The sequence below is a fragment of the Solea senegalensis genome, linkage group LG17 (genome assembly GCF_019176455.1).
Source record: "Solea senegalensis isolate Sse05_10M linkage group LG17, IFAPA_SoseM_1, whole genome shotgun sequence".
NCBI classification, from domain to species: domain Eukaryota; kingdom Metazoa; phylum Chordata; class Actinopteri; order Pleuronectiformes; family Soleidae; genus Solea; species Solea senegalensis.
This window is the reverse complement of record NC_058037.1, coordinates 16904856-17021911: the sequence shown is the minus strand read 5'-3', so window position 1 is coordinate 17021911 and position 117056 is coordinate 16904856. Positions and strand designations below refer to the sequence as shown.

The following is a 117056-nucleotide window of genomic DNA, read 5'->3' as shown; positions in this document are numbered from 1 at the left end:
TATGAAACAAAACTTCATGTAACCCTTACTTAGGCTAACATCAAGTACAGTACATCATCTGTGTAATTGCCTGCTTAAATACTACATCGTGTACAACAGCTGCTCTGCACCCGGGGGAGATCACGGAACAAGGTTCTGACGAGCGTGAACCCGGCCGTGCGTCGTTTCACCGAACAACACAAAGTTTCCTCCGAGCAGAGGACATCCTTTCCCTCCTCATTCCCTAAATGGTATTTTGGGTCTGGAAGAAATTACAGCTGGAGGAGTTGATGTCATGGAGCTATGAGGGAGGTCAACACGAAAATAAACACACGCCAGGCAACACAACTTTAAAGGACCAACGTGGAAGAAATGGCGACGGTGTAGAACTCGTCCGTTAAAAACCTTGGTGTTACTATGTTAAAAATAAAAGAAAATCAGAGGCAAAGACGAAAGGGAGCAGGTTTGACTTTCATTTATTAGTTTCCTTCTGATCTGTGACCTCACAATGCATGAGTGCAATATAGTACATGTATAGCAGAAGATACAATCAGCGGATAAATATAAAATTCATTAAAATAGTTCTCTACTTCTCATGTAAACTGTGTCACGAATCACTAACATGCCTGCCCGCGTGCCCTAAAACACATGTCGCTTGTTTTTCCACGCGCTGGGTTTCTGCTTTGGCGACTCGTCTGAGGTTATCGGTGAAAGGTGGTGGGGGTGGAAGTGTTGTCAAGGAAACCGACCCACACAGGACATGTGCGGCAGCTTCCCACGGCGGCGCGGAAGTCCAGTTTTCCATGGACAGAACTTCCAGAGCTGCTCTTCCCTCCTGTTTTTGTTTTCGTAATGCCAAAGGGGAACAACAACTAAGTTTCCACTTCTTTACTTCAATGAATGATTTAAAAAACCTTTTTCACAATATCCCTGTTCGATGATATGACATGATTCTTCTCCATTACAGTAACATCTGTCAAGTTTCCTCGATATTCCAGGTACATTACACTGAGAGGGCCAGGAAAGCAGCAGCAAACACTACTTTAACTCTAAAACGCTAACAGTTTATAGGAATATATATATATGTAGGTATAAATAACAGAACATTGGAAAGCAAACATCTTCAGAACACAAAATTAAAAGTGTTTTTTTTTTTCTAGTGTTCGCTCTTAGCACGCTGGTAGAAAAAGAGTTCATGGACTGGCATCTAAAAGACACAAGTAAAGGCAGCTAAGTCACACCATGACTGTGCATTTACACTGCAAAGACCAGGGTTTAGAGTTAAAAAGGTAATCGGGATTACCACGACATTTTATTCCCGGGATGGTTGCAGTGTATTTTCGCGTACCACGGCTATTCATAGCGAGTGTAAAAATGGGTTGGTGGTTTGTAACAGGCAAAGGATGACAGCGAAACCCCTCAAGGAACAGCTGCACTCGCTGCTGGTTTGTCTAATTTAGGGTTTCCTCTTTTTAAAAACATCTTTGTTGAGACAACACTGAGCCAAAGTAAAACTGACACTAAAAGTGATCATGACTAAAGGGCCATGTTTGGGGCAATTTTTGGGGCAAGACTTAAAGACCCATGAACCAGGAACCCTGATTAAGTAAACTCAATACATTCAGTTTTTGTTTGTGAACCACCTCTGGTTTTCCAGACTACAAGGGGTTAACTGACGAGCGGAGTAAGGGCCGATCACTTCCTAGACACATCGTAAGAAAGGCATTGCCAGCAAAACTATAGTTTTCTTACGATAAAACGCACACTTTTTTCCCCACAACTTTTTCAGTACACACGAAACGGTAAAATATTTGTTCGGTAATGCTTGGTAATGAGTCGCAGCACTTAATCTCACACTTAACTACAACACGTCAATAAAATCAAGGAGGAAATGAGCTTTAAAGCCACAAACCTTTGCAAAAGCAAGAGCTCGACATCTGCTTGAAGCAGACACACACACACACACAAGCTAACCACTTTTTCCAAGATGTTTTTAAAGGAACATGTGACCATAGTGAAGCTTCTCTCAAACATCAGAGCAGGATTATGCTCAAGTAATTTCATCACGGCAATTACCAGTTTAGCTCGCTACATGACCCATGATTTCGATTGCATTTGACGTACCAAACGTGTGTGAACATCCATGAAAGACCCAACAACCGAGTCGATGACGGTGTAAATGCACAGTTGAGAATCAGCGTCCACGTTCTGTGAGGTTTAATCCCTGTTTACTCTACATGTCATGCAGCAGAGGGTGTTTGGCAAGACATTTAAAAAGATTCCAAACCAGGTTCAGAGAAGAGACGGAGTATCTCCTGGAGGAGGTTTAAAAAGAAAGAAACAAAAAAAAAACACCAGCACATGGGCAGTGAGATAATGTCTTAACAAGCCACGGAAGATTATTACAAAAACACAATGTGGTTGATTTAAAGCCTGGTGTGTCTTTCAAAATCTACATGGTGATGTCTGTTGTCATGGCAGTGTGGTCCTTCTTCAGGGTGATGGTGGCGATGAGTCATGGTCTCGGCTGTGGTTTACCAGTTGTCTAGGAAGTCAAACCCAGTCTTCAGGATGCTGCTGCTTGTGTTGAACTGAGGAGAAGAATGAAAGATAAAGTCTGGATTAAGTACGGGGCATCTCATGCGAAAAAAATGCCATTTGAATATTTGACAGGATTATTTGTCAAATCTTTGAATATTCTCAACTCCAGCGCATAAAAGAGGATCGAGGAGCAGCTAATGAGATGCATTCAAAGACCCTGTTAAATATCCTCACTTTTGCGGGATCTACAGCTTCAAGATGCATTAAAGATAAAAAAATTCATATTTAGACAAATAATCTGTGCCAATTTCCACCTGAATCCGCCAATAATCTATCTCTGAACTCACCTGGGAGAAGGTGGGGCTGGCGTCAGGGTTGGGTGAGGCTTCTTCCTCCCTCTCCTTCGCCATGACGGCGGGGATGTTGGGGGGCTTTGACATCCGGCTGGAGGAGAACATCTCATCCACTGTGTTGCTGACCGACGGCAGAGTGCTCTGAGAACGCTCCCATCCTGCCACTGACGAGGACATGCTGACCGGCGGGAGGGGGTTTGACGAGATGGAGATGGACGACGGCGCCGTACTAACAGCCACGGGGATGGAGACGGGGATGGGGGCGGGGGGAGTGGGAGCAGGAGGCTTAGGTGCTCTCTGCTTTGCGGGTTTGGTGGGAGCTGGGGGGAGAGACTCTGGTACCTCAGGCTCCTTAGAGACGACAGGAGGCTCCTGTAGAGGAATAAAAGCAAAAAAATAAAAGTAAAGATGATGTTCTCAAGCTACGTCAGTGCCACTATATTTACGTTAATGTTAAATTACCTGTCTGAGGTATGAGGGCAGGGGTTTCTCTCCTTTCTCAATAGATTTGATCTGGCTGGGCGTCAGAGAGTGGAAGTCGGCCTTCTCCCCCTCCAGCCTGGACCTTTCAGCGCTGATCTTCCAGAAGGACGACTCCTCCTCGGGCTTCCTGCCCTCGCTGACCGGCACCTTCACAAGCACACAATAACTGACTTGGTTAATAAATAACAATTTAGGGTTTATTAAAATGTCTACCAAGTAATCATGGATTAAAGCAGGCTGTTGTTAAGGGACAAACACAGTGTCTGCCTCTTTGACGGTTAATACTACCTTGGTTCCGTGGTGGTTGGAATGAGAAGCCTTGGCAGGTTTGGCCTCTGTCTGGGAGATGGAGATTCCTTGATCTGATCCTGGTGCCAAGCTGAAATCCAGCTGACTCTGAAACACAGAAAAGACATTGTATTATTTATACTACCATCAAAAAATAGACTGTGACCAAGTATTTCCAGAATAGAAAAATAGTTATTTGTTTTGTTTTTTTTACCTTTGTTTCCCATGAAAATGGAGCAGAATGTTCATCTTGCCAGGTAATATCCTAAACAGAAAAACACATGCTGCAGTTACAGTTCCAACTTCAACACATTCTGAACTCTAGGGTATTATAACAATATTTTACAATGAACTTCGGATTTATTTGTGGAAAATTCATTTTTGTGTCTGTAATATTGGATCCCAAGAGAAATGCTCTCTTTTGTCAGCACTACTGTTGTATGTACAACAAATTGAACATAATTCTCTGGTTCATAAAATGTCGATCAGTAAAATGCTTTAAACTGGAATTTTGATCATTAAAACACTTAGTAATGATAATTACCATTATCATCCTGGCTCAGTCATTATTTCGAAAACAGTGGTGAATGGCATTTTGCCTCTATTTAATCTCTTATATCCCTAAATAATATAGTGCAAAACCTGTAGAAATGAACAAAAACCAAGATTAAAGACATCTAAACAAGTTGTCCATGTCTAATAGCTGCCTCCATGTACCTACCTACATAAATATGCTGACGTCACTGTGACGTCACCAGACATATTTCAATGGCTACGTGGCTAGTTAGCAAGCTAGCAACAAAAGCTAGGCGTCTCTGGCCATTAAACGTACTCACAAAGCATTTCAAATGAACTCAAACGTGGTTTAAATACCTCCTCGCCGAAGTGAACTATCTTCTGCCCGGTCTGAATGAGCAGCTTGGGGTAACAGACCACTTCATCCCGCTCCACCCTGTGCATAGCGTATCGGGCTCGGATGTGCGGGTCCATCATACAGTTGTCGATGGCGGAGTCCTGCTCCTGCGGCGTCATCTTCTCCCACGACGAGCCGTGCTTGGCCTTGATCTTCTCCCGCTCCTGCATGATTTTCCTCGCCATGGAGTTGATGGAGGAGAAGTACTCGAGCTTCTTCTCCTCCATCCTGTGGCCGTCGAGCCCCGCTGACACGGTCGCGGTGGCCATGTCTCCTCGGCTGCGACAACCGCCAGCTGTTGTTATTTTGACTGTGAGAAGGAAAAAGGAAGCAGGAGGCTCATCGCTGTGTGGGCGGGGCTAAGAAAAAATACCAGCTTCAACAAGCCTGTTCTGACGACGCCATCTTGTGGTCTTTTTTTTAAATGCGTCACAGCGCTGTCTTCATTTTTTAAAGATAAACATATTATCTGTACTTGAAGTAAACGCCCTGCTTCACAGAGGGCGCCATCCTGTGGTCTAACAGGATAATGCTGTGTTCCATTTACACTGGAAGTCTAAATCTGTGGAAATTAAGGGGATAAATAAAGTTATCTGTAACAAGTAAATTGTTAGCATTAGCAGTTGATAACACTCTACTTCAGGGGAGACAACCGTATGGCCCACGGGCCAGAACCGGCCCACCAGTGGGTCCTATCAGGCCCCCAGGCAGAATTTGTGAAAATGTCACATTATGATTAGAATCTAATTTACTTGAGATCATGTTGAGTTTGCATGAGTTTGACATCTTTGCGCTACATGTTTATACTGTCATATAATGTACAAGGATTAAAACTTGAAAAGTACTATGTGTACGACTGATTTGAAGTACAATTAACGGTAAAAGTAGCATTGGTTGTACGGTGGCAGCAATCTTGAAAGCCTAACATGAGGTCGCTCCATGTTGGACAATCAAGTTCAGGGGCATTTCTGTGAACTACTAAAATGGGTCACAAAGTCATTCTTTGCATTTTCGTAACAACTTCTTTCACAACATAGATACTGTTTTAGAGCTTGGGGGTAGTGTATGGTAGTGGTTTTTAAAAAGAAAATATTGACTTCCCACTTCTGACACAACTGTATTTTATTGAATTTATCAAGTCAACAATCAGTGACAAAATACAAAACTTTTTTTTACAAATACTAAATTTTGAGTAAAAATATTTACACTTTTATGAAAGAACCTCTAAAACATTAACAATTTAAGCGAAACTGAAAAATTATATTAAAACATGAAGAGTGGCACTTAGTGCCTTTAAACATTGGCTTAGCTTGTAGTGCTACAAAACCAAATGTAGCCAGAAATCATTGACAATCTTAGTGGTTTTATTTTTTTGTTCAAAGTATTTAATACTTCTGACAATCCAACAATATATACTGTACGTGTCTAACATTCCCTCTCTGGACCTTCAAGGCATTAAATAAATACTTTGTGTTTAATTTTCCAGACCATCCTTGTGTATTTAACTTGATTAGTCACATTAGTCATCTTTGTTTGGCAAAGTTGTGACTATGTCTTGCACACTGGTTCTGGTGTTTCTCAGGCTGGTTCTGATGTTCCTCAGGCTGGTTCTGGTGTTCCTCAGGCTGGTTCTTGTGTTCCTCAGGCTGTACTCTTCTCATTTTTATCAGACTTTATTTATGGAGACGAGGCTGAATGGCGATGGCAGAAGCCGGCACAGTTTTCAGCATTCGTCTGGACGAGCGACAACACGCCAAGTAGAAGATCTCTACCACGTTGAACACCACTGAGACACAGGACATCACTAGCATGAATATGATGAAGATGGTTTTCTCGGTGGGTCGAGACATGTAGCACTCAACGGTGAAGGGACACGGAGCTCGGGAGCAGACAATCTGTGGGTCCATGATGAACCCATAGAGATAATACTGCCCCACGATGAACACCAACTCCAGGATGATTCTGAAAAGTATGGAGGTCATGTAGGTTCCCAACAGGTTGCCCGTAATCTGGACGTGGCCTTTGTCGTCAGAGTACTTGGGCAGCTTGGTGGTTTCTGCATGCTTCTGAATGTATTCTCTCAGCTTGTTCTCTTTGTGGATGACGTGGAGGACATGGCCGAGGTAGATCAGCGTCGGCGTTGAGACAAAGATAATCTGGAGGACCCAGAACCGAATGTGTGAGATTGGGAAGGCGTGGTCGTAGCAGACGTTCTTACAACCGGGCTGTTGGGTGTTGCAAATCATGCTTGACTGTTCATCGCTCCAAACCTGTAATAGTCAGAGAAAACATCATTTATGCCAATTCCTCTTGTCCAATACTAACGGGAGTATCTATCAATATTGGCGGTATCAGTCTGTTACAGTAGTTTCTTCAACTGTGAAACAACCAAAATATTGCTATGTACAACTTTTAGAGGCTTGGTTGGGCAAACCAAGCCTTGCCCGTTCATCAATCGCAGGGTTTTCAAGGTTTCTTTCCTGGAGTTATACGAAAACATTTATTTAAAAAATATTTAAAATATTTAACTATAAGGTGAACAGCTGTGGATGCTCACCAGAGGGTGATATTTAATCAAAAGGCCTCAGTGGGCCCTTTGGACAGGTCACATGGGCGTAAATGATTAAATCAAGGATGGCTGGGTTCCATTTAGCTTGGTTCACTGCCACTCTGTTTTAAGTCACATGACACGTGTTGTTGGACATGCTTTCATGCACAAAATGGCTGCCCTTTTAAAGACGGGCCCACTCGCCCGGAAGCAAACTCAGACCTTCTCTGCTCCGGCGCCGAGGACCATGATCCTGAAGATGAACAACACACTGAGCCAGATCTTCCCGATCACAGTGGAATGGGACTGAACCTTGTCCAGCAGAGATGACAGAAAACCCCACTCTCCCATGGTTTCTGATCTGATGAGGGGGGAAAAAGTGTTAATGTTAAAAAACAGGAGTTTGTACAGTAAACAACACAGCTATAATGTAATGAATCCAAATTTCCTACTGTTACATTGGTATCAATAATAGTCAAGCACAAGCGACTCCGAGGTGGCCCCCAAATCAAATTCAGCTTAGGGCCCCATAAAAGCTTGGGCCGGCCCTGAGTTCTCTTAAAAAGGCCTGATGTTGAGTGATATTAATTACTCAATATAAAGTATATACATGTATTTAATCTTATAATAGGTGGTCAAAGGTAAAAGTTCAATTAATAATGAATAAAATACTTAATTAATTGACAATAATTAATTAACAGGACTGGGAAAAACATCATAAACGACACTCCGGACAATCCTGTTGAACAGTTCCAATCGCATAAAAGTCATAAAATCCAATACAATGTTCAGACCAGAACATAGAGAAGGAGCTATAAAGTCTGTTGTATAATCTCCAGCTTTCTATTGTGTTATAGATACCAGAGGAATTTGTATTCAGCAGAAGTTTGCATGTGCCTTTAGCTTTCCCCTATATCATTTACTATAACTATATATATTATAACTATACTGTAAATAAAGCTCACTACACTATATCACTTTATGCAATAAATAGAGTAAAATAACGTTGATAATACATATTTTTATCGAACGGTACAAAAACAAAGTCCAAGACAGACAAAAAAACTAAGTAAATATTAATATACTAATAAAAGAAATCAATAAAAAACAACTGTGACTTTACTACAAGGCAGCAAATATACACATGATCATAAATGCCAATACTTTGCAGAATAGAATAGAATATATTATGCACTGTGGAATAATTAATTGATTATTGATTTAAAATGTGTATACTTATATATATGTATATATATCTATATACATAGATATATATATGAATAATATCTTACCGTTGAAACACTCAGGTTTTCTTCCTGACGGGCAGTCAGTCAGTCGGTCAGTGAGAGCGTTGCCTCCTGCAGCTGAATGATTAAAAACCAGAACAAACCTCTGATACCTTGAACCTTTAGAAGATTAGGACACCACGTTGTGCAACCGTGTGTTTGTGTGAGCCGTCACGTTGTCATGATATTTGACAGTGATAAATCTGGAGTGGGCAATTTTGGGCAGAGCAGTGAAAAAAACCAACAGTTTGCGTGGGTTAATGATCAACCATTTGATAACTGTTTGATATCATTTCTCTTTTTTTGTTATCACAAAGAGCCAGTGAATGGGTGAAATAAGTTGTCTGCTCACCTGTACCGGTTAAGCCAATAAACCTGCAATGATGACCACGTGAGGATGGAGCAGTCACGCTCATTTTTGTGTTAATAAAAGGATTTTTATACAGTTTTATTTACATAAGATCCTAAAAAATGCAGGGTATCCAATATCCAGATACTTTAGCTGCAGAGATTTTGTATTAAACTTTTATCACAGTAGTTTGATTTAGTTCAGTTTTTATTGCTTATCTTTATCTTTTATTACAGAAACTTTATCATCTTTGAATTTTGGACTTGTGTTCACGTGTCTTGCATGTACCATATTTAACAAAATGATTGCATGTTATACAAATGATGCAATTATACAATAACATGTGTCATTTTGCACAATCAGAAGTCGTGAAGTAGAACGAGTAAAGTGTAGAAATGAAGAGATAGGTGGGTTTTTTTTTTTCGTATATGCAACTTTAATTATTTATTTAAAAACATCAAAACAAACTTACAAAAATGACGTTACATCGTCAATCCATTCATTATCAACATTCAAGCAAGCAGATTATTTCAAGTCCTGGGTAATGAACATGACAATAACTTAAAGGGCACATCCAATAACAGGGCACAAAACAACAATTCTGCTTATTCATACATAAATACATTATCAGTATTGCACGCTTCCATTATTGGATTTCCGCCTTTTAAAAAAACAAAATAAAATAAACGTAAAATTCCAACTCTTCTCACCACATTATCACACGCACTTTTCTGTTTTCTGTCATGATGTTTTGTGTACACTTCTTTATTTTAGTCTCTCTGATGTTTGTGAACCAGAAAAATTACATTTTTTCATGATTGCTCAGCAGTTTTTTCTCCTCCTTGGCTCCGTCCAGGCTTCCTCCGATACTGTGGTTGCTCTCCATCTCCAAGTTCAGCTTGTTCTGCTTGAGTGCCTCCTGCGCCGTCGGCCACCTGGGACCGGAGAGGCTGGCGGGGTTCTCCGCTGACGTGATCTTCAGATTACGAGACCTGGAGCCACATCGGAGCCTGGTGCACAGCAGGTAGAAGACCTCGATGACGTTGAGGAACAGCGAGATGCAGGCCACGACCAGCATGAAGATGATGAAGATGGTCTTCTCCGTGGGTCGGGACATGTAGCACTCCACGGTGAAGGGACAGGGTTTTCTGGAGCAGGGGAACATGGGGACCATGATGAAGCCGTACAGGTAGTACTGGCCCAGAATGAACGCGGCTTCAATGATGATCTTGAAGACGAGCTGCGTCAGGTAGCTGCCCAGCAGGTTCCCCTTGATCTTGACCTTTCCCTTCGCATCTGTGTACTTGGGCACTTTGGAGGTCATGGGTCCACCAGGGCTGGACAGCAGCTCCCTCAGCTTGTTCTCCTGGTGGATGACGTGCATGGCGTGGCCCAGGTAGATCAGCGTCGGCGTGGAGACAAAGATGATCTGGAGGACCCAGAAGCGGATGTGCGAGATGGGGAAGGTCCAGTCGTAGCAGACGTTCTCGCAACCAGGTTGCTTTGTGTTGCAGATGAAGCCCGACTGCTCGTCGCCCCAGACGCTCTCAGCGCCGGCACCCAACACCATGATCCGGAACAAGAAAAGGACGCTCATCCAGATCTTCCCGATGACAGTGGAGTGGGACTGGACCTTGTCCAGGAGGGTTGACAGGAATCCCCAGTCTCCCATCTTTACGTTCAATTATCTATGATTTTAAAAACAAAATAAGGAGAAAACGTTAAAAACCCACAGTAAATGAGACAAATTCTAAGTTAATTTTGTGCCCAAAGGAGCTTTCCTTGTAGACAATGGGTTTGTCGTCCTGTTTAACTAAGACAAATCATTTTTCTTTTGTTGAACAAGGCTACACAAGAAGGAAGAAGACTTCAGAGCCTCCCGGAAAATTAAGCTTCTTTCCCAGTATTTATTCAAAGTAATGATTAATCAGAATATTGAACGAAAGAATGGTTTTTTTACACTGATGAGGCGTAGTAAAGGTATGCTGACAGAAAATCAAAGCTTCTCTCCAGTTGAGTTTGCATTGTTGTAAAAAGAAATGAAATAATATGTACTTTAAATACTGGAAAGTTAAACAGTTGGTTAGTTAATAGATTTTTAAAGCAAAGTATTGATATACAGAGAAAATATTAATCTACATCCATGAGTACATTTAAATAAAAAAACAACAATCTCCTAAAACCTAAAAGTGCATTAACTGATCATTTGATTCTGTAGTTTTTCGTAGAAATACAAAAAGCCGTCAATAATTTTCACAAATTGTTCATATCTGTCGCAGAGGAGAGAGCGCGCTGCATCTTACCTGCTGACCTGGTCAAAAAAGACTGTCTCTGTTTGGGACGAATCGCTAACTGAAGTTGGACCTTGGAGTTTGGCAATGGTTGAGGACAGCAAGACAGGATCAACCTGCACAACCCACACCTGGTTTTAGTGTCACGTTGTACCTGAGCTGCCAGCAAACGAGAACAGAGAACGCTGATGCAAGACAAGAGCCAGTGGAGGGCGAATGTAATAATTGACAGGTGCACCCGTATCTCATAGGTTCAGGGGCCAAGATCAATCTCTTCCTCGGAATTGGCATTGAATTTGTTGATTTGAAGTAAAGGTTTTTTTCCCCCCACGTATTTCATGGTGGCAATGACTGATGATTACTTGTGCAACTGTTAACACATCACTTCCTCCATTAGATGCAATTACACATGATTACACACATACAGATTGATTTTTTTTTCTTGTTTTTGAATCAATAACAGTCCGTGGAGACTGGTGCACCACACTTATCTTTCATTCACATCATGATGCATATTAATGACATACTGACAGGTGATTATTGACACTTGTGAGTTAGTGGATGGAGCTGAAAGTAAATGTAGTAAAAATGCTTATTTTTTCTCTGCTGCAAACACCTTTTACATAATGTCTTACAAATGTTATGATGTTCCAATTAACAAAACCAACTATCTCCAAATTCAGATTTTGCCTTCCTTCCACTCATGACACAGAACATGTCTGCGTCACACTAGATGATTTTCAAATCTGACTTGATTTAAAAAAACGATTGGGACGGAAATCTGGCCAATAGTGTGGGACGGGCATTAGCTTAATGATTCAGCACAGTCCGCAGATACTTACCCAAAGTTTAGCATACACAAGCTCCTTAAACTAAAACTTAATAATAATAACACATTCATTTGTGAGTTTCGGGGGAGTTAACTAGTGTACGAGGACTTTTGTTGTTGTCTGAACTGAGCTATTTCTGCTGATTCTGACTTTTCGTGCTAGCTTAAATTTCACTATAGCTCGATTTTTTACCTTGCTAACAAATAGTTTATTTAAAAGTTCACAGCAAAACACATTACAACTTTTCTTTTGTTCTCTCTCTCTCTCTCCCCTAATACTTTCAGCAATAAATGATTTAAGCTAATGGCAGAGGGTTACTTTGAAATACTATCTATGAATTCTTTATAGACGCATTAGCGAAACATAACTGTCTTAGCGCACATTAACGCAACCAACTGTCGCTCTGCAGTGTAAGAGATTAATGGTCGGGCTGGATAAAAAGCTGCTTAAGGTCAGATGAATGTTGTCGTTATCACGAAACCTCTGATGATTTACAATTGCGATGTCATTTATTAATGAGGCAACAGAGTGTGCGCCTTGTTAATAACACAGGGCAACATTGCTTCATCTCTGGAAAATGTGCTGAACAAACACATAAAAAAAGACAGATTGTTAAAAAAAAAGACAGTAATGATCAGATTGTGTATATGAGGGGGTTTATTGAATCAAAAATGTTAACATCAAACTGTCTTAAATCATCCTAAAATTGATCATAGATCTATTCTACAGTCTTTAAAACGTCTTTTTGTTTGTGTATTGTGTCAAAAAGGTCGCTTAAAGTTATTTTGAGTAACATTTGGCATGTGAGTGACACCTGTTTACAGCAGCTGGCTACTTCCCACCCTCCACCACTATTTATCATAGAAAAACACAGGTCTTTCCTCTCTAAAGCCAAGTACACAGACACTGAAACTCTTCTAGAACAACCAATCACCGACCCCCAGCTTCAGATGTGGACCTCCCCCACATCACTCTCAGATGGTCCAGTCTTGGCGACCTTGCTCACCCCACCTTTGGCCCCATTCACCCCCACTATTTGTCTCTCCAGCTCCAGGTTGACACAGTTCTGCATCATCTCGTTGCGGCTTTTGAACACTTTGCGTTCCGAGAACGGCGGGGTCACTGGGGTCACGGTGTAGTCCTGCCTCCTCGCCATGCACTCCTTCACAGCCCTCACACACAGATAGAGCAGCTCCAACAGGCAGAGGGCAAGGGAGATAACCGTCGCCACCAGCATGAACCAGATGATGACCGATTTCTCTGTCGGCCTGGAGAGGAAGCAGTCCACCTCGTGAGGGCAGGGGAAGCGGGTGCAGATGTAGCGCGTCTCGAGGGTGAATCCGAACAGAAAGTACTGACCCACGAGAAAAGCGACCTCTAGGATTATTTTGGCCAAAAGATGGAGGACGTAACTGCGTAGGAGGCGGCCACGGATGCTGATCTTGCCACTGCTCTTGGTGTACTTGGGGAGTTTGTAGGCCTTACCGAGGTACAGGCCGGCCTGATCATCCAACTCTGCCTGCTTCTTCATCCTCTCCTTCACCTTGAAGTGGGAAGCACAAGAAGATACACTTAGAAATATTCCAGTGATCTGATGAAAGACAAGAGGAAGGAGTTTGTTGGATAGGGTTTAGCTAGATACAGGCATCTGGACATTTTCTTGAGGATGTTTCTTCCAGTTCTGGTGAAACGTCTTCAAGAAAAGCCAGACCAGTTGCCCTTTTCTACACTCCTGAAAATACAATGGCTTGGCCGACAAGTTACATGCGCTCACTTGACACTTGATTTCCATTTACTCATTAAATGATGTGCTTTCCAATCAGGGTTGTTGCAAACGGGTTTGCCAAAGCAGGCAATTATCTGGGGCCCAGAGCCAAGAGGGGGCACCAAAGAACAGCTGATTACCATAGCGAGGATGATGAAAAGATATGATGTGCTACGTACAGGAGATAGCAATGACATGACGGTTAGATACCCTTAACAATACCCTTGGGTTTGTTGAAGGGCCCTAACGAGACCAAGACAAAAGAGCACCCAAGACTGGGACTAAGAAAAGACCCAGGCAAGTCTTTGTCTCGTTACAAGACTGGTCTTGGTCTTGTTAGTATGGTCTTGACTATAAATACTATCCGTCCCCAGTCTTCACTAGTGAGACAGCTACGAAAGTGGTCAATCACGGTGTCTTAACTTAAGTCCTTGCCATACTTTTCGTCATTTGAGTCCACAAAGAGCTGTGTACGTGCTCCGCTCATGCATACTAAGATCCACATCGGTCTGGCGAGCCACATATGCACACCTGATACAACAATCCCTTCCAACGGATGTGTATGACGAGCATGGTCAAAAAGCAGGGTCCTGGATGGATGATGACATTTTTATATCCCCTGGAACATAGTGGACCTAAGCAGACTTGCTGACCCTGAAAGTATGAAATTAACTTCACACTCAACCATACACACAAACCAAAATGGACACAGACATTACACTCTGATGTGTCAATTTATTTGGTCTATGTCAAAGGTTTACAACCCAATAGTGTTACATAAGGTGTTGATGAGACTACTAACTGATAATGGTATAATACTGATATTCATCCCAGCAGGATGAATCACCTGGTCCGTGATTCTGTTGCTCAACAGCACCAGTCCCGACTATCAATCACTGCAGTGACTCACCTTCTTCTCCATGTGGAGCACATGAAGGACGTGGCCAAGGTAGAGCAGCTTTGGCGTCGCGATGGCGATGATCTGGAGAAACCAAAAGCGAACGTGAGAGATGGGGAAGGCGAGATCGTAGCAGACGTTCTCGCACCCGGGCTGCTGAGTGTTGCACACGAACTCGGCTTGCTCGTCGCCCCACACCTGGACGGGACGACACGAGAGCAGAGAGTCCAAATTGCAGTTGGCACTCTGTCTGATCCAGAACCCCCAAAAAATAAACCACTATACCAGACCTTATCAGCACCAGTGGTCAGGACGAGGATGCGGAACACGAACAGCACTGTGAGCCAGACCTTCCCGATCACCGTGGAGTGACTCTGAACCTTGTCCAGCAGGCGGCCCAGCAGTTCCCAGCCGGCCATTTCTGTCGCCGCTTGTCCTGCTTACTGTTTGGAGGCGATACGTAATAAAGACACATTTTTATTGTTATTATTATAATAATAATAATATACAACACACATACAAACAGTACAGTTCTTTCTGCAGCTCTAATACATCAGTTGTTTTGTAGCACGGTGACTCTCCCGCAGTCTTTCGAGGCCAAACTTTCTTCACTGATAAAAGACGCAGCTGTTGATTTCAAGTCTCCAAAACAGCATTTATCTGCTGGAAAAACCGTAACCTTGGTCAATACCAACCACGCAAATCTTCATTCGAGGAATGTGAGACTCTGAGCTCGACAAACAGTACATTTGACAAATTAATGAAAAGACAAATATGTTTGATTTTGTGCTCAAATCAAAATGTAGTCAATGAAGAAAACAGATTTGGCCGGGCCTGATGTGGACATTTACTTTCTCCTATTTGTGCGTGGACTGTGAAATCGTCAACTGTAGCTTGATTGGGATTTGTGAGTCTCCAACACCCTTGTTCAACGGGAAGAAACGCGCAACCTAACCCTAACCCACCCAAGAAAACGTCAATGAGTGGGAGGGAAAAGTACAAAAATCGAATTGTTTTGATTGACATTGCAGAATAAATAACCATTTTCTTCACGTTCTGATTTTAGATTCTCAATTGAATATGGAAAGTACAACTTATTGTATGCATTCAGGAACACAGACCCTCAAACAGTGCATGGTACAAATATGCACCGCTATCTAGAATTGGTTAAATCAGTGCAGTGCGAGATCAGATTATTCGAGAATGTTAAACTCACCTGTTGGGCGATTCCCCGGAGAAAAGACAGTCGTGATGCGAAGCGGGCGAAGAAATGGCAAAGTGAAGGAGGAGGAGAAGAAGAAGAAGCTGAATTGTTCATTGTTTCTCTGGTTTCTTATCAGGAAGGACACGTTCAAACCACAACAACGAACCTCCGAGTCCTGACACTGAGGCTGGTACACACAAAAACTCAAACTTGTGTCTTAATTTAATTATATGCGTATATGTATACATATATACTGTATGTATATGTATGAGAAATAACGCAAAAACTGAAGAGCTGCCCTCCGTCATCACCAGTGACATAAAAAATACTTTTTTAAATAAAAACATTGTTTAATTTACTCAAATCCAAGTATTTATACACAATTGATGACCCAGTCAAAGTGCCATTCACACCCTGGTGTCAGGAGCAACGTGGGGGTTAAGTGTCTTGCCCAAGGACACATTGGCGTATGTAGACGAGCAGAGCCAGGAATCAAACCCACAACCTTCCAGTTGAAAGATGACTCGCCGTACCACTGAGCCACCATGTGTCACTGTGTCTCAAAAACGACTTATTAACTTATTGCTTCAAAACTCATCTATTTTTACTGATTGTTCAACGTCTGTTTTTACTATTGATGAAACAGTGAATCAGTCGAATATTGTATTATTTTCACGTTTTCCTTATTTAAAGTTGTTCCAGACTCCACGTTTAAATCCCACAAATACACACACACACACACGTGTTTACGACAAATTGCACCACACACGTGTGTTTTCATCTGGGTTTTTTTTTTTCGTTCAGTCTCTGACCGGAGTTATCTGAGGAGGAGGTCACAGGATAAACTCGTGCACTCGACCTGTCGTCTCTTCATCCATGTCAATCATTTACCCCCCAAACTGAGGTTTAAAGAGAAAAACAGCATGTGTGTGTGTGCGTGTCTGTCAGCACGTAAACGTCAACATTTGTGATCATTCACAGGAAACTAAAAGACAGAGGAACAAAAAAACAGACGAGATGTGTCAAAGAAAATGATAATGTATATTTTTAGTGGATCATTCACGACTGTAAGCGCAACACAAAAAACCCGACTCTCCTCCCGTTTTCATACAAACACTGCAGCAGCATATACACAATTTTATTCACCCTTTTATTGCATTTTAAACTCTCTCCTGGAGATGATTCGTTTCCTCGAACCCTGAGCAAAGACACCGTATTTACACAAAAACTGTCACTCATTCAAAACCACTATGTTTTTTTTTTTTATTTGGATTCAAAGAATGCGATAATATCCTACGAGCACACGCTGATTTTTATAACACCAAAGTCTTCTTCACACCAGGGAAGCAAATAAAGCTGAATACGCATTTACATTACAAGAATATTGTATGTTTTGTCGTTTATTTTGGTCAAGTTTTATGTTGAAAATTTGCCTTTTTTAAGACAAATTGTCTCGAGTATGTTTTTTTTTTTGGCACAAAAATAGGATTCAATTGAGAATATTTGAGCATTTAAATGACACACATTCCCAATAAATGACACCAGATGCATCCGAGTGAAAGTCAGAGCTGATTTAAATGCATTTAAGATCATTTAAGTTTGAATTTAATGCCTAAATATCTAATTTTCACTAGGGCTGCACAATATTATCAGCACGTTATCATTTATCAGGCGATACTGGCTTTAACATGTTCTATCAAATAACAGCAAACTCTCCAAATAGCTCCCATTAAGCTGCTACTGTACCTCCTTGACTATTATCTTACATCGGTTTCAGTTATTGGCCAATATATAGGCAAAAAGTCCAATATCATGCATCTCTAATTGTAATAATTTGTCTTTTTTGTCCCATTTGAGGTGAGATCTTCTGTAAAAAACAATACTTTACAGTGTAGGAGCGCTTTAATGTGCATGTTTTTGTTAGATATTTGACAATAATTAACTCTTATCCATGTCAGATTATGTTATGAAGAATGTTATGAGCAGGGAGGAAAAGGGTGATAGTGGGACAGCAATCGATACTTAAAGTTAGAGGGAGTAGACACTCGCAAAAAAAACAACACAACAGTGTTGTCGCCTGCAACGTTATCAGACAGCGGTAGTTAAGAAGATAACGCTGTACAGTTACGTAAATCCCAGATTAAAGCAGAGACAATTAAACCAGCTTCAAAACAAAAAGTACCAGCAGCAGACAATGAAAGACAATATTCAACTGAGCGCGTTTGTCGCCAATTTTTTACGAAACACATCGAAGCTGAAATCTTGGCGTCTCTTGGCGTCTTGACCCTACGTAAATGAGCTCGAAATGGTGCCAAGTATTTTCCTGGTTATTGATTAGTGTCTGTTTATTTGGTAAATGTAGACATTTTCTCACACCACGGTCCAAAATTAAAGGACATATACGTGTATATTCTCCTCAATATTTCCAAAAACCACAACACAGTTTAAATAAACATTGTCACAAAGACCCTGAACAGAGCTAGTCTTCACTAATCCAAGCGTAATCTACGGTAAAACATGACACGTGACTTCAGTAACAGAAAAAGATCCAGTGACCCGGTTTTAAGTCTTTGAGTAGAGCGCAGTGAGAGCTCCTAACGGGAAGTGACGAGCGCGCGACATCCGAGGACCCACATCCACTCAGGAACGCACCTCATCAGTCCACACTGTGAGGAAGAGGAGGAAAAGATGTTTACAACACGATTTGATCAATCAGGATTTCACAGTGAATCGGCGCTGACCTGCAGCGTCTGAGGCCAGTAGCCGGTGGTTCTGTTAGAGACGCCCAGCGTGGAGACGGCGTGACTCGCGTAAACGTCCGGTTTTGGCACGAACCAACCTTCTCCCGAGGGCGAGGACGACGAAGACGGCTGTCGCCTCGACGAGGCAATCTAAAAACACAATTGTACATCGAGAACTGAGATCGTCTACAGTGTCTGTATCACCTTATATTCAGCCTATAGCCTTAGAGCCCTTGCTTGACTGTTTCTACGGCAGCCCGAGTGGACAAACCAGCCAGAGAAAGTGTGTGTTTTTGCCTTTTCAAGGTGGAAGCTGACTACTTTAAAGGAAGAAGAACAACATGCTTTTTGGGATGTGAAGGCCACCGTACTTTCCTGTGGTGAGATCTGCAGTCTCACCACTAGAGGTCACTAATTCTTACACGGTGTACTTTGTAGGCCTGCAAATAACCATTATTTTCATATTGGAGGAACGATTTGGTCGTTGTTTGAGTTCATGTTTGATTTCTTACCTGGAAAGGAACCAGACTTTGAATGAAGATGCCTCTGCTGCTGTACTCAACGTGAAGAGCTCTTGAGAAGTTATCCAGGTAACCCTGAAGTGTCGGGGGACGACAGAAAGTCAGTGAAAATCACACTTTGAGGTCTAGGTCACTAAGAAGACATATATGTGTGTGTGTGTGCAGCTGTGTTTCGTCTCACGGTGTAAGCGGCGAGTGTCGCCCGTCCAGGCAGAGGCCTGCAGCAGGCACCCGACGATATGTTGACCACGGCGCCTCTGCTGCGCTCCACCATCCCCGGCAGCACCAAGCGCACCATCAGAGTAGCCCCCGCGACGTTCTTGTTCACCGAGTCCAGCAGGCCCTGCTCGGGCGTCTCGATCAGACTCTGAGGCGACGTCAGAGACTCGTCCACGCAGTTCACCAGGAAACCGACGTCCTTCCCCCTCAGGGCGTCCTTCACGGGCTTAGTCGCAGCCTGGTCCGCGGAGAAGTCGGCGAGGACGATGACGGTCTCCACGCCGTAGCTCTGGGAGAGCCAGGCGGCGGTGTCGCTGACAGACGAGCGGTCGTGAGTGATGAAGACGATGCTGATGCTGTGCTTGGCCAGCTCCTCTGCGTACGCCAGGGCCACAGACTCTGAGGCTCCTGGCAGGAGAGAGAGAGAAGACAACAGTGGAGAAATGAGGACACAGGAATACAGAGAGTGACCACACTATATTATTATCATAATTGCTTAATGTGTTGATTCTTTTTTCATGGAATTGAGAAGTTGTTTGATCCATAAAAAGTCAGAAAATGTTGAAAAATGCAGACAATTTGGAATAAATCTTGAAATGATGACGTTGTCTTGTGCACAAACCATAAACTATTCAGTTTCAATGATATCTTTGCCATATGGAGCAAAGAAAACAGAAAATATTCACATTTAAGAAGCTGAAAAATCTGACGTCACGTAGACTCACATTTTATACTTTCATGTCTTGATTTTTAGTAATTAAGTAAACTTTAATCTCAAAGTGTGATGTTTCTACACATTTTTTTGATTTTTCAGCTTCTTAAATGTGAATATTTTCTGTTTTCTTTCCTCCATATGACAAATAAATCATTAAAACTATATCGTTTTGGATTGTGGAGACACCAAGAACATTGAGAACATTGTAATTTCAAGATTTCTGCAAAAATGTTCTGCATTTTTCAACATTTTCGGACTTTTTATGGACCAAATGGTGTTTGGGAAATGCCCCCCTCACGAACCCTCACCATAAATGACAGCCCAGTCTCCGTATCTCTGCTTCAGCTTCCTGTTTGGGATGATTCTGGGCAGAAAGTGGACCCTGACCAGGTTGCAGCAGTCTCTCAGCAGCACCACAGCTTTAGTGGCCGTGTACACAGCACCGATCAGGGCCAGAGTCTCAAAATAAGACGAGCACGACCGAGACATTTCCCTGTACAGTAAATTAAAGCTGTCAACTGCCGCCATAGTCACACACACACACACACACACACACTCTGCTGCGATACTAAGCCTATTAAACTACCTAAAGCTGCAGCTGTAGCTTTACAATCATATATATATATTAGTTTTAACAGACAGAGGTGTCATTGAAAGCAAGACTACCCGGAAAGGAGCAAAAACATTGAGCCATGTGATAATGTACGTCACCCGTGATGCATTCTAGAACCCATGAAAATCTTGTAAAGTACTGTTTTACAATAATAGTATCCCTAAGTTGTGTTTGAATTCTGCTCAAAATGACTATACATATCTAATTATGTCTTTTAAAAATCGTAATATCAATTATATCTCATATATTCCTTTAAAATCTCACTTGTCACGCATTTATCCAACGGTCATGAATGCAGCGTGCAGTTTTTCCCACAATCCCACAATGCACCGCAGCTAATGCTAAATAGCCGTTTCCATAGAGACGCTGCTGTCTGTTTGGTTGAAGGGATGCCACACGGATGAAAAAAGCCTTTCATATCACAAAGACACGGTAATAGAACTTTCAATGATAATTCTACGATTTTTTTTGTTGTTGCTCAATTTCTGCCGTTGTGCCGCTAGCAAGCGAGCTAGCTGTGCTTACAGCGCTGTAAGTAGCAGCGTTAGCAGGCTAACAAGAGAGTAGCTGGTATAATAATACAAATAAAACAAATTAAATAATAATGACACCCGTTCTATTTGCTTGGTTATTAAACTGGCACCCGTAAATGTATGTGAACATAAAAAAGGAGGCGTTTGGCACTTCTCTGGAGACCAAAACACTTAAATTACCATCACCATTCACACGATTTGACAAGGAAACAGGTTAATTCTGACATGTGTCTGGATAAACACTGTCATTTTTAACCTCACACTATATTCTTTAACATTTTTTACTCTGGTTAACATGTTTTTAGTGCCCAGTTTCACATTGAATTGGATCATAGCTTTTTTAAAATACAAATTGATGACTGAAACAATTACTTAACGGTCACTACTAACACAAGTATTTTGATAATCAATGAATCGGTTTAAGTGTTTTTAATGAATTAAACCTACTTTGAAATGTAATTTTTTCAGGTGTCTTTGCTCCATATAACAAAGAATCATTAAAATTGAACCCTCATCATTTCCAAACACTTATTTCTGAAATTTATGGACTAAACGATTTCTCGATTAATCAAGAAAATAATCGTTATTTGCAGCTCTGTACAAATTCTTAAGCTTTTTTAACTATTTACAGGCAGCTGCAGTGAAATGTTTTACTTGTTATTTATTCTGTATAATGTATGTAATTTGTATGTTTTTTCTGTTTTACAGTGTGTTTTTTAGCAGATGTTATAGCACTTTTGCCCCCAAAGATTTGCCCGTAGAGACAAAAACACGCTCTGTTAGTTTTAAAGAATCTGTATCTGATTTATTTTATTCATATTCTTGGTTAAAGGTTAAAAGGATCAGACCTGCTGCAGCCATTGGGACATTATTTTACTCACTTGTGAATGATTAATGATTCATTTATTGTTCATTCATCGATTACTAAAATAACTGCTAACTATTCTAATTTTATTCTGGTGTCCAGCTCCGTAAATGTGAATATTTTCAATTTATAGAGAAGATAATCAACAGATTAACTGGTTGTGAAAGTAATCACCGATCGCAGCTCAGATTAAGTTAGGATGGAGCTAATTTGTTAAATAAAAAGATGACTTTGGGTGTACCTTGGACTGAGAATTGACATTTGTGTTTGTTTGAATGCAATTTATACATATTACTCTTCTGATGGTAAAAAGGAACAAACTCAAGTATCGTTTAATCCATTTTGGATTAACGTTGTCAGTGACCTGCGCTACACAAAACATGGCCCCCTCTCCTATCTAAAAAACCCAAAACAATTACGCCATTATATTCCATCCAAAGAATTATCTGGAGGAGATGTCTCAACTGTCAGCTGAAGACGAGGTGGAGTTGCAGTCTCTGCTCAAGCAGCTTCTGATAAGCGTCAACGACAGGATCTCTGGCGCGCCGTCGACCGAATGTGCCGAAGAGATCCTTCTTCATCTGGAGGAGACGGACAAGAACTTCCACAAGTGAGACCACCAGGCTCAGATTGTGTGGCATTTACTTTAACGCTGTACTACAATGATCTGCTCTCCTTTCAGTTATGAGTTTGTGAAGTACCTACGCCAGTATGTGCAAAGCTCCCTGGGGACTGTGGTGGAGGAGGAAACCAAGAACTTGACCAGAGGAGAGGGACAACATACCATTGGCTCAGGTCACGACAATTTGATCCACGCCATCACCCGCAGGACACGAGACTCAGCTGAGTGAGTGAGGCACAGAAAAGTCTCTCAAAACTCCCATGTAAAGCGATCCAATCAAATCATAACAGTTTTGGTAGATAAAATAACTTCCAGGTACTTTTCCTGTTATAGGTTCCAGCAGATGATGCTGACCTTGAAAAACACCATGGTCATGGTGGTGGAGTCTTTGATCAACAAGTTTGAGGAGGACCAGATGAGGAAGGAGGAGCTGCAGCGCAGTCAGTCAAACAGCCAGTACATCGACAACTGCTCTGATAGCGACTCCTCCTTCAACCAGGTCAGAGACACCGTAGATTCACTTACAAACCATCTTAAAATGATAAAATAGTACCACTTTCTCAGGTGGTACTTTGTATAAAACGTAGTTTGACAACCACTGCTGTATAGGAGAAAGTTTACAGTAGTTCTCCTTGCATGCACCAGGGAATCGAGAAACTGCCTGGGTCCAGTTATTAAGCAATAAAAGCACTTGTGATTATGGCTTTATGGCGCATCATATAATTCATTTTCATCTTTTCACCTCTCTTTTCAGAGTTATGCGTTCCTCAGACAGGAGCAGCTGCAAGTCTTGGCGGAAAAACTTGACGCCAGCAAACCCAAAGAGGTTAGGGCAACACTTTCATATGAAAAAGTTGTTTTTTTTCCACATAGAATTTCCTCTTGTAGTTTTCAGATTATCTGACGAGACTGCCATTTTCTTTCACAGCTTTGAGCTGTTTAATTTGCTGTTTCTCATTAATTCTCCAGTGTGTGTGATAAAGTAAGACAAATCATTGTGTTTAATTTACAGCGACAGTCAAAGACAGTCAAAAAGTAATGCATGTGCATCTAAGCACATACAATATGGACATTCTTTAATATTAAGGTCATAAAAATAGTATAATATATGCAGTACAGACAGTTGATAACCAGAATATATACAGCATGAGCCTAATATTTACAGAGTTACAGAGCACTGAATGGATATTGAATAACATGGTGTGTCAGATGCTCGCCATACCTCCTTTTAAAAACTTATTTTAAGGCTTATCCCAAACAATTTTTATTTTATAAACTCCATCCATACTCCACATATATATATGTATATATGTATATATATATGTATATGTGTATATATATGTGTATATGTGTATATGTATATGTATATGTATATGTGTATATGTGTATATGTATATGTATATATGTATATATATATATAAATGTATATGTAGTGGGTAGGGTCACACGGTGGTGTAGTGGTTAGCACTCTTGCCTTGCAGCGAGAAGACCCGGGTTCGAGCCCCGGTTGGAACAAGGGTCTTTCTGCATGGAGTTTGCATGTTCTCCCCGTGTGTGCGTGGGTTCTCTCCGGGTTCTCCGGCTTCCTCCCACAGTCCAAAAACATGCAATGTGGGGATTAGGTAAATTGGACACTCTAAATTGACCATAGGAGTGAGTGTGAGAGTGAATGGTTGTTTGTCTCTAGTTGTGTGTGGCCCTGCGATGGACTGGCGAACTGTCCAGGGTGTACCCCGCCTATCGCCCGATGTAGCTGAGATTGGCACAGCACCCCCCCGCGACCCTCTGGTGGAGGATAAAGCGGTAGATGATGACTGACTGACTGACTGATGTAGTGGGTACGGAAAGTATTCAGACCCCTTTAAATTTTTCACTCTTTGTTTCATTGCAGCCATTTGCTAAAATCCAAAAAGTTCATTTTATTTCTCATGAATGTACACTCAGCACCCCATCTTGACAGAAAAAGCCCAGAAATGTAGACATTTTTGCAAATGTATCAAAAAAGAAAAACTGAAATATCACATGGTCTTAAGTATTCCGACCCTTTGCTCAGTGCCAGACATATGAAAGCCTGCATAGAGTTTGCCAAAAAACACATAAAGGACTCCCAGACTATGAGAAATAAGATTCTCTGGTCTGATGAGACCAAGATTGAACTTTTTGGCGTTAATTCTAAGCGGTATGTGTGGAGAAAACCAGGCACTGCTCATCACCTGCCCAATACAATCCCAACAGTGAAACATGGTGGTGGCAGCATCATGCTATGGGGGTGTTTTTCAGCTGCAGGGACAGGACGACTGGTTGCAATTGAAGGAAAGATGAATGCAGCCAAGTACAGAGATATCCTGGAAGAAAACCTCTTCCAGAGTGCTCAGGACCTCAGACTGGGTCGAAGGTTCACCTTCCAACAAGGCAATGACCCTAAGCACACAGCTAAAATAACAAAGGCGTGGCTTCGGGACAACTCTGTGACCATTCTTGACTGGCCCAGCCAGAGCCCTGCCTTGGCCTAAACCCAATTGAGCATCTCTGGAGAGACCTGAAAATGGCTGTCCACCAACGTTCACCATCCAACCTAACAGAACTGGAGAGGATCTGCAAGGAAGAATGGCAGAGGATCCCCAAATCCAGGTGTGAAAAACTTGTTGCATCATTCCCAAGAAGACTCATGGCTCTACTAGCTTCTACTCAATACTGAGCAAAGGGTCTGAATACTTATGACCATGTTCCAGTTTTTCTTTTTTTATTAATTTGCAAAAATGTCTACATTTCTGTTTGTCAAGGTGGGGTGCTGAGTGTACATTAATGAGAAATAAAATGAACTTTTTTGATTTTAGAAAACGGCTGCAATGAAACTTTAAAAAATTTTAAAGGGGTCTGAATACTTTCCGTACCCACTGTATATATATATGTATGTAGACAAAAAACTATTTAACCATTCACTCTCACACCTACAGTCAATTTAGTGCATGCATGTTCAAAGTCCGCCCCGCGGGCCAATCACGGCCCTCAGTCAGATTTTGTATGGCCCACAGTTTCAATTTCATCATGTGTTATTTATTGCCAGGGCCTTGATTACATGGCCACAAATTTAGAGTATCCACTTAACCCTAATCCTCAAATTGCATGTTTTTCGAGTGTGGGAGGAAGCCGGAGAAAGATTATACACTCATAAAAACACATTTACTTATAAGAGGTGCCAATAAACCCTCTTAAATATTCAGCACTGGACCTTTAAAAACAGTTCTTTTCATCAGCAGTGGAGATGCGTCACCGTTATCAATCAACCCCGCAAATCTCAACCTCATTGATCGTGTCAACGACGGATAAAAATAGACGTGGTGGTCAGCGCGGCAGGTTTGACACAACAACAAAGTAAACTTTGCCGCAGTTAGAAGGTCGCGACCGACATGGGTTTGGAAACTCTGTGACAGAGGTGAACGTGATTGATGGGTGAAGTGTTGTTTTTGTGCGTGCAGGTGCGCCGGCAGGCTCTGCAGGCGCTCTGCTGCGCGCCTCCCTCCGACGTGCTGAGCTGCGAGAGCTGGAGCAGCCTGCGCAGGAAGCTCTGTGCGGCTCTGACCGAGCCCGACCCCGACCTCAGCGTGAGTGCCGCGCAGCCTCGGCTAATCACCGGCAATCAGTCAACTACAGATTCACACTTTTTCCAACTTAAAAACAAGTCAAGGATTCAAGATGTGGAATTTTTCATTTCAGCATAGAGAGACAGTCCAACATAGAATACATGTGCAGGGCTTCCAGTGTCATTAAATTATACCAACGATAAAACAGTGGCCAATAGAAATGTCTGTAGTTTCTTTCAGGAAAAGCGTATTGCACTGTGTCTGTTTATTGCTCTTTATTACCACATTTATTGCAAGGGAGATTCAAGGTAGTGAAAGGAGATGATTGCACCTTTTACTTTGTAGAGGTTAAACATTAGTCCACTTATTTTATTTTGTTTTTCAGTCTCACTGTGACAGGGAAACGGGAAAAGCTTTAAAAGAGTCTGTGAATAATGGTGTCATTTTAATAAAGAACAGTGTAGGGTTGGTAGGGATGAGCGATATGACTCATAAATAATACCTCAGTCATTTCAGTCTACGTCCCGATATAAAGCTGAACAAGGTTTTCTTTTTAGATGTTTGTGCTTCTCACAGTGGTTACCATTCATTCTAGATGACATCTGCTTTATTTCCTTTCCTTTGCTTTCATTTAATATCACATTTGACTCAATGTGTCAGCTTTGCCATATCTTGACAATATCTTCTCTCATGTCACAATATTGACTACAATTTTTAATTATTCTGAAGAAAACAAGATAATACGGTTGTTCCTGATGATTCAAAGCTAATATTTCCTGCAATTACATTTATTCTCTTTATCATTTACAGTACATTTCATTGATTTTTATAGAATATGATTTGTGTATGTACAGTACGTGCATATTCTCATAACCTCTCCTCCTCCTCGCTTTCCTTTTAGGATAATGTGCTGCAGTTCTTTGCTAAAAGTTTCTCCTCCTGTCCCCTGAACGTGACACGAGAGATCTACACCAGTTTAGGTAGGACAGGAGTTTTAATGTTCATGTCCAGCACATTTTAATGTTTAAAATGAACAAGAAATTGCACGAGTCACGTAGACTCACAAGGACATTTTCTGTGAGGACATGGCAAAATGGCCGAGCAACCTCTGTAGAACAAGATGGCTGCCACTCGCGTCAGCAGTAAAAACAATCTGCTACTTTTATTCTTAATTGCACTTCTGTATTATTTGTTTCACAGTTATTCAGTTGTACACATAGTAGTTTCTAATTTTTATCCCTGGACATGTTGCTACGCTGTTTGTTTGCGCAAACATACTGCGCAGAGTGGTGTTATCGACTGCTACGGCTAACGGTGGCTAACTGGTGCTAGCCCAGATAGGTTTTCCAGTAATATAAAAGGCTAATTCTGGGATAGTGACAAATAATTCATATAATCAGATGATTGTAGACTTAAAGCACGACAAAAAGTATAATTATTTACTCAAAATTCTAATTATTTCACCTTAATTTGAGTAGAACTTCAGTTTTTCAATGAAAAGGTATATTTTGCATATGATATATTGTGTAAACATCCCTCATTAAGTAAGTATTTTTAATGTTTTTGTAATAATACTCCTTTTTTATTTTTCTTTCTTATTAGTCTTATTATTATTTTTCAGCTAAAAGTGTCGAGTCAAGTTTTGCGTCTCAAAAGCTGAGCTTCCCATCAGGCTCGGCCTCCGTCGACATTAACAGACCTGAGGTCGTTCGTCTCCTCAAACAGGTGCAGTGTCATTTTCCTTCATATACTCTATGTTACACACGTTATTATAAATAAACCATTCTCTCTGTCTGTTTGGCCTCAGATTCGACTGATGAACGACTTTCAGAAGGAGGTGACGACCTTTTGGATCCGTCACCCAGAGAAGTAAGATGGTGTTGATGTCGATTATTTTTTAGCTTATCACACACTCAAGTACTGTCAAGTCACTTTGTTTGGACCCAGTTTTACACATAATAAACGTAATAATAATACCTGAAATGAAGATAAAATCACTCCAGGCTCCACTAATCAATACTTAAAATACATAATTATGAATAAATAAGTAACCACTGCACGACACTAAAATATATAAATACGTCAAGAGTAAAAGCTATAAAAACTAAATAGATAATGTGTAATATTACTTCCTACTGCTACTGATTTGAATTGAAACGAAAAAGGCTGCATGTATGTCTAAAAGTCATGAATAATTTCATTATTCACACATGTTGTATTCTGGTCTCAATTAAGTCAAGTCATTTATAGGTTCAGTGCAGTGCAGTGTTTTCTTTTGATCTTGTTCCTTTTCCCTCAGGTACATGGAGGAAGTCATCGACAGCACCTTCTCCCTCTTGTCCTTCCATCATGAACTCGGCTCCAACTCCTCTGGAACAGAAAAAGTCCTGGAACCAATTCACTTACTGGCCTTACTGGATATTAAAGCCACCTGGTTTAACAAGTGGATGGTGTGTATTTTTAATTTAATTTTGTGTACGTCACTGTGTTTATAGCTTTCTCTTTTGTTCATATGTCCCTCGTTTCTTTTTTCCTCAGCATGGCTACTACAGCAGGACTGTGGTTCTTAGACTCCTGGAGAAAAAATACAAGTCTCTGGTGAGTGATTCACACAGTGATCAATATCTCTCTCACTGACGGCGGAAAAGAGACACACAAGTGGGCGTCGGTACTTTGTCTGACAGCTGTGTCGACTTTCTCTTGTATCACTTTATTTACCAAAAAAAATAAATACAATTATTTTGTTGCTTTTGTTGCTCATTTGGAGCAATATGTCTTAAAGCCCACATAGAAGCTCCAATTAACGCTGCGTTTGTGTGTGTATCTGCGTCATTACCTCGTTTATGAAACCCTAAAGTTTCAGAACAAACATTTCAGCCACTGCTGAGAAAATAGGCTTTTATTGTTTTCCTGGGCTCTGCGAAGCGGATCGGAGCTTCCTTAACTTGATGTCGTCATCAGAAATCCTCACCACCGTAGCGCCTCCTGGTGCGGCACTAGTCCGGGCACATCCGGTTGCGTACATTCAACCGCAGAAGAAGAAGAACTACTCTCGTTGTAGCTGCTGAGATGCAGAGCATCCACCGTGCCAGAGGGGGAGCTGTGTATCTGAGAGCTGGCCTATCTATTACGTCACTTCCAGGTACCTGGCCAATCACAGGACAGTGGGAAAGCTCTCGTTGGCTGGCCAATCACAACACAGTCCACGTTCTGGGGGTGTGGTTTTGGTCTGAAACAGCGCGGCTGACGAGCGCGTCAGTGAGGAGATATTTTAATCGGCTCGTTTGCAGCGACTAGTAGGTTTTTAACCATGAAAACAAGTTGACCTCCATAACTAACATATATGTGTGATACAAGCATTCTATGTCGCCTTTAAACGGCCGGTTATAGCTCTTTGGCAACTGATTCAAATGTAGTGGCTGTTTTCGGGAAACATAGAAACCTAACTGTAAATATTCAAAAAGAGCAAAAGGAAATCACGTCTGCCTCTCTCACTCCGGTAAAAAAATGCTCAAACCGATCGTATTAAACCACAAAAACTCAACAAAGCGTGTTTTAACGCTGTGATGTGTTTGAATTCTCGTGCAGAGACGTTGTTCTCTGCACAACAGATGAACTTTTGCTCATGGCTAACATTAGTTCCTGTCAACTAAACTGATACATATGTAAAAAATAAACGTAATGGTCCAGTGAATAACATGCAATAGGGTTTATTGGTCGACGATGTATGAGTATCTTTCTATATGTGCATAATTGCTTTAAAATATAATGCGTACAGCAGCCGGAACTGCATCCTTTCTGGTATGCGAAGGCCACCGTAGTTCCCTTGAGGTGCTTGGGGAGCGAGATTGGTAAATGCACGAGTCCTCACTTTCTTACAATTTGCAGTCCCACCATTAGATGTCACTAATCTTTACACTCAGCACCTGGATTGGATGGATTGATTGAATCTTTTAAAAAATCCCTCTCAACTCCTACTTTGATTCAGAGGAGATTACCGTGGATTTAACGCTTGAAACTAAACTCTCGAGAGTCATCTTGATTAAGTGGTTCAATAACAGGAGGTTGACTGTAGGCTGTGTGGATTCATCAGGGAAACACGGGAGTGAATCAGACGTATGCGGCGTTGCATTTTAAATCCCTTTTATTCTTTTTTCAGATCGTCGCGGCTCTTCAGTGCTGTGTCCATTACAGCGAGTGCTGTGTGAGAGTGGATCCCCAGCCAGCCGAGCAGCAGAGCACCGGTGAGTAAAACAGTCCATAAACTCGTGATTTTTCCTCGGTCTTCACCCGGGAGTCTCCCCCCTCTGCGGTAAACATCAGCACATTTTCATTAATGGATGACTTAATGCATCCTGTGAAGCAGAGCAAAGATAAGTGAAGCTGAAACCGGCGGTGAGTGAAACCCTGCCTAATGAGAAAATAATGCTTCATTTGAGGCCTGCGGGCGCTCGGTGTTGTTTGTACCTCGACTTTTTGTTTCCTGTCATCATTTATCCGGCGCCTGTGATGTGCACACGCGGTGTCTGCCGTCATTAAAGCGGAGGGGGAAAGCGATGGAGGGAAGACACGAGAGTGATTAGAGAAGCAAAACGTGGAGCAGACAAACAAAGTCTGGCTCTTATGACAAGAGGGCCTGCAAACATTTTTAAATTTTAAATGTATACAAGAATATTGGGGGGGGTTGCTGTGTAATTGGTCTTTTGATTGGGTCGTTTTTCTCTCTTTGACTAAACCTTTTTCTAAATGACTTAATTGCGTGTACTTTTGTTTTGCTTTAAATGTACAATTAAAGCCAATTAAAGTTTAAATTCAAATAAAATAAGAAAAAAACAGAGGGTAAGTAATGGCAGAAAAATTGAGAAAGGAAAACTTACTCAACAATTTCAAGGAATTAAATCACACATTACCTTGTTTACTGTCAATAATCTTTGAAGAAGTTGAATGAAAAGCTGAAAGTGCAATGAAACTATTGTGGTTTGTCATCAAACTTAGTAAAACAAATTTATTTTATTAAATGTTTTGATTCACTTTGTGATTCTTCAAATATCGTGTGCGCGACAGACAGACTATAACTTTATTATCGTTATTATTATTATTATTATTATTATTACTTTTTTCATAATCAATGGAAAAGATAAGATTTTCCAGACTTTTTTTACATTACATGTCATTTAGCAGACGCTTTTGTCCAAAGCCACTTACAAGGGAATTCAGTACAATCAGCCAGGGGTGGAATCCAACTTGTGACCATGATGTCTTTCGCACACAGGGTACTGGTCTTAACCACTGAGCCACTTGAATAACATTATTGAATAACATGCTTAAAATGAAGTTGTGCTTTATTTAGCAACAACACACAAATGGCTGGTTCACCTGTTAAAAATGAAAGGCGTTACAAAAATGGCACTTAAAATAGTCAAATATGCTATTGTTGCAAAAATAAGTACATTTTAAAGCCTTCATTTGAAATGAACGATCCTCTTATACAAACATACGTGAGGAGTTTATTACATTTCCACCATTAAACGCTCCTAAATGTTACACGTTGTACATTTTTAAATCACGTTTATTCCACATTCTAATACGTCGTTATGACCCTAAGGCGTACCTAATAATGTGGCCATCAATGGAAGTCAGTTTTTAATGAGATCTAGACCAAATATCATAAAATGCTCTTTTTTCCCCCTCAGTATTTTTGTTTATTTTGCAGTATTTATTTGAATTAGCTGGCAGAGCGGTGCCACAGCACGTTTAAATGTGGGAATCTCAGCAGTGTGGTCTGAGTGATAATGGTGTGACAGTCTTGGCGCGTTATCTCCTGTAAGCCAGCTGGTTCCTGGAGACGAAACATTTTGACCTTGTCTTGGATGAGCAGTGATTTTGCCGCCCCCACTGCCACTGATACACTTCTCCATAAAAAGAGGACTTTATTGAGCTGTACTTCTTCTTGATGCTCGGCACCCAGAGGCCCTGCAAGGTTGTCATATATGTTTTTTTTCTTTCACTTGTCAGTCTTATTATAGTACAGGAGGTTAAGATATGGAATAATATCTATCACATCAGAGCAAAGACATCCTGAATACTGAATAGTTTCAACCCTTTTATTCTCCTGGTGTTCTTTGAGCATCTTAAGTGATTCTGAACTCTTCTTCCTCCTCGGCGTTTTCATTGATGTTTGAGCTGGCTCATATGGGCACAAAGAAAACTTCAAAAATCAGTCAATACTGATCATTTTCCTGATAAATGTCAGATAGATTTGGGTTTAAGTTGAAGAAACAATGTTATTTGAGGTTTTAAACGTCTTTATGGACAAAAGAAATTGACATATTATTAGAAAAATGTGCTTAAACATCACATCAATAAACTGTATATTCAACATGTTGTATTGTGGCAATGTTTGATTACATGTTTATGTCTGTTCCAGCTCAGAGAAGCGTTTACTCGGGGAAGGAGCTCGAGTACGCCGTCTTTGTCCACTCTCTGTGTTTCCTGGGAAAAGTCCTCGTCTACACCAACGGAAGAAAACTCTTCCCAATGAAAGTGCGGAAGCGCAAAGGTGCGTCTTGGTTAACACAAAGAACAAAGCTTAGAAACTTCATGTGACTCTCCTTCTTCTTCTCAAACAGGACTTTCAGCAGTTTGAACAGTTAACGCAAAGCATGGAGAGAAAAATACATTTCTGACAGAACCAGACTTAAAAGATGTGCAGCATCTGCCTAGGCCGGTTGTGGTGAAAGGACAAAATAGGCTTCACTTACATTTCTTTTGAATTGAATCTTTTGAACGATTAAGCTCAGGAAGCTTCACGTGAGTGTTTAAGTGTCACTTAAAAATCCCAGTTTCTTAACTTCTGGCCCGTTGTCTCTAAGGGGAATCTAAGGTAACTTTAGTGAGTGTTTCAATTTCAGCGTCATGAGGAAACAACAGCAGAAAATCTGCAATTATCAAGATAATCAAGCTGACTTATTGTCACTGGCACATAGTCAATTTTGGCTAACTTCTGCAGACTTACTGACCCTGACCTCTTTAAAGACGTAGACAGTATTGTTCATTGTTTTTATCAACAGGCCTCACCAATGACCAACCCACAGTTAAAGGGACAAACAGTCATGCTGATAGTTTATTGCATTGTGATCCTGGTGCTAAACTCCAATCTTTACGGCAGAGGAATGTGTCTGATCAGCTCACACGTTTCACCGCTCCCACCAGTTCGCACCACTCCCACCAGTTCACCTCTGCAAGTGATTGTGCCCGCCCCCCACGCCCCTTAATCTTAATCACCACTTATGTAACTTTGATTTTGTAGTGAGACACGTCGTCAACAGCCGTCGTCAATGAATCCTCCGTTATTACACCGTGATTCACTTTCCTTCGAAGTTTATTTTATTGCAATCATCGTAAAGCCACTCTCGAGGTGGAGACCGAGCCGCTGAGTCTCTCCACACACCTTAAAGGACTCATTGAGGTCACATTGTGTTATTTGTGTTACGACCTGGTCCAATTTGATCTGATTCAGTGTCTCACATTGTCGACTCACGTTGAGGAAGGAACAAGTAAATTAAAATGTGATTCATTAAGGGTATGGCAACTTTTGTCCTCCGTGACTCTCATGTGGAGGATAAAGTGCTAGAAAATGAGTGAACATGATGAGTGTAGAGAAAAATACATTTATGACGGAACCAGACTTAAAGTTGTGCAGCATCTGCCCAGGCCGGTTGTGGTGAAAAGGGAAAATAGGTTGAATTCACTTACATTTCTTTCCAAGTTTTAATGAGGGTTTTATATGATGATTAAGCTCAGAAAGCTTCATGTCGCTCTTCTTCTTTGTAACTTTTTAGAAGTTAATTCTTCTGCTGGACAAACAGGATGTTCAGGAGTTTGACGGATAGAAAGGAGTTGAGAGTCACGGAGAAATAGCATGAAAAATTCAGAACCCAAAGAGTGTCGCAGGGGAAACGTTAGTGATTGAAACTCCAGATATCAATAAAAAAAGAAAAAATCTATATTTTTTCTTTTAGTAGTTAGCATGTGGAGGGCATGTGGAGGATAAAGTGCTAGAAAATGAGTGAACACGATGAGTGTTGACAAAAATAAATCTCAAACTCAAAGTTTTGCGACATCTGCCTAGGCCGGTTGTGGTGAAAGAAAGACCGTAGTGGACAGAGAGGAGGTGTAGGTGGAATGATGTTTCTGCCCTCAGGCTTTCCTCCAGATCAAACAATGAGGAGGCTGATTCATTTACTAAAGCATGTCCTGCAAATATTGTCTTGGGAACAGCAAGGTCAGACTGTTTTTATGTAATTAGTAACTCTCTCTAGACTCTTTTTTTATGTGTTCCTGTACAGCCACTGAATCACCTTTTTTACTCATTTACCGCTCCTGTCTCGCTTCAGATCCGGTCAGCCTCACGGACCTGGTCGTTATCCTGATTCACATCATGTACCAACACCCGCGGCCTCCGCACGGTGACCCCTCCTCCTCCTCCTCCTCCTCCCCACACACAGGTGGGGTTCCGCCGACTGTGCAGCAGACACGAACCACGTCAGCAGGTTTTTTTCAGCGGAAGGAGGGAACGCAGTGAACCCTCCCCTGTGAGGTGCAGCAGCATTCCGCAGTCCATATCTTTTATCTCTCAACCTTGTACCGAGTCACACAGTACCACGCTTGTCTCTGGGAAAGCCTTTATTGCTCTATTCATTCTCCCGAAGTGCGCGGTTCTTCTCGCTGCCAGTGATCAATAGTCTTCACTCCACCTTGACTTTGTCACACGATCATTTCCTGAAGGCGTCATCGATTTCTTTATTAATATTTTAATTTATAGACCGGTGACACCCCAGAAAGATTTTAGTCAGCAGTATCATGACGTGGTGGAATGCAGAGTAGAGGGTTGAAAGGAGGATGACACATTTCAATTTTTGAAATTTCCAGTTTACTGTTGCTCAACTGTAATATTACGATTTTATTCTCGGGGAGATAAAACATTTTTCTCTCTTTTTTTACATGGCACAGACTGGCACACATGGCACACTCCACAGTTTACTGACCCTCATTATAAATGTATTTAACTCATGAGTGTGTGCCATGTGTGGCAAAAGCTGTTTACTTTGTATACACAAAGTGTGTTTACTCTGAGGAGCTTTTAATTTGAAATCAATGGTGCTATGGCTTGAATTCACTCGTGTCGTGCTAGGGAAGAGCATCAGGGCCACGTGTAAAAAAAATGTTTTGAAAGAAAGATTAAAAAAACAAAAAATGGCATGAATTCTGAGATTAAAGTCAGAATTCTGACTTTTTTTTCTCAGGATTCTGACTTTTTTTCTAAATGTAATCTGAGATACATTCAGAATTCTGACTTTAATCTTAGAATTTTTTCAGGATTCTTACTTTAATCTCAATATCCAAATTTTAATCTCAGGATTCTGACTTTTTTCTCAGGATTCTGACATTAATTTTAGGATTCTGACTTTAATCCCAGAATTTTGACTTTTTTCTCAGAATTTTGACTTTTTTCTGACCATAATATCACAATTCTGACTATAATCTCAAAAATCTTGACTTTTGTTTTACTTTAATCTCAGAGTTCTGACTTTTTTCCACAGGAATCTGACTTTAATCTCCGAATTTTGATTCTTACTTTAATCTCAGAATTCTAACTTTTCTCAGGATCCTGACTTTAATCTCACAATTCTGACTTTTTCTCAGGATTCTGACTTTAATCTCACAATTCTGTCTTTTTTCTGACTTAAATCTGTTTTTTACTTTCTTTCAAAGAAATCTCTTTGGCCCCGGTGGCCCAAGTTTGGCTGGCTGTTGATTTATCTTTGAGTCATCAGATCAGATTTATTTGCAGTGTGAATCAAACACACCTCCACTTAAAATGAAAATCTGGAAAAACCCAGCAGTGCCAGAAGCAGCTCTGACAGACAGTGAGCAAATAGAATGCTGCGTTTTCTGTAATAATAATAGTTTGTTTTCTTTGTGTGTGTGAAGACTCCCTGTCGCCCTGCAGTCTGGTGATGGAGGTGCTGTGGGCGCTGTGTGAGAGGACGGAGTGTGCCGCCGAGTGTCTGTACCAGCCCGCCGTCATAGAGACGCTGATGACTCCTGTTATAGCTCTGCTCAACGGTCAACAGGTCCAAACACAATCACACACACACACACACACACCCACACAAACGCCCTGCTTTAAAAACTGCAGCGTGTCACTTTTAAATCAAAACAAACGTCATGTGACGTGACAAAGTCCGGATTAGGGCCCGATCAGCTCCACACGACTCAGATGAAGGAAGCCGCGTTCAATCTAATGTTTCTGTTCACAAACACCCAAACAGCAGCAGAATAATAGCATTAATTCATTTCTATATTATTTCAATACATGAATGTGTGTGAGAGCATTTCATTAATTCAAATTCTATTTCAGGGACTTTTCTCTTAACATGCTTTAGTCAGATTTATTCAGTGAGAGACGCTGAATAATTCCTCTCTAAATCAGATTATGAGAAGCTGGTGATCACAGTCATATTTAATGTTTCACTCTGTTGCCCTTATACTAACTTAAACTTAAAGCGACCATAGCATGGTCCTATCTCACTTATATGTGATATGGAGGTGTACTTACAAACATGAAGTCGCTTTTATGGTAAAAAACATACGAGTCGCTACAAACGAGCCGCTGTAAATGTCTCATCGCTGACGCTCTCGTCAGCCGTGCTGTCTCAGACCAAAACCACACCCGCAGAACACGGGCTGTCTTGTGATTGGCCTGTTACCCGGACGTGGCGTAATTGGCACTTCCAGGCGGAAAGGCAGATGCACCGCTAGCAATTATCAAAACATAGTCAGAAGACACTGTGACAAGTGAAACGACTGCTGCAGGACGCCTGTAGCTTGGATAATGTTGTGGTTACCGAGATGATAAACACACATGCAAATGAAACACGAGCGTAGCGTGTAGCTTAGTGTGTAGCTTAGCGTGTAGCTTAGCCTGTAGTCGGCTATCGCTAATGCTAAACGAAAAAACAAGCACACAAAGACAGTAATATACGTATTGTTGGCACTGCTCCTTCCTTTAGGTGACGTTTGGTGCTGTGTCCTGCTTTATACTGTTACTTTCAACCGTAGAAGAAGAAGAACAATTACTCTCGTTAATAAAGAAGAACAATTAACTCTCGTTAGCTGCTGAGCTCCGTACAACCGATACGCTCAGCAGCTACAACGATAGTAGTTCTTCTTGAGTGGTGAAATTCGCCAGTGACGTAACTAGTCAACGGAAGTGCCGTTCCGCTTCGTAGAGCTCAGGAAAACAATCATACCCTGCGCTCTCGGCAGTGGCTGCTCTGATCGTTATGGACTTTTAGGGCTTCATAAACGAGGTAATGATGCAGATACACACAAAAACACAGCGTTAATTGGCACTTCAGGACTATTGGATCTTTAAAGGTCCAGTGTAGGGAAAAAAATGTAGGAGAGGTTGTCTGGCAACTAAAATGAATATAGTAGCTGTATGTTTGTTTGTATAAGTGTATAATAATTGCTTTAAAATAAATAAAATAAATGTTTGGTTTTTGTAGCCTTGGAACTGTTTATGTGTAGGTAAGATAAGGGGGTGCTTATCGGAGGCTGCCACGTTTCTACAGCAGTCTGAAAGTGCATTTTGTGTTTTCCTACTGTGCAAACAGAGTACAAATGCAACCTTTGAAGCATGTGAAGGCCACCGTAGTTCCCTGATGCTCTCAGGAGAAGGACAAGTGGCTCTTATTTTGACCATTAAAGCATTAAATACATGATATTTGCCTGTAATCTACATCTACATACGTTACGTTACAAAGCGTTGTAAAGAGAATAGCAATAGCAAACATCTCTCTCTGGACATGTTTTTAATCGAATCCACTTTATTTATGGAGCACATTTAAAAACACAAGGTTGTCAGAGTGTTGTACATAGACATAGACAGACAAATAGAAGACTAATGGCCTGTTTCCTGTTTTAAAATCTCAATATTTAACAGAGGAGTCTGGTGTATTTAGCGACAGCACTGCTGATCGCGAGTGGCATCACGAACCCTGCCGCTGTATTTCACTCCGGTCTTGGAGGAAGTACTGATGTACTAATGTTATGATTCAGTTACACTGAAAACAACTGCTTTAACACCTATTCCGAACTGCCTACCCCACTTAACTATCTACATTGTCGTTTCTTATTTTTACTTTTATATATATATATTTTTATTTAATTTTATTTATTTAATAATTTTTTTTTTTCTCGCTTAGTGTTTTTATTTATTTATGTATTGTACGGTGTCCTCGAGTGCCCAGAGAGGCGCCTCCAAATAAAATGTATTATTATTATTATTATTATTATTATTAACAAGTCACTAGTCGCTCGTGTGTGTGTGTGCGTGTGTGTGTGTGACGCGTATAAAGCAAAGTCACCGCAGTTTTCATGCAGCTGCGCAGTGGTGACTCCACCCACGTTGAGTAGGTCCTATTTGGTCCTGGAAAACCAACCTAAACCGTGCTGTGCCGTGCCGAGGCGAGGTGAGCTGGGACCATAGTGGAAAAGGGCCATAAAACACATTAAAAGACATAAAAAGACTAAAAAGACAGACAAAGATCACAAAATTCCTGTGCTGGGTTAAACGCCAAGGAGTAAAAAGTGAGTTATTCAAAAGTTTCCAGTTTGTTTGTCACAGTTGTGTTTGCAAACGACACAAAAACAGAAACACAGATTATGCAAATCTTCGCAGCTTTTTCCCTCCCCCTCCTCATCTCCACTATCATCAAAAGTTAATTATATTTGAACTTTTCAATGGCTGTTTATCCCGCCTGAGATTCCACCTGTCGGGGGTGAATGTATTTATTTATTTATTTATTTAGCCTGTTCATTCTCCTTTTCTCTCTCTCTTGCAGTGCAAATTAAAAACGCCGGCAGCCACGCTCACCCTCATCGCCGACATCCTCGCGCGCATCGCAAACACCGACAGAGGATTAGCGCTCTTCTTGTACGAGAGGAATCTCCTCGTGGCGCCGCACAGCGAGAGGTGAGGAGGAGGTTTCTGAATGGTGATTAAAACACAGCGGCATCACTTACTGAGGGAGGGCCTCAGCGATGCCGCAGCCCAAACTAAGTGACCCCGGGGTTAGTTTCATATTCTGTTTTAATTGGACGCGCATGACGGTGACCTCGGCAGACTCTGCCTCAGCCCGTTGTTGTTGTTGAATTAGTGATAATGCTTTCTCCAAGGCTGCAGCCACGTATGTCATGTTTCTACTCAGGAAGTCTCCTGCAGGGCCTGGAATTAACCATTATCTTCATCATCTATTATTTTCCAGATAAATCGGTGAGTTGTTTAGTCCATAAAATGTCAAAAGGATCATTGTCTCAAACGTCTTGTTTTGTCCACAAACCAAAAGTATTTCATTTTTTATTTATTATACTTTGTTATATGAAGCAAAGAAACCAGAGAATATTCACATTGAAGAAGCTCACGATTATGAAAGAAAACACTTTCAAAAATGATTCGTCGGTTATAGTTGACGTTTCATAAATGTGATTCTCCTGCAATGATGTTAATGCACTAAAGAGAGACAGCATTGGTGATTGGTGAGAAATAAATCTCAATCTGAATCAGGAATACTTTTACATTAATCCCCGGGAGGAGATTAGGTTTGTGTTACAGCTCCTCCAACTAAGAATAATAAAAATAATAAAAAATCGAAATAAAAGAAGAGAAAAACAAGAATTATATACAACAAGAACATTTACACCAGTGTTTCAGTGTGTTACTAAGACATTTAATAGATGTCCATACCAATATATAACATAAAAACAGTAAATATAACGGCTAAAACAAAAATAATCTAGTAAACTGGGATTGAACCCACTGTACATAAGTGTCATAATGTGCATATGGACAGTTTATACAGCAGCTGGAACAACCGCTATATATAAGCAGAGCACAGCGGAACTCTATTATCGTCTAAACAATAATTATTACAGCATCAGTTTATTGTCGTTATTTTTTACAAATGATGAGAAAGTAAAACTATTACATATTCATGCTGGAATGCATTGGCATGTTTTTACTGCAGATATAATACAATGACCATGAAATACTTAAGGCTTTTTCACTCGTCTGCCTCAGATTCCTCATGTTGCCTCAGATTACTGAGGATTACTGATTACTTTTTCCCCATTTTCATCTTTCAGCCCTAAAATAAAACACTATCCTTATATACAACCAAATATTATGTGTAAATATAAATATTTATCCCTGTTTTTCTCTATATATGCATTTAATGATAGATGATGATTTTCATAATCAGTTTAGTTTGGTCCATAAAATGTCGGAAGACGTTTGTCAAACCTGGAAACGACGATGTTCTCGAATGTCTCAAAAGGATTGAGTTTGAATGATTTCTTTTGTTATGTGGAGCAAAGAAACAAAGAAAATATTGACATTTTTTTGTTTCATGTTTTTATTGGTGTGTATACAAGGAACAACAAAATGCACTTACATACAAGAGACACTGATGTCGGCATTAAACGTCCGTATACACCCTTAGATTTACATATTTTTAGAAACAAACAACGATCACATGACTAAACCAACCACATAAACATGATAGATAAAATGAAATAATAAAAATAAATAAATAATAATAAAAATCTTGTTTTAATCTTGAGAAAAGCTTCAAAATAGTTTGATTAATCGAGTAATAAACAACTATACCATTAAAATCACAACGTAAATCATTACCCCAGTTTTTCCCCTGTCCTCATCCTTTATGCAAATTCATAAGAAATACCTACCTAATTTCTCTGTTTCATTAAGTGAATTAAGTACAAATAAACAACGTTGTCATCCATATCCTTCTTTAGAACACAGTTTCATGTCGGAACACTGAAAGTGTAGTCACATAATCTGTATATAATCTCTGCGTCTGCTCCACTGTCTCCTCCGCAGAAGCTCCGCCGCGCTCGTGGTCGTCCGGTTCACGCTGCGGCTGCTGAACAAGGAGCTGCCGTCGCTGAGCGAGTCCGAGGCGCCGCCCGCGCCGTGTGGGGCTTTCATCTTCGTCTGCAGGCAGATGTACAACACCTGCGAGGGCCTGCAGGTCCTCATGCCCCACGGCCTGCACACGGCTGTCGCTGCTGCGTGGAAAAAGGTACCTGCACCTCATCTGTGGATGGATGAGGACACTCTCCACTCTCTCTCTGTCTCTCGGTGATTTCTGACCCACAAGGAGCTTTTACTTCCAGGTCAAATGACTCTGCAAGGTATTCTTTATTCTGTCTTCTTCCTTTTTGGCAGTGAGCCTTGCTTTATTACAGCTTTTACCGCAATCAATAAAACTTGACAGTATAAAAACTGAGTAAATTATACATAATAAGGAGTGTTACCACTGAGCTCCGTGTTTGTTTTGTTGTTTTCTTTGTGCTCCAGCTATTTCTTTGGTGCAAATCCTAAAATAATGGCAATATGGTTTTAAAATAAGTCGTATTGTCTCCAACAACTTTATTAAAAGTAGTGTATGAAGTTTAAAATGGTATTCATTTGGCAATGAACAACAGTTCTTGGGTCCATATAAACAATGTAAAGCTCCTCACACTTGTGCATCTTGATAGGGAATCAAATAAATGCCCCCAAAAAGTGACATTTTGATGTATTTTTGATTATTTAAAGTCTAAAGACTTCAAAAATGTTACTTCTCACAGACCTTATTGAAGGACAAGCCATTAAACACAATTTCAGCCTTTTAATATTATTATTTTAGTGGTGATTACAGGTTTTTATAGGCAGTCATCTGTCATTTGCTCAATGTAAATCTCCTGTTTATGACTTTTATGATTATTTTCATAGTCGATGAGGTGTTTGGTCCATAAAATGTCAGAAAATGTGAGTCGCAAACCTCGAAATAATGATGTTCTCAAATGTCTTTTGTCTGCTTCACCAAAATTATTCAGTTTTAATGATATGTTTGTCATACAGAGAAAAGGAAACCAGAAAATATTCACATTTAAGAAGCTGAAAAATGAGAAGATTTGTTATAATTATCAAGATAATTAGTAATTAAATAAATAAGCGCGATTTTAGCCTTTAATATTGATATTTTAGTGGTTTATTTCATGTTGCTTCCACTAATCCAGAGTTTTACAGGCTGTCATGATTCATTTGCTCATTGCACTCACTGTTCTCTCTTTTATTATTAATTCTCCACAGCAAGAAAACGTTGAAAAACCATATTAATTAACCACTGTGATTCCGCTGCTCCCTTTTAGTGTAGAACTCTGTCATTAAAATTGAACTGACTATCTTTAGCGAAGCAGTAAAAAAAAAAAAAAAAAAATGAAAACAAAAAGTGCATCCACTTCCATCCTCTGCAGACACAGTTGTCAGAGGAATCATCGGCAGAGTCACTGCTGAGACCGAGCTGGAGACGCCATTAGTATCTCAGTGGCAGATTCTGTCACTCTTAAAAGTCTTCTGTGTCAAAAATTAACTTATTTCGGCATCAGTCTCCAGCATTTTGCCCGCACACTTCCTTTTGACTTTCCCCTAATCTGTGGTAAATATTAATCATCAGACACTGTCACACATGACCTCTGAGAGCCTCACCCACATCTGTTTTCATTACATGAAGAGTCCAGCGACAGTGGCAGTCATTTTTTTTATATTTGTTGCATCGGAAAGTGAGATTAATTCAATAAATCACTAGTTTTCAGCTCGTTTATTTAGTTTAGACAAACGGGCATCAGCTTGGAATCTACTCCAAACAGAAGGTTTCTTCTCTGGATATAAAAAATACCACGACATAAAGTAGGATTATAAACAGACATACAGAAATTAACATGAAAGCATAGACAAACAAACAAACAAGTGCTTCCTGAAGCCAAACTGGAAGTAAGAATATGTTGAATCTCCACCAGGGGGCAAAAATAACTCAAACGTTTGAATGGAAGTCTATAGAATTTTCTGCCAAAGACATAGTTAATGTTATAAATAGCTCTTTTTTTGCTCTATTCAAAAGAACATCAGCGTCTGTAGACACTGTCCTGCCACTAATCCCACTGTGAATCTTGAGGCTTCAGAACTGGAGTTAGCTTTGCAAAAATCACACAAATCCACCAGTGAGGTTAAATTAAATAAATTGACAAAATCCAATTATGTTTCCATACTTTTCTGTCTCAACATCCCATTATGAATCTGTGGATACGTGGATTTACTTTTGAGTAGAGCAAACAAGGGAAACTGGTTTGTTTACTATGTAGCCAAAGCTCTGGACAATTATTGCTAAAACTCTCAGATGTAAAGCACACATTAGATAAAAAGATAAATAGTCAGGCTTTAACTTTAATTTCTTTTTTTTCCTCATTCCAAGACCAGTTCCTTATCGGACAGGACACCCACGCCAGTACCTGGAATCACGGCTGTTGCGTCTTCTTCCCAGGAACTGCAGGAAAGGTGAGGACACACACACACACACGCACACACAACACACACGTATTTGCACTGTATTTTTATGATTTTATGATTATTAAGGGCCCATACACATGAGAATAAGTACAATTTGTGTTTCATATTGGCTTTTTATCCACGCAGAACCAGCATTTTGGAAAACAATAATGTCATAGCCCCCACCTCTAAATCACCTCAGTCTTTAACCCTGTGTCACAGCGCCACACACAGGCCTGGCATATATACTGCAGCATTAATAGTAGTTTTTGGGGGGTTTTGTGTGTATGAATACATTTATGAGATAAATTTATGAAAGATCACAAAAAAATAATATTGTACAGGTTAGGTTATAGTGTGTTTCTGTGTGGATAAGGCCCTATTTTGTAGAATTTAAGTTTCTATTATTATCAGCATAAAAGTCATCTTTTTTAAATTTTGTTTACATATGTAATTTCACATCTCCAATAGTTCCGCCCTTGAAAAATGTAAATGTACACTTCCAGGCCAACCAGGAAATTAGAATATACTGCATAGCCACTAGGGGGTGACAGCTTCAAATTCCCATTTGATTTTTTTTGAGGAGATAATGGTTGCAGCTTTCCTTCAGTTGGACATGATGCAATTTTTTTTTATAAATTATGTTCACATATAGAAGAAAATATATGATAAAGTAGGTCATATGGTAGCTGGTATCGTCCAATAGGAGCCTGCCAATGAACTTCTGTTTGGTAAACAAGTCTGGAGGCTTCTGTCATTCCCAATCCGTAACAAAACCCAATTTATTCTACACATTTACAAAAGTGTGGCTACATTCTTTTACAACTATTGTTATTACTGTCACCATAAAACAAACAAAAAAACCCTTACCTAACCTCTAATTTTCTACAGAAAACTACTACAATGAAATATAACACAAAAGCAAGTATACACACTACAGACAACTCAGTTTATTCCACAAAAAGCCTCTTGCTTTTAGCGTATAACATAAAAAACATCTGTTATTCATGCAGCGGAAGGTAGTATGAGTAAATCCAAACCATGCAAAAACCAATTTTGACTATTTTCCACTCTTCTATTTGCACTGACAGTGAATGTAAGATCACAGGCTGTTTTGTTTCACATTATCTTTATCATTACCACAAAGATAAAGTCTGACAAGCCTTTGTACTGTTTACATTTTACCACTCACAGTATATGTTCAACACATTCTACGTGTTGACAGCACGGTTGATGATTGACAGGGGTAAAAAAAAAGAAAAAAAAATAGAGAAGAATATCACGTACAACATTGTTGACATTTCTCCACCCACAGAAAATGACATATAAATACAAGATCAAGATTTTTTAAAACTACATTTTTCACTTATTTAATTTGGCCCGGGGATTGATTTATAGTTGGCGGACATGACAACTGACGCCACGGCTTTTGTTTGAACAAAGTTTTAAGGTATTCAATCAGACAAGGCAGTAACTGATAACATGACAATGTTTGCTTTTGTAGACACGGCAGTATATTGCCATCTCCAACAGTGCGATAAGATTATGGATAAGCTGGTACCAAACACTGAGATTTGAATTAAAAAAAACAAACATGGGAAGAAACTCCTGATTGAAACTACTCTTAAACACTGACTTCCAAATTAAGGTGAGCAAGTTTTATAAACACATTTCCATAATAACTTCGCTAACATGGTTTAAAGCTTGCAAAGTTAAATTGGTGTTACTTAACAATTCAGATGGATATAACTAGCTGATAACTAGCTGGCTAACTAGTTATGTAGATAGAAAACTAGCTAGCGAGTTCATGTAAGAAACTCCTGATTAAAACTACTAAAATGAGCAAGTTTAATAAACACAGTGCCATAATACTTTGCTAGTTTGATGAGCTTTCAAAGTTATATAGGTGTTAGCTAGCGAGCGAGGTAGATATAGCTAACTAGCCAGCTTGCTATCAAGTCAGTGTAAGTGTAAGAAACTCATCTTAATCACTGAAAATAACAAAACCTGAATTAATAATCAGCCTTTATCTGCTAAGGAAACCATAATACTAACTGAATTTGTCGCTAAGAAGTACTTTTACTTTGTCTTGTACATTATCCGTCCATTTCCCCCGTGTCAGACTCTTATTTTTCTCACACAGTGTGAATTCATTGCCCTGCAGCTCACCCTGTTATGTCTGGTTTGGTGACAGGCTCATCTGGGAAGAGACATTGTTGGACAGCCTGCTGAACTTCGCTGCCACTCCTAAAGGCCTGCTGCTGCTCCAGCGGACGGGCGCCATTAACGAGTGCGTCTCCTACATGTTCTCCCGCTTCACTAAAAAACTGCAGGTGACGACAAAACGCCGAGCTTCACAGTGCCACACCAGTTTGGGAGAGTGCTTTCTTTTCATTTTCAGATGGCTCCTTTGCCTCCTTAATTGTCTTTTACATCATAAAAAAAATATTGTCTTTGCTCCACCACTTTTTATTATAGTTGGAGCCACTTTGCCAGGTGCACTGTTCTTTCACCCCACTGCCTGTATTTATAGTCTGCACAGTAGCAGAGCCAAACGCCCTTTAGTACCAGCACAGTCACTGCTGGACTTCCCAAACCACAGTGACTACTACAGCGATGCGTTTACTTACAGAGGAGCCCCTGCTGGAGCAGTTGTTGGGGGTTAAATGACTTCCAGCTCAACTTAAATTCTCCTCTATGTAGTTTCCATTCCCCAAATTCCACACGGTCCTGACTTTGCAGGAGCTCATTCCACCTTTTACTTTTTTTTTTTTTTACAAAACACTGTGTGAAAAATGCTGATAAGCTCTGATACGGCAGCAGAGATTGATCGGGCTTTTTCATCATCCTTTCGGGAACAAATTTTGGCTGTGGCTCCGTTTAATCCTTCTTGATGCTATCGGTGTGCCAAAGTAATTAATAATTGTGTTGTTCAAGTCATTATCATTGACTACTGGTGTTACTGCAGGCGAACACCACAGGCTGTATACCGAGTATATTATATAACTATTTTATTACTGTAGTTTATTACAATCTGTATTAGACATTATGGCTTCTCTTCCTGGGGTCAACACGTTAAATAAATCCACAAAAATAAGTGTGAATGAGTGAAAGAAAACAGACAAAAGGAGACGTAAATACAAATCGAAAATTAAACCAGACATAAACTTGAATAAAACCTTTCAATATGAACTGAATATCACCTGTTGATGAAATTGACATATTTCTTTCTCTCTGCAGGTGAGCCGCTGTGAGAAGTTTGGTTACGGTGTGATGGTGACACAGGTGGCGGCCACTGCTCCTGGTGTGGCAGCGCTGCACTCGTCAGGTACTAATGCACTCGCTTACTGCTTTTACGCACATGAACAAACACATTTCCCATCTGTGAGGCTTAAGGCTCGTATACTTAGTTGTTGTTGCTGTTGTTTAGTCGACTTACAGCAAGCGGCCCGGCGGGGAAATAATCTTTAAGTTGTTTGCTTCAGAATGAATGAAGAATGAGCCACAGATTATATTTTTTAAAAGTGTTATTATGCTTTTGTGTTTTTTTGTTTTAATATAGTTTGTTTTTTGTGTTTGTTACAAAGACAACATTAAATGTATGAATTCTAAGACACAACAAAGAAAATAATACAGAGATAATGTCAGATGGAAAGGAAGTACAGGCATAGACTTAGGTATAAATACTGGCATACGCCGTGTACCATTTGTGAGTGTAAAATTTAATAGTAGAAATATAACATCATGATATAAATATGAGAATTATTAAGCACAACTGTAAACGTGGAAGTAGAAAGTTGTTTACTTAAATTATTTTGTCTTTGAAAGCAGAATAATTGTTGCACTGTTGGCATTTATGTTTGTCTGGTGGTAAGCTCAAACAGATTAGTAGTTTCTTTAATGATTTAGTAACTTTATAGAATATTTAGATTCCAAGGTGAAAAATATATATATATATATATATATAAAATATAGATGTCAAATTTCAGAGTTCGTTTTTGTTAAATGTCCGTCGTGAAACCGGTGTCTTGACGTCGCAGGTTTCGTCCGGGCGCTGGTGGTTGAGCTGTGGTCGACTCTGGAGTGTGGAATCGAGGACGTGAGGGTGGTCCGTCCCAAACCGACACCCATGGACCCCATCGACAGGAGCTGCCACAAGGTAGCGCCATTCATGCTGTAGTTTGAGTAGTTTAAACCTTTATAAAGATGCCTTTTTTTGTTTACAGCTGTAGCACGTAACATTTGTTTGGTCTCTGTGAACAGAAACGATTTCACAATATCTGTTTGCGGTGCCCTTCGTCAATAGCCTCTTTCAGGCCCTGACCGAGGGAGCGCTTGTGTGTATACAGCAGCAGGGCAGGGGCGGGTGGGCACAGTCAGTTTTTTTTGGAGTCTTCTGAGACTTTTCAAAGGCACTTCTTTGTGTCAGTCACCCCCCCGTCTTGACATAAAAAATAATCACTTCCTGTGTTTCTTATTTGACAAGAGTTTAAATAGAACAGACTTTTTCTTTATTTATTTAAAAGTTACATATTACAGCTTTAAGTTTTAAGGCAGAATTGCAAGGGTCAGTCTTGGACAGGTTTGGATTTCTATTCAAAGCACACGCACAAGTGTGTGTTAGTGTGTGTGTTTTAGTGAAAGTGTGGCCTTTGACAGGAGGCAGGTCATCTCTCCCTCCCTCTCTCCCTCTCTCCCCCTCTCTCTCTCTCCCTCTCTCTCTCTCACTCAGTGAAACGAGCAAAGTGAATACGGTTAAGCAGTCAAGTGTCAACTTGGCTCTGCCACTCGTGACTTTAAAGCCTGTCTTATCTGCGGGTCAGCTGTCTGGGTGACACACATGTGGTCATTTCCCATCCTCCCACATGGCAGTGAAGCCCCTGGACCCGAACATGTGCCGAAAAAAGATTAAACGTGTAATCAAATGACTTTTTCTTACCTCCAAGGAGGGTTTTGTTTCCATTTGAGTCTACGGTTTCTCTTATAATGGGCAAAACTGGAAGAAATCTTTGTCAAAATTCATCAGATTTGAACGAAATGTGTTATGTTTGTGCTGGATCCAACACCCTACCATGACAATACGTTTAATCTGGATCTGATTCAGATTACAGATTTGGTGGCAGTTACTGATTTCGTTACTGATCCATCTGCCAATCATTTACTTGTTTGGTCCATAAACTATCAAAAAACGGTGAAAATTATCAATCAAACCTCAAAATACCAACGTCCCCAAATGTCATGTTGAGTTTTTTGTCACAGAAAAGCAAATATTACACATTTAAGAAGCCGAAATCGGAGGATTTGTATTAAAAAAAACACTCAAACCTATTTAAGGATTATGGAAATAATTAGCATCTAATTTAGTCGTATTTTACTAATGGATTAATGTGATAATCCCAAAAAATGACCTCCTCAATATAATGAAAATTAAGCTATTTGAGAGGTAATTATCAGTTCTCAGAAACCCATTGATATGAGGATTATGCACATTAAGTATATTTTTACATTAGCAACTGCTAATAATAATAGTTTTTGTCATTTGCAGTGTTTCAAAGAATTAAAAATTAGCTCAATGATCACGTGCGTTTGAGTGTTTATGCGTTTATTTGCCTTCATACATTTAATAAAACACTAGGAATTCTTATGTTTAGTTGTTTTTCCGACATAATTCCATCATATTATTTCTTTTAGGACCTGATATCAACATAAAACTTTCTAATGAAGCCACATTTTTGTTTATTTTCACAGAAATGGACACATATCCTCTGTCCAGTGCCATATGCAGTGTTAAAAGTTGACTTTTGTGACCAATCCCGGCATAAACACACACATATAATGTTAATTAGAATAACTTAAATGATGTAAAAACAGAGTTTAAAACTACAAACAAGTAACAACAAGGAATAAAAGCACAATATTAATGGTGAATAGATGATTAAAATAGGTAGAAAGAGGTTTAAAGAGATAAAAACTGTCAATATAAAGTCACATGGATCAATGAAAATGACTAAATAACTAAATTAATAAAAGACAAAGGTCAGAATAATGTATGAAAATGGGTTCTAAGAGGTCACTGATTTGCCAATCAAATTATAATAACAGCAGATCAACTTTCTCATCAATTCCATCTTAATCCAACATGATTAGTCCTGATTTCTTGGATCCTTCCTTTTTATACAGAATAATAACCCTCATTTTTTTGTGTCTCTCCATCTCTCCAGTCCTTCCTGTCCTTGGTCAACCTGCTCTCCTCGTCGCGGTCGGTGTGGGAGCTGCTGGGTCAACAGCCGTTAGCCAACAAGCGCGAGTACACCCTGAGAGAAATGCCGACCTCCGTCCCCGTGAGTGTTGTTTCACACGCACGCACACACACATCCAGGTTTCATGCAGTGCCTCTGTCGGCCAGTTGGGGGCATGTCTGTCCTTTTTATTCCCCCCCATCACCAGCCATGCATTTGTTACAATCCACATTTCCCCACTGTACACTCTGTCAACATGTTCACAGTTTTCTCTTGTTTTTTATTTTTTTGTTTTTTTTTGTGACATCTTCTGTCTGTCTGTCTGTCTGTCTGTCTGTGCTCGGCAGGATTTGATTGACAGGCTGATCTCTGTGGACTCGGACGCAAAGATTCATTCGCTGTTCCACTACGAGCAGTCTCACACATTTGGCCTGAGGTGAGACTGGAAATTCTTCTTCCATGTTATTCAACACTGGTGTGAACAACACACACACACACACACACACACAGACTGACACACTCTCTTCATACTGTGATTACCCAGCATTGAGACGATGATGAAATGATCTTCTGTGCATAAGAGAGGGATAATTTGGTCTGCACGGGTGAGAACACACGTCCTAGTTATTTTTTTCAGGTATTTCCGATGGCTCGTAAATAATCTGTATCTATATCCTGATATGTACATACTTGATATACATGGATATAATCTATATAATCCAGGTTGCTTCTCTGGACTTGTGAAAAGTTTGTGCTTCGCAAAGAGTGAGGATGATAACACTCTGTAAATACACTCTAAAATACAAAATATCTACTGTTTATTATGCGTATTACGTGATCTTAAAATACACATTATTATTGGCCCTCATGTCAGATAATACCTGGTTTATTTCTTTGGCTTTTTAATATTAAATGAAGGATATTTTCGTTTGTTAGAAACAATTAAATTGACTATAAATTCTGCGGTAACAAAAACAACTTTTTTGTTTGGTCCATAAGAAAAACGTACAGACCATAATACCAACTCTTCTTCTTTTGATTTCATTTCTATTTCTATTCTCAACTAGTTGTTGTTCCATATCAAAGCAAGTGCTTTTATTTTGAAAATTATGTGAAATATCATCGTAAATGCTATTAGTTCAGTGTCTTTTTTTGAACGACTGACCATATGAGACACTGACTCATATGTCGGGGCTCTCAATGTATAAAATGTATTATATCTACTAAATTGATATTTTCCTCTTTCCTAACTTTATGATAATACATAAAACACTGCGTACAGTGTTAATAAAACATCCAGAATGGTTCAAATTTCAGCTTGAATCTCTTTCCAACTCGTTTTCTACTTTCTGTGACATGAAGTGTGTGTTCTTTTATTGCACATTAAGCACTTTTTGGCAGCACGTCACAGTGGCCATGTTCACACTTGTTGCTTTTAATAGTTTCCGGACAGCAGTCGAGCTCTTTGTCCTTCGTCCGGCTTGGATAAATTGAGCGTTATTTGGGGATTCATTGACGGAGAAATCGTTCGGATCATCGAAGCGGCCGAGCGGAACGGAACTGGACCAGTTTAGTTTAGATTTCACACCTCTGCTGGCTCGCATGACGTCGGATGGAACGCTTTTGACCTTTTTCCTTCCACGTTTCGACTAAAATCTAATCACGGGCATCATTGAGCGTTCCTGGTGTAGAAACAAAAAAATGAAAAGAAGCCGCAATTCTTTTCCACCTCATTTTCACAGGCTAATGAGCTGAAATCCCTCTTGCCCTCTCACTCGTTGCTAAAAGCCGCTTTGTTGTCATGGCAACAGTCACTATTTCCCCTACCCTATCTCACATCGACTCGCTCTTACACCAGGTGTGTGTGTGAAAATAAATACATGAATAAAAAAAGAAAACAGGAGCAAAGTTCATCGAAAGCTCAGCTCTGATTCTCTGAGCTCTGTCTGCAGAGAGGAAAACATTCACCGTTTTTGTTGTACCTGGAATTCAGATGATGAAAAAGTTAAGTTTGAATGAATATTAATCGTTTTCCAGGCCTGGAAATGTTTTGGAATGAAGTAACTGTTTTTGGAAACATAAGAAAGTTCATCTGCAGCAATGTCAGGCGAGTGCGTTTTTAATAATGTGTAGCTTTTAAGTGACAAATATAAGACGGGATTCAAAAGAGAGACAAAGTCTAAATGTCCTCACAGTAACAAAATGTCATCACTTTGACACAATGTCCTCACTTTATTCAAAATGTCCTCCCTTTAACAAAAGTTAATCTTTGATTTAACAAAAATGTCCTAAATCCATCAAAATGTCCTCACTTTGACTAAGTGTCCTTGCATCAACAAAATGTCTTTGCTTCATGAAATGTCCTCTCTTGACAACATGTCCTCACTTAGCATGTCATTGATGTCACAGTGACTGATGTCAGGCGTCCCTCTCACTCCTGGGCGATATGCACATTTCACACTTTTCTGTTTGGAAATGTCCTGTGATTTTAAAGAAACTGAAAGTCTTTAAATGTGTACACAACAGACAGGTGAGACATTCACTTCGTCACAAGCGGAATCGGAATGAATGGGTTAAATGACAGCAACAGCAGCCCACCTGGCTTCATCTGACACAATTAGCCGACCAATTTTGATAGAAAGCTAATATCCGGGGCTAATTCTGACATAATGAATTGCCTGGGGGAGCAGGGAAGACAATAAACATGAACTAGATTGTTGTGATTAACGCCGGTGACAAAGCATATGGCTCCTTTTCAGCCGGCACTAAAAGCACTTTAAATTAAAGTATAAGTACGGTGAGATTTATTATGATTTTAATATAGATTTTCTTTGGTTTTAAAGCTAAAGTCACTGATGCGTGCTTGCTATATTGCACAGAGCCCTTTCCTCTCTGCAGGTGCTGGACCATATATATATATATATATATATATATATATATAACAAAGAGCTTCCTCGGGCTCTGAGTCAGTCACTTTCTGTAACGCTTTTAATGTCTCCAAATTCCTCTGGAGCTGAACAGTTGCTGCTCGGTGTCATTACCAGCAACAGAAAATGAACCGTGCAGCTTTTTTTCCGTCCCCCCCAAAAGGCTCCTACTTAGCAAAAGCTCACAATTGGCTCCGGCAAAGCTGGCAGAGAGAAATGTGTTGACTGTTACAGGACCTGCAGACACAAACAAGGCCACAGGACACAGACACAGAGAAAAAGTCCAAAAATGGGGGGGGTTTTGTGCAGCATTTATAGACATACTCTCTGTTTTTTTGTCTCGTCTCCATTGTGTCGCTGAAGACTGCTCAGCGTGCTGTGCTGTAATCTGGACTCGTTCCTGCTGCTGGAGAGCCAGTACAACATCTGCTCCACGCTGCTGCGGAGTCAGAGGGAGAACGTCGCCGTGCCAGGCGCAGACGACGGGTACGACAAACACACACACACACACACAAAGTCTTAAATAGTTTTATTCTCCTGATGTTTATTTGCACAGATTATCATGAACACAAAAAAAGAGAACGTCATGCTGTTTTATTACTCGGCGGTGTTTGATATGTGAGCCAAGTGCATCATTTATCCGGAGAAGCACTGTGGTGCTTCTAAGTAAAGCTGGGAGAATGAAAAAGAAGGAGGAAACAATAATGTCTTATTGGGTTTTGGTGTTTTTCTAAGTGTTTATTAGGAAAAAAACAAAACATTAACAAATTTAAAAAAAACACACAAAATGGCACAAATGAGTATCTTCTCACGGGATTAATATTTTAAGAGTCTCTTCAGCACAGTCCTTGAAGAAACGGTTCAGTTAAACATCTAAACATCTTGCGTCTAAACATCAGTTTCAAAGGTTTCCTTTGAATGAGTTTCCAGTTTCCTCTGACCGCATTCAGGCCTGTTATTAACGTCCATCACACAGAGACGGTGCTAAGAACAGGCCAGAACCTGTTCACAGGTGTGTCGCATTAGCGACCGCCCTCTCAGCCGACTGAAGGTGTTATTTGCCCCATATTTCGCTTCATATTTAGACAGAACCACAAAAATTAACTTCCGTTTTTCTATTAATGGTTCACATTGTGTTGCATGTTACAGAGTAGAGCTTTGATTCACTTGGCTACTCCAAACTCTGAAATTAGAGTTGTTCCGATTCCGACACCAGTATCGGAAATGCCTCCGATACTGCAGAAAATGTGGGCATCGGTATCGGCGAGTGCTGGACTGCACCGATCCGATACCACGTAATTTATTAGAGCTCCGCTAGCTCAGTTGCGCTGTGCTGTTTTAGAGGTGTGAAGAAGAACTGATCACCCGACACCTGTAGACAAGGAGCTAACATTAGCTCATCATGTCTGCGGTTTGGTAGTATTTACCAGTTAGCCCCGTTAGCGTTGTTAGCTGCGCTAGCTCCGTTAGCGTGCCTACAGTCAAACTGGAGCGGCCCGTTTATTAAACGAAAAGAGCAGCGCTACAACTAACCAGCGTACCTGTGTCCTGCGTATGTATGCCTCTGTTTTTAGAGTTTAGCGTTACTTCAGAGACTCATTTTAACAATCTGGAGTCATGTAAAAATGATGTCACGCGCGTCCTTTCCTGGTCAGTCGTCATGGAAACATGAAGCTCTGCCAGTGCTGCGGTGTGAGTCAAAACAAACGTAAAAGCTGAAAAACGAAATAACATATCACTGGTAAAAATAAATGGTGTCCATTTGCTGTATTTGTTCATGTTTTACAGAGGGTTTAACCTGAGCCAAACCTTACCACCAATGATAATCATATCACAGTCATGCAGGCGTAGTATGGTATATTTATTTTATAACACACTGGTATCGGTATCGGTACTCTGTCTCGGCCGATACCCACAGCACAAGTATCGGAATCGGTATCGGGAGGAAAAAAAATGGTATCGGAAACATCTCTATCTGAAATACAACTGACAAGACTACTCTGTTAAATATTGAGTTTTAGACATTTCCCTGCTAATTGTTGGAGATGAACCCACATTTTAAGGATTGTTAAGGCTTTTTAACTGCTTCCTGTGACGGCACTCTGACCAATCAGTGGCCGGCAGTCTGGCGACGTCACGCATAGTATCGCCTCAGCTCGATTGGAACTTCAATAAAGCCGGGTACTAAAAGAAGTACCAGGTACCAGGAATTATGGTAGTGGAAATGCAAAATAACCATGCTGAGGCGAGCCGGTGGAGACACACCATTAGAGACTGCCCCACCAACCATTATTTGCCCATATTTCACTTCATTGCTAGACAGTGGGACAATATTAACTTATTAACCCATATTATTCCCACCTCGTTTAGTGTGATAGAAAAGAGTTAAATTATTATTTTGGGTATGCGTATATTCATACTAGTTTAACACAGCTGCGAGGTGCTGGAAAAGGATTAAAATGACCTTAAAAGCGCTTGAATTTGAACCCTGGAACCATGATACATACAAGACCTGCGTTTTTCTAGTAATGATTTTGTTGTATTATAGCAGCGCGAGTAGAGCTTGTCCCTTGTGCAGATACACAACCACATTATTTAGAGGGTCACAGTCTCTCCTTCAGTAGTTCACAGCTGTGGGCACCCGGTCTTACTTGAGTACAGTTGAAGACGTTTCACCTGTCATCCAAGAGGCTTCCTCAGTTCTGATTTAGGATTTGTGTGTGTGTGTAGACCTAAAACTGCACAAGACCTTCTGATTCTGACGATTCCGGGGTCCTGATCTTGCATGGTGGGTCAGACAGAAGTGGGAGTGGAGACAGCCCCAAAATCTCCCCACAACAAGACATTTCACTATCACAATGACTCGGAAGCTGTTAAATTAGGGTAAAAAAATCCTGCATAGTTCTGCTTTTAAAGCACTCAAACTCAATGTTGTCCAATTTGCGATTGTCTCACTCAAGCGGGATATCGCGGTGCGTGCCATTTGTAGTCATTTGTCTGAATTTACTCCACAGGAACATCCCCCTTAGGGTCCAAAACTCACACAAACCCTGACATAAGATTGGTATCGGTGGTATCAACACACCATTGATACCGTTTATCAAATGCTACAGTCTCAATCTCTTGACTCTCGTTTTCTTTTCGTTGATATTATGAATGTTTTATACGTGGGGATAAACTGTATGTGGAGCAGTGTCTTGACAAAAAAGTTCTCCGTGATGCGATCGCCGAACACAGGTTTGCCCTCATTTTTATTTAACGCTAATTAGGATTCCCAAACTTTGCAACCTCGCCGCGTCTACACATTGTTAGCTGCTGCAGCAAGACACCGTCCGCGACTCGGTGCCTCTCGCCTCGTTACTGTATCTAACTGGATCAAAACAATACGGATTTTTTTAAAGGTGCAAGGTGCAGTAGGTGCTATACTGAGCTGACAGTCATTAAACCGTCCTGTTTACGTCTTTGAGAGAGAGAGAGAGCAAAATGATCATATTTTCCAAAAATGTTAAACTATTCCTGAACTTTTCTGTCAAAGAACACATCTTCTCTCTCTCTCTCTCTCCAGCAAAGGGTAAAAGCTAAAAGAGACTTTTCAATAGCTTCCGCACCAGGTGTGTTTAACTCCTCACATCATCGTTTGCCGCCCCTGATGTGAAGGAGCAAAAATAATCTTGTGCTCAGGATGAGAAGTCGTTGGCCTTCCTTGTCAAAGCGAAATGAAATAAAGCAGAAAGACAGTGAAAAGAGAAAAAAGGGCCATTGCTGAAAGAGCCTCTCTCTCTGCATATTGTAATGGCTGTCACGGCTGTGACTATTGCCTGTGAATGGAAGTGTCCAACCAAAAACACCGACTTACATCACATGGCTGAGTGCTGCTTTGGAGAATGATGTCTTCATTTGTCTTCCATTGACCTTCTTCTCTTCAGGCTGCCTCTTCTTCTCTTTCCTCTCACTTTCACTTGCGTCTGAAGTTTAATTTTGTCATTTTCTTCCTCTTTGAGCCTTAAATTCTTGTTTGGGTTTTACACCGTGACCCTTTTTTGACATCCAAATTTACCCAGACTTACTTTCACTGGAAACATGTAATGTAAATGACATTTTGTGGCAAAGAGGCTCTTGGAAAGAGAGAAGACAGTCCCATTTTATGACCAATTTCAGGCCCAAATTACCTCAGCTGTGAGAGCCGCGCGACAAAAGTGCCTCATAATTGGAATATTCCGATCTTATCTGAAACTTAAAATGGAAATCGTCTCCTTTCTTCTCTAACCTTGCAGCAATAATATAATCACAGTGGATTTAGAAGAGGCTTTGTTCAATGTTGGATATGTAAACTTGAATGACCTCGTCACCCTGAAAATCTACGGAAGCTACAAGTTTACCTACAGCTGCAGCTCTCTAGAAATACAAAAAACTGTGAAATAATGTTAAAGCCCATATAATTTGCTTTTATTAACAACATAAAGGAGAAATACCCACAGTTCTCACCCACTATCTCACAGTGAGGACTTTGATTTGTGGTTCTTGAAAAGGTTTGAAAAGTGCTTAACAATGCTTGAAATACTGACCCAAAAATAGCTTATTAGCTGAACAGTTTGCTTATTAGATGGAGGAAGAAATAAATACTAAAAACTGGGCCTGGACCTTACCTTGTGTGTGTGACGGTGAGTGTTATAAAACACTATTCTGGTTGTGTATAGCAAATTCCCACCTCTTTTAGTGTGATAGAAAAGAGTTAAATTATTATTTTGAGTCTGCGTATATTCATACTAGTTTAACACAGCTGCGAGGTGCTGGAAAAGCATTGAAAATGCCCTTAAAAGTGCTTGAATTTGAACCCTGGAACCATGATACATACAAGACAAAGTAGAGTAAACAGCAACACTATGTTTGCATTAATAACAAAGTTTAATTGAAGGAAAAAGATGAAGCATCTACTGGGAAATTATAATTTGCAGTGATTTATGTTGTTGCCCAATTTAAATTAAAAATACTAGATAGGATGATATATTTCCATACATATTCATTTATAAAAAGGCTGAAGATGAGTTTTAGAATTTTAAGTAAGGCCTCTGCATATGTAGAGTACGCAAAATGTCCATCAGATTTCGTGGTTAGCGGACGAGATTTACCAAGAGCTAGTCTGCACAGCAATGCTAACATGATGCTAATGCGACACTTGCACTTAGCCGGCGCTTCCCTCCAGGCTCTTGTAAACTCTCAAGTGACTCTCTGGAGTAAAGATGAAGGGAAGCAAAGGATCAGATATGTTCAGTCTGTCAAGTTTTGCGATATTATTATTTAAATATTATAGAAAGTGTACAGTGACAGGTTGAATCCAGCACTGGTCCTGTTCATTTTTGCCTGCCAACATGGCGGTTCTCAGGGTGACCAACTAACCCTAAAGGCCCCGGTATACTTCCGCGTGGACCCAACACGCACCGTGCCCATGATGCAAATTGTGTCATCAACACTATATAGTATGACAGTTGTTTAAATTTGCCTCTTTACCCAACTTTTAATCCACAACCGAGCCACATTTTTTGAGCCATAAAGTGTTCTTTTTAACCTTCGTCTCTTCATCTGCCTGCAGGACGTTCATCATCGACAGTTTGTCCGTGGAGAGGAATCACGTGCTTGTTCGCGTCAGTGTGGTGGGAGGTCCATCAGAGAGGCGGCTTCCTCCTCGAGCGCTTCAACAGGTCAGATTAGCTTTATTTTTCCACTCTAAAGTCTAAAGTCCTGGCCTAGAAGAATTGTGAGTTAATTGCAGAGATGACATCACTTGAATCAGAACATTTCGAGGTGGACACGGAGTGGTTATGGTTGCACACAACAGTGTTTTTCTTTATTGTCAGCCGTAAAAAAAGACTCTTTTTTTTAAGCACCAATTAAAGGCTGTACACCCATTTCTGTGAAGCTTTACACTCTTCATTTCCTATAGATTCAGCAACATCAGGACATGAGTGCATTAACTGCAGCTTATCCATCACCGTGTTGCTCACTAACACTGAAATAGAATGTCGCGTAGAGCAGAGATGAAGGAGGTTTTCTTCTCTTTTTTTATTGAAAGTTGAATTGATACAAACAAATAATAAATAAAATGACTCTTAAACAGATGTGATAACCGGAGCAGTGCAGAGATGTGAGCATATTTACAGGAAGTGACATGTGTTGTTTATGTTTTAAAACCATAAAAACACCTAAAGGTAATAAGGGATTCTTTATCTTCTCACTCCAGGGTGACGATCCTTATCCGTGGCCCATGTTTTCCAGCTACCCTCCGCCTCCCTGCTACACGCTGAATCCACCGAAGATCCTCCATAACTCACAGGGTATGAGAAAAGGTCAGAGTTGAAGATGATATTAACTGGTGCATTGCTGGGATTCCACCTATCTGTCTCGTACGCAGACTCTGAGTTTGCTGCATTTCTGGCCTCGGCGAAAGACGCAAAGACCGACGAGAGCTGGATGGCGACGTGTCGCAGGCTGTACTGCAGAGTCATGACCTCTAAACCCGCCGTCGCCGTCACCGGACAGGGTGAGATAATGTTACACTGTGTGGCTGTGGATTTTAAATGTGCACATTGTCGGATTTCAACCTTCAAAATAATCAACTCACAGCTTGAGAACTTCTGCTTTTGGCACCGTGCCACAACAAGAACTTCCAAATTCCACTTTACAGCGCACATAAACCTAACGGTGCAGCAAAAATGAACGGGACAGGCTGGATTCAACTTGTTAAAGTTCACTGCGCACTTTAAATCCACGGAGAATCCAGCGCTGTATATTGCAGAACTTGACAGACTGAATGTATCTGATCCGTGGGATATTCTGCTCGCTTTCAGCACATTTCATAGCAGTGATTCTCCTCCACTGCCTCTCTGGATCTGTGGGGATCGGGTCAGATGTTCTTTTGGAACACCATCTTCACTTTTATGATGGAAACATCCGGATCAGAGACGAGTTGTCTGACATATTGCCTGATTTATGTGCTTTAGGAAACAATGCTTTTCACCTCTGTAGACGTGTATACGGTCGAGGTCAATGACTGCTATTAAAAATGTGCTCACAGTGCACAGAGGAAGACGGGGGGGGCGATGGGAACAGATTTCGTGGTTTGCACTTGGCAAATCGTGGACTTGGACTAGATTTACCAAGATTTAGTGTGCACAGCTAATGCCAGAATGACGCTAATGCGACACTAACACATCTTTAGCCGGTAGACTCCAGAATTGCGTCCATTTGTTTCCCTCCAGGCTCTTGTACAACTTTCACTGACTCTCTGGCGTAAAGATGAAGCGAAGTAAATCAGGAAGTTGAAGATAAGCATTAAGACATGTTCAGTCTGTCAAGTTTTGCGATATATCGGTCGATCTCGGTGGATTTAAAGTGCACAGTGACAGGTCGACTAACTCTAACCCGGAGCTCTATAGAGTTCGTTAAACATCATCAAGGCCTGGTTGTGTGACCTGAGCGGAAAGAGTTAATCATTTCAAATGATGAGCCGTGTCTAAGCTGAATCATCTGCTCATGTCGTCTCTTGTGCTGCAGGTGCACCCTCCCGGCGCCTCCATCTACGCTCATAACACATCCATGAACCTTTTTTTAAAAAACTCATCACCGCTATTGACAGGCGCTGTGATGCCTGCCTTTTTTTTACTCTCTCGTAGGAGTAAAAAGCGGCAGATTGAGTGAAAAACAAGACATTGAAATGAAGAAGGGCTGTCATTAATGCACATACTGTACCGTGATTGCCTCCTTTCATCAGAACACAGTTGAACTCAGCCCTATTTAAAAAAAGAAAAAAAAGAAAAAGATCCGCGCGCTGCTCATTTAAGGCTTTTCACTGAAAAGGCCGTGATGATCCAGATTTATTTACCCGTCGCGTCATTAATCACGCACAAAAAAAACCCTGCCGTTCTACTTTTTTTTTTAAAAGGAAACATTCACAGAAGGAAAATTGTACCTTTTATGCGCCTGTCTGCTAAATTAACTTTAAGCTTCCCCGGCGGTTTATTGAACATTTCACTCGACGCAGTGATTAACACTTGTGTGTTTTGATTGTGTTCCATTCAGCTGCGAGACAAAAATGATTAACTCCACTATCTCCTCGTCAGAAACACTCGTGATTAAAAGTGTTTGTAATGTTCGATACCTCTCATCTCGTCAGGCTATTGATCGCTTAATGGGTCTCCGTGAGCCGCGTGTCAACGAGACGCGCTCAGAAACACTTATCTTCGCAATATACGGATATTTATATCTATATCATGACGTGGTTTTGGGGCGTTGCACGTCTGTGAGGAATTTTTCCTAGTTTTTCCTGGTGAAATACACTAAATATCATACAATAAATGTTATATATAGATTAAGAAATACATGGTATTGTTTGAATTATGTTAAAAAGAGCTTCAATATTTGTGTAATAGCAGAATTACAGGCAATTTCATTCTTCCTGACGCGCGTAAATATCAAAGTAAAAGTGCTTGTTTTGATACAGAACGACGTGCACTTCGCTATAAAAACACATTTGAGCCGCAAAATAAATAAGTTATTATCGGAGACAGACACATAAATCAAAGGTTAAGCTAATAATAATGCGGACAACTGAAGTTAAAATGCCAAACAAGCTTTTATGCATGTAATTCAATGTTGTATTTACTAAAAAATATTGTTTAGTATCATATTTGGTCTATAATCTTTTATTAGTTTCATTCTTATCGTTTATTAGTATATAGACTAAAAATATCCAGATATAATTCACTTGACTGTGTGTTGCCACTAAACACTCCATATGAGGTTTTTTTTTAATGTGGTGTTAATTGCATTTTTTAAAAATATTTTCTTGTTAATATTTACCTTTCACACCGTGGAAAATTAGCATGGACGGTTTGAAACTGGTTTAAAAAAAGTATAAGTGAAGAAAATAAGGCTGACAAAAGGGGAACAAACACATTATTAACCCTTAGAACACAGAGCGTTTTTTTTTCCCATCACTTTTAAACGTATAGTATATACAGAGGCTGTGCAATATATAGTGTCCTATATCCTTTTTTTTAGGCACAACCTGATGAAAAAAAAAATACATTTTCACCAACTATATGTGAATGTGAAAAGGTACCGTGACAGGAGGTCTGTTTTTGACAAGGATGGCTCAGCAGAGGTTGTAATGCAGAGGAGTTTTATTTTGCATATGTCCATCTCCAAAGTTGACACCGTGTGGGTATTTACAGTGAAAAAAAAAGTATAAATATTAAAAAAAGAAAAACTCCAATTCCAACCCATGGGTCAAAATAAAATAAGTGGAAAACAAATAAGGAATCACTAGTAACTCAATGATACTGTAGACGACCGAAAAGCGACAATATGGGCCTTTATGCAACAACACTCTATCTCCCTCGCCCCTCCCAGACTGAAGGAGCTCATTTTTATGACTTCTGCGCCTTTATATCACGACTAAAAATGCAATATGAAATGAATCACGAAATAAACACATAAGAAGATGACATTTTTTAAAGCCTGAATATGTGACCAATACACACACGCCCCCAGGATGTCCATATAAGGAGTTTGACCGAGATCATACTTAAAAATAAGGTAATAGGTTACCTACCAAAAAACTATTCTGTATTCTAGCTGCTTCTTTTCTCTTTTTACATAATTTATATAGAGTTGTAAAAGAATTTTGGTGTGTATTTTCTATGGCTTTTTTTCATTATTTAAACTGTAGATTTGCTCATAAATGTGGTCGCGTTGCTGCTCACAGTTATGATCACTGACCGCTGTTTTTCCAACACGAACACACTTTTACTAACAACCACTTAACATATAAGGGGTTTTTATGTGGAGTTGTATTTACCGATACGTTTTCCTCCTCTGGTAACATGTGAAGAGTCTTTTAAGTGTGGGGCTTGATATTTAATATAGATTAAAGGTGATTTCGCACTGTCATAAGTGGCTTTTCAATGTCACTGACTGTTCGAGGGCTTAATATGTCAAAGTACTTTAAGTGGACTAAAAGCACTGTCATCAACCAAGCAAGTGCAAATTAAAATGTACTTACAGGGAAAAAACCTAATGTATATGTCAAATTGCAGCCATACATTTCAATCCCCGCCTTTTATGAAAGTGGATATTTATTTTAGGGTCGTATTTAAGTTGGGCAGCTGATGACCAATATGTGTTGCAGAATTGCTCCTTTGTTAGGCAATTTTCTCTCTCTCTCTCTCTCTCTCTGTCTGTGTATATATATATATATATATATATACATATATATATACATATATATGTGTATATATATATATATATATACATATATATACATATATATATACATATATATGTATATATATACATATATATGTATATATATATAAATATATATACATATATATGTATATATATATATATATACATATATATGTATGATAAAATGCAAGTCTAAATATAAATGACATTAAACAGCACTTAATACAAGATGCATTTTGTGCCCAAAAACGTGTAAACTGACTGAATAATATGTAAAAAAAAAGTGGCCATGTAAGATTTATTACACTGTACATATATATAGTAAAAATATGCTGCCAAATGAGTCATTTTAATAATTTAATACACTGGTAGGACATTACATAGAAGGTTGTATTCCATTTTCCCCCACAGACCATCCATGGTAGCACACTATATTGTTTTTTTACAATGAATTACTGTAAAATAAGACTCAGGTTAAGTGGCAAAATGTCACTTATCCCACAAAACGGCAGCGTCAGCATCTCCTGTTCCATCCCAGTTTTCGCTCGTGAGCCGCTGTGATGAATCCGCGAGCCTGTTACTGTATCATCACCACATATATATACTGTAAAATACGAGAGTTTATTCGGGGTCAGTGAGACGCAGTGAAGCCGTAAATTGAGCGGCTGCACATTTGCAAACCGGCGTGATGATATTACTGTACCTGAGCCTGTGGCAGCTGAACCGTGAACCCTCTCAGTGCCGTAAATACACACTTTTTACACTCCCAGTGTGACGAGTGAATCTGTGCTAGTTTGTTTTAATGCGTGCTGTAACAAATGTATGACTAACAGAGACTGTCGTGTTGTTTGGTTGTATAAATGTGTTTTGGGTTTGTCCTCCTCAGTGCTGGCTGACCTCCTGGACAAGGTTGTGGCTCATCTGTCCAGCTCCACCACAGAGTGTTTCTTCTCTCCGGCTCAGTACAAAGGTCAGTGCAGAGCAGTAACAACTTCCAGTTTTTTTTAAATGGGACAGTGGAGACAGTGGAAATTTTGGCTTCAATGTGCTTTGTCCTAGAGCCAATATTTCTTCAATCTTCATCAACTAAGTGACTTTAATCCTCCTCATCTAAACTATTCATTATTGTACACCGGGTTCCCTCTGGTCCTTGAAATCCTTGAACATTTGGGAATTTGAAAAAAAAGTTTATTCTGACACAAAGTCCCCTAATAGGACTCCACACTCACAAACACACACATGTTTGCGCAGCATTCGTAGTGAAGTCACTCAAAGCATTCCCTAACCCCTTACCCTTAACCATCACACACTTAAAACCAAGTCTTTACCCTCAAAAATCCCCTTGAATGTCCTCACTCCTAATGGTTTATACAAGTTTATACACACACACTCACAGAGATACAGAAGAAGAATGTATTGCCTAACCCCTGGTGTTTTTTGTGTTTTCATGGTGTTTTCTGGTGTTTTAATGGTGTTTTACTGATGGTTTTCAGGTGTTTTAATGGTGTTTTACTGGTGGTTTTCTGGTGTTTTCATGGTGTTTTACTGATGGTTTACTGGTGTTTTCATGGTGTTTTACTGATGGTTTTCTGGTGTTTTACTGATGGTTTTCTGGTGTTTTCATGGTGTTTTACTGATGGTTTTCAGGTGTTTTAATGGTGTTTTACTGATGGTTTTCAGGTGTTTTAATGGTGTTTTACTGATGGTTTTCAGGTGTTTTAATGGTGTTTTACTGGTGGTTTTCTGGTGTTTTCATGGTGTTTTACTGATGGGTTTCTGGTGTTTTAATGGTGGTTTTCTGGTGTTTTCATTGTGTTTCACTGATGGTTTTCTGGTGTTTTCATGGTGTTAAATTAAACTATGACGGTATTGGACAAAACCGTAACCATCACAACCAACCTACACCCAATTCTAACCCTAAAACCAAGTCTTTACCCTCAGCACATTGACAGAATGTGAGGACCAGTCAAAACAAATGGTTTATACAGGGTCCCCATGGTCCTTGAAATCCTTAAAAGTTTGTGAATTTGAAAAAAAGTAATGTCAAGGCCCTATATGGCTTTTCTTCATAGCAGTGTTACAGCACCACGTAGAGGCCTGGCATATGTACTACAGCGCTTGGAGTTGTTTTTGTACGATTTGTGTGGATGAGGTGTTCACAGAAAACAACAAAGAAGATGAAGATTGCTCAGGGAAAGTTATTCAAAGTTCTGTTTCTGTGTGGATTAGGCCTAAATCTTGAAGGGATCAGTTCTGCAACCAGGAAAAAATGATCACAGACACCACGTCAAGATAAAACATCTTATTTCATGACACTATACTGATACAATATGGATATATTGTCGAGCTCTATAGGTCAGAAACGATCTGAGTGGAGCACTCAGTCTAGATAAATGGTAGTGATATGTGGAAAGACTGTAGTAGTAGTAAAGTAGAGAAATATTGTTCTACAAAAGTGATCTGCATTTAAGTTCATCTGTCAGAGCCGCGGGGCAAACCACGCTGGTAGTAATCCCGAATGGGGAAAAGGAAAATCTAAGCACAGATTATTAAACAGATTGTAAAGCCCCTCAGAGGTACGACATGTTTTTATTTGGTCTATAAAGTAGGTTTGATTAACATAACTTGACCCCGACTGCAACGTCTTCCACCTCCACCAAGACATCGCATGGGGGAAAAGGGGTTGGTCAGGTGTTTCTGCCTTCGTCAGCTCAGGGGACTCATGACTCAGCGCGCTGGTATCAGAAGGTCTGAAGGACTTACGCCTCGGGCAAGATGTCAGACGACTCAGGAGGGGGAAAAAAAAGTGTTGCTGAACTTTTGGGGATTTTGTGTTTTAGCTGAGGTGGACGTGGCAGTCCCAGTGTGTTTTTGTCTACACTCACCGTCAGGGTTGTTGTCGTCTCTGAGGACCGGAAGACAGCTGGCTAATGAATGAATGAATAAATAAATAAATAAATAGAGCTGTTTATTTCTTTCTTTCTTTCTTTCAACCCCAGGATAAAATGTTGTTATGTTTACCAAATGAAGGAAATGAATGATTTCAGTTGGCTGCCTTTGTTTGGTTGCCAGCGGGGGAAAGAAAAAAGAAGAAAGAAACGCTGCTAATTAGTAAATATTCAAATCTTAGAAAAAGAAGAATGTGAGGAACTTTTGTAAAACTGCATTTGAACCAGATCACATTGTCATTACAGAAAAACATACAGGTGTATCTGAGCGTTCCCACTGGGTCATAAAAAAAAAGAATGATATTTGACCAAAGGAATCTTTAATCGGCTATTTACATTAATTTTTTTACCTTTATTGTACGAGGATAATCCCATTGAGATTGCAAATCTCTTTTCCAAGGGCATCCTGGCCCCTTGATAAGGTTTCCGCGACGCAGCGATGCAAAATTCGGCATAATTTCAACTTTATTTCTAGAGCACATTTAAAAACAACCAAGGTTGACCAAAATTGCTTTAGGCACAGGAATATAAAAGAGATATAAAACATAAAATCAATAAAAACATAATAAAAGAAACAGTATATACATAATAAAATATTAAAATGGTAAAATCTATATAGAAGTGTCCGGGGTTGACTGCTGTTATCCTGAAGTGAAGGCTCAGGTAGGAGAAGAGGTGATTGAAAGTGATTTAAAAGTATTCAATAGTTTGGGGGCAGATTTAATTTCCATGGGTAACTGTTTTCAGAGTTTGGGGGAAGATACAAATTAAGGTCCCAATGCCGGCGGGATTTGGGCAACATCTAAAAGCAACTTCTATTTTGAAGCCTCGAGATTAGACCACTGTCATGTTGACAAATTGTTTATATCCTGGTTGGCTTCAGGAGGAAAGTGAGTCAACGTGGTCTATGACTAAGATGAAAAACAACGGATATCTGTCAAACAACCTGCAGGCCACAAGTGACGGTGTACACTGTACTTTGGTGAAGTTACTGAATATTTTTAAAATATCCTTTTTCGGGTGTTGCACTTTGTAGACGGTCCCTGATCACGTAGAGCTACGAGGCTGTAGCTTGTTGTCTCCGCTGCTTTGATTCAAAAGACGTCTCAACAGTGTTTAGTTTAAATGTTATTGATCACGGAAGTTAGGGTTAAAGATATTCAAATCTGTGAATATCTTTACTATCTAACTTTAACAAGTTTTATTTTGAAAAACGAGTGAGACACGGATTATTTAGATCCACTGAAAGATGGATTTGAAGAGGGTCCGTATAGTAAACGATACAAATTAGTATTTACTCTTACACGCACAGTTTAATTGAGCTAAGGGCGCAGTATTTTCTCATTTTATTGATTGTTATTTTATGGATTTCATCGTATCTTTTCATTTTGACGTTGAGTAAAGCACCTCTAGTACCTCGTAGGTGTTGTAAAGGCCCATATAAATGAAAAAAAATCAACACTTTTAGAGTATTTAATCAATAAAATGTACTTTTATTACAATTACACATACAGGTTTACAAAAAGTAGCACCTTCAGGCCAGTAAACATAATCCAGGTGAATTTTTATAGTTAGAATTTATTATTTTTGATCAGAATATAAATAAATGTTGTAATGTTTGCTCATATTTAAACATTCAATCAGGTATAAGAACATGTACATTGAGATTAAGGCTGTGTGGTTTTCATCTATATTATATGAAAAGCTACTCAGTGACATTCACGTCTCAGGGAAACAAGCTCTGAAACAGTCTATTCATCACGGGGGAGAATCATTGTTTTACATTAAATCCAAGCTTTTAACACTTAGGAAAGTGGGTTTATTTATGCCGCAGCGGGTAAAGAGCACTTAAATGGCAAAGAGAGGGAGAGAAAGAGACTGCACTTATACGACTTGTTTTTTTTTAGTCTAATGGAGCACAGAGTGTTTTACACTGCACATTGTTCACCCATTTACACACACAATCATGCTCACACTCACCCGCTCACACAGAGATGATGTAACTGTGAAAAAACCCCCACAGATACATAGATTCAAGCCTGAACCAAAATGTGCAGCAGAAATATAGGAAATAATGTGATCTGTATGTAATCTGTCAAACTGAAGATTGTATTGTCAGTAAAATGTTGATCGTTGTTTTCCAAAATGTCAAAAAAAACCTTGTCTTTAAAGCAAAATTCTATATTTTTTATGGTTTTTTTGGTTATACGGAGCAAAGAAACCAGAAAATATTCACGTTTTGGTTAGCTGAAAAATCAGAGAACTTGGTTTGATTATTGGAAAACAAACAAACACACAAAACCAATTAATCGTTGTAGACTTATGTGAAACAATAACTCAGTAACTCTAATGATTATTGTCAAAATTGTATATAACAAATCAGCCAACAATAAATGTTCTTTTTCATATGGAGCAAATGAAACAGAAATTGACATTTGAGAAGCTGAAAAATCAGAGAACTTGTTTTAATTATTGAAAAAAAAAAAACAATTTTAAATGTATTTTGGCATCAATGCGATGACGTTACTTCATTTATCAGCTGCTTAATTTGCCACATGACAATCGCCCCCCTGCAGCTTATTTCATCAATCAATAACGCACCGGATTATTGTTACATAAACCATTAATGTCAGGATTTACCCGCCGTGGTGTTGTTCCAAAGGTTTAACGTAGCGCCGCTCTCACCACCTGCCTGTGTAATCGCGAGGGAACGCTCTCCGCGCTCACGCTTTATTAGACGATTTACTGTCGAGAGTCAAGGGCTGAATGATGCGATCCATTACTTGTTTGATGGCCTTTGTAAAATATATATGTGTGTTTGTGTGCGTTTATTCAGCACAAACGCGCCCCAAGCCTCTGAAGACGCGGTTTCTACGTTTTTTTTTTACGCATTCAAGAAGACACAGCCGTTACATTTCACCCTCTCATTTTCCTCTCACCAAATCGGCCCAGAGGAGAAAAGGAACCTGTCACAGGCCTTGTTGAATCCTGCCTTCTGCCCTTATGTAGTGTGTGTGTGTGTGTGTGTGTCTCCAGAGGGGAGGGGGTTTGATTGACATTTACAGTCTCCGCCGCGCTGCCCTCCTCGAGTGCTCCCATTGTATGGAGAGAGTGGAGTCATTTGCCCGGTATTAACCCCTGTCAGCTCGATGTTGGGAGTTGTGTCTGCTCGGCCCTCGTGGTCCACGAGTCTGCTCGACAATCTCATTTCTTTAGAAAATTGGTTGGCCAGAAAGCACATTTTCAAAGCCTCGGTTACATCGCGGCCGCTCAGGGGGACGACCCTCTCTTTCATCAGTGATCTAAATATATATGTGTACATTTTTTTCTCACCTTACTCCATGGTTGTAGTGTCTTCTCTCCCGGTGAAGGGTGAACACACCTGGAAAATTCTTGTTTTCTCGTCACTCATAGATAGAACAGCCTCTAAAATCCCAAATTGATTATTGATTATTGATTTCTTCGACATGGGTGGTCGTCCCCGACAGGATTTGGCGTACTCCTCCTTACCGTAACTCCTTAAGCGATATCGAGAAATTAAAAAAATGATGGACTGTCGATCTGTCCAGGGTGTGACTCCGCCTTTCGGCCTATGTCAGCTGGGATAAGCACAGCGCCCCCCTGTGAAGACCTCCAGTACAAGATGGATGGGTGGATGGATGGAAACCGGAAAGCAGAGAAATAGAGCTTTGTGCTCCATTACGGTCGAACCTCAGGACTTTCGCGGAACGACCAACGCAGACGGAATCATCAGCTTCATCAGCTTCTCAGTACCGTAATTCCTAAACTGTTGAATAAGTGAAAGTTGCATTCACTCGTTGAACTTTTCTTTGACAATTCTACAGCCATAAAATCAAAATAAATCCAGACGGCCTGATTATCTCGACGGTCATAAGAGGGTTAAGTCAGCTGAGCAGGTGTGCGGCGATAAGTGGATGTGTCGCAATGACTCAGCAGTTCGTAAATACTTAATAAGACAAGCACCGGTCACATAAGTAGCGCTTGACTGTCAAGAGAAGGGGGAGAAAAGTAGCTCCTTCAACACCAGTCATTTAAAGAACCAACACGATTCACAGCAAAGAGTTTACTACTAAATATCAAGTATTATTTAGTTACATCTATTCTTACGCTCACCTAAAAACATAGTGTTACAAACAATTCTTTTAACATCTGGATGTAAATACCTGGAAATAAGAGCTGAAATACTGATCTCATGTCTCTGATATTCAGCTATCTTTTGATTTCAATACAAAATGTTTGTTCATTCATTCATTCATTCATTCATCCATCCACATGAATCCCAAACCCTGGACAAACAACCATCCATTCTCACATTCACGGTCAAAATAGACAGTCCAATTTGGCTTATACCTAGATCTGCCTTCTGACTATAAATGCTTAAACACTCTAATTAGGGTCAGTGCGCACAAATTTGGGACGACACTTTTGAAACTGAAAGAGTTATTATGTTGTATTTTGTTCACAGTCAAAGCAAGTAGTCATATTTAAGTAATACCTTGTACTCAGTCAGAAAATCTCTAAGCTCTCCACGGGCCTTGTTTAGCATATTATAGCCCGAGTTACCATGTCACTCCTTACCCTGTGTGTTTAAAGCCTGGCACACACCGCCCTGATGTCTGCAAATAATGACTACAGCTGTCAGTTGGCACGTTTAGTCACACACACACGACGCATCAACAACACCTGACAAGCAACCAGCTTGTACTTTCTACTCTTGGTGAAGACAAAACGACTTCCCTCACCAGTGGAAACTGAAGTGTCTACATCGTTTACTCTCCCGCCGCCGAACCCCATAGAGAAAAATCAGTATTTTTAGCTCGCGGGAACACTGGAGTTGCTAATGCACTGCCGCTGCCATTCGTAAGATGGGACTTCAGTGTTCGATCATTGCGATTTAAAGCCCACATAGACCGGAAGCTCCAATTAACGCTGCGTTTGTGTGTGTATCTGCGTCATTACCTCGTTTATGAAACCCTAAAGTTTCAGAACAAACCGTTCAGCCACTGCTGAGAAAATAGTATTGTATTGTTTTCCTGGGCTCTGCGAAGCGGATCGGCACTTCCTTAATTTGATGTCGTCATCAAAAATCCTCACCACCGTAGCGCCTCCTGGTGCGGGCACTAGTCCGGGCACATCCGGTTGCGTACATTCAACCGCAGAAGAAGAAGAACTCCTCTCGTTGTAGCTGCTGAGATGCAGAGCATCCACCGTGCCAGAGGGGGAGCTGTGTATCTGAGAGCTGGCCTATCTATTACGTCACTTCCAGGTACCTGGCCAATCACAGGACAGTGGGAAAGCTCTCGTTGGCTGGCCAATCACAACACAGTCCACATTCTAGGGGTTTGGTTTTGGTCTGAAACAGCGCGGCTGACGAGAGCATCAGTGAGGAGATATTTTGATCGGCTCGTTTGCAGCGATTAGGAGGTTTTTAACCATGAAAACAAGTTAATATATGTAAGTAGACCTCCATAACTAACATATATGTGCGATACAAGCATTCTATGTCACCTTTAAGTGACACAAACTGTGCTAAAAATGTGTATTTTCTACATGGGCTTTGGTGTGGGAGAGCGAGTTTTAATTACAGGTTTGAAATGGAAAGAGAAACTGATGATGTGTCCAAACACAGCGAGGACGTCGCGGAAGACGGTCGACATACATGAGCTCCTCATTGTTCCCCTCGTGTGGCTTCTCATCTCCTCCTTGGCCGGCGCTAAACGTGACAATCATAGCGGCGTCCCTCTCATCAAGAGATGCCTATGGACCGCCGTCGACTGCTTGACTGCACACATTTCGTGGACGCGCTGGAGTGTGCAGGCTCACCTGTAGCTGCTCCGCGCTCGTCCTTATGATTTGTTATTCCCTCGCAATGTTTCTCGTAACAATGATTCACCCTCCCAGAGTGGCTAATTCTGGGAGCGTCCTCACTTTCAAGATCTCCTTTGGTCGTCATTGATGCAAAGAACTGTAAAAGATGCCTGATCCCTGATATTACTCTTTGTAACCTTGGCTGTCGCTTTGTTTAGCAGCTGAGAGCAAGACTGTCACAGCTAAAATGTCAGAGATGTCGTATTATCACAGACTCCTGTGGCGCAGGAAGGAGAGGGACGGAATTTAACAACAAGTGGGCCATTCATCTTCATTTAGACAGTAATTGCCATCAGGTTTTTCGAGATGTTAATGAAGGGTGAGAGAGGAAAATGCAGAACTGTGTCCTGGCGCTGCTTCATGCCTCCATCAAAAGCCATTTTCTCTCAATTAATACAAGATTGGATGCTCCGTTATCAATCGGGAATGGCCTCCGTGTGATTTGTTTTTTTGATGATAACAGTGTTGAATTATCACTTTTATATGTAGATTACCATTTTCCTCTGCGCCATGAGTCTGCAAATTGGATTTGAAGTTCCTCCGCTCGCCGCTCAGGCCGCTCGGATAATGCCTTCCACTCATAATCTCACCACAAACTGTCTGAAGCAGGAGATCCATTACACAAAACACAATAACAATCCGTTTCCCCAAAGTCGGGCGAGCGGGAAACGTCTCCCCGAACAAAATCATCCCCTCCGCCTGCAGTTATTACTTCATCCATCGTTCTCCCGCACAATCACAACTGGAAATCCAAAAGCTAATATGTTTTTATGATTTCTACACACTTAATGGTGCTAAGTAAAGAGCCCGCGAGAGCAGCTGCGAAGAGCGATGGCTCAACAGTCGGTACATGCGGATCCAAAGCCGCTCCAGTACTGGAGTAGAGGACGCAGATAAAGTCCTGAGAGGCTGAAAAAACGTATTACTGATTTACTGAATCATGACTCCACTGGTCACAACCTGCTGTGATGACGCCACTGTCCACTGCTGAAATTGCCCGAGTCGCGTTGATAGCGTGTATACACGCAAACGCTCCCTCAGTCAGGTCTGGTAGTCGCAGCACACAAATCACGTCGCATCGAGACAAAACAGAAGCAGCATAATAACAACAACAACAACATCAAACAAGCACATGTTGTGTCGAACAACGTGCAGAACGGCGTGATGAATTGTCATGTTTCTTCTCTGTAACAAACCCTTGCACGCTCCCTCTGTGGGTCTTGCATTGCTTGACACTAACTGCCTCTCATCTGTTAATCCGCCTTGTTTTACAGCGGAGGAGACGAGCGTGGAGAGCGCCGCATTATCGTCTGCGGAACAGCTGGGAATCAACACATGTCTCAGGTACCTAATGCCGTCTTCTTCGTCTTTCTTTCTCTCGCTCCTTCTTTTTTTATTCTGTAGCTCATAAACCCTTATTTATGGAGACAGGCCTTGGACGGCGAACCTGCTGTGGCATCAGAAAACTCTGCAACTCCTTATTTCAATAACTGCAGTACCTACAGGGGAGAAAAACAACATTTGTTCAAGCACTTATCTGCTTCCATTAAGTTGAAGCTTTTCCCCCTCCTTTTTAACCATTAAAGATGTTAAGAACTGTCGAGAGGGTGCAGGTAGATTTCTGGTGGGAAAAAAATGAATATCAAAACATTAGGTGACTGTGAATGGAAAAAGCAGGAACAGGCATTAACTCACTTTCTGTCACCTTTTACACGGGTTCAGATATGGAAACACTTTATTTCTTCTTCATATTCTGGCACTTATCTTCAAAAATGTGAATAAATCCATCCAGCTCCTCCACCGGTCTCCAAAACTAATTTTAGCCACTTAACCAAGCCTGCCTAAGTTTGTCACATTCGCTCGCAGTTAGACAACCTTTTCCACCTACTCTCCGGCACCAAACCCCATAGAGAAAATCATCATTTTTTATCTTCAAGGAACACAGGGGTTGCTAATGCAACTATTATCAATTAAAATCAATTAATTATCATTAACACTAAGCTTGTGACTGCAGTGTTTAAAACATCTTTGCTTGAATTTACACATGTGACACAAACTGTGCTATCCAGGCTGCAGTGGACCAGCAGTTACTGTGTCTCCACGTGCTTAAAATACTTTATTTTCTGTATGGACTTTGGTGTGAGAGAGCGAGTTAACAGATTTCAGGATGCTTTACACGTCTTTTTTGTCCTTCTGCTGGCAGCCATGTTATCAGGGATAGCAAGTGTCCTTGTCCCTACATGTTAACGTGTATTTGTTTGATAAGAATACTACATTTAAATATAACATTCTCAAATCTGCTGCAAACCTTTCAGACAAAGCAAAAGTCGTTATTGCAGGCTGATTGTGTCCATACCTCATTCAAAAAAATCTGAATCATCACTTTTTTATGTATACATGATTCCATTTTGTCATGAAAGCAACCTATTTTTTACCTATTTACCTTTGTCACACATGTAAAAAATACTATAAATACATTTTCTGCTGAAGTGAAACCCCCACACCTGAGACAATGTGTATAAATGTTATCCTGCTGTTTTGTTTTCATGTTTTCAGTCTATTACATAGTCTGTGCTTTCATTTCCCCCCCGACTCATGTGACTCTTCTCTCTCACTGCTCGTTTCTGCCTTGGATGACCCCTGCTGTTATATAACATCGTGGACGTACAGTATCTCCTCCACTGGTTCTCCCACATGGTTAAAAAATAAAGAAGGTTTAGAACATGTTCAGCAAAAGTTAAAAAATTAGCATTTTTTTGGAAATCAACAGCACAGCGTGTGAGCGACTCCTACGGAGCTCACACCAGTTTTTTAGGGATTAAAAGTCGGTTGGGCATGAATTTAATAATTAATCCGTGGCTTCACAAGAGTGAGATGGTGGTTGATGAGGTTTCACGGCGGAATAAAACGTATCTGTGTTTTATTCACAGGTACGGCAGATACCTGAGCCTCCTAGAAGACGACAACGCTGCTGCCAACGCCTTGACGCTGCTAATGAAACACCTGAAGGTTTTCTTGTCCTCACAGAGAATTAAAAGTTCCTCAGAGCTCGGTATCCTTTTTTAAATCACAGCAGGTAAAAAAAAATCTGTATTAAAATAGATATAACACTACTGGAAGTAACTAGCATCCAGAAAACGTCACATAATCACTTAAAATACAAGCTCATGCACAGAGAAAGACAGCTTAACTTAGCGTTCTATGTGTATAATATAGTCTTACTCAACACATGGAGGGACAGAACGGGAAGGAACACAAGTATGCAAACAATACAGTCACGCAAAACAGCACAAAAACACACTCAAGCTAAACAAAATAATCATATAAAACAACACAAAAATAAAAGGTGGAAGGTGGAGGTGGAGTGGCTCAGTGGTTAAGACCGGTACCCTGTGTGTGAAAGACATCATGGTCGCAAGTTCGACTCCACCCCTGGCTGATTGTACTCAATTCCATTGTAAGTCGCTTTGGATAAAAGCGTCTGCTAAATGACATGTAATGTAATGTAATGTAAAAAAAATAGAAAACAGTCACAAAAAGAAAAGAAAAAAACACAACCATACTAGACAAAACAACACAAAAGCACAGTCAAACAAAACAATGGAAAACAGTCATACAAAAAGTAGAAAAACCCAGTCAAACAGAACATAAACAACACAAAAACAATCACACAGAACAGAAGACAGTCACACAACAAGCAGGAAAACACAACATAATTACAGGAAAACGCACTCAAACAAAAGAACACGTCAGACTATTGCAGGTTATAAGTAGACATTTGTAGAGTAATATCTTAAAAAATACCATGTGATCTTAGAGAATTAAGTTTTAAACCATAGTGCAGAGGCTACAGATCATCTTTGTAACACTTTGAATTATTTTCAGTGGTAATTTCTTTGGCACATTTTCCATCAAAAGTTAGATTTGAATAACAAAGTAGTTCCAGGCCAAAGTAAAATTACAGAAAATCTAAAACAAAGCAGTGATTCTACAGAGAAGTCTTTGTTTAATGAGCTCAGTGTTTTCAGTCTGAGCTTCTTTTTTTTTTTAAGTTGAAAGTGAGTAATGATGAAATAAAAACGTGGCCTCTGCTTTATTTATTATTCTTTATCATTACAAGTGACGTCTTGTCAGAGTGTTACCAGTACACGACCGCTGTCTGTCTGTCAATCTGTGTCAAAGATACATCCGGTGATGTGTTATTGAGAGTTTACACACTAATTAAACAAGTTCTACTGGTGTATAATGACAACTCAGTTCGATATCCATGCCAATACTTTAATAGTTAACTAATGTCATGAAAATTGGACGTATTTTTTTTATTTGAACATTGGTTAAAAAATAGATTAATCTGGGATGCAAATTCATAGGAATCGTTAATTATTTTAAATTTAATTAAATTAAAAATCAACATTCTTGTATATGTTGCCTTATTATTACTTAACGACACGAAACTAAGGTTCAAGGTTTTTATTTGAACACGCACACATTTTCCTCAGTGTGATTTTGCTCTGTTGCGTCATGGCATCAAGTTTTATGTGAAATTTTTAGGATATTTTTGTCCCTGTTGGCTCAGAAGTTGTGTGTGCATGTTAATTTTTTAGTAGTTGTTATGTCAGCAATGCGTTAAGTAAAAATAATTAAAGTTTTTTCTGTGTGTGAAGTAAAGAATTATGGTGTAAAGACTGAAAACTATTTCCTGTAGTTAGTATCCTAACAATATAAGCTGTCTTTGGTTTGCTAGCTAGCTAGCTGAGACGTCTTTGTGTCTTTACCTCGATGTTAAACACGAAGAAAAAGCTTTGACACTTTATTTAAAATTCCCTAAAGATGAGAAAATAAGTGGGGAAGAAGAGCAGACCCCTGCTATGAGGCTGCAGTACCACTGATAGGGCAAAGAGGGAGACAGAGAGCAGGACTGTTGCTAAAACCAGCTCTGTGTGTCTGTGTACAGTATGTCGTTAGACTGCGACTAGCGTTGGGGGAAATTTCAATTCTCTACATGTTTGTTGAACAAGTGATTTGATACCAGAGCTTTTATGTGACAAACGGCAACGTTCTTGGGTCCTGGTCCCCACTAAAGTGGTGCAGAACTCTTTCAGTGGAAAGTGACTCACATACTCGCTTTAGTGGGGACCAAAGCAGGCGAATGTCCTTCTCTACATGTTTGAACAGGGAGTTTAATACATGTGTGTGTTTGGCTCCCCCTAGTGGACATGCTTCAAGCGTGTTAGAGCAGAGATTTTTACATGATTTGAAATCTTATTTTTAATAGAAAAGTAGGTTTGAGTTTTTAACTTTAAGTGCTTTTAAACCACATTTACGACTTCTTTATTCGGACGAAAACGTTTCTTTTGTTAGAAATGTGTAACAGCAGGTTCATTTAAAGGTACGACGCGTGTGCGATCCGACTCCATGCGTCCACACTACTGTAACCACTACCGAGTTACTTTTATAGGACACCGAGTCAGAATCAGTCCACTGTGGCTCCTTAACTCTGTCCTGCAGTCACTCAGCAGGATTATTATTATCCAGGACACGACTGGCTGGCCTCCACAGTTTTCCTCATCATGGCCGCGGACGTGGACAGATCTCTGCGTCTGCTGCTCAGCCTCTCCGCTCTGCTCACCTCCGCGTTCGTCTGGCCTGCAGGGACACACGCGTCCGTGAGTATAATGGCAACACAAATACAACAGCAGCAGCGGCATAATACGTTTATACACAGGCACACAGGACATATTCAATCGTGTTGCACCACAGAGGCGTCAAATAGCAGCAGTTTAGGAGCAAAATAATGGTCAGTTGTAGCCCTGAAAGGGGTTATTTCTGTTTAAACCTAAACCTAGTTAAATATTGCACTTTTGAGATTAAGATAGTAGAAAACATGCTTTCACACTGCTACTTCTGCCACCACAAGACAGTTATAAGTAGTTTCTCCACTCTTTGCTGTTGTTTCTATTATTGTTTCCCCTCAAAATCTTTTCAAAACATCTGTATAACAATAACAACAGCCTGTGATATACATGACGACGACAGCGCGACTTTGACCGTCTTTGTTTTTCCCCGATATGATGAAAAACTATCAGGAAGTTGTTTACTAAACTGCGAGAGAAGAAGAGGAAGAGTTCAAGCAGGAAGGTGAAGGAGGCAGAGATAGAGATTAATGAGGGTGGAAAGGAAAAGAAGAGGAGGAGGAGGAGGAAAAGTAGTCCAGAATGAAGTCCACTTTCAGGTGTTTTAAATTGCCGGGCAGGACTGAAGTGCTGAGATGAAGTTTTGCTGTCATTATTCTCACCTCTGTCATTTTGTCGTCTGAATCAATTACAGCTCAGTCGGGCTGGATTGTGTGTGTGTGTGTGTGTGCGTTTGAGGCAGCTGCTGAATTCTCTCCTCCACCTCCCGACACACAGCGCGATCGATTCCCGCAGCAACACAAAATAATTAAAATACTTTATATGTATTGCCTTTTTTTTTTTTCAAATTCACCTCCACTACATAACTCAAACACCATTTAAATATAAAGTACTCCACAAGGAATTCAGAAATGAAGATTAAATGCCCGCTGTTGTGTGCCGTGGGACAGGTCCGGGTTCCTGCGGCCGCTGAGTCGGGGATCTCGCCCGTGTACTGGTGCACGGCTCACTACGTGGAGATGCTGCTGAAAGACGAGGTCCCTCTGGTCCAGTCGGCCTTCAGGATGTCTGGATTCACACCATCACAGGTACGAACGAGAGCAGAGCACTCGGAGAGCACAGACCTGTCCTGCCAAGGCTTAAACAACTTTTTCCTTTACACAGTTCTAGCTCTACTCGTTTTGGTATCAGACACTTTGTTTTCCACAACTTCGTAGTTCCTCCTCAACGTGGGCGGAGTCGTCATAGCACAGCTACGTAAAATTGCCGTGACGTGGTTTTATACACAACACAAACGCTCAAACTAGTGCTGTTGTTTTGGGTGTAACCGAATCATTAGAATCATTAGAATTGGATCATTAAAAAGAATCGTTCAGTACTTCTTGCATGACCGGTACTTAGACATTTCCTTTGTAGATTAACGCATGTTTTCTGGGATTTTTTTAAGTCTTTTTTAACTTTAATCTACAGTTCGGGCATTGTTCGCTTTGATTCTTGTGTCGGACGCGGTCGCGGTCGCGCCTCTTCCAGTGACGATACTCAACGTCACATTTTAGTATCGGCTCGGCTCGCTTGGAACCTCATCAGAGCAGCTACCAAAAAAAAAAAACCCACCAGGTGCTATCACTAATGGAAAAGCACGATTTGTCACCTGTGTTTTACAAACTCAGAACCACATTTGATCCAGAAGAATTGTCTGGATCTGTATAGAATCAAATCATCCTGACATATCGCTGAGATATATACAAATCTAACACTTGTTAAATTCAAATTGCTGCTTAATCCATAATCCAAAATGTCTTTCAAATCATCACTGAAGTAGATTCTTACCAAAAGTATTTGGTAACATACTTGGGGGATCACCTACCCATCACAAAAGGATAAACTCACACTGATGAAAACACATTTCTTTTCAAAATAATAGCGTTAAAGTCACAGAAAGATTCCGCACAGCAGAAGTTCAGTGTCTGCTAACATTTACCAGCCATTGTTTCGTCTACCGACATCAGTTTTCTTTTTTTATATGCTTTACTATCGCTGTAAAACTTCATATATACAATATTTACACCGAAAATTAAACAGTAAAGCTGCAGATTTTATCAGCATTGTTGCTGATAAACATGTTCAATCATTTCCACGTTGAATAAAACTACACAGAGAGGGGAAAACACACACACACACATAGTAATGATAATAAGAAAGAAATGTTTGTAATAACTTTATTTATATAGCACCATTCATACATAGAAATAAAAGTTTCAAAAGTAATAAAAGACATAAAAAAGATCAAGTGCATAAACAGATAAAGAAGAATGTAGCAGGGAAAGTGCTTCAGAGAAAGTATTAATAAATGAATAAAAGCTGTGATTTAAAAAACAACAAGGACAAACAAAAGGCAAGAAAAGAGAGGAATATATTCCATTTTCATCGTCCAAAACAGCATTCCATTACGCAAAGATTATTAAAAATGTATGTTTTTCCTCATTGGTTTATACACGACTCTTAAATAAAGGAGAAAGAAGTAATACAAGTACAAATACAATGACAATGATTTTAAAAACCTTTGGGATATTTTTGTCTTTTTCCACCACAAATACAAAGAGCAACACTGGTTACACGAGTAGACGTTTGCATTTAATTTTGTCCCTGTTTAAAATAAATCACACACATAGATTTTATCTTTTTAGATTTCGAGATTAAACGTATTAAACACACCAAAGACCAACTTAAGGAGGCTTATATTTACCAAAAACAAGTATTTATCCTTGTGCAATCTCCTAATTATCATTAGTATATTACTATTAATCCTGTCTTAAGACGTCCATACCTCACTGGGACTCAGTAATGATGGTGACATGAATAACCTATTTCATTTTGTTTTTCAAAAATGAAACAAGACAAAACAGAAATCAAGAAAGACAACTTAAAAAGAAACGTTGCATTGTTTTCCATCATCGTTGTTCTTGTGCTACAGTCTTTAAAAGAAGAAATAATATCTTTACAATGTTATAAATCATCTGTTAAATCCATTTATATGAAAAGAAAAATCAGTCCACTGAGGACTCCTGGTGTTAACTGGGTTAAAATATGGAGACAAACTAAATGTATATGATAATCTATATAAAGTCTCATCTAATGTTTTAATATTTAATAAATGACATCAGTTGAGAGGATAAAAGGCTGTGACTTCTCCCTTTTTTATCCCGCTTTGACGTTTTAAGCGTTTAGATTTCTGCTCCTTTTCACTCGACTCCTTTCACACTGACGTCGAGGAATAAAAGGCTTTGAATCCTCTTACGATTTATTCCGCTTTGCTGTGTGTCGGCGGCGTTTGACAGCTGCAGCTCACACACTTTGTCGCCATATTTGCATTAAAGATCTGAACCCTGCCGTCTCCCCCCCCCACCCCCTTTTTGTCCCAAGTTAACATAACAGCTCGTCTCTTTACGGTCACCTGCTCCTTCAAACGTCTATTCTTAAAGTTTGAGCTTTGAGAGTCTGACAAACTGGCAGCGGTAAAAACGCTCCGACAGTCATGCAGCAGACGTGTGAGCTTCTGTCACAATCCGGAGAAAACAGGAGTGTGTGTGACGGGAAGGATAAATAAGCTTAGGTCACGGGAGGGAAAAAAACCTGAGCTGTGCAGGCTGTGTCATAAATAAGAAATCCTGATATTCAGGGTCAGGGAAACACACAAAGGTTTGTGGAGCTTTTTTCTTCAGCCTTGCAAAAAAGTAAAAAAGTAGATATTTCATACAGCAATTCATATAGAGTTAAATTAATCTGAAGATAACTCCGCCCCAATGCCTGATTCTGAATAATGGCAAGAAGTGGGAAAAGGGGTGGATAAATGCAGTGGGCGTGGTCTACAATTAATGACATTCTTCCCGGTAGCCCCTGGTACCGGGTGCAAAAATATGCATCCTCAAAAATATGCATAATCAAAGGCACATTTATCTTTGATCAATATTGACGTGCTGCATACCCACAGAAAGCTCAGAAACTCGGCTAAAAGCTCATAAAAAAACATTCCTATGTTCACCAAACGGATGCAACGAGATCAAAACAACAACTCACTGTCAAGAAATACAACCAGAAATGTTGTCTTACCTTTGAGGTTGAGCAAAACAAGCTGTTTTCACTGGAACAAAGCCACGGAGAATTGGACTTCCCAGCATGCTTTGGGGGCTCTTCCCGATCCGATTGGTCATTCCAAACGGCCATTAGCTTGTTTTGATTGGAGAAGGGCGAATGTCCGTCAAACTACATCATACGCATTTGCGCCTTTCTGACGAGCGAACAGAAGGAGCCACGTGCCTTGGGAGACACCGCGGCCTGATCCTATTGGCTTTGATGATTACAACGAGCTGTCAATCACCCAGATTGGCCAATCACAGCCGGAGCTATGGCCCTGAACAGGCTCAGAGTTGTCTCTGATGCTCCTTAAACAACAACAACCAAATGACAAGTTATGATCATAATATGACATATGACAATAAAACAAAAATACTAATTTTCTAATCAAATTAGCCGTCAAATTGATCACTAGATCTGAATATTTAAGGAATTAAAGAATACACAAGCAAATGAAACATTTGACTATGTTATTACTAAGAAAGTAAAGCAATAGTACGTAAAATCACCTAAACCTAGGCTATAGCCTAGGTCCATGGTTCTCAAATTGTGGTACGCAAGCTTCCTCTGGTGGCACTTGCTGGAAAATCAGAAATACTGTTCTACTGTATATACCAGGGGTATGTGATCGAAGAAAAATAATAATAATAATAGTCACCTTATTTCTCGCTCCATCTCCCCAAATTCAAAGGAATATATGAACTTCAAATTACTGGTGGCTTTTCTTTTCTTGTGCCAAAAGTGTACAGGAATAAACATTATATAAAAAAAAATACTTTTTGAATATGAAACTAAATTTCAAAAAAAGTGATCCAACCCAGGTTCTCAAACTGTGGCACGTGTTCCACCAGAGGTACGCTAGCTTCCTCTGGTGGTCCTTGGTGGAAAATTAGAAATACTGTTTGACTGTATACCAGGGTAATCGGAGTGGAGCTGAGGAATGTTTTTGCCAGAGTTTGTAAGAAAATGTGTCTCTGTGATGGACTGGCGACCCCGCCTTTTGTCAGCTGGGATTGGCACCAGCGCCCCCCCTTGCGACCCTCTTGTGGAGGATAAAGCAGGTGCAATAGGACGTGTCTGACAAGCAATTTTGCTGTTTACGCAGCCCGTAATCTCAGTTTGAGAACCACTTGTTTAGGTGAAAGCTTAACAGAAACAGACCAAGCCCAATTTTTGTTGGTTTTGTCATTTTGTCAACACTTGGTGATGATTCACATTTGACATCAAAAACTGATGTAGAACAGTGAATTATCTCTACTTACGCACACAAACACGGGCAGCTTCCAGGGCTGCCCTTATCCTGACCTGCTCACATTAATAATAAATCTGATAGCCTGTTTGTGGCGGGGATGAAAATAAGGTGAAGAAAGTCCCGCTCACCTTTGGCTACTGAGTTTTGCTCACAGGAGCAGCAACAGCAGCAACAACAGAGGAAAATACATTTTCTTTCTTTACCTCAGGGCCATTTTCAGTCACACAAAGTATGGTACATTGTGTCTACTTTCCCCTCGCCCCGAGGGTCTGAAAAAAACAAAATGTCAGCATGGATCCAGGCGCTCGCTGGCTTCAATTCCAACACACACCAATTAGGATGTTGGTAATTAATCTGTTTATGGCGCCTAAATGGCTGCTCGTTTGTATGTTTTTGAGCAGGCGTGTGTCATTAGTGAACACAGCGGCTAATTGTTTCCACGACAATTAGTTAAGACGCAGTGTGTCGCGCTGTTTGTTGTCCCTTTGTTGAGTGTTCTTGGAAAAGTGCGTGTGTGAGAGGGACGTGGCGCTCAGTCAGTACAGCAAAGCTCTGTCGGTGTCGACCAAAGTAGATTCTACTGACCGTGACGCAGTCAACAAACGCCGTTTTCAGCAGTGTAATCTTTAAACACTGTGGTCCACAACTGAATTATCTTGAGAGCTATTTCATGGAGTGTCATGAAGATTTATACACATCTTAGGGCCAAACACTTTTTTATAGGCTTTGTCCTTATATACGAGATACAGGGGAACACTGAAATAAGAGTCTTCAAATTCTCTTCACACATTATTGACATGTTTGTCCCAAAATAGTGGCTGAGAACTGTGGAGAAATGAATTATGGCCTAAAGACTAAAAACAGTTTATCTCCGGTCCTCTTTTATGGGTGTCTAACCTGGTTCCTGTGGGTGAAAATTGCCCAAAATAGACATGGGTCATTGAAAGTGCTTGAATTTAGTGTAAGAAAGAAGTTGATATTTAGGTAGATGTCTCCCTTGGTTGTTACGATGCCACCTACTGTTTCACGCCCTGCGCTGCTTGATGTACATAGACTAGGCCTACGCAGGACAAACAAGTCGTAATTACTCTCAACAAGCGAGTAACGTTAAGCAAGGGAGTGCAAATTTTACGTGATGCCTGCGAAATTCCAAGATCTCTGTCTCACCAAAGACAAATTGCAAAGACTGACTTTGTCTAAGATCCCAAGGACAATCATTTGTCCAGCTGCGAAGAAGGGGGGGGGGGAGTTGGTCCCCCCGAGGTGGAAAGTGTTGATGATTATGTTCAAAAGATTCATAACTTGAACTGAATGTTTTATCAGGTTCCCATTCAGACAACTTTATTAATCTCTGGAGCAACAGTTTCATATTTATGTCTTTTCTAATGAGCTAAGGACAAATAAAATATGTCATGCAGCAATTGCCACAAAAATTTATGAGGATCATTGAATGCATCTTGTAGCTTCTCCTCTAAGTCCAACATACTGTGGAACCTTCAGAAGTGATCAAATTTACGACTGTAGTAGAAAACCCAAGAACATGCAAACTCTTGGACTGGGGCGGACTGGCCATTTTGGACTTTGGTCCCCATTAAAGCATATACTGAAGAATTTTAAACCTCATTTGTAAACACTTATCAACTATTTTAATCATTGAAAATTTGATAAGGTGATTAGTGTCTTACTTTCCTGTGGAGTGATATGTTCACCACTTTACACAACACTGCTAATATCACATATTTTAACGTAGTAATCAGCTGCACAGATAAACATTAGGATGCATCTGCTCGCCTCGTCGTCCCTTAAGCCCATGCCAATTTTCAGGACTGCTGTGAGATATCATTACCACTTAAAACGTGTTGCCAGAAAAGAATCTTTTTTGTGACACTGTCCAGCTGTCGCATCCGCTAATAAACTGTCGTTAATTTGGCAGGTTCGTGAGAAAACCATCATCTTTTAACGTGCAGTAAAACTGTCCATGAACTGAAGCGCAGAGGTTTTTCCTTGTGAACAGCACAGTCCTAATGAGGCGGGAATGTTTCTTTAAAACCCCCGAAATCTAATTGTTCCTCGATGGAATATACCATTTAAAAAATCAGCATCTGGCTTCATCATCGTCATCATCACCATCATCCACTGCTGCTCCTTTGAGTTTGTATCAGGAGCGTTTTACGCACTGCTGTATCTACACACATACACACACACACACACACACACGCCCCAGCTCAGACTTCTGCTGCTCTTCCGACTCCGAGTCTCCGGAGCGTGAAATCCACTCATGACTGGATAAACAAATTCCCACATCGATTGCCAGCGCAATTAAATGAATTAAAAATTCATTTTTAATGGCGCTTTTCATTTGTTTTTCCCGAGCAAACGTCAAACGCAGAGTGGCTGTGCCACAGATGCAGTCGTCTCGTGAACGCACAGCTGTGCTGCGGCGCTGATTATACATAGACGTTTTCAGTGACTGATGACGGAAAGTTGTTTTTTTTTTTAACAAAAACCTCGAGAGCAGCTGTTACTTTGTCTGAATGAGCTTCACGGATACAGTATATATGTTCGACAAAAGGACTTTAAAATATATTAAACTTATGGCAGCCATTCCCATACTTGAGAAACTTCTGGAAGTCCTCACCCAAATCTTAAATCATGACCCTAGACTAGGATTAATAATTTCCATTGATATTATTGTTTTCATGTGAACATAGGGATACAATAATCTGTCCACTTCACTTTATTTCTAAACTATCTTTCAATAGCTGGGCTCCATGTAATATTTAAAAGGTTTGGCTTCACAAGTGCATAATTATCCATCAACATGAATAACAACTCACGAATTAACCAAATACTGAAATGTTAGGCCTGTGTATTGACCAGCTGACACTGTATACTTACACATAAAATGTCAATCTATATAAATATATAATTATCAAAATCATTTTAATGTTTCTGTAATGGATGATACACCAGTATGTAGTAGCTCTTAAACAGAAATGATATTTTTAATGTTAAAATATAACTATTATTGTTATCCATGAATTTACAAATGTACAGTTTCACAAAAAACCTGAAAAAAATAGTAAAGCACATTAGTATTATTTCTTAATTAAGTTGTCAAATTATTGTTATTTACTTGCTTTAGTAGTCGAATGTTATGCTTGATTAATTCACACCTTATTTAAACGCCATGGATTACAAATCAGCAAATCAAAAACATATATTTATTTATATTTAATTACCTTTCACAGCCCCACCTGCAGTACTGTCCTCGACCACCAGGGGGCTGCGGCTCACTCATTGGAAATCACTGACTTTGGATCCAATTGGTTTCGTGCTAATGAGTTATTTTCTATATTTAACAGATTAATTTTTCATCATAAATTCGATATGTCGTTTCATATCAACACAAGTGCTTTTATTTTGAAATTCTGAGAGGTATCGTCACGTATTTTGTTATTGCGATGTCCTAATAGAATATTATATATTATAATACATATTTTTAAGCTCGTATCGCCCACTTTTACTGAACATTTGATGAAAAATGTACCTCACTTGTCCACTCTGTGACCCCCAGGTCTTCTGAGTTTGAGACGCCTGAATTTTCTTTTTTTCCACTTCTCTGGGATGTAGTGAACATTGACAGGTGACAGATGACAGGTTCATTCTCAGTGACATCTTCATCTTCTCCTCCTCCTCCTCCTCCACAGATGTGCCTCCACTGGCTGACTCAGTGTTTCTGGAACTACCTGGACTGGACTGAAATCTGCCACTACGTGTCCACCTGTGTGGTGATGGGCGCCGACTACCAGGTTTACATGTGCGTGGCCATTTTCAAACACCTGCAGCGTGAGATCCTGCAGCGCACGCAGTCCCAGGAGCTGCAGGTTTTCCTCAAGGTGAGACACAGCACCAACAGCAGTAGCAGCAGTAGATTTTTATCCATGTTGACATCCTGTCAAAAACTTGGGTTTCCAATGAACTTTTGACAGTTGGATCTCAAAAATGACATGCAATATTTAAACATGTCCAGCTGTAAATGCAGAGGGAAAAAACCTGCCAAAGCATTGACATATTTTTAATTCAACGACCAAGTTAGCATTTTGTAATGTTGCATTGTTTACCTCTTGTTCTGTCCTCAGTTCATTTGAATTCCGTCCATATACAATATCGTAACTCTGATTTATGAACAAGAATTGATTATAAATAATATCACATTCGTCAAATATCAACATATCATACTTGAACTCAATGTTTTTCAAGGTCATTGAATGCATCTTGTAGCCTCTCCTCTAAGTTTAAAACACTGTGGACCCTTCAGAAGTCATTCAAATGTATGAGGGTCATTCAATTCATCTCAGAACTCCTCCTCTAAGCTTATCACACCGTGGAGCCCACTGAAGTGATGAAATTTACGACGGTTATTGAATGCATCTCAGAACACACTGTGTGGACCCTTCAGAAGGGATTCAAATTTATGAGGGTCACCAAATGCATCTTGTAGCCTCTCCTCTAAATTTAAAAAAATTTGGGCCCTTCAAAATGATTCAAATTACGAGGATCATTGAATGCAACTCAGATAATCCAGAGTGACTGTTGAATACCATATTTGCTTAAAGTGCCTGCCTTGATTATGGTATTTACATTTTCTTCTTTGGGCATCATCCTCTTTAAACCTTTTAAAGGTGTTAATCTGAATATTAATAAGAAATCATTCATGTTAGCGTTGTGAGATTTAATCCGATTTTTTGAAAGTGATGTTGTGATGTTGTCACGATGTTGCCACCTTTTTATTAAAACTTATCAGCAGCACAAAATCACACACTGTGCACAGCAAGAACAGCTGAGATATGTGATATTATATGCTGACTATATATATATATATATATACATATATACATATATATGTATATATATATATACCCACATATACACATATATATACAGTACTGTGCAAAGGTTTTAGGCCACCATTAGAGTTGTTGTTTTAGCAATGTTATAACAACAATAGAGGATAATTATTTCAATTTCACTTTACTGGAACACATCCAGAAAATATGTATGCATAAAACATCCTGTGCAGGTGTCAAGTGTTTAGCGTGATCTACCCTTACACTTGAACAATAACACAGCTCTGTTAATACTGGAGTGGAACCTTACTTAATGTTACTGGTAAATCCTGTGTTTGTCCTACTATTTCATCTATTACACCAGGTTTATTCAAGATATGCTTGAGCATTACATACACGTGTCGCATGAGTTAAACTCATTGACAGCTCACTAATATATAAGAACAGCTTTAAGTCGCATCACTTCATTCCAAATTCCAATGATCACAGAATTTGACAGACAGAAAAAACAACAGAGCTGGTGGTGCCTAAAACTTTTGCACAGTGCTGTATTACTTATATGCTGACTCAGGATGGCCCCTCATTAAATATCTTTCTGTATTTGGGCTAAAACATCGACACGTCGGATGACTTTCCCCATTTTACTGCTATAAAACTTTTAAATCCGGCAGTCATCCATGATTCACGTCCACGATGAATAAAAAATCAACTTGCAGAAATGTGTCTGTGAAAATCTCCCACTAAGGTTTCGTTTGCCCAAAACAATATTGGAAAAGTAGAAGCCCTTTCTTTTTCTTTTTTTGTTTTAGCCCCCAAAGGTTTTGGTAAACAGGCCTGAAGTCACAGAGAGCGATGTTAACTTTTACTAAAAACCAGAGCGACAATAAAACAGCAGAGATGTTACAGAGTCGTGACTTGACACCGAGCCCTCGCTGTCGTCACTCATTAAAGCATTTCAGTCCGTCTCGTCTCAGCCTGATAGTTCTGGTTGTTAACATCGCCACGAGTCACCACTGACAGTTTTTTTGCGAATAAAAGATCAGTGATGGAGGCGTCATCTGAGGAAATTCTTCTAATGAGCCGTAGCATCAGATATTGCTGCGAGACTCAGCTTTGAGACTGAGTGTGTGTGTGTGTTTCTGTGTGTGTGTGTGTGTGTGTGTGTGTGTGTGAGGAAGGAAACTTTGCACAATGCTTGCCCTGAGCTGAACGGGTAAATGTTGAAGACACACCTAATCTCTCGTCTTCTTCTCCTCCGTCTCACAATGTGAAGCGTTTTTTAACTCAGACTCATGTGGTATTGGAAGGATTCTTCTAAGCATTCACACACTTTACACCCTCACACACACACACACACACACACGTACTGTATCCCCTGTCTCACTCGTGGGTTTATCTATATTTCATCTAAATTAAAATTTGAAAAGGCAAAAGGACTTGTTGAGAGTCTGGTGAAGTGAAGCCAGAACTGTGAGAGGAGAAAAGGGAGGTCGTATAAGAGGTGACATGAAACTAGAAACCAGGATTAAAACTTTTTTATTTGTCCATTTGTAGTTGGAACTCAAGCTCATGAGGCTAATGCTGCTTTTCCACTACATGGTTCCGGCTCACCTCGCCACGGCACGATTTCTTTGCTTTTCCATTAGCGATACCTGCTCTGACAGAGTCGATACTATGCGTGATGTCGTCAGACTACCAGACACTGATTGGTCAGAGAGTGAGCGCGAAGTCCGACACAAGAATCAAACCAAACAATGCCGAACTGTAAAGACGTAAAGAAAACTGAAAAAACTGAAAACTTGTCTAAAATCTCAATAGTTAACAGCGGCGTCTGGTGTAGCGGTATATAGCGGCCGATGTTGTGGTACTATAGTAATGGAAAACCAACCAAACCGTGTAGAGCCGTGCCTTGCCGTACCTAGGCCACCTTGTAGTGGAAAAGCGGCTACCTATCAAATGCCTAAGCGGGATGTGATATTTGGAAGTTCTCAAATTCTGCTGCACACAGTGCAGTTTGGCATTAGAGAGTAAAATACTTTGAATTTTAGGATGTAGTTGGAAGATTTGGTGAGATATTTGAAGATAAGATGTAATATCAACAATAACAGCAAAGGCAGTGGTCAAAGCTTTGAAGACATGGACTCTCAATCCCATCATTTCATGAAGAACTAGGTGTAAACCTTATTATTAATCCCATTAATTTAATTCACCCTCTGTGAAATTGTTTATTTTGTTGTTTCTCTCTGCTCTGACAGACCGAGGGATACAAATGCAAATTAGCTTGAAGCTACGGCATAAATCGATTCATCAAATAATGACACTCAGGTTTGAGCCGTACTCTGTCCTCTTTTAAAAAAAAAAAATAAACAGAAATGATATTAACAATATATGAAATAAACAAGCCTCCTTCCTTACTGTGAATATTAATACCTTGCATTCATCATGTGAGGACAAGCTGAGGAAAACAGCCTTTGGTGACAAATGGATTAATTAGCTTACCTAATGATCTCCTCACAGTTAGTGGTTGATGTATCAGGAAATTGTGTCAGCTTCATTTCTGAAAAGTGTAATGTCAGTTCACGAAATGCTTGGATCAATCTGTTTCCATTTCCTGTAATCTCACGAGATTTGACTGTCAGAGTCTTGCGTGACCGTGAGTCTAGTGATTTGTGCGTTACTTTAACATCTAAGGTGTAAAACTGGAAATACAGTACGTTCCTCTTCTAATGAGCTATTAAGCAAAGAAGGCATGGATGCTGCGCTTACTGTGCACCTACTGGACAACTTGGTGACTACTTCAAACAGTCTGTTGAGCTTCTAGACTGTGTATTTTGCACTCAAACGACTATTTTGTAAGGTTTGAATTTGTGTTATCAAATCTACAAATGTAGAATCGTGTGGTAGCTCAGTGGTAGAGCAAGTCGCCTTTTGAAGGGTGTGGGGTTCGATCCCCACTAGAGTCCTTGGGCAAGACACTTTAGTCTTCAATCCCTGGTTGCTCCTGGCAGTGTGTGATAGAATATGTGCTGTATGAATGAGTGATTGAAGAAAAACTGTAGTGTAAAAGCAGCTTTATAGTGGTCATTAAGACTAGAACAGTACTAAGTGGTAGTAGTAAGTAATTACATATCATTATATCATTTACAATTAACTACTTTAGAGTACATTTTTGATTGGTGCGAAGGTTTTATGTATTTTATCTGCTCTGATTATTCTTTTTCATCATAATTTTTCCTCCACATACTGTTTTAGTGCCCTCATACGGGTCTTTCTATGCACAAAAAACTCACCAAACTTGCAATCTCGTGAAGTTTTAAATTAATCCGAAGAATTTTGCATGGAATCACATTTTGTGTTCCCACTAGCCACGCAGCAGGTTTCCACTCCGTCACTATTCGTCTTTTAAAGAGCCAATCAGTCCACGATGATAACCTGCAGAGCCACTCATTGCGCCACCTGCTGGCAACAGGAAGTATGATTCATTTACATGACGGTTTTGTGTTAACCTTAATACTTTTAAAGATGCACCAGGTTAGATAGATCAAAAATGTATTTCATAACCAAGGAGAATTGGTATTGAAGTGACCAATTTCAATATCTTCAAATCAATCAATATCAAATTGGAAATGGAATCAAAACAGGACCTTGAATTGAAAAGAGGACATCCAGGAAATCGGTGCCTTGTCCTAATTCCTCCAGACTCGTGTCCCTGTGTCTTATCTTTCCACACTCTCTTAATTCTCCCAGAGAAGATAAGACACTAAAAATACCCTCTCAAGTTCTTTTTTAAACTTTATATCGCCGATCTTTATTCCGCTCTACAGTTTCAATAGTGTCAGCAGCCGTTTTCCTGGAACTGGAAATAAACAAGCAAAGCAACTTTACTTTTGATTATTCTTCAGGGTTAATTCACTCCTCACTGTAGGAAAGAGTCTGACATTTAGAAGAACATTGGGCTCTGCAAGAGAAAAATGGTGCCTATATATTGCCCAACATTGGACACTAACAAAATATAGGTTTAATAGCTTTAAAGTTATGTCCCTGTTGCTACCGACAATAAACCCACACTTTATTAACTTCACTAGATCAAACAAGTTCTACTTTATCGTTTATAATGCCATAAAATGAAATTAAAATGGTGTTTAGAGGTGATTTTGATCTTATAAAGTGTGTTTTATGTGCTACTGCTTTGTTGAGTGGAGTAATCGAGAGAGCTGGAGTCGTCTCCTTCCGACAGAAAACTCATTTCTTCCTGACATTACGTACTCCCGTCTGAGCGATCCTCGCGCTGCAGTAGCTCCGCTCGCTCCCATGAAATAATGAAATCTAAAATACAGCGCTTCATTGTCTCTTAATCTATTGCCTCTCCGTGAACCCTCCTCCTGTGAAATGATTCAGATGAAATCGCTCTAATTAAACTTTACATCTGCCCATTGACATAACCGAGATATTTGTTCCAGTCGTTGAAGAGAATTCAAACTTTATAACGTTAAAGCAGTGCAGAAGAAGTGGGTCTGGATGAAAACGGTGGTTTCCCTCACTCCCTCATCTGAGTTTCATCTCATAGTATACCTGCCAGTTTAAGTCTACAATGTCTAAATAATATGTTTGCCAGCTTTTTTCATCAATAACAGCCTTTTGTGACTGGAAACTGATGTTTGTTTCGCCCCGCACCAAAGTGCATACAAAAAAATCAGCAATTTAAAATCACAGCTAACAGGAGTTGTTGATCCATTGCTGCCTCCGGCACTAAGTTCCACTGTGTTATTCTGTGATTTCAGCATTTGAAAACCTTTGTTCGGATTTAAGTAAGTGACACAAATTTACCAAACAAGGCAGCAGTAGACCACAGGCTCCTGTATTGCATGAGCTAGAATCAGTGATTTTTTTCCATGGAGTTTGGTGTGGAAAAGGTGTGTGGTTTACAAACTTAAGTTTCCAATCCAAAAAAAAGGCTGTCTAACAATGATATATAGTGAAAAACTAATGCCTTAAGATATTATATAGTTTAGATAGTTAAGTGGGTGTAGAATTTATAGCATGAGCCCTTTGTTACGTGGCTAAAATTAGCCTTTGAGTCTCGGGCTACCTATCCGTTTAACGTGGCTGAGGTGGGAGCAGCTCAATTTTTTTGAATTTGAATAATTTATATAAATGAAACATGTCAGTATTTTAAGATAAGACTTTAGCCGGACCACCAGCTCTGCAAGGCTCTCGGTCTGATTGAGAGGCAGAAAATGACAGTGTGCGTTTTCATTTGTGCTCAAAAGTATTGACAGTGTTCTGGCCGCATCACGTCCCTGTCAGCATTATTTACCTGCTGAAATTAGATTCTCTGAAAACACATTCTGCAGAGTGATGGGAGAAAATTAGGAGAGTGCCGATAAGCTGCACAAGTCATTAAACACTGTTTACAGAGTTTTTTTGGTTTTTTTTTAAGGCTTTCTCTGTTGCAGTGTTTGCCCACTGAGGACCACGAGGTCACACTATGTTGTCATGACAGATGCAGATAAAATTCTAACTGAACAAATTAGCCAAATAAAGTATTCTCTGGTCTGATACGCGTCTCTTAAGCAGTTGGCAACAGCTAAATGATAAATAAATGTATGCAATCTGGCTTGTTTGGCTATTCCAGCCACGTGAAACTTCATTATCTGAATGCTAAGGATGTTGTTTGTTGCAGCATTCGATTCCCTGAGATATAATTTAATTTTCTTTGACTTTGAATGCAAAATAATTTAATGAAAGGGCTGCAGCGAATGGTTCTCGCGGCGCCCCCTAAATGAATGTTAATGAATCAAGCCATCTGCTTCGATTCCCAAAACTCTGACTATAACTTAGTTTCCCTGCACATTTAAGTGGAGCGACAGTTGGAGCCGTTCACTTGTTGTCCCAGTTTACAAGCATTAGCGGGGAATCAATTTGTTAAATGAAGTGTGTTCACCTCTGCTACGCCACCTGTCGATACAAGCCTCCTTTCAGCTTGTTGGTATAAGGCAGTTCCTGGTTCGGTTGTGGCTAGTTGTTAGCATGTGAAGCACAATTCTGAGTCTTTACAATATTCAATTTAAGCCGGAAAAGTATAAAATCTGTCTTCTACCCTGAATATCACCATGTTTTTGTCTCTGTTGTCTTAGTTTTCTTCTATTACTTCCACATATTAGCTGCGCTGTCGCTGTGGGAGGGAACAGTGGTGCATTAGCACAGCCAGCTAGCTTGAGTCTGACTCTGGTCTAATTAAACATTTACATGCAGTCATAGTTTGACTCTGAATCTGAAATTCAATTTAGTACAATTTCTGTCAGACTAACATGTTAACATGCATTTGAAAAGTCCAGGCGGTTGTTGGATTAGCTTGTGGCTACTTGTTAGCATATCGAGCACCATTCTGAGTCAACCTACCGTCCATTAACTTTACAATATTCAACTCTTTAAGCTAATAGAGTATGAAATCTGTCTACTACCATGAATATCACCAATACTTTTGCGCTGTTGTCTTATTTTGTCAGGTATTAGCAGAGATGTAACTGTGTGTGGGAACTGAGGTGCATTAGCATAGCTAGATAGCTTAAGTCCAACTCCAATTAAACATACACATGCAGTCGTAGCTTGACTCCCAATCTGACTTTTGATTTAGTTCAATTTTGTCAGAACATGTTTATGTGGTTTTTAAAAGTCTGATTTTAGTCGGACTCGCACGATAACTTGTTATTTTTCTAATGTCATGTAAACATATACCGTGTGTGTTTACATGAGGTTGTTAATTTTTCTTTTGCCTCATTGTTGACCTTTTTGGGTATTTTTTCTCTTCACCAGGAGGAGCCAATCCAGGGCTTTCGGGTGGGCAGTTACCTGGAGTTCATGGAGGGACTGGAGACAAAATACAGAGACCTTGTTCTCACAGACATGAAAACTATACGAAACCCTGTAGGGTAGGACCATGTTGTTTTGTGAGTGAATTGTAAAAAAATGGGAATTAGTCAATGTCTAATCTGTCTTAACGTCCCTGCTTCTTGGTTTAGAAGAACCTGTAAGTATCTGCTGACATGGAATCCTGTAAATAATAAGAAAATCATTCAATTTCTGACACAAAACACCACCGTACGTGTAGAGTGTGTCTTCCACAGTGTCATACTGATCATGAACGAAAACCTAAAATTATTCATTCTTTGATAATGCTGAGGGAAACCAATCATGTGTACAATTTCTTCAAATAACTATAAAAAAAATAGCACAGCCTTAAAGACATGACAACTCTAGAAAATAAAAGTCTTATTTATACCACTGTTTTTACATCACAGAACTCTTTATTTGGTTTCATTTATTTATTCAGACGTGATAAAAATAACCAAAAACACATCAAAATAGGAATAAAAGCAACGTGTCTTTAAATAAACAATAATATGAAGCATTTTATGTCCAAAAATGACTTTTTTAAGTCTTTTACTGAGCTGAACACTTATTTATTTATCAGTACAAAGGTTTTTTTTGTTTTAAACTAAAACCAGCAGTGATTATCTGGAGGGTTATTTGGAGGATCTGGTGAAGTTAATAGCTTTTTATTCCACACTTCTCTCTTTGTTCCTCTCTCTCTCCAGTTGCCATAGTTGTACAAAAAGAACACAGAGAGACTTTTGTGCTTGTTTCCACACGCGAACAAAGACAGGAGGATTATGTCCCTTCATTAATTAATGCACCAACTTGTTTCTTCATTAGAGAGAAACACCAGCGCTGGTAGTTTTTTGTAGTCTTTTTATTGTTCAGTAAATCATAGAGAAACCACCCGAATGCTGCTGAGTACAGTGAGTTAATCCACAGCTAAAGATCCGAGTGCACACCATTCTTTCTTTCTATGTTAGTTTGTTTCTTTCTTTCTTTCCTTCTTTCTTAACAAACACACTTCACAATTTGAAGAACAGTTATAAAAAATGTACAGCGTTGCCTTGACTATACCTGTATATAGACTGTATATAATAAAATGAAACCCAAGTGACTGAATTAATAAGTTATTCTATTCAGAAATGGGTTCTTTTGTCTTATGTTTGACATGTCCCAGTCGCCCACGTCACACGTGACTTGAATACTCACATTCCAGGTGTCCACCTTGTTCCTGGAGGCTTTTGGTAACACTTTAGATTAGGGAACACATATTCACTATTAACTAGGTGCTCACTAACATGCATAAACAGCACACTAGCCCTTTATTAGTAATTATTAAGCGCATATTAACACCTTATTCTACCTCTATTACGACATGAATTAAGATTTTTACTGATTAAGGTGTTAATACATGCTTAATAATTACTAATAAAGGTCTGGTATGCTACTTATATACATGTTAGTAAGCAACTAGTTAATGGTGAATATGTGTTCCCTAATCTAAAGTGTTACCAAACTTTTTATGGGTGTAACTTCTGGAGTAGAAGAAGAAGAATAGGAGCAGGAGTACATTTGTTGTTTCCACGGCTTCAGGGTCACATTGTTCCTGCAGTGCATGAACACCCTGCTCTTTGTAAATCACCTGGTGTTGAAATTAAACCCAGGACTTGGTGATGAGGAGCACTAAAGACTGCAGGACTTTTAGTCATCGTGATGGTTGCCCTCTACCGTCGTTTAGTGGAAAACCAGCCTTGCAAGATTGGGGTCACGGGCCAGGAGGAGTCAGGTTTTGCGGATATCGTCATTTTAGACGCTCATCATGGCAGAGCTGGCGAAAAAGAAGCAGAGAAAAGTGTTGTCGAAGGAAGCAAAGGGAGAGGTAACGATATTGCTCTCTTTGTATTTATGTCTTTGCACTGTATTTCTCGATGTTTGCTGTCGTTGTAAAGGCGTTTGCTCTGCCATTTCTTTTGTTTTCAGTGTGCCGGAGCGTCAGCAGTGAGTTTTTATAAAACGAGACACACAAAAGGGCAAGAAAAAGAAGAAAATAAAGAACGACCAGACATGCAAAGTTCCATTTCAACAAAACGGGACTGATTTTCACCTCTGAGCTTTTCAGATTGTTTGCAGCGTGAATGTAAACAGACACTGTTGCATCACATCGTCTTAAAGTGATAATTAGACATAGTAAATCAGTCTAGCAGTTAAAATAACACTACAAGGAATCAATTGAACTATTTATGTTGATTACATCTTGTCTTAATCAGATTTGCTGTTAATTTGACTCTCAGTTCTTCATCCGATGTGATGGTCCCACGTTAAATCTCACAATCACTCTCAAGATTAGTGATTAGTGTCTCGTTACCTTGGAAAACGCTGGTTCTGCTTCAGAGACAAGAATCCACACACGGTCTCATGGACCATGGTTTTAGTGCCAGGCTGGATGACCAAGCCAGACTCAGTAACGTTAACCACTGACTTATCCACATTAGATAGACCTGAAGAGGAGGAGACACAAGACCACCTAAGTGGGTATGATTGTGTATGCATGCATGGATGTCTTTGTGAGGACATTTTGACACATGGTCAGAGAGTGTCGTCACTGGAAGAGTCACGAGTGCGACGTCTGACACTAGAATCAAACCCGAACAATGCCGAACTGTAGATTAAAGTTAAAAAGACTTAAAAAATCCCTGAAAACATGCATTAATCTCCAACTAAAATCTCAGTATTTAAGTATTAGCGACAGATGTGTTGGACTCTTGTGTTTTGTCGCAGTCTTGTCTTTCAGAAGACGTTCCCCCCCCCCTGCAGAGACTCGGCGTCTTGCACTGATCGGTCACACATCATTAACGTGAGCACACGCTCTGACGCGTCACGCGACCTCTCGTTTGTGTTTGCTCTCCTGCAGCAGGTCTGCGTATGAAAGATGCATGAGGACGTTTGTGTCCCTGTGAGGAACTCTCATTACTCTCTGTGTGTCTCTCCGTCCTCTCACTGCAGAGACACTGAGGCCTGGATCATGAATGAATTCATCACTTCACCCTGAGACGGCGAGACTCACAGTCGTGACGGTATCACGTGTTCATCGCAGACACCGTCTAACAGTATTGATCCTGAATTTGAACTTTTAAAAAAGTCATATTCATCTGTGTTTGTTGTTACAGCCACTAGGGGGCAGAACACCAGCTGCGGACGAGTGTTTGTTTGACATAATTTTGGCTGTGTAAAGTTTAAGACGTCATCGCGTGAGAAGCGAGGCGGATAAAAAAGAGAGAGTCGAGGTGAGAAACACAGAAACGGTCGACAAAATCTGATTTCTTTTTCAGATTTGTCACGCTTTCTCCACCTTGGTGGACATTTCTGGTCAAAGGTCAACTCCTGGACGTTTTTAAAAGTAAACTCCAAACTTATTCATCTACTAAAAAAAAGACTTTTAATATTCAGTAGCACAGTGACACTTTCTAATTTTATTGATTCTTCTTTTATTGTTTGTTTGTTTTTGGTAGATTTTATTCCTACTATTATAATGTTTGTTTTTATTCTTTCTTTTTATGTGAAGCACTTTGAGTACCTCGTGACCCTCTGAAGGATGATAAAGCGGTAGATGATGACTGACTGACCTTGAGTACCTTGCAGTTATTAACATTATTTTACAACAACAATTAATCTCATTTTCTTAGTTACATTGTTAAAAAGTACACACCAGAGCAAAGTCTCTGTATGTTTACTGAAATATTTGTGTAATAATGGGGTTATTTTACCAAATTTATCTTATTATTTGGGCCTTATCACACGATCCATTATTCATTTAAGGTATTTAAGGAAACATAAGGTGATAACTTAAGGTGATTTCTACATGTTTTCTCATGAGAGAATTGATTTAATGCATTATAGCTTCCACTTTGTACTTTGTTGTATGATCTATTAGTCATATATATTCTGTTGCAATATCAGTGCAATTGATATTTCTGACATGGTTTCCTGATGAAAAATTACAAAAGTGACCAAAACTTTGAAGATTAAATAAAGATATTTAGATTTTAATGCCAATTTTGACACGTTTTCCTCATGAAATGACTTGTAAAAGTGATAAAGTAATAATGATTTATGAAAATGTAATCAAAAATATCATTAACTAGCTCCAGATTTGGTCTATAACCCAGTTCTCAGCACTATCTTCTGTCTTTGTTTGTACGTTTGTACCCTGACACCGTTTTTCTTTTCACATTTTCTCGTTGAATCAAAAAAAAAAAAATTCTGACAAGTGACGTTAACGTTAAATATTAAGATTAATCATTCAGACGCAGCGTGAAGTAAGCCATTAAAACTTTGACTGAGAGAATATTGATTAATGAGTCCAGAGAAATATGATGATAAATGACTTTGTAAGTGTTTGTTTCATCTAACTTTAACTTTAACTCATTCTGCTCAAAGTAAACAAACCACAAAGTTTATTTAAAAGTTATTAAAACTGTTGTTTTGGTTTAAAAGTCACAGTAGAATGACCAAAGTGGACCAAAAATACATGAAAACCGGACATACAGTTTTTAACGATATGCATTATAAAATAGGATAACATATTCTAGAAATTAAAAGTCATATTTGTATCCTTGAATGGACATGAATTCAGTGCAGATTAATAATCCACCCACTTCCGCGTGTATGTGGTTATTACAGCTGTGTTTAACTTTAGTGATCAGAGAGTAAACGCTGAGTCACTGTCCACCTCGTGTCGTCGGCTCTGTGGAAAAAAAAAACCAAAACCCTTGTTTTATTTGCTCTAGTTTCCAGAGATGGAGTGAAGCGAAGATGAGAGAAGAAACAGCTCAGAGAGATGAGTCTGCATCAGTTGCTGGGACAGTGTCTCATGCGAGACGTGTCTGTCTTTAAGGCTCTTGTGTGTGTGATTCAGTGAGGAGAGACAGTGGTGGACTGTAATCTGTCAAAACTGCAGCGATCTCTGCAAAGTTTCTCTCTGTTTTGTTTTGTTTTTTTTTTACTCCGGGACACGGAGAGAAAACACAGAAATGAATGTTCTGCTGCTGCTGGATGTGGATGGATGAATGAGTGAGTGGATGAATGGATGGCACTTTGAGATCACTTCACTCACTGAACTGCAAACGTCTGTGGAGTGAGGGCGATGTCTGACCTCTTTTAGGACACATGAACGGCCGAGGAGACGCTTCACCTTTGTCTCCATGAACACACACAAAGTTTTATCATGGAGGGGAAAAATAAAGTATTTAAGAAAAGTGTGAGAATAATAATTGCGGAGACTCTAGGATGATCCCTTTTTTAAAATTTTCTTTATCAATTATTTTGATGCATTTTTATCTCAAGTGATCTCCTTTCCCTCAGTGTCTCGGTGTCTCTCTGAGGACGATAACAAGGTTTTTCTTGCTGTAAATTTGCCGCTTCTCCTTAAACTCCTCCGTCTCAGGTTGATAATAATAATATGAAATATAAAAAAAATTGGATTCAGACTCAGCTAACGAATCCCTTGATGTTTTTGCACCTTTGAGTCGAAAAGTGAATAATTCAGCTGCTGCCACTCCAAACTTTGATAAATCACAGCTGGTCTCACTCCCAAGTTTTTCAAGTTATTTTTAAGTTGTGGAAATGAACTAAAATAGATTTAATTAGGGGGTAAAAGTCAAACTTTATTTATGTGTTTCCAAGTATTTTTGGACATTGTTATTAATGAATAGCCCTTTTAAGAAGATTCAGCTCATTTGTAATACATTTATTTAAAGAAATAACCATAAATGTCAAGTAATTAAAGGTTTAACTCAGAAATAACGAGGATGTAAAAGGAGAAAAAGGTGTCGATAATATTAATAACATCAGTGTAAAGTCAGGAGAGAAAGAAATACTGATTTATTAAAAAGTTGCTGATTGTGCCTTGTGTGTGAGGAAGTAAATGGTATTTTTATTTAATTGTTGACAACAATAACAATATTGTCACGACCTCTGGATCCCAACATCAACACATCAACATCGTCATACAACATTAATGAGTCTTCCCTGAAATTGCCAAAGTTTTTTGCCACGATGCATCAAAAGCAGTGATTTGGATGGGTTACAATGCGGACATTTTTGTCTGCAGGCGTGTTAGTGTGAGTATTTTTAGTTATCGTCGCTTACAATGGACTAAAAATACAGGAAAATGATGTTGTAGACTTCCTGTCCTGGTTTTAGTTCTTGGTTTGTTAGGTCTAGTTTTGCGTTTTTTTTGCTCTTAATTTTTTCCCCGTAAACACGACAACATCTCAACAATTGTCTTCTTACACATCACACCTACACAGACTGTGGTTATATATGCCAGGCCTGTATGTGGCGCTGTGACGCAGCCACAAAATGCACCAAAAAAAAAAAACCAGAAGCAGAAGAAGACGTGTGGAGCATGTGTGCACGAAACTTGCACCATGTGTAGAAACTCCAAACACAAAGACGAAGATGACGGCGGCGACGATGACAAATGTAAGATATTATCCTTTTCATCCTTTGATTGAATGAAAAATGCTTATTTCATTCTGGGATAGTTTCCCCAAAAATAGAGATTAACGGCTCCCAAAATGTTAGCAGATACGATAAAAATAACTGTTGCAGATTCACATGGTAGCTTTGTGTGTGTGTGTGTGTGTGTGTGTGTGTGTGTGTGTGTTCTCCTCAGTGTCTTTGTCAACGTTCCCGTTGTTATTTTTCTGTTTATAATTTACTGTTCAATTCTCTGGCTGCTTTGTGTCGTTTTTACAGTGGGTAAAAATTACTGGTGAAGTTTCATGTTGCAGCTGAATTTCCCTCATCTCACCCTCACCCCTCCATGTGTGGTAGAGAAACTATCAAAACATGGTGGCCTAAAATGGCCGCCACACGACTGACCCAGATAGCTAACCCAGTTAATAGGGTTTAATAAGGGTTTAAATAAGTTTAATTGTTTTATCTTCAATTTCTACCAAATTCTAAATTATTTAATGACAATTTTATGCACTGGTCCTTTAAGTTTTACCTTTATCAAAATATTATTTTTCTTTTAAAATCTGTCTTAATTTTTTGCGAACATTCCGGTTCTCGAGAAAACAAGCAGGGATTAACCTTGACTGGATTCATTTATTGGACAAAAATGACCACCGATGACGTTAATCTGACTCTTTTATGATGAACTTCACTCTCACGGTTAACAAAAAAAAAAAACCAGGTCGACCTCAGGGACTGGAGTCTGGCGACCAGTGAGGTGTGAGCGGCTTAATATTTCCATAAAAACTCTGGTTCACTTGCACATAATGGACTGGACCGAGTCCACACACACACACACACACACACACACACACACACAGAGTGTGAAATTTGAAACAGAGTCGAGGAGAAAAGAAAAAAACCTGAACTGAACACTTGAATTAATCCAAGCCTGAAATTAAACTATTTGACTCATAAATCTGTCTTTTTCTTTTTTTCCAATCAGTAATTTTCAGGTCAGACGAGTAATTTATTTGAAGTGTCTTCATGTCCCTGATTTTTATGGCCAGAAATGTAATATTTCACTCATAAGAATGTTTGTGCAAGTTGTGGAATGAGCCTTGTGGTCTTGCTGCTTTGTTCCCGCCCTCTACCTCTACTGGCTCCGCCCTGATTTAGTTTGATTAGTTGCACCTGTGTCTCGTTGTTTCCTCCTCCTTTTGTTTGTATGAAAACTCACAGTTTTCCCTTCGTTCTCTGTCAGTTTGTCTGTCGTGATTTAACGTCTGTAACCTTTGATTTGTCTAACTTTGTTTAAAACAGATTGTTTTTCACCTCTGAACTGACATGATTTGAACATGTTTTAATTTTGCTGTTGCTTGGAAACCTGAATATTTCTAAACTTCTGACGCAGGCAGGTGCTGAAGCTTGTTTTGTAGCTGTGTTGTTGTTTTAACCCTCATGTTGGCTTTAATATAATGTGGTAACAAAATCAGAAAAAATGGTCTTCATGTTAATTTTTAACTATAAATAAGAGGTGAATATGGTGTCAGCTGACTAAAGAATAAAGAAATAAAACAATGCTTTTATTGTAACCATGACAACTTTACTAGCTTTATATGTAACCAATTAAAGAGCTTAAAAAATAAACAATATCTCATTAATTACTAAAGTAAAAATAAAACTACACTACATAAGTCAAATAATGCAGGAAAACAGCACCTGGTTAATTCACTAATAAATATGGAATAAAATAAACACACACTTGGATGGAACTCTAATGAGATTTAATGATTTAAGTACAATTAATAAGTAAATGTTTGTTTATATGGCACTTTATGTCTGCAAGGTACTCAAAGTGCTTCACGTAAGAAAGAAAGGATGAAATAAAGCTCAGGAATAAAGCAGTAAAGAAAACCACAAAATAAGAATCAATAAAATTGACGGAGGGAAAGTGTCGCCGTGCTACTGAACAGTAAATAAATGTTTACCTTTAAAGATTAGCAACAGTAACATTAATGTCTGCTAAACAGAGGTGAAGTGAGGTCATTAATGGCTTTAAAAGTAAACTAATCTAAAAAAATCAATTCTAAAATGAAAGTTGACAGTATCAACAAAATATGTGAAGAACTTTTTGTCTGAAAAAGTCTCACTGTTCTGAGAATCAGAATCAGAATCAGAAGAGCTTTATTGCCAAGTACGATTTGCACATACAAGGAATTTGTTCTGGTGTCATTGGCGCATAACAAGCATACAAAATTTTTAAAAGTGAACAGTAAACGTATATATACACAGTATATAAATGTTTTTAAAGATGAAAAAGAGCACTACAGAAAGAGCAGTAAAGAGCAGTAAAGAGCAGTACGACTGGGCAGAAGTGAGTAACAGTGCAAAGTGTAATAAGTAATAGTAATGACGTTAATATAACGCATAAAAGGATGTAATGATAATGTGACATGTAGAGGCAGAGGAGGAGTGTGAGGAGTCAGAGTGTCAGGGGGGGTCTCCGGGCCTTGTTGATAAGGCTAGTAGCAGACGGGAAAAAACTGTTCTTGTGGCGTGAGGTTCTGGTCCTGATGGACCGCAGCCTCCTGCCAGAGGGGAGTGACTCAAAGAGTTTCTGTCCGGGGTGGGAGGGATCAGCCATAATCTTTCCTGCACGCCTCAGAGTTCTGGAGGCGAACAGGTCCTGGAGAGATGGAAGATTGCAGCCGATCACCTTCTCTGCAGACCGAATGACACGCTGCAGTCTGCCCTTGTCCTTGGCCGTGGCAGCAGCGTACCAGATGGTGATGGAGGAGGTGAGGATGGACTCAATGATGGAGGAGTAGAAGTGCACCATCATTGTCTTTGGCAGGTTGAATTTCTTCAGCTGCCGCAGGAAGTACATCCTCTGCTGGGCTTTTTTGATGAGAGAGCTGATGTTCAGCTCCCACTTGAGGTCCTGGGTGATGATAGTTCCCAGGAAGCGAAAGGAATCCACAGTGTCAACTGTGGAGTCACAGAGGTTGATGGGTGCAGGTGAGGCTGAGTTCTTCCTGAAGTCCACGATCATCTCCACTGTCTTTAGAGCGTTGAGCTCTAGGTTGTTTTGGTTGCACCAAGTGACCAGCTGGTCAACCTCCCACCTGTAGGCGGACTCGTCACCATCAGAGATGAGTCCGATGAGGGTGGTGTCGTCCGCGAACTTCAGGAGCTTGACGGACTGGTGACTGGAGGTGCAGCTGTTTGTGTACAGGGAGAAGAGCAGAGGAGAAAGAACGCAGCCCTGGGGGGATCCGGTGCTGATGACCTGTGAGTCGGAGACATGTTTTCCCAGCTTCACATGCTGCTTCCTGTCAGACAGGAAGTCAGTGATCCACCTGCAGATGGAGTCAGGCACGCTCAGCTGGGAGAGCTTCTCCTGGAGCAGAGCCGGGATGATGGTGTTGAAGGCAGAGCTGAAATCCACAAACAGGATCCTGGCGTAGGTTCCTGCAGAGTCCAGGTGCTGGAGGATGTGGTGGAGGGCCAGATTAATTGCATCGTCTACAGACCTGTTGGCTCTGTAGGCAAACTGCAGTGGGTCCAGGAGGGGGTTGGTGATGGCTTTCAGGTGTGAAAGCACAAGACGCTCAAAGGACTTCATAACAACAGAGGTCAGGGCGACGGGTCTGTAGTCATTGAGTCCTGTGGTCCTTGGCTTTTTGGGAACAGGGATTATTGTCGAGGTCTTGAAGCAGGCTGGCACGTGACATGTCTCCAATGAGGTGTTGAAAATGTCTGTGAACACTGGAGACAGCTGATCAGCGCAGTGCTTCAAGCTGGATGAGGAGACAGAATCCGGACCAGCTGCTTTCCTGGGATTCTGTTTCCTGAAGAGTTTGTTGACGTCCCTCTCATGGATGGAAAGAGTCAACACTGAGGTGGGTGGGGAGGTGGAGGGGGGGACCTTTAAGGTGGGCATTGGTGGAGATGCCCAGGCCCCTGCTGAGGTGGGGGAGGTGTAGGTGAAACACTGGAGCTGGGGGAGTTGGGAGGTGTTGTGGGGGATGGTTTCAGGACTGTCCCTCTGTCTTTCAAAGCGGCAGTAGAACTCGTTCAGGTCGTTGGCTAGGCGTTGGTCGTTAAAGGAGTGGGGGGCTTTAGGCTTGTAGTTGGTGATCTGCCTAAGCCCTTTCCAGACAGACGCAGAGTCGTTGGCTGAGAATTGGTGTTGGAGCTTCTCAGAGTACAGTCGTTTAGCCTCTTTCACCGCCTTGCTAAACTTGTACTTTGCCTCTTTAAATCTGTCTTTGTCTCCACTCCTGAAGGCCTCTTCCTTATCCAACCTTAACCTTCTGAGCTTGGCTGTGAACCAGGGTTTGTCATTGTTGTAACTCACCCTAGTGCATGATGGAATACAGCAGTCCTCACAGAAGCTGATGTATGACGTCACAGCCTCTGTGTACTCATCCAGACTGTTGGTAGCAGTCCTGAATACATCCCAGTCAGTAGAGTCCAAACACGCCTGTAGATCCTCCACAGCCTCACTGGTCCACTTCTTTGATGTCCTCACTACAGGTTTGCAGAGCTTTAGTTTCTGCCTGTAAGCAGGAATCAGGTGGACCATGACGTGGTCAGAGAGTCCCAGTGCAGCACGGGGGACGGCGTGATAAGCATCCCTGACTGTGGTGTAACAGTGATCCAGAATGTTCTCCTCTCTGGTCGGGCATTTAATAAACTGTCTGTACTTGGGGAGTTCGCGAGTGAGGTTTCCTTTGTTAAAGTCGCCTAGGACAATAACTAAAGAGTCCGGGTTGATCCGCTCCACACACAGTATCTGATCGGCGAGCATGCGCTGTGCGTCCTGCACGCTGGCGTGCGGTGGGATGTAAACACCGACCAGAATGAATGAAGCAAACTCACGGGGTGAATAAAAAGGCTTGCAGTTTATGATGAAAGATTCCAGGTCAGGAGAACAGTGCTGCTGAATCACTGTCACGTCGTTGCACCAGCCACTGTTGATGTAAAAACAGATTCCTCCACCTTTAGTTTTGCCGGAAAGTTCCGTGTCTCTGTCCGCTCTGTAGAGTTGGAAGCCTGCCAGCTGCAGCGCAGAGTCCGGTGTTAATCCACACAGCCACGTCTCCGTGAAGCACAAAACAGCCGATGAATAGAAGTCCCTGTTTTTTCCCAACAGCAGTTGTAATTCATCCAGTTTATTTGCCAGTGAACGCACATTAGAGAGAAATATTCCCGGTAGCGATGTGCGTAATCCGCGCTGGCGAAGACGCACGAGCGCACCGGCCCGTTTCCCTCTCCTCCGGCGTTTCACTGCGTGGACAAAGGTGAGCACACCTTTGACCATAATGTCCAAAATTTCCAGTGTGGGGAGAAGAAAAGTAGGAAATAAGTCCGCTGGTGTTGTTACCCTGATGTTCATGAGCTCTTCTCTGGTGAAAGAGCTCCGGGTAGAATCGCAAAAGACGGAGTTAAAACACAAAACAAGACAAAACAACGCGCACCAACACACCGAGGCAACCATCCGCGGCGCCATCGTAACCTCTCATCGTCATCATGCACAAACAATAGAATAAAATACGATCAAACAATAAGATGGCGGAGGATAAAACGGTGGAAGATGGATGAATGGAGCAGTGGTCAGCAATTGGTGGCCTGTGGCCCAAAACTGGCCCGGCAGCATCAGTATCTGGGCCCGGCAGATGATTCAACAAAACAAGTTCAGAGCTTTTATTCTGAAAAATTATTCAACTATGATTCAGTTGCTTGAATTGACACCCGTTCATCTGAATCAGGTGTGTTGGAGCAGGGACACATCTAGAACATCCTATCCTGAAACATCTAAAACACGCAGGACCAGGATTGAGAAACACAAAATAAAACCACCTGAACTCCAAAAACTAAAATCCCAGAACCGACAACAGGTTTTGTAAGTGTGTTAAAATAGTTCAAATTGTAAATGTGAAAGTGTTGCTTTAGAGTTCCTATTTTTGTGATAAACTTCCAAATCCGCTCGATGAAGATTCATTGTTTTGGCCCAAATATTCAGAAATTGGAACCTCGACCACTTGCCGAACCCTACAGCGCCCTCTGGTGGTCACAGGGGGCCATAAGCAACGCTCACTGACTCCACTTATGTCCAAACGCGAGCACTTGACCTCAGAAAAACGCTTCATTTGACGAGTTTCCAAACACAGGTGACCTCCTGTCACTTGTGTTCGCTTTGACCGCGTGACCGCCAGTGAGCGCGCCCTTTGACCTGCGCTCTCATCACAAACACTCGCCTCATTAACTCCCACAAGAACAGAGCACTGTGTTTATTTCCATCAGCGGCGAAAGCCTCGTTATCAGAGCAGGCAAGTCGACGGAACCTCTCGACGAGGCCGAGGACGATGGCGATAATGACAACCTTTTAGCGGATAATGATCTGTTGTGCGACGTCGACGGCGATGGTGGACGTTTTCAGACTTGACAGCGAGTCGCTTCAAACGGATAATTGGCTGTAATTAGGTTTGATTAAGGGAGAGCACCTTCCTCTGACTCTCTGTCTTACTCTCGCTGTTACCTCACCGTTGTTTATGCTCGACTCATTTCAAACGTAGCAGCTGATTCCTCACAAGGGAGAATCGGGAGCTACAGGCGTTCTCGAGGGCCGTCCAATCTCGAAACGCCGGCCTACGATGCTCGAGGAAGACGCTGACGTCATATCCCCCAGTTCTTCTCTTGTTGTCATTCGTTGTCTTGTGTTGGGAGATTGTTTGACAGTTTCACCTTTAACTTCCGTCAATGAAATGTAACTAAAGTCAGCCTGAGAAGACGCGAGATATCACGAGAACACGTCCTGCGCGAAACGTAAACGAACAGGCGTTGACCTGAGGTTCTACCGTAATGACAAGTATATGAGTGCAATTTAGCTCTTATTTTTCTGCTCTCCCGTATACATCCATCCGTCTTCTACTGCTTTATCCTCCACATGAGGGTCACCACAGGGGGGCGCTGTGCCAATCCCTGCTGAAAAGGCGGAGTCGCGCCCAGGACAGGTCGCCAGTTTATAGTTTTTCACTTTTATTTTAAGTTATGGTAACGGAAGGGCTAAAAACTCAACCATCCTTTTTTCTTGACGTCTGATTTCAATCTTCTTTATCGCGTTCTTATCTAAATTCCTCTGCTGGATTCTTCGGCCTCACTCGCCGCCGCTGCCTCCGTGTTTTCACTTCTCTTTCTCCCGCTCCAGCGCCCGAGGACGACCCATTTCTTGATAATGGCGTGTGCACACGCTGCCGTGCAGGAGCAGCTCGGTGCTGCGGGGAGTTTTTTTTTTTTGTTCTATTAGCATTTTCCATTTTCTCCGGTCAATATTCCCCCACAATGGAGTGTATTGTTCATTGTGTGCATGTGAATCAGATGACTTTAGGGACTTGGAAGCGCCGTTGAACGAGGATTGATGATGAGTATGCAGAAAAGGTCACCGCGGCGTCTAATTAAGACCCCGAATAAGTTTGGTGGCGCTTTGTTTGTGTTGTGTTGTTGTTTTTTTTTACCCAGGACACAAACTTCTATCCCCAAATCTGCAGCGAGCGATAACACAAGCTCCTCTCACCTCCGTTTTATTTGTTTCTCTTTTGTCTCCGAGGCAGCGAGCGCTGTGCTCGCTCTCTCTTTAATCTAAAGTTGTTAAGAATGCAGGCTACAGGCTCTTCTGCCGAGTCGCTCTGACCAAACTCGACTGCTATCAACTCCTTCTCTCTGTGCCCGTCCACGGTCGTCTAACGGACGACAGGAATGACAAATTCCCCCGTTTCTCGCTCTGCTCCTCATCATAGATGGAAAGCCCTGTGCAGTTTAGACTCCAGCTTCTCCGCCTCATTGCTTTACGCCTGTTGGATTTATGTTTCGCTTCCTAATCCCCCGTAAATCCAGAGATATCTGAGGTCTGCTGGTACATGAGGTTTGCCCGCTGGCTACAAAAAACGGCTACTACGGCCTCAGTGAACCTGAAGTCTCTGTGTTTTTCCAAAAGCCTTGAAAGCAATCCGTGTTAGAAAGTGGGAAATTGGGCGATTATGCAGCAAGAAGCTATGAAATCCAGATTATTTTTATATACATACAAACTTATTGACAGTGTCTCACCATTAGATGTCACTAATTCCCAAGTACTGCACCTTTAAATCATGCAAGGACAATATAAACCTTTGTCACACTAACCAGGATATTACAAAATTGTGTTTTTGTTGTGGTCCCAAAAATATATGGTGTTAACAATTTAAAAGAAGTTGTTTTTCAATGTCAAATTTAGTTTTATTTATTTAACAAAAGGAGCTCAACTGCTTAAAGTAGTAGTATAATAATAAATGCCTCTGGACAGATGATTTTTATGAATATAGAAGAAGTTTGCCACACAGTTTATGGGAAGATGCTGGATTAAAAGCTTCATTTGTATTGCTTCAAACTTTACAAGCAGATTAGTGAACATACATGTGCGCACATGAACTCACAGACATTATGATAGTGAGAGTAAAAGAGCTGCAGCGTCTATACATGACGTATAACGACATGAATAAGACATTCACAAGCTCTGTCGTACGTTCACCTCTCGTTGACTCGTTAACCTATTGTTACAGGTATTATAACTTAATCTCACGTAATCCTCTTTCCAGCTAAGCTGCTAAATATAGACCAACGACCGCTGGAGACATTTAATCTGTGGCAGTTTTTCCCCCGATTGAAGTCTTGTCTTAACGCGATGACGAGAAGCTTTGTTCACGTGTGAAATTGATCACGTTGATACTACTAGGACATTTTCTCAACCTAGTATTTTCTGTTTTTACAAAAAAATACAAAATAGTTTACTCTTTTAAATAAAACTAATGCATTTCTATTGATTTATTGACATTGTTATTATCAGGGAATCATCTCGGTGTTTCTGCTTTATCAAATCTTAAAAATACTATGTCAAAAGTAGCAGCATTTACGAGCTAAAGGCTAAAGTGGAAGTTTTTTTTTGTTAAAAGATCAGTGTACCAGCTCCTGCACCTCACTCACAGGCTGAGGTTGAGACTGATTCTATACAAAAGTTCATCTCAAAGACAAAGAGTTGCTCCTTGTTGTGATTCTCCACCACGCGCTGTCGTCGCTGCCGGTCCGAGCCAGAAAAGCCATTTCGTTAATCGAGAGCAACAACTGTTTACAGCCGAGCGACTGTTGATGTTTTCAGAGAGAGCCGGCGAAAATACAAAGCAGCACCAAATGCAATTACTGTTTGACGAGAGCGCCCATTAATTAAGCCTCAAGTAACACCGCGCATTACAAGTGGATACGATTGGAAAAACACGCTGCCGCTGCTGAAGTTTCACTCTGACAGTTGTGTCGTCATTTAACCAACGTGGAGAACATGATCAATGAAAGTCAATAAAAGTCTGATAGTTTGTGACATTTCACATTAAAAGCCTTTAAAAAGAGCTATCAGGATTTTGAATGATCAATTTGAAGTTGGAAATGACTTTCTCTTGTTTTGAATTTAATCATTTAGCTGATACACAATATCCATACTGCACAGTTTATTTGATTTATTTCATTTTCCCCGATTTCTTTTGTTATGTTTTTACTTTCTTGAAAATCCACAAAAAGCTTCATCAGCGCACTGATTTAGTCTGCGCTGACTTTTCTGAGCGTTTCGAGTTTCGAGGCGACAGAAAATGTAAAAAAAATCTGCGAAAATTGTTCTCATAGGAAATGAGTGAAGAAAAAAATCACAACCCACCCAGTTTCGAGTTACCATGGCGACAGAAATTGTAAAAAAAAATCTGCGAAAATTGTTCTCATAGGATTGAGTGAAGAAAAAAATCACAACCCAGCCCACTTTGGAGCCTCACTGCGTCGTCGTACTTTAACGTAGAGGCGTGGTTGAAACTTTACACGGATCACAAGACTCGGAACTCTTCCCTTAAATCTACGTTTTGATACCGGTTACGGTTTTTACACGATCACGGTTTAAGTTTTACAGGTTTTATATTGAGTGTGTATTACGCCGCTAGAGTGGCATGAGATGATGTCACTCGTGCTCCAGTGTGACATCATCTAATGTTTTTCTTTGAAATGTTGATGTCATGCTAACTTTAAGTTCTAACTATGATGATTTTAAGCGTTTTTTTTAAATGATTAAAATTCCACACTTTTCATTAAAAGCCAAATGTCTTACACACACACACACACACACACACACACACGGAGTGTTTGTGTTTAACAATCAATAGCTGACATTCAGATATGACCTTATAAAGGCAGCGAGAGATGTTTGGGTCAGTCACGGTCTCTGGACACGAACATCATCATCATCATCATCATCATCACTGCTGCTGAACACAGAAGCCTCTCTTCTCTTTACACTCTGTTCACGATTTTAACACGCGTGTGCATGTGTGTGTGTGTGTGTGTGTGTGTGTGTGTGTGTGTGTGTGTGAGGGAGAGAGAGAAGGGGAGAGAGAGTCTCCTGGGTGGTGACATTCAGAGACAGTGAGCCGTGCTGTGCCGTGCCAACCTAACACCCTGATATTGTGCTGACATTTCCCTCCTGCTGGCTCCGGCCTGTTTGCCTTTGAGAGTGTGTGTGTGTGTGTGTGTGTGTGTTTGTATCTTTGTGAGGTCCCGAAAAAACCAACCTATCTTTACAGGGACGTCTTGTTCTCCAGGCAGGGTTAAGACCTGGTTTTAAGGTCAGGATAATGGGCTGGGGAATGCATTGTGTTTTATGAGGTGTCCTCACTAAGATATAAGAGCAAGTTTGTGTGTGTGTGTGTGTGTGTATGTGTGTGTTCGAGCTGTCTTAAAGGTTTAGATTGTTTCTAAGGGTGAGGCATTTATTTTCTTATGGTTAAGTTCAGGCTGAATGATTTGTGTTTATGTCGCTCGTTTTGTCTTTAGCAACTTAAAGCGCTTCACACCACACACACACGCTGGTTTTACGCCTTTGTGAGGACCCACATAGACATAATACATTACTAAACCCAATTCTAACCCTAAAACCATGTCTTAACCCCATCTAAATGCCCTCTAAAGATATGAGGACCAGCCAAAATGTCCTCACAAAAATCTTTTTTGTTTGTCCACACAGTGTACTTAATGAATGTACGTCATATTGACGCACATTCATTTCCTCGAGATTTACTCTTACGTTAACCTAACCGCAGAACGTCTAGAACAGGGGTGTCAAACATACGGCCCGGGGGCCAGAACCGGCCCGCCAGAGAGTCCAATCCGGCCCACAGGATGAATTTGTTAAAATTTCACACTAATCTAAACGTAATGTCAAATGCTCCAGATACCCGTGACTAAATGTGTGTACCTTTATAGATCCAGTGTGCCGTGTAAATAGTAAATTTAGGCATGATATTGTTGAAATTGCACTTATATTTCTCAAGACATTTCATGTTTTGTAAAATTATCCTTCATTAAATGTAAAACAAAGGAGAAAAAACAAAGGAGTTCTTGTTGTTCATAGGTTATTATTCTATTATTTTGCTATTTTTACTGGTCCGGCCCCCTTGAGATCAAATTGTGCTGTATGTGGCCCCTGAACAAAAATGAGTTTGACACCCCTGGTCTAGAATGTCTTCTAGCTTAAAATGTAATAATAAAATGGATTGATAAAGTATCTAAAATTTAAAAAAAAAAATCTACTTTATATGGGGACTTGATTTTTGTCCCCATAAGGAAGACAAGTCCCCGTAATGTGAGTGTATGAACATATTTAGGTCCCCACAACATGAGTAATACACACACACACAAACAATATACACATAATACAGTACATTCCCTAACCTTAACCCAATTCTAACCCTAAAACCAGGTCTTAACCCCCATAAAAGACCTTTAAAGATATGAGGAGCAGCCAAAATGTCCTCTCAAGGTCAAAATGTCCTCACAAGGATAGGTTTGTTTGACAATTAAGACACACAAGTCTTATTTAAGACATACAAACACACAGACACTCAGACTTGAACCTAACCACACGTGAACAGAGGCTGTGGTTGTGTTAAATCCGTCCTCTGCGTCTCTCGTCTCTCGTCGCTCCGGCGTCCGTCGTTCTCAATCGGCAGTAAAAAAAACTTTGCGAAAGTCCAGAGAGAGAGAAGCTGGTGCTAGCGTGAGCACTCATGGCCAACACAACTTAAGTCTCGCCGCTGTCGTGTCTGTGGAGCTGACACTGGGTGGTCCACTGGTCTGTGTGTGCGTGTGTGTGTGTGTGTGTGGGGGAAGGGGCTGCAGGGAGATGATGTGGTAGATGGAAGCGAGAGGCTTAGACACACTGAGTTGGCAGCGAACGCCCAGAGTCACATTAAGCTCTCCGAACAAGTTTGGCAGGAAGAAGTTTACTCGGGGAGACTGGGATTAGAGTTTAGGGGTTACAGCCGGACATGAGACTGGAGACACTCAGTACATTTGTGGCTTTCCTGGACCATTTAATAGGACTGTACTGTCCTTGTCCCAGGATATAAACTCAGTTACACTCTACGTCTGTTTTATGGATTATAACGAGTTCATATTTTGTGTTGGTATCACAATCACGTCAATCGTAATTTGTGGACAGTACTTTTACCCCAAGTTGTCTTCTTGTGTGACGCCATCTTCACAGTCTGTAACAGTGGATTAGAAAATAGACCCAGAATATCTGTCAATCTGGATTTTTCTCCCCTTTAAATTGGACTTCCCATGTTCGATTGAAATTGTCGCCAAATCCGTAATCTGGATCGGATTTGGATGAAATTTAAGTGAATGCACAAAGTTGTATTATTGTTTTTACATTTTTGTTCAGTTTTGGTGTGGATGCGGCTTTAGTCTGACGGTAAAGTGTGTGTCTGCCTCTGACACAGTGTGAGCTGTTGGTGTCGTACAGACCTCCTTTTTTTCTCCGTTTTCATAGCCTTGCGAATGTGAGATGTTGTATTTTTCACTTATTTCAGAAAATATATTGAATTTATTTTTTTTACATGTATGTTTTATGTCGTTTTTAATTTGGCCAACTGTGTTTGTGCTCTAGAAATAAATTGGATATGCGAGAGGGATTTATTGAAATCAAATCCTTAACATTACCAATTTTTTATGGGAACATACTTGGGTGAGCACCTAAAAAAATTCAGATTGATTTGTCAAAAAACTGTAGACAGGAAGTTGCTTAAAGAAGAACAAATTTACAGATAATGGACGTCCTACTCCTCATGTATTTGCCTTGGATTACAACACGAAAATTCATCCACTGGTCATTTATCTTTGTATTTTAGTATGTACCACATAAAATGTTCTAGTTTCCCCAACTTTCAGAAAGTTTAACACTTGTTTCCCCTTAGAATTTTTTTGATTTACTTTCAAACCCTGAACGATAAATAAAAAATAAAGTCAAAGATGAGAGCGAGAGGAGAAAAAAAAGTCTTTAAATCCGTCTTTTTAAATCTGTTTTGACTCTGAGTCGTCGCCCCTCACGTCACCGACTTATTTCTCTGTATAATTAAACTTGTAAAAGCCACACTTCATTAAGTCGGGACTGTTTCACTGGGTACCAATTAAAAACTCCTGCTCCCGCGTTCCCACACGCGAGACTGCGAGAGAAACGACGTGTAGTTAAATATTTTTCGACTCGCTCTTTCGCTGCATCGACTGCGGCGGTCGATGGTCACTCCGCTCACATTGTGCCTCTCTCTCTCTCTCACTCGCTCCACAACAAATGACTTTGCTTTGCAAGAGTTCACCCGGCTGAATTATTTATAACTCTCCACTGTAAATTATGTATAAGTACATTTATGGTGTAACAGTTGGGGCAAGTCCAGGAGACAAACTATCCAAGACTGCACTCTGGCATTAAGAGACAGAGAGAGACAGAGTGTTGAATGGGCAGAGGGTCACTTTCAAACTTCCACGCTCTTTGATGAATTTATGAACCGAGATCTTCTCTGGCAAAGAACTGATGACTCACTTAGCTTCGGACTCTCTCACTGACGTCCTTCTCAGATTCTGGAGCGCTTTAGAAGAGGAAAAAGTTTGTACGTCACTTTGCGTCCACATTTGCAACAAGCCATCAAATCTTTCCCGTTCCATTGAAGCCTTTTCACCTCGAACAACCGTTAAAGCGACCTCTGGCTGCACATATGATGCTAAGGAATTAGCTTTGTGTCCATTCTATCAACAACGCTCTTCACGAAGCAAACAACTTTGTGAATTGAGCAAACAAAAAATTAACCACAAAATCAAAATACACAAATTGGAAACCAGACGTAGCTTAAAATAGCTCAGAGATAATCTGACAAACGTGAGATACTTACTATTATTTTAATTACAATTATTACGTACAGTACCTTGTTAAAAGTCGGTGGGGAAAACTTGGGGGAACGAGATTCTCAGCCTGTGACTACTTCCGGTCCATTTAGCGGAAGTTGGCTCCAAAACTCAGTAGCCAATCAGCAGGCAGCCTCCTAAGCCCCGCCCACCCATGGACAGAATCGCAAACACAAACCCAGGGAGCGCAAAGAAAAAAGTTCGGAGTGCAAATGCAAAATTTCGATTGCAAACAAAAAGTGTTTGCTTCTTCGTAAAAAAATCGTAAAAAAGACCGTAAATACCAAACTGGACGTCTACTCTCTTGTTTCTGCCAAAAATGAGGTCTATTCTTGAAGATTATTCTTGTAGAGCAATCATTTCATATCAGCCTCAAGGTGTTTGAATCCAGATTTCCAGAAACTTAGCTTTCAAAACCTTTATTTTTATTAGACAAAGTTAGGGGCATGGTTGTTGTAAGACGTGAGTTTGCTTTGCTTATTTTACACGCTGTTATTGCGATGTTTGTAAGCGTTCTCCAGAGTAGAATGAGGCAAAGTTTATCATTTGCAGTTTCAGGCCACTAAGGTCGTAAAAATGTGGTCTTCTGTTGACTTATCTTGTAGTTTAATAAGACTGTGTTTGAAAAAACTTGGCAGGACACTCACTCACCGGCGTCTACCGCTAGTGTCTAGTGTTTTGGTTCAGCGAGTAAAGAAAGTTTTGTTTGCTTATAGAGTCCTGAATTTGAAATTTCAAGCCAACAAGGTTCTATACATTTTGGTATTCTGTCGACTGTGATTGAAAAAGCACTGGTACGAGCAGATATTGCAGTACATACACTCATGTACAGCCAGAACGTATCACCTTTTATGACTTTGGTTCTCGGCGAGTTTAAAAAGTTTCTCCTTCATTTGTAGTTTCGAGAGCCGACCATGAAAAAGGTCACACACATTTGGTATTCTGTTGACCAACACTATGACTATGTTTCTGTGTGAGATGGACATCTGCCTCACATTCTGTAGTGTTTTGGTTTCGGCAAGTTTCCAAAGTTTGCTCAATAATATTTGTACTTTTTTTTTAAGCGGTCAAGGTTAAAGAAATTTGATATTCTGTAAAAAGCAGTCCTACAACCTGATCGGGCAATGTACACACACACACACACACACAAACACACCATCTGCAACCTGGAACGTTGCATACATTATTCCTATTTTTATTCATATTTTATTACTTTTCTTTTAATTATTATTTATTTAAAAAAGGTCTTTGACTGTGTTTGGAATAACTGAAACTCACCCTGTTCGCTGTATATTGTTATATATACAGTTTGTTTTGTGTGGTTTTGTAATCCGGTCCCTCGCCCGCACCAAACTCCATGGAGAAAATGAGCAATTTTACATCACAACACACAAGAGTTGTTTGTGAGTGTTTGCTGCGTCCATCCATACGTTCTAAAAATGTGACTTTGTGACTTTAGTGTTTGAAATCTTCTGTTTAGGTGTATCCAAGTGACATAAAATGACCACAAGAGGCAGCAGTACTGCAGCTGCTCCAGTGTCACTGCTAGCTAAAAACGCAGGAGACACAAACTTTCACTTTCTTGTGAAAAAACATCAAGATAAAGCAGCAAACGTATTCTTAAGTGATCGAACAAATCAAATCTGCACTTGTTTAAGTGGCTAAAATGTGTTTTTCTTGGTGTCCTTGGTGAAA

General features: G+C 40.3%; 6 protein-coding genes across 8 annotated transcripts; 1 reads left to right on the top strand and 5 right to left on the bottom strand.

The window, feature by feature from the left end:
• Positions 1 to 439: 439 nt before the first annotated feature.
• On the bottom strand, positions 440 to 4898 carry lg17h1orf198 (linkage group 17 C1orf198 homolog). The gene is made up of 6 exons (XM_044049037.1): positions 4518 to 4898; positions 3859 to 3909; positions 3645 to 3752; positions 3336 to 3503; positions 2868 to 3245; positions 440 to 2570 (listed from the first exon to the last, which is right to left on the bottom strand). The coding sequence occupies exons 1-6, from the start codon at positions 4824 to 4826 to the stop codon at positions 2514 to 2516; spliced, it is 1071 nt and encodes a 356-aa protein (XP_043904972.1). The 5' UTR covers positions 4827 to 4898; the 3' UTR covers positions 440 to 2513.
• Positions 4899 to 5661: 763 nt separating this feature from the next.
• LOC122784012 (gap junction Cx32.2 protein-like) lies at positions 5662 to 8573 on the bottom strand. The gene is made up of 3 exons (XM_044049041.1): positions 8398 to 8573; positions 7328 to 7466; positions 5662 to 6827 (listed from the first exon to the last, which is right to left on the bottom strand). Exons 2-3 carry the CDS (start codon positions 7454 to 7456, stop codon positions 6231 to 6233), a joined length of 726 nt encoding a protein of 241 aa, XP_043904976.1. The 5' UTR covers positions 7457 to 7466; positions 8398 to 8573; the 3' UTR covers positions 5662 to 6230.
• Positions 8574 to 9301: 728 nt separating this feature from the next.
• On the bottom strand, positions 9302 to 11192 carry gja13.2 (gap junction protein alpha 13.2). Of its 2 annotated transcripts, none has more exons than XM_044049039.1 (2): positions 11052 to 11192; positions 9302 to 10428 (listed from the first exon to the last, which is right to left on the bottom strand). In XM_044049039.1, the coding sequence occupies exon 2, from the start codon at positions 10410 to 10412 to the stop codon at positions 9543 to 9545; it is 870 nt and encodes a 289-aa protein (XP_043904974.1). In that variant the 5' UTR covers positions 10413 to 10428; positions 11052 to 11192; the 3' UTR covers positions 9302 to 9542. The 2 variants fall into 2 exon arrangements, with proteins under 2 accessions (XP_043904974.1, XP_043904973.1); XM_044049038.1 differs by having other exon boundaries at positions 11044 to 11191.
• A 1308-nt stretch (positions 11193 to 12500) lies between these two features.
• gja11 (gap junction protein, alpha 11) lies at positions 12501 to 16189 on the bottom strand. 2 transcript variants are annotated; one of them, XM_044048641.1, is made up of 4 exons: positions 15741 to 16189; positions 14815 to 14967; positions 14537 to 14722; positions 12501 to 13404 (listed from the first exon to the last, which is right to left on the bottom strand). In XM_044048641.1, the coding sequence occupies exons 2-4, from the start codon at positions 14941 to 14943 to the stop codon at positions 12808 to 12810; spliced, it is 912 nt and encodes a 303-aa protein (XP_043904576.1). In that variant the 5' UTR covers positions 14944 to 14967; positions 15741 to 16189; the 3' UTR covers positions 12501 to 12807. The 2 variants fall into 2 exon arrangements, with proteins under 2 accessions (XP_043904576.1, XP_043904575.1); XM_044048640.1 differs by having other exon boundaries at positions 14815 to 16189.
• A 561-nt stretch (positions 16190 to 16750) lies between these two features.
• On the bottom strand, positions 16751 to 20606 carry hsdl1 (hydroxysteroid dehydrogenase like 1). The gene is made up of 5 exons (XM_044048481.1): positions 20233 to 20606; positions 19172 to 19617; positions 18982 to 19065; positions 18470 to 18619; positions 16751 to 18394 (listed from the first exon to the last, which is right to left on the bottom strand). The coding sequence occupies exons 1-5, from the start codon at positions 20450 to 20452 to the stop codon at positions 18323 to 18325; spliced, it is 972 nt and encodes a 323-aa protein (XP_043904416.1). The 5' UTR covers positions 20453 to 20606; the 3' UTR covers positions 16751 to 18322.
• A 202-nt stretch (positions 20607 to 20808) lies between these two features.
• tbc1d32 (TBC1 domain family, member 32) lies at positions 20809 to 95001 on the top strand. The gene is made up of 34 exons (XM_044049709.1): positions 20809 to 20969; positions 22376 to 22545; positions 22618 to 22782; positions 22891 to 23056; positions 23312 to 23383; positions 26037 to 26162; positions 27043 to 27121; positions 27763 to 27866; positions 27949 to 28010; positions 28441 to 28591; positions 28680 to 28739; positions 30301 to 30385; positions 32569 to 32700; positions 34538 to 34648; positions 36135 to 36277; positions 39053 to 39183; positions 41110 to 41311; positions 43526 to 43608; positions 45794 to 45932; positions 46840 to 46927; positions 47640 to 47758; positions 49821 to 49940; positions 50186 to 50274; positions 53129 to 53251; positions 58356 to 58464; positions 59004 to 59097; positions 59175 to 59303; positions 63897 to 63980; positions 73122 to 73191; positions 74778 to 74899; positions 77356 to 77513; positions 78431 to 78568; positions 86577 to 86765; positions 94533 to 95001. The coding sequence occupies exons 2-34, from the start codon at positions 22391 to 22393 to the stop codon at positions 94650 to 94652; spliced, it is 3918 nt and encodes a 1305-aa protein (XP_043905644.1). The 5' UTR covers positions 20809 to 20969; positions 22376 to 22390; the 3' UTR covers positions 94653 to 95001.
• Positions 95002 to 117056: the final 22055 nt, after the last annotated feature.

Bases quoted from the DNA above. Each gene is read 5' to 3' on its own strand.
- lg17h1orf198 (XM_044049037.1), bottom strand. From the start codon at position 4,826: ATGGCCACCGCGACCGTGTCAGCGGGGCTCGACGGCCACAGGATGGAG. The intron at 3,910-4,517 runs GTATTTAAACCA...TTTTCTGTTTAG, and splicing joins TAGTTCACTTCGGCGAGGAG to GATATTACCTGGCAAGATGA. The intron at 3,246-3,335 runs GTAATTTAACAT...ATTCCTCTACAG, and splicing joins TGCCCTCATACCTCAGACAG to GAGCCTCCTGTCGTCTCTAA.
- LOC122784012 (XM_044049041.1), bottom strand. From the start codon at position 7,456: ATGGGAGAGTGGGGTTTTCTGTCATCTCTGCTGGACAAGGTTCAGTCC. The intron at 6,828-7,327 runs GTCTGAGTTTGC...TGACTATTACAG, and splicing joins TCGGCGCCGGAGCAGAGAAG to GTTTGGAGCGATGAACAGTC.
- gja13.2 (XM_044049039.1), bottom strand. From the start codon at position 10,412: ATGGGAGACTGGGGATTCCTGTCAACCCTCCTGGACAAGGTCCAGTCC.
- gja11 (XM_044048640.1), bottom strand. From the start codon at position 14,943: ATGGCCGGCTGGGAACTGCTGGGCCGCCTGCTGGACAAGGTTCAGAGT. The intron at 14,723-14,814 runs GTCTGGTATAGT...CGTCCCGTCCAG, and splicing joins TGACCACTGGTGCTGATAAG to GTGTGGGGCGACGAGCAAGC. The intron at 13,405-14,536 runs GTGAGTCACTGC...TCCCACTTCAAG, and splicing joins TGCTCCACATGGAGAAGAAG to GTGAAGGAGAGGATGAAGAA.
- hsdl1 (XM_044048481.1), bottom strand. From the start codon at position 20,452: ATGGCGGCAGTTGACAGCTTTAATTTACTGTACAGGGAAATGTCTCGG. The intron at 19,618-20,232 runs GTGAGGGTTCGT...CTCTCCTGCCAG, and splicing joins AGACTGGGCTGTCATTTATG to GAGCCTCAGAGTCTGTGGCC. The intron at 18,620-18,981 runs GTAAGAAATCAA...TTGTGTTTTTAG, and splicing joins AAAGTCTGGTTCCTTTCCAG to ATTGCCTCGTCGAGGCGACA.
- tbc1d32 (XM_044049709.1), top strand. From the start codon at position 22,391: ATGTCTCAACTGTCAGCTGAAGACGAGGTGGAGTTGCAGTCTCTGCTC. The intron at 74,900-77,355 runs GTATCCTTTTTT...TCTGTCCTGCAG, and splicing joins TAAAAGTTCCTCAGAGCTCG to TCACTCAGCAGGATTATTAT. The intron at 78,569-86,576 runs GTACGAACGAGA...CCTCCTCCACAG, and splicing joins CTGGATTCACACCATCACAG to ATGTGCCTCCACTGGCTGAC.